This window comes from Rhamphochromis sp. 'chilingali', assembly GCF_963969265.1.
Source record: "Rhamphochromis sp. 'chilingali' genome assembly, chromosome: 20".
NCBI lineage: Eukaryota > Metazoa > Chordata > Actinopteri > Cichliformes > Cichlidae > Rhamphochromis > Rhamphochromis sp. 'chilingali'.
The window spans coordinates 8,645,948-8,790,126 of record NC_137947.1 but is presented as its reverse complement, the minus strand read 5'-3'; the positions used below and the strand labels follow the sequence as shown (position 1 = coordinate 8,790,126).

At 41.3% G+C, this 144,179-nt stretch overlaps 1 protein-coding gene across 1 annotated transcript; it reads right to left on the bottom strand.

Annotated features, from left to right (window-relative positions):
- Nucleotides 1-64,778: 64,778 nt before the first annotated feature.
- On the bottom strand, nucleotides 64,779-130,207 carry wdr11 (WD repeat domain 11). Its single transcript, XM_080868682.1, has 29 exons — nucleotides 130,008-130,207; nucleotides 128,985-129,096; nucleotides 127,520-127,673; nucleotides 127,156-127,329; nucleotides 126,610-126,811; nucleotides 120,146-120,311; nucleotides 115,797-115,899; nucleotides 114,920-115,115; nucleotides 114,076-114,176; nucleotides 111,717-111,893; nucleotides 96,460-96,544; nucleotides 93,480-93,586; nucleotides 90,278-90,353; nucleotides 87,692-87,800; nucleotides 86,391-86,512; nucleotides 85,723-85,870; nucleotides 82,840-82,946; nucleotides 82,360-82,474; nucleotides 81,067-81,238; nucleotides 80,149-80,257; nucleotides 78,355-78,417; nucleotides 77,972-78,037; nucleotides 75,436-75,625; nucleotides 72,676-72,771; nucleotides 71,964-72,129; nucleotides 71,596-71,693; nucleotides 68,912-69,057; nucleotides 68,362-68,441; nucleotides 64,779-66,914 (listed from the first exon to the last, which is right to left on the bottom strand). The coding sequence occupies exons 1-29, from the start codon at nucleotides 130,091-130,093 to the stop codon at nucleotides 66,712-66,714; spliced, it is 3,729 nt and encodes a 1,242-aa protein (XP_080724808.1). The 5' UTR covers nucleotides 130,094-130,207; the 3' UTR covers nucleotides 64,779-66,711.
- Between the last annotated feature and the right edge of the window lie 13,972 nt (nucleotides 130,208-144,179).

Here is a 144,179-nt window from a genome sequence, read left to right as displayed (position 1 = left end):
CAAATGTGAAAGATACCCAACTCTAGTTGCTACAGTTCATTTTGTGGATGGATGAACATTTAAAGAAGAAGAAGAAGAAGAAGATTGACTAAAACCTCCATCATACACACTAAAGCATTTTTTTTTTTTACATAAACCAGGAATCCACCCCCTCTGTTACCAAGCTTCAACTTGTTGTGAATAAAAATACAAACTTTAGTTCCAAGCCTTCCTCTAACAAACGTGTCCCCTCATGTCTCCGGAACCTGAAAAGGGCTTGGAGGAAAAAGTCAGATAGTCAGTCAGAAAACATTCCTCTTTTTCCATAGAATAACGGGGATGAAAGCAGCTACAGAGGACTGGAGGGGGTTTGGAAAGAAAGAGTGGCAGGATAAACCTTAGCAACATACACTCTCATTAAAGGGGTAGAGAGAAGAGAAAGGCAGCCGGATATCCACACTGGCTTTTGCAGACTTTTATCAGAATGACTGCCTATTGTGCTGCAGAGGCAGGGAGGCGGGGGGGACTCCATGGAGACCAAATAGAGGATTAGATTGTTCCAACTTGACAAAATGCCCTCTGAGATGTCACAGCATTAATGTGAAACAAATACACGTCATCTGATTTTCTATAGGGCATGTTCTATCAAGAAATACATTATCAGGTCTGCTTATGCATTGTCAGTGACGTAGGTAGAAATAAGTATTTTGGTTACCAATAACTCGGTGATGCGAGAGCCTGGGAACCAAATGAATCTTGGAGCTCGTGTTTAATTTGCACTTATCAAATATCAGGTATGTTTAAAAAAAATTCTTTGCCCTGATTGATTTTGAATTTATTTAGCTGTATTCAGAGGCATTTTGAGTAATCAGAAATGAACTACAGTGGGGCAAAAAAGTATTTAGTCAGCCACCGATTGTGCAAGTTCCCCCACTTAAAATGATGACAGAGGTCAGTAATTTGCACCAGAGGTACACTTCAACTGTGAGAGACAGAATGTGAAAAAAAAAAAAAATCCATGAATCCACATGGTAGGATTTGTAAAGAATTTATTCGTAAATTAGGGTGGAAAATAAGTATTTGGTCACCTCAAACAAGGAAAATCTCTGGCTCTCACAGACCTGTAACGTCTTCTGGAAGAAGCTTTTCTGTCCCCCACTCGTTACCTGTATGAATGGCACCTGTTTGAACTCATCATCTGTATAAAAGACACCCGTCCACAGCCTCAAACAGTCAGACTCCAAACTCCGCCATGGCCAAGACCAAAGAGCTTTCGAAGGACACCAGGAAAAGTATTGTAGACCTGCACCAGACTGGGAAGAGTGAATCTACAATAGGCAAGCAGCTTGGTGTGAAAAAATCAACTGTGGGAGCAATCATCAGAAAATGGAAGACATACAAGACCACTGATAATCTCCCTCGATCTGGGGCTCCACGCAAGATCTCATCCCGTGGGGTCAAAATGATCATGAGAACGGTGAGCAAAGATCCCAGAACCACACGGGGGGACCTGGTGAATGACCTGCAGAGAGCTGGGACCAAAGTAACAAAGGTCACCATCAGTAACACACTACAACGGCAGGGAATCAAATCCCGCAGTGCCAGACGTGTTCCACTGCTGAAGCCAGTGCATGTCCAGGCCCGTCTGAAGTTTGCCAGAGAGCACATGGATGATACAGCAGAGGATTGGGAGAATGTCATGTGGTCAGATGAAACCAAAGTAGAACTTTTTGGTATAAACTCAACTCGTCATGTTTGGAGGAAGAAGAATACTGAGTTGCATCCCAAGAACACCATACCTACTGTGAAGCATGGGGGTGGAAACATCATGCTATGGGGCTGTTTTTCTGCCAAGGGGACAGGACGACTGATCCGTGTTAAGGACAGAATGAATGGGGCCATGTATCGTGAGATTTTGAGCCAAAACCTCCTTCCATCAGTGAGAACTTTGAAGATGAAACGAGGCTGGGTCTTCCAACATGACAATGATCCAAAACACACCGCCCGGGCAACAAAGGAGTGGCTCCGTAAGAAGCATTTGAAAGTCCTGGAGTGGCCTAGCCAGTCTCCAGACCTCAACCCCATAGAAAATCTGTGGCGGGAGTTGAAAGTCCGTGTTGCTCGGCGACAGCCCCAAAACATCACTGCTCTCGAGAAGATCTGCATGGAGGAATGGGCCAAAATACCAGCTACTGTGTGTGCAAACCTGGTAAAGACCTATAGTAAACGTTTGACCTCTGTTATTGCCAACAAAGGTTATGTTACAAAGTATTGAGTTGTATTTTTGTTATTGACCAAATACTTATTTTCCACCCTGATTTACGAATAAATTCTTTACAAATCCTACCATGTGGATTCATGGATTTTTTTTTTTCACATTCTGTCTCTCACAGTTGAAGTGTACCTCTGGTGCAAATTACTGACCTCTGTCATCATTTTAGGTGGGGGAACTTGCACAATCGGTGGCTGACTAAATACTTTTTTGCCCCACTGTATGCATTTGTCTGGCAATCCTAGATTAATTATATGACAACCAACAAGATTATCTGTATTTAGAGTCGTACTGATATTTCATTGTCTATGGATGTTTATGGTTTATAAACTCCACACTGCCCTCATCCAGTGAAAACGTACCAAGGACTCAACTAGCATTGGTGTTTTCTTGCCCTCCATCAATAAAAACAAGCCATCACCCCTGGCCAAAGCCCTGAAGGAGTTTGGGTGCCTAATGTCTTGAACCTTAACCCACTGACCCTCAAATATTAGCTTTGACCAATTTTAGGGAGATGGGGCCGCTGCCAGTGGACACAAGCTGACCCCTTTATGTTCAAAAGTGAAAGTGGGTGTTTTTTTGCAGGACAGGACACTTCATTTGCTACAAGGTTGAAATTGAGGCCATCTGGCAGTGTGACAGGCGGATGATTTACTAGTGTTGCCTAACATTTTGGTGGTAAAAGTGGTTTTCACTTTGATTCTGCCTTTCCACCTTGTACTTCATTCTCTGTGTCCTTCATCTTGCTCTGCTCTCCCTGGCCTAGCCATCTGGCGAGGCCCGTTGTGTTTGCACAAGGCTCGGTCCTCTGGAATGTCAACATAAGGCTTTGTGTGAAGCCAGAGGAGCCCACATCCACAAGAGATAAGACCCCAACGACCCGGATTGAGGAGAAAGGGTCAGCTACCAGGATGGCGGTGGCTGACTTAAAGTTTAACAAAGTGGGCGGGTGACCTCCATATCCGCGACTTAATCCTGAGAGACACTCTCACCACTCATCAGAATCCAGCTTTGCCTCATCAGTGGCAAAATCCTATTTTTGAGTAGAAGGCATCCATCCGCTCTCCACCGCCAACTTAATCTTATTATTTTATACCCAACCTTTGAAGCAGATATTTTAGTAAAGTTCTTCCCATTGACCAGTTAGCTGACAAGGCTGAAGTTCTCAACCTACCATTTGCACTGTGTAGCAGATGAATGGTTCATTGCTAGGTCAGTGCTCACGAGAGGGAGGGGTCTACTTGTGTTTGATTAAGGGCTTGCAAGGCACCGTGTCTAGTTCTGCATGGAAGGATAAACAAGTCGAGTATGTGCCTGCATGTACGTGTGGATGTGGGATGCGTGTGTTTTGTTGCCCCGTGGGATCTTCTAAACATTCGCTAACGGCACGGTTGTGTCAGAGCATCTGTAATTCACAAATTCCACTTCCAGTTAGTTTATATGCTGACTCTGCTACGTCTGAAGGTCTGAGGTAACGGCTCTTGGAGTGTAATCATAGCAAAAAGAAGAGTTGAAACTAAATTGTTTAGAGGAAGATAATGGGATAGAACTCCAAAACTAACATCTTGCAGAAGAGTTTAGATTACTTGTGTTTGTTGACTAAGCAGGAGTCAGGAGAGTAACAATGTGTGTTGTAAGAGGGTTAATTATTGCCCACTACAGAAAATAGAGCTAGTTTTGTTTCACACGCACTTGCAAAATTATATTGGAATCCAAAACAGTGAAGTTTGTTACACTGGGATAATATGGCATATTTTACAGCTCTGGGTGTGTTCTATAAATGGGCTTAGTCATAATGTTCCCTGCCTAGTGATGCCAATCACACTCACCCCATCAGTCAGACAAATCCCCCTGTGTCTTGTCTTACAGTCATGAAGTCAGCAGTGACATCAAAAGCCTTAAACCCTGACGTACTCTGATGATTACCTGCCAAGGTGTCAAACGTGGGTTTTCCAGTGGCAGGATTTTTCATTCTGTGCACTGTGACTAAGGCAAAGATGTTTTTTTTTTTTTTTTTTTTGGGGGGGGGGGGGGGGGGGGGGGAATTATAACTACAATTGCACTTTCGATTTGCAACAATTTAAAATACCCAGTTCCCGAGTATTAGTCTGTACAGTGTAACTCTTACTTACAGTTGTTCTATACTTCTCCCATAAAGAAATATCCAAAAGATCAGAGGTCTGGGCAGACTGCAAACTTGTTAGTGGAGACATTACAAATGAGGATTTAAAATGGCTTATAATGCTGTGCAATCCTATAAAATTTGATAGTTGAGTCGATACCAAGAAACTACAGGGCCATACAGATACTTCTACCCTATAAAGGCAGCTTATAAAGGTAGATCAGTGTGTCATAACTAAATAAATCATCATCAATCTGCAAATTCTGAACACATTTTTATGATTATTTTTTACTTATTCCACAATAGTTAGTTAACATAACAAAACACCTTTCAAAAGCTTTTCATGTATTTTGAATCTGGGTTTTTGGAGACTTGTGCTGGTCTCTAAAGCAGTCTGGGTCAACCTTTGTGGTTTAAATGTGTTATAGGCTATAAATCAAATAGACGTGACAGTCAACAGAAAAAAGTTCAAATGTTTGTCATGGTGCATGAAATACATTTATTCAACACAATTCAGTTGGCTACGTACTGAAATGACAGGATAGAGAGTAAAAACAAATCTATCTACTGGCAATATTTGGACTGATCCACCCACCTCTACTGGCCTGTTACTGTTATTTTAATGGCTTATTATTATTTGTCCCCTATAGCTGTGGTTCATTCTGTAGAGCTGTTTACTGTATATTCATCATTTTATTCTGTTTTCTTTCTGCATCGCTGACTTCTGGGTATGTAGGGACACGAGGTCAATCTAGAGTCACAGTGGAGAAGTGTCTTGTTCTTTTGAGTTACTGTAATGTGGAAAAGTTAAAACAAAAAAAGAAGAAACAGCAAAATTCAAAGAAATATGCATGAGCAGGTTTAGAGTTAAACTCCTGTTCTTTCCTTGTATAATGTCAGCTGAACAGAAAATGCAGTATATTACTGACAGGAAGACATACTAAAAAAAAAAAAAAGGCTGTACATTGTAAAGAGTGTTTTGCCTCCTCTGGTCTCCGTGACAGGAGACAGACTGGATGGAGATAAATGGAAGTGTGTAAGCAGGGTTGTTAACCACTCCAGAGCTGCTGCTGTCATGAGTAAACACAGACCCATGCCAATAAAAAAAAAAGTGCCCATAAACGATGTTTAATTGAAAACTGTTCAGGAGGGCAGTTCGTCAGAGCGATGACTCCCAAGACTCCAGACACACACTTTTACGCATGAGGAGGAAGACGACGAGGGGGAGACGGGGAGGAAAAGCAGGAAGTGAGTGAAGGGAGGACAGGATTGATAGAACTGGGAGGTTCGAATCGTTTTACTCTCCAAAAAGGTAAGAGTGAAAGAGAGAATTGTCACATGCATGATTAAGAGCCAAAAGTACTTCCTAAGGAGGAATTAAGATTTCAACATTCAACTTTTTGTCATTCAGAACAAAATGGATATATTTCTTCTTGCAAAGCATTTATATACAATAAGCTCTAAGCAACACTGTGTAGTGCATAAAATTTCCAACCAAGTTTGCACATAGTCAGCTGCAAAAGTTGGCGCCTACCTTTGTAAGGTGGACTGTTTTTGCAATCTAAATAACAAATGATCACCATGACAATGCCATGGTGACGGACGGGGTATAAATCACAAGGGAAATAAATCACCCGAAGACCCTCCACCCCCTTTTCACCTGCATCGCTCTTTCCTAGCTAACAACAAGTCGACTGTTTCTCTGAATGCCAGCACAGTTCATTTCCTTTCACCCCCCTCTACTCAATTTGTCAATTTCAGATATGCTTTCAATGGTTTGTTGGTTCTTTTTGCTGCCTGTGTTTGTGTCTCCCTCCTTATTTCCCTTCCTTTGCTCTTTCTTTCCCGGCGAATTACCCCCATGCCCCCTCCCTCTCTGTCTCTCTGACTTATATGGCTTGCGTGATTGCATACTGCTGAAAGTTTGGGGGCAGGTACAGGGAAACCTCTCCCTCTCTTGTTCTCATTCTTTACAGTAAGGAGGTCATTAAATAAAAGTGTACAGTGAGTGATATGCCTTTCTACCTGCCTGTCTGCTTAGAAACAACAAGAGCCTACTCTGTCCTGCCCAGGCAAGACGAGATAATTATAGCTACTGACTTAATCACTTACCTCAAAGGCTTTTGGGTCTGCAGCTTCTTGCTTCTTTCTTTTTGCGTTTGCTGCCACCTGCCAATTGTGCAGTGTTGCAACATTATGAATCGCTGTTTTTTTAAATTTTATACAGAAACAATGATGGGTGTAGGCGCAGCTTTGCCATTGACATTGGTTTGCAAACGCGCACAGAAGGGCAAATGGTTCAAGGTGTGTCTTTGGCTTAAACTTAGACACAATGTGTGTTGTGAGTTCATTTGCAGGTCAGAATCCATCTCCTCTAGGCATGACACATTCATCCATTTCTCACATTTTCAGAGAAAGAACTTGGGTTTCTTAGAGAGTCAGATCTGCTACAGCAAGTCTTTCTCTACACTACAGATCAATGAAGCGCTGATCAATAATACACTAGTGCTCTGCTTCTACCTCTTCTACATGCTTAACCTGTGTGTGCGTCAGTGATATTACTGTCCAGCCAACATATGAATCTGAAGATTGAACTTCAGCCTGTTTTTACAGTGAATACATTCCCTCCCAGGCTCCATGAGGTAGCCGGCCCCTGGCTGAGCATTGAGAAGGGGGAGAAAAAGGAGAGAGGGCCCCTGAAAAGGTGCTTTGTGCTGGTTTAGAAGGGCCCGAGGCTTTCGCCTGTCAGAGGTTGTGGTTGTAGGCCAGCAGCCAGGCCTTCAGACCCTCTTGCTGGCAGACAATGAGCTACCATCTGGTGTGACGAGCCCTTCCTGAACTGCTCCGTGAGCTGCACGGAGCCAGGCTGGGTTGAGCTGGTTAGGCGCTAGGCTGAGACACACCAGAGAGGGCTGCGAAAATAAACTATTGGTACTTTGCTAAAAATTCTTTGGCTCCAGAGTCAGAGGATCATTCCCATGGGAGAACAGGAGAAAGGCCTCACACTGAGCTACACAAACAGAGCACTGAACAAAATAACTTTAGTCTCCTAAAACAAATCCACGAATGTGATCTGGCTTGTTGATGATTGTATTGGCGTATTAAGAAGAGGATAATGATGTTTGAACTGCACTCAGAAACCTGCTCAGGTTGCATTTGGCCTATGTAAAATGTCTTGACAAAATAATGAAAAGAAAAGAGGGGGGCGGGGGGAGTCAATTGTGTGAGATGAGACACTATCATCAAAAGCGATTTATCATGTTTATGGAAGTCTGTGCCCTGGCTGTCATCAGCAGAGGCAAGTGGGAATGATCAGTGCACTACGTGTTGCTGCAAACACATTTAAGGAGCATGTCAGAGACAGGAGGCTTCTTGACTCACCCATTCATTGGCTTTGTTTACCTTTTCTGATCCAGAACAATATATTCTAAGACTACGGAGTCTGGTGAAGGAGGGAGATCGACAAAGCCCGTGTGCTTGGCAGTCAAGACTCATATAGGCTCCGATTAGGTCTGTGCAGTGCATATGCTCCTCCACGCACTGCTGTGTTTCAGCCACACTGCTACACATGAAAAGGAATCAGTTTTCCCCTTCATCTGAAAAAGCAAGATAATTCATGGTACATTAAGTACGAGGGAGAAAAATGTGAACCACATTGTGCCGGGTGTTTTCAGTGGGGTAAGTTTCTGTGTTTCCCCATCCCCTAACTCCTGCAATAGAATAAAATTCCTTAGCCCTTCTGGAGATGGCCCAAGCCAAGCAAATTATGGGCCGAAATCTTTTTATATGAACCTCTGTCACGCAAAAAAATATCACTAAGCCCCATCTCAAGCTCTTCCATCCCCTGGAAAGAGCCTTGCTTCGTCCAATTCCTCTGAGCAATGCCATTATGTTGAATCCTCAAGGCCTCTCTAATCGAAAGGGAGAGAAAACAAACACAAGGAGGAAAAGCCTGGGCCCAGCAGAGACCACTTCAGAGAACTGGATGCAAAACAAAAAAACAAGCAAGTTTCTTAGACTTAATCTAACACAATTAAAGATCAATTCATCAAAACTCATCATCGCTTCCTTAAGGCTTTACAGTCGCAACCCACCCAGCAGTAATTCAGCTCGGGCGATATTGGTATGGTTTGGACCATTTTCCTACAAATACAACATCAGCAATGGTAATAATGATATGAGCAAGTGTATGAGTGTTTCATCTAATTTTGTCATGTCACTGTTATGTTGTTGATTACAGTATTAGAGAGAAAACAAAACAGGCCAAAAACAGAAGAACTAAATAAGACCTGAGTTGGAATAAACTGCAGGAAACCTTTAAAGCAAAACGAAGTTACTTCCTCACCATCTCTGGTCCAAGTGTCTTCATAGGAGCCCGCAAATCTCTGTATGGACTCAGATCCTGTCCTCGATCTAAAGTTCAACTTGGTTGTGAACCACTCAAATGGCTCTGTTGTTTACAGTAGTGTTAAGTGCATACCCCTCCAGGATCAGTCAGAGCCATAATCCCCTCTTCATTCCCACTGAGGCCCAGAGTGTGTGTAAGTGGACATGGGTGATGGCAGACAGGAACCGGCCCACCAGCCCACCCATTCAAGCCAGCCACGCAGCTTCAAACAGACACGGAAAAACATATTCATTCTTAGACACACACACATACACTATGTGTGTGCATATATATTTATATGAGCACTAGCACAAATGACAGAGATTGAAACCGAGTAAATGAGAAAACTTTTCATGTTTTTGTCCCGTCACTATCCAGTTCTTTTTCTGCTCTCCCTGCATTTTTTATGTCATGTCACCTTGTAAAGAGACTTTATGGTCTTCCCAGACCTCATGGCTATGGTGGATTGTTGGGGCTTTAGAACCCTTCCAGGACCTGCACTTAGTGCGAGTGACAAAAGAGCATCTCCAGAGAGCTTTAGCAAGCACACTGGGAAAGTTTTACTCTTATTTTTTTTTCCATTTATCTCTTTGGTTAAGTACAGATTTACAGCAAAGCAAAGAAAAAGAAATAGGTTACCGGAATTACAAAGTAGAGCCAGTGGAGTAAAAAGAGAAAGATGCATTATTCACATTAAATTTTATATGTATGAGATCATAAATTTGGGAAGAAGTACATGTTAAAAGTGACCCTGCCTGTTAGTGATTCCAAGTAAATCCAGGCTAAGCATTCAATATGTCTTTGATCCAATTCAACTAATATCCTAATGATGTGTGAGCTGTTCTGGTTTCAGGATTTTTTTTATTTTTTATTTTAAAAACAACTAATTTATAAGTGTATGGTCTCAGTTACTTGTCCTTTTCAACACAGCACTGTTTTAATTTTGGAAATTGTGGCCCCTTTAGGGTGAAATAAGACACTGAACACATGATTTCGAAACAGTAGTCAAAAACAAAGAGATGATCTCAGTTTGCCTACCTATTGTAACGTATGTTATATTTATCCATGTCTTTGCAAAGCGTTTCATAACCACAATGACAAAGTTCAGGTTCAGATGAAGGATCAGCTTCTCCAGCCCACGTGTCAAAGTGCCCCTCAACCCCAAACTGTCCCAGATTCTCCCATTGTTATGTGATTGTGGATGAGGGGAAGAAGCTGCATAAAGTTCCCAGAATGTTTCCACTCACACCCCAGGTCACACGACGCAGGACACCATGTGCTACTGCAGTCATATATAAAATGTGCAATATAATATAACTGTCAAAAGAGGGACTAAATGGGAATTCCACACGACAGAAAGGAGGAAAAGGGACTGGAGTGGTTCTGGATGCATGTTAATCTAATCAGGTATATGTTACCCATTAACACTGAGGTCTCATATCAGTCACATCTCTTATACCACCACCTTCACTTACACCTCTTTCCTTCATTCCTCAACATTTTCTGTCTTCCAGTCTCTGTGCAGGTCTGCCTGTATAATGTACACTCAGAGCCAGTGTGGGACCTCAACGCTTCGCTTTAAATCATGCAATTAATGCTCAGCTCGGGGATTTATACTTCGTGGCAACAGCATTTCCTCAGTTTATATATGGCCGTGGGGAGACATTCTTATGAAAGGAATGCAAAAGTCAAAAGATCCAGGGAATCACATTTTATTTCAGAATGCATACATTGTTCAAACAGTTCATTCTTTCTATTTTTGCATGAATTCTTTTATAACTTCTTATATGCATGGATGGATATGAGGAGTTATAAAAGTGGGCAATAGTTGGTGCATGGAAACGTTTTGCATTCATTTTTGCATCTAGCAAATTTTATATGAGGGTGTTCTTTGTGTAACTTGTATATGTTTTAGAGATTTTAATGCAGGTGCAGAGAATACGCAGATGTTTCATTGTGTTTTGGGTATTTTGGATTTTCTTTTGCCTACCCCTATTCTTAACCTCCTGCCTCAGGCACCAGTCTGACTAGTTTTATAATTTATCCCAGACAAATAAGCTGGCTAAAATGGACATAATGAACAGAGAGCAATGAGTCCACAGCTAAAACCTCCCTTCCTGACATGGATGTCGTCACAAAAGCAAATACTCTTTAACTCAACTTTGGAAAGAAATGCTGTTTTTTCTCTCTCCCCCACAACTCTCACATTTTAATCACGGATGTCTATATTGACACTCAAAACAGAAACCAAGTAAACACTGAATAATACAAACCCTGGTTCCTCACCAGTTTCTTGGTGTGAGAAAGCTCCAGAAACATGCATTTATAACAAAAAGAGCCAACCGCAAATTCCTGAGGCTGTCCAGTCGTCTGCCACTGCCTCAAGTCCAAAACCAAAACCACTAAATATTCAAGACCACAGAAAATTCTTCAAGACAACGGGACCCAAGAAACTGATACTACACACACACACACACTACCTGCCTACAAACGAACACTAATAAATCCCTGTTATGTCTTCACTCCCACTCACAGACATGTCAATTAATTCACAGCGCAAGAGCCATAGAGAGAGAACGAGGGAGACAGAGACCCTTTGTGAAGACAAAGACAGCTGTCAGACGAGCACATTTAGAGCAAATTGAATAATCATAACGATCTTCATCAATCACCGCTGAGGTAAATATGAATTTGTGCAGGAGGGATAAATCACCCCTGATGAATTGAATCCATTTAATTGGGCAGGCGTCCCGAAGATGAGCAATGAGTTTAAGACGTTTCGCAAAATTTGATTTCCCATTAGCTCGGTGAAGCGGTCACAAACACAGCGCCATCCATGGAGATTGATAAGATGATGATTTGTATGATGAGGGGTGATAAAATAAATGCCTTATATGTTTTGGCAAGAAATAATTAAATAAATAAATAAATAAAAAAACCCACACAACACTGTGACTGTGGCTTTTATTGGAAAAGGTGTTAAAATGGAAATTTTCATTTGCGCTTGAGATATATGACTCTGTCTCGCTCTTCCTTTTTCATCCCGCCCTGTGCGTGTCGGTGTTTGTGCGTGCCATTCTGTGTGTGTGTGTGTCTGCGTATGGTTTCCTGTGTGGCAAACTCTCCAGGTTGTGCTGTGGAAGAAAATTTACGATGGAGGATGTTTGGTCTTCCTATAGCTCCAAGGCAGGAAAAGTTGTGAAATATGTGTAAGCAATAAAAGAAAACAGCGTGTTGTGTGTAAGCAGCACAAATAGCAACATGTGCATGGGCTGCACTGACACACAAGCGCACATCTGCAAGTTGTAGATAAAATTTGGATTGACTCAAATTTGTGGTGAAAGCGAGAGTATTCATGCTACTCTGTAGTAGAGGTAAAGGAGAGAAAGTGGCATTAGGAGATTGTGTGTGTATTTCTTGGCCTTGTATTTGGACCCTGTTACATTCCTTCCATGAAAGAATGCATAGTATAAAAACCCATTAACTACAGAGGTTGTCCAGAAACAGCCTACCCCATTTACTGTACTATAATTTACTGCCTTGTTAATTATCTGGCTGCATTAAAATGCACCAATTTAACCAAAATTTGGTCTGGAGCATCTGACTGTGGTTTTAACCACGTATAAAAGAATTATAGTGCAAAACAGCTATTAAGGAGCAGCTTTTTCCCCCACTGGTCACCAGCGCATTCCTTTTTTAGGTGTGAGGTTTGGGTTTCTTTACTTGTCATTCATGTTTTTCCAAATCGAGGAAGAGCTGGAGAAATAAATTAGTGAGTAACACTCACATGACATGACAAATGTCAGGTCTGGCAGTGTGTCCACAAACCCACACGCGTAGTTGTGTATTTTCAGCCGTGAGTGTGATCTGACAATTTGACAATGTTGCCTGACGTGTGCAAGTGCGAAAGTAGTGCATATATGTATGCTCGAAAATGTATCTCCCCGCTGCCCGAAAGTTCACGAGGTAATGTTTACACACATTCTTTCGATAATAAGCCAACTGGATGGACTCCAGTGAAAACACAACGACGGACGAGATGGTAATCTATTTACCCATTTTCACATTCTTAAAGCGGTAGGGCTCACCTTTGTGCGCTGATCTTGGGGAAACCGTTTAAATGCCATTTTCCAGGTTGATGTTAAAACCAGAGGTGGGACCAAGTCATTGTTTTGCAAGTCTCAAGTAAGTCTCAAGTCTTTATCCTCAAGTCTCAAGTCAAGTCTCAAGTAATGTCAGGCAAGTCAGAGTCGAGTCTCAAGTCACTGGTGTAAAAGTCCGAGTCAAGTCACAAGTCTGAAACTTTGAATTTCAAGTCCTTTCGAGTCTTTAAAAAAAAAAACAACGAAAAAATAATGTTGCAGTTATATGCTAAATGTAAATATTAGACCATGTAATTTTAAATCTGTGTTTTTCTCAACACATGACAAAAGTGAACGTAGAAAATATACACAAATTGTGAAATTGCACCTCTTTAAAATGCAGCTCAATTAAACCTAGCTCCAAGAATAATTTTCACCGACAGTTCTGAGATAAGCTGCATGTTATTCTTGGATGCGGTTGTAGGACCAGCTTTAAAATCGCATGACAAAAATATCATACACATTAAAAAAAACTGTATCACCAACGTAGCCTGGACAACATTTGCTAGTTAGATGAAGTCAGCTATCTCATTGTAGCATATTTATATGCATATTTATAATCATACGGTTCTTGGAGTGAGTGCATACACTCATGAAGTTTAGTAACTTCAGGTCAGTGCAACAAGCCCAGGTACAGTTTACCGACGGATGGGTACAGGACCTTGAAATGCACCGTGTAGAACGAAAGACCATCGTACATATCATAAGTTTACCAGTCTCACAAATTGTCGTCATAAATACACATTCATTAACCGTTTATTAATAGGACCTTTGAGCTCAACGGTAATTAATTAGCAGTGGAAATAATTTCTGGTAGCATCACAGAAATGTAGCAGTGACAATAATATTGTATGCTGTAATCGTACTGGGCAATTAGTGATACAAAAAACCTGTTTTATCCTGTGAATAAAAGTATATGTTTTTGTCAATGTACCATAATAACAGAAGCGAAACGCAATATTGTGTCAGGACAATTCACTATTTATGCACAATAAATAAAGGAGCATAGCGCGACAATTTCTGTTCAGCGCCAGACTTGCTTGTAACCTATATCACCAATTATGTTATGAAAATGACGTATTAAGTACTAAAAAACACTGACCTTCGTGTAAATGCTTGGAGCAGACTAACCTGTGAGCTGGAGGGTTCTGGGACGTTATATTTGGTCTTAGAATGGCTGCAATCCAGTCGCGTCTTTGTTACTTCGGAAACATGGCTCGAACAATTTCTCTTCAACGACGTAATCCGATAACAACCGATCTCTTTACCCGTCGGCTTCCCGTGGCTGTCATGCGACCGGCTATTGCAGTTAATAATACAACAGCTTCTTGCCATTTTTGTGTTTCTTTTTATCGCTGTGTAACTGATTTTAATTGAAAGCCTGCGTGCGCTAGTACCGCTTGCCACGAGTTCCCAGAATCCTTTGCGGTTCTACCCGTGAATGACGTCACATTTTCAATCTCTATATAATATGCATGTTAAATTTTATATTTGGGGTAAAATATCAAGTCTTTTCAAGTAAACCGGTTCAAGTCCAATTCAAGTCCCAAGTCATTGGTGTAAAAGTCCAAGTCAAGTCACAAGTCTTAGAACATTTTTTCAAGTCAAGTCTAAAGTCATAAAATTAATGACTCGAGTCTGACTCGAGTCCAAGTCATGTGACTCGAGTCCACACCTCTGGTTAAAACCATATTTTCACTTAAGAACTTCAGTTGTTGGTTTTGTGAAGGTTATTAATCTAAAACCTCTGATCACATTGAAGAGTGCTGACATAGATTTAAGGCACCACATTTGTGGGTGAATGAATGAAAAGGTGAACCCTGGAAAGCTGCTGAAATCCTTTAATGGGACTTTTGGAACCACTGCTGATCCCATGTTCACCCCCACCTCTCTCTTCCCACATGGTGGATGTCTCCAGATTGTGGCATACAGTAAAATTATGGCCCAATTAAGTCAGGGGTGAACGCAGAGGGGGGAGGGTGCCAGTGGTTTCATTTCAGGGTCTAACTGCTGCTGCTGCTGCTTTTGGCATGATGCTATCTGCTGCAGCTCAGAGGCGCACAGGGGACCAAGATATAGCCTTCACCCCCTTCCCTTTTTAGCAGACAGTTTGGTGCCACGAAGTCCGGAACCAGTAATGGACCGAGCCACGTGTAATGAGCTTCCTAACACACAAATAAGAGCAAGTGGTGTGTGACTCCTCCCCTCCCCCTGCCACTGCTGCAGTGCTTACTGAGGTATACTTATATACATAAGGGGCTACGATAGTCTCTTAAGATCAGAGTGTGATGTAAGACTTGGTACTCAAACTTGCCAAAATCCTTAAATAGCTTGCTACAATGTAACTGCAACAGTATTTTCTCGGGTCTTCCTTTGATGTTTACGTGTATTTTTGCTGTTGCAGAAACAAGGAAACACATGATTCATTTCCTGCTTACCAGATTAGGCAGGCAAACTGGACGATGTCAGATGAGGAGGGTACAGCTAAAACCACAGCTGTGTTGCATAAATTGGTCACTGAACTGTTTATTTATTTAGTTGAAAATGTTGCAAATCATTGAGAATCCCTTTCCTTGCCAAATGCAAAAAAAGAAAAAAAAAAGCTCTCCCACTTTCTGGCACCCTACAGGCATGTGGCTGTTAGTGCTGCGACAAACTGAGTTACAAAGGAATATGGACGTCATCTAAGCGTATGCTATCCATTTGTTGTATCACTGACACCCACAACAAACCAGTTCCCCCCCTCCCTCCATCCCCCTTCAGTGGATGTTTTCCACAAAGCCAAACACATCAGTTCACTTCTGACACACTTGTGACAAATTACAAACCGTTCTAATGTAAGGGGTTTTGCCGGGCCGCGTCGGCGGGAGAGCCAAATCCAGTGTATTTGGAAATGAAGAGCTGATGATTGCCAAGCTGTTGTCATAAACATGCGGTACACACAGCTAACAATGGAGCTCTGAGAACCACCATTGACCATATGGTGGCACTTAGCTGAACCCTTTGTCAGAATTAGATTGTTTAATCTCATATATGCCTCCTTAAGAAAGAAATATGTTTATGTTTACTTCTTTAATGGAATCTGGATTTGTGCAACGGATAAATATTTGCAGTCCAGATGAAGAGCGATTTATCAAGTTTATGATGGCTTCTTGGGGTGAGGACGGTTGCATCAGAATGGCTAGTGGGATTTCTCAAAGCAGGCCTGTATAGTTTATCTAGATGAAATTGTTATTCTATTAACTGTTTATTTTTGCTTGAAGTCGCTGCGTCTTTTTTGCTTGGAAGACCCAAAGTACTGAAACAGCACATGCTGGCGCACTTGTGAACTCAGGACACGCATCAGTGCAAGTTAAATAAGATGCTGCATCCCATTTTGTTTGCAGCTGAACCTGGTCCACCTCTACGTGCTGCCTAAAACAGGAGCAAGCTAACATGTGAAGGTCTAGTGACGCTAAAGTAGCAATATATTAGCTTAGTTTTAGGTTACCAAGTAGATGATTCTCTGCTCAGCTAACAGAGAGCTGATTCACTGCAGGGGTAAAAGGTGATCAATGGTCCATTGCATCAGATAAGCACCTGACTGGGTGGCTGGTTGGGTCCCCTCTCGAAGCTGAGGGCAAACAATGCAGTCCTGGGGTCACCTGGAGGCACTTGAAAATTAAAGGACAATTGCAGCTTTTCAGAGTGGGCAGTGAGGTGAGTGGACAGGTTGGTCCTGGGTTTGGAGGGAAGCAGAGGCAATAAAGGCTATGCTATTAACATGAAAATAACTCAGTTGAAGGATTTGGCGACAGTGATCGAATCAATGTGCATCTTTCAGTGTGCGTGCATGAGAACGCAAGAGGAGTAGTATTGCTTGGCTTGCATTACGAAGGAAGAGACAGTCACGGTTTGGCATTACTCTTGATGTAAGGGAAGTAGTAAGGGATAGAAGATGTGTTACAGACAGAAGTCCAGATGAACAAAGCAAGGAATGAAGCATGAAGAGAAAGAGTGCAAAAAAGACACTATCTTAGCTACACAGCAGTGTAATGTCTCTTTCACAAGCCATGATCTCATACTCCTGAGCAGGAACACCTGTTCAGAGCTGGCTGTCTCTGTTTCACATTGATATGTAGCTGCAGAAAGAGAAGATGAGGATAGTTGTGCTAAACATCTGCTAAGCTGGCTGCTATTAAACAATAAAACTCTGTCAGGTATACTCTCATTAAAATGGCATCGATTACAGATATGAATGTGACTGAGCTGACATGACAAATGAAGAGGCTGTGCTACAATTGATTGGATCTTTTTTTTAGTCCATATAATAAAGTGAAAGAGAAACGTGAGAAGCTTTTATCCATCACAGAACGTTGCTCGTTTATATCAAACATTTTATATTTGATGATACACTTTCCTGTGGGAATGGAAGTTGACTCTGATAAACACGCGATTAAAGAATCACTCTGGCCTTATTTCAGATTAATGTGGTTCAATTGGGGCACTGACTTACGAAACCAAGACACTCGTTCAGATTACAAACTTCTCAGCAGTGCCTGAAATTCAAATTTTCATATGAACAAATGTTGCAGTATGAGTGTAGCTTCTAGGTCCTAAACATTAGGCCAGTGCTTTAAATCTGCAGTCTTTGTAATAAACAGCAGGAGGTGATTCCTCTGGTTTAAAAAGGACTCTCAGTTACATACAAGTCTTTGGGAAAATGAAGCTTGGCTCCCTCGTAAACAAATTTCTGATGACTATGAATAAATGGACTGGTTCTTAAATAGTGCTTTTTTATTTTATTTTATCTCATTCGCAACAAGAACTTTTTTTCTATATCTAAGTGGTTTCTATCTAATAATCACACTCCAATAAAATGTACCAGGAGCAATTTGGGGTCATTTTCCTGCCCAAAGATGCTTTAGCATGCAGACTGGAACAGCCAGGGATTAAACTACCAACCTTCTGATTAGTAGATGAACTGCTCTACCTCCTGAGTCACAGTAAGGTACAAGATGTGCTACTTGTAATAAAGTTCCCTTTGTAAATTATGGTCATTAATGGATCAGAAAAGGTGGATATTCAGGATATGCTCATTGGCTAATGACTTGTCAAGTTGTGATGATGACCATGCATTGGTTCACAGTCAGCTCGCACTCTAACTCATCACGTCCTGTTAAAAATGCCATGATGGCGACAGTGAAAACACTAGCTCTGGGCTTACCACAGGACTGATGCCACAATGGCTGTGTACATATTTTATGGTACATACTAACATCTGCATGCTATGCTAACATTGCATGCTGCTATGTGATATGTTTTCTAGTTTGTTCACATTAGCATGCTAAAACAGTACAAAACACAGCAAAGATGCAGCAAGATGGACCTCAGTAAGCAGCATGAATGGGGCTGTTGTATTTCTGTTTCTGTATATGCAGATGTGGTAAATAGATGCCCATCTTTCTGCCGGTGCGTGTGTGAAAATCCTACCACATGCACACAAGCTACATATCAACATATCCTCTTCATTTTTTTTACGTGTATAATCAGGAACCCTTGATTAAAAAAAACAACAACAACCAAACCAAATGATACTTAGGTCCACTGGTTTTATAAGAAAACAGTAACGTGTGTCATGGCAAGGCCTCACTTCCTTTGCATTCCTTCTTATTATGTCCTTTCAGGTGCAATGCAAACATCTCCATGGTCACTGACACACAAAAGAACAACAACGGATTTCATAATGTTCCAGGTAGTTGCCAAGTAATGTTCACACAGGCTGCCCTCTTCTGAGTGTCAGTTCACCATAACTTTGTAGGAGGGGTTTGCATACTGAGACATTCTTAGCTACATAAAACAAAGAGGTCAAGCATCCAATGAACATGGAAATTTGGTCTTCAATCTTGATAGAAAAGTGACTGTTAGACTTATTTGAGTTAAAACAACAGCTGCCCGATTGGTAAGATGCTTAAAAGACTTTTAAGATATCCTGCTTCAGTTAACACACTTTCACTCTTTGGACACGTTGTTGTTTTGTCTCCCAGAAAGCAGCCTCTTCATGCTTCTTGACCAGAACCCTGATGTTTCTAGTTAACCCACATTGGAAGTCTTTCATTTGCAAGCAGCAGATCTGCCGAAGGAGCTTTGGTATACCAAGAGGAGGGCCTATCCACATGAAGACCAAAGCTGGTAAATGAAACTTTTACTGATCCCGCAAAATACATGCAGACTTTCTTATATGGGACATGATTTATGTCTGCCTGCGATGTGAGGATGCTCCAAACAAGCTGCGATAATTGAGAACAGCGTTGTGTGTGAATTTAAATCATCACTCGCACTCCTGAAAGTAGTCTAGATTCTCTCCGCTGGGTTATTGACTTTAACACAGAGGCCCAGGGGTTTCGCAATGTTTATTATTTAGCTTTAGGATAAGTCAGAAATCTCCAATAAAAAAACACAGAAACCTGTGGCAGTCTAAGCTGTGCTGCAGTGGACATGGATGAGGTGGTGATTACCCGTGCTTATTTAACATGATGGAAAATAGCAGAACTAGAAGACTGATTTTTGGCAGGGCTGTGCCAAACTGCACTTACAGCTTGGCCATGTCCACATCCGTACACACTGCTGATGTCAGTCACCCAGACATGTCACACGTACACTTATGCCAGGTGATCTAAATGATATGTATGCCACTCGATGTCAGTTAAAGGTAAGTGGATGATGTTAATAACAGACGAGGGAAGGAAAGGCATGGATACAGAAAAAGCAGACCACTGTCACCTGGGGATGAAGCCAGGAAAAGTTGGGTTACTTCACTGTGTAGCTGTGTGAGGAAGAAAGGGAAGGACGATCATATGGGCCACTTAAACCAGCAAAGGCTCCTGCCTCTGTGGCCTTACATGAAAAAGTGTCACTTCATCAAAACAAACCTTTAAAAGTTGAATTTAAGATGCAGTGTTTAATAGGGGTGCAACGATACACAAAATTCACGGTTCGGTTCGATACTTTGGTGTCACGGTTCGATATTTTTTCGATACAAAAAAAATGTTCATGCATTTTTTATTTGTCATTTATTAAAATTATAAATATATATTTTAACTCAAAAGTACAGTTTTTAAATTTAACCCTAACCCTTGTGCGTGTTTTTTATTTTGACAGCGAATGCGCACCTGCGGACCACTTATGTGCAGCCCTGGTTATTTAGCTCATCATATTGCAGCCACAGAAATTCTTTTGTCCATGAAACCATTAAGCTGCACTTTCTTTTTGCCTTATAGTCTGATTTGTCATAACTTCTCTGTTTTGTGGTAAGCTTTTCTTTGGCTGTCACTTCTTCACCCCGACCTGTCTTATTTGGCTCAGCAGAACTGAAATGCTTTTACACACGCACTCACATAAGCTCAGCGATTCTCTGCGCGATCAACCTCTCACATGTTTAAGCTTGCTGCAGGAGATTTCACTTGTCATGTTTGCATAGTAAGCTAACGATTAATAAGACGATGTCAGAGGAATTGGTGCACAAATTATCATCACTCACAGATCAGTGCTGTCGCTCTCTATACACAGTTCGCACGATTGCAAAGTGAAAGCAAAAAAACAAGCGCAAATTCAAACGCGACTTCAATGTCACATATTGACAGTGGCTCACCGATGCCAATGACATAATTACCCAGCTACATTTCTGAAAGAATGCAAAAGCATTGACATATATTTTTCCTACAGTAGCCCGACGGGCAGGGAAGAGATAGATTTTGGTAGCCCGACTGGAAAGATCGCTAGCTCCGGGACGTCGGGCTAGCGATATTGCGAGCCCTGTATCTGATTGAGGAATCACTCATCTTTGGAAAAGAGAGTTTATTACAGAGAAATGGCTCTTTCCAAAATAAAAGCTATACTATCCGCTTCTTCTGGGCTATATTCTCAGCAGCATAAGGAGAATCATGTGCTAACAGCTGTCTAAATGACTCGGCTAAAGTTAGTAGCATGCTTGTTGTATTTGTCTTTGCACTAGGATGATGTCGGCGTAAATGTGCAGTCATATTCGTTGTGTTCCCACTAGTGCTTTCAGGTTAATCTCGTTGAAATGACCTTAACGCCACAACACGGCAAATCTCCGTTAACGAGCTACCGCCGATCGCTCCGTGCATGGGGCTAGACAGCTAACACGTTAACGAGCTAACTGCGCTAACACACTAGTTCACACCAATGTAATTGAGCATTGCATGGCACATCCAACATACTGTTTTACTTTAGTCCATGACTCTGAATGAGGTTCAATTTGCCTGTTACAAGGAGAGCTTAACTTCTGTCTCGCTAGCTTGCCCTGCGCTCTTCCTTCTGACTATGCTGTCTGTGTTGAGCGCTCAGTGAATCTGCATTCGACTACTCCGCCTAGGCTGCACTGTCAAGCCTAGGCGGAGTAGTCGAATGCAGATTCACTGAGCGCTCAACACAGACAGCATCGTCAGAAGGAAAATTGATAAAATAAATTACAAATGTTGTATTGTTCGATATGCGTACCGAACCGAAAGCACTGTATCGAACGGTTCAATATCGATACGAATATCGTTGCACCCCTAGTGTTTAATATTTTTCCAGCTACCGGGGCAGAAATGATAATGTCAGAGCATGGTGATCTTTCCAGTTTTCCTTTATTAGTTAGCTCGGGGGTTACAGGGCTTTTTTTAAACCACCAATTACTCTCCAATTAGAAATCTAAAAAAAAAAAAAAAATGCTGCAAAACAAAAAATGTAGTGTTGGAGTATATGTTCTCTATTTTAAATTCTGGAAAACTAATAAAAGATAACTTCTGGCCTAGCATTAGCATGAGTCATGACATTATAACACCTTCTTAAACGGTTGGATTTATTTGTCACTATAAAAGCGCTTCTTCAGCCCCTGGGTAGAGTAGAGGATTAGCCAAATAGTCAGTGTAAAGTATTCAGCTTCACACCTGCTCATTGCCACAGCTTAGGAGAAACTCACTTACTCAACTCCTCTGAATAACCACGGTTAGCACCCAAAAGACACACACACACTCATCACACTGAGGTGTTCCAACTTGTTGGAGGACAAACAGAAAAGCTTAACACTGAACAGTTGCTGCACACATCTACTACAGGGTGGGATAATAAGTCTGACAGGCTGGGACACTGCTAAAAAAAGAACAACTTGACTGAAGCTCCTCCAAGTGGTTTATTTGTTATCTATAATTCTGCCCGCAGCTAGTGTGTCTTCCTGAGAGCGCCTCTCTTTTTCTCTCTTGGCAGTTTAAGATCTGCCAGCAAGTTTAAAAGCAGAGACAATCTGAAAAAGCCCACGAGGCTTGCCAGCGCCCAGGCTTAATGAAAACACCCAGCGATGGCATGAAGTCATCCTGCAAGACTATACATGCAGTCGGCAGCAAACACTCACCTAGAACAGCAGCGCTGGCTCTTTCCCACTGATTAAAAGTGTTTAAGGGGGTGAGACACATTTAGAAGAATTGAAGGCAGAATCCATTTAATTGTCACTGAAATGTTGTGTGGGTAACATATAGGGTCCTGTTACCAAAGTCATGAGTACATACAGTCTATCCACTTGCTTGCTTTCCTGACTGCAGGCTTTAGCAAAATAGCTCTTTAACTCTCACGTCTGTAAGTGAGCTATGAAGCTTACCCAAGCAGCTGGTTATATTAGCTTAGCATAAACACCCCTTTTTTGTTCTGTGTGTCTATGTGTGGGGTTTTTGAGTGTTTTGGATAAGATAAATTGGCATTTTTAATCCTCTGTATACCACCCAGATTCCAACAGGTAGATTAGTTTTTAAATAGGTGGAGCCATCCAGATCGTTTGTCCGATCCTTTAATCACCCATCTGTTGATTACAGCTTGTATACGGTTGCACGGTGCATGTGAGAGCATACTTGTAACAAACTGATGAAAATCTGGTCGTAACGCGCGAGTCTTGAAGGCTAAATCCGTGTGTGTCACTCTGCGGTAACAGGAGTGGCCTTTATGGTCAAGTGATGAAACTCAAGGGGAAAATCGCGCACGGCACAAGATTCACATTTCACACCAATCTAGCACCCTGAGATTGTGAGAGACTGTGACGAGGTGTTTCAGACAGCCTAAAGAGGACAGAGAGCGAGTGTGAGAGAAAAGGCGGCACCATAAATTAAAGAATTCTGTTCAAACAAACACAAATGCAGCACATCCTTGCATTTATGTCACTATTACACAATAGGTAAGCAAAATAGAAGAGCAAAGAAACCCAGTGGGGCGAGTCTGTAAATAAAACATAAGCACTATATGAAGACATAAATAGACAGTATAACTGATCCACCTGTGAACGTCTGACACAGTTTAAGGCCGGCATAATTAGTTAAATAGTAAAATTACTGTTTATTTAAACAGCCACAGACCATGATCGTGCTCTCAGCCATTTTCACACATGCCCTGCAGACCTAAATACGAAGCGTGACTGTGGCTGAAGAGGTTGTCAGTTACTGCGTCCTCCAGTCACCATGTGGAGATGTTCTTGGGCAAGTCGCTGAGCCCCAAAAGCTTGCATTAGTGTGCAAACTGATGAACGTTGCTTTAAGTGTAATATAATTTTAGCTCTGATAAAACTGTCCAGAGAACACAGGTGGACATCATGTGTCTTATACCTACTTCCAGCAGGGACAACACGCCTCACACGGAGAAACTTCTCTTCTTCTGTAACTTTGAGAAATGGCTGGACCTGATTTTATCTTCAACATTTTCTAGAGTTCAGCTTTGGGTGAAGCACTTGAAATTGTCTTGTGATTACCAGAAGAATTCTTAAGTTATAGCCAAAAATGTCTTGTGTCAGGTGACCTTGACATTTGACCAAATCCTGGTCAATTTCTGCTGTAACTGTACGTTTGTGCCAAGTGTAACGAAATACTTGCCTGAGTCACAAGAATAAGAGGCTTTATGTGACCATGACCTTGAGCTTTGACCTCCCAAATCAAATCAGTTCATCCTTCAAGTTCAAGTAAACGGTTGTTTTATACAAAAAAAAAAAAGCATGATGTCTCATGCTGTCAGCGCAGCGGAGGAATAAACATGTCCGTTGCCCTGTGCTGATCTTTTGGGTGGAGGCTGTTTTAGAAAAGGAAAGGAAAGGAGATGGACAAATGGCTTGTCTGGCATGTATAGTGTTTCTGTAGTCTGCTCCAACTAAATCAGTCAGCTGCTGATGAGAAATCTTCTCTTCCCTCAGCCACAAAGGGAGCTAAAGTTACCCTGTGACTAATGCTCTGTCCTTTTTATTCCCTACACCTTTTCCAGCCTCCTTCACTTCCTCCTGTTTCATTTATTTTCTGTCTAATGCGCCCTCCCTTTGCTTGAATCTTTGCCTCTACTAGTGGTCTATCACCTCGGAGAGCTCTATCTTATCTCCGTCCACCTTCTGGCTAGATTCAAGCAGACACCAAAGTTGCATTTGGCCTCAGCTGCACATTTAAATACGAGGTGAGGGGGGGGTTTGCACCTGGTTGGCAACGATAGGCTGCAAGGCTGTCAGGAGTCACTCTAGGGGGGCTGGAGGGGTTCTCTGGAGTTCAAAGGTAAATGGGCTCTGTGCCCTGTGGGATGGAGTGATGAGGTGAATTGGAGTGCTCAAGCAGACTCCAGACAGAATCAGGTATCAGTCCAAATCCCTGCTTGTTCAAATACATCAGCTCAGGAGTGTTTGGAGACATCCAAAACATTTAGGAACTGTAAATCTCGCTGATGTGCTGTAATCTCTTCTTTCCCCTGTCTCATCAGTTTTGTCTGTCTCACCGACAAACAACACACACACACTCACGTATATGAGGACCACTCACTGTTACACACTTACTAAAACTCTGACTTCATCCAACTACGTTGTTACCTGGATGTAATGGTTATTTGTGCCTGCATCCACCCTGGTCTGTTACTGGGAAATACAAAGGGTTGGAAAATAATTTGATGAGATAGCTCACACATCTGTGTGAGTCTAAAAAAACCCAAACCTGCCAGCCTCTGTGGATGTTCTGTCAGCAGAGGAGACACACACGTGGCAGAGGCAGACGTTTCATCAGAGCTGTTCAGTGAAATATTAATTAAAAACAAACATAGACAGACATAGGTAGGGGCATTCAGGCTTTGTTGCCAGTTTTCTGCTGAAAACACAAAGTTTTTAGGGATTAATAGCAACTTTTTACAGCTTCTTTTATTTTTAAATAGATATAAATATTTTCTTTTATACTCAAACTGAGCTTAAGGTTTAACAGTACAATAAATTGACTGCACTTTACAGAAACAACCTTATTCTGCTTTTCACTAATACTATGACATTTGCACATACACATATTGCCCATTCACTTATGTTGAGTCACATCAAGCAACACATACAGTGTGATTGATCGCATTGTCTTTGAGGTTTTTATGCCAGTTCAGGCTGCTAATAAATCAGCTGCGCTGGATGATGTGATGTGTGACTTCGAAGGAAATACCTCCTCTTTTCTCTAAACTAGTCCACATGGTGGGGTATCTGAACTTTAATCCTCTTTCTTTCCATTGGTATACCAGTTGTTTTCACTTTAAAATACTCAGCCCTTTTTTCAGCGATATAGTGTAATAAATATTATAATACTGAATATACAATTTGGACAAATGTTCATAGATGTTGATTAGAATCACAGACTGTGAAAGTGTTAAGCAGTAAAGTGACTCTGTAAACATTTATTTTATAAATGATTTTGACTGAGTCACCAGTGTTTTAAACTAAGGTGCAGATATGCTAGTAGGATGCTTTTATTGGGGAATGAAATGGAAGTAACCCTGCACTGAAGTTCCTGCCAGACCTCAGTGCAGCATTCAATACCGCTGACCACAATACAGAGATTAGAACACACGGTAGGTATTAGAGGTGGTTTAAATCTTATCTGTCTAATAAACATCAGTTTGTTTATGTAAATGAGGAGTTCCTGAACCCTCCTTTAGTTATGCAACAGTAGGCCTAGGCTGTTGGGAGCTTCCCATGATGCACTCAGTGTTTCTTCTTCACTTACCTCTTTTCACTCTTTGTGTTTATACACTGCTCTGCATTTAACCATTAGTTATTATTAATCTCAGGCTCTCCTCCACAGTGTGTCTTTTATTCTGTCTTCGCCTCACCTCTAACCAGTCATGGAATATGGCAGCCTGATTCTGCTGGAGTTGTTTTTGCCGTTAGAAGGGACTTTTTTCCTTCCCACTGTCATAGGGGATCATGTGATTATTGGGGTTTTTCTGTGTTATTGCTGGGTTTTTCCTTACAATATAAAGCGCCTCGAGGTGGCTGTGCTTCCAGAGGCCGAGAGTTTGGTGCTGTATCTCAGAGCTGCTAGCATATGTGCAAGAACTGAGAATGAAATAGGAGCATTGATCCCACTGTTATAGATCACACTCTGTTGAATATATTGGTAGAGCAAACAGGCTAGTTGCTTAACAGAAAGACATGAAGCGGGGTTGAACTCTCGATGTAATTCTGTTCAGTGGCTTAAAAAATTAGCTAGAAAGTCTTTTTTAGTTTTGTTTTTCAGAGACCCACCATATTTTTTGTTCCTTTTATTTCTATCTCTATCTTTTATCAGTGCCAGTGAGCTTTAAATCCCAGCTGGCAGAGCCTCTGACACTTCAGCTCGTACGGATCTGCAGATAATTATTTTTGTCTGTCCATGGGGAATACATCTGTGAGCTTTGAAGAAGTGACATGAATCAGTCCAAACTAGACACACTAGGCCAGGGGTGCTCACACTTTTTCCGCATGTGAGCTACTTATAAAATGACCAAGTCAAAATGATCTACCCACTACAAAAATCCAAAACATATACTTATTTATAAATATATTGAGGATTCTTTATATCTACAATGTATATACATGCATAACCGCAATATCCAATATTTCACAACACAATTAACTATGTAAATTTTTTGTCATTACCTGAGTTTACTCTGATGACTTGCACTGAATTGAATCAGCCAGGGATGCATAGTCCGGACAGTAGCTGCTGACGGCCAGGTTTAAGAGAAAAAACCGAGAGCTAAAAATTGGAGTTAACTCGCTGACTAGCTTGTCAGTTTTACTACACTTCGCGCCGCTGTTTGCGCATGCGCAGCGACCTAAGCGTCAGAAAAAATCTGCTGTCATCTGACTGGCTTCCCTGTATCAATCAAGTGACGGGATGGATGATAGGCTGGCATCTATTTTTTTTAATGCCATGCAATCTACCAATATTACCTTTGCGATCGACTGGTCGATCGCGATCGACGTATTGAGCACCCCTGCACTAGGCCAATAAAATCCTCTAAAAATGACGTTTATTATAGGATACAAGTCCATGTGCTTGGCTGGACCTGATGTTAAACCAATAAAGGTAAGGCAGAGGCTAAGCGCTTAAATAGGCATGGTCTGTCAGAATCAAGCATAATTACTCCAAACATTTTCTAGGTTGATGTGATGAAAAAAGCAGCGCTTGTATCGAATGCATTTGTCTGCCACCGGGTCAAAAGGCCACATTCCGACCTAATTGTCAAGAGCATGCGCGTGTGAGACTGTCCCATTTAGGTGTTTGTTTGTGCAACTGTTTGCAGAAACCAGCGGAGTAACCTGATAAGGAGTGTATGTAAGAGGTATGTGTAGTGTTAGATTGCCGTTGTCTTGGGAAAGCATCATGTTTCAATCTTCTGTAGGAATTCGAGATTTCAGCTCAGCAGTCATTCAGTGAGCTGGCCGGGAGGGAAAGCCCACAATTGGATGGTGGAGCGCAAAACACCTCTTGGGTGACAGTGTACAGTTTTCCTTTGGATGCTCAGCTTCCATGGATAAGGGTGGATTTGTGTTTCCTAATTGCTAGCATGTAGATGCACGTATTCCAGATTGGGGTTTTCCAGTCTTTATATCAACTTAAACACCAATTTACAAGTAGTGCAGCATCACTCAGACGTGTTTTCAAAATGGGCTTTTGTTTTTTTTGAAGACTAGTATCTCAGTGCGACTGGAGCAGGTTAAATCTGCTAGCTGAGTCCTCAGCTGAGTGACTGGCTGTATGGGTAAGGTGATCCACCTGAGAAATGCCCAGGGAATTGTTGGCCATTGTGCTGAGGAGAAAGCCAGGGCCCTCCAGCGTGTGTCTGCTGAAAGAGAGCCACTTGTGCCATTTTACACAACATACAATAACACCACCACAGGATGAACCAATCGAATCAACAGCCTATTCTTTCACCCCTGTGGTGTGACCTTGTGTACAAACACCTGCAACTGTCACTACCCAACCTATCGTTACCTCACTGCTAATAGAAACCTAGAAAGTAAATGAGCACCGTGCCTCCCTGTTCCTCTCAGCAAAAACATGCAGTCTTTAAAAATCTACATTCAACCTCTGCACTGTAATAGCGACAAAACAGATTCTTGTGCCCTTCCTTGAATACAGAAGCTACCGAGATTATGCTTTGCAAACACAGCAGAGACACAATTAAGTTGTTTTCTTCAATTTAGTGTTTTAACAGTAGAGACTACATTTAATTTGTCTCACTTGGAGCTTTGGAAACTTAAAGACCTCCTGCTTGGGTGGCCCACTTCAGGCCTCATGGCTTTAAGTAAACTGATGTTTAGCTTGAAACACAGACAAAAGACAGAAGTGTGAGAAAACTAGAATGAGAGACATTTTGCTTAAGCGAGAGACTTTCTGTGTAAGTACAGGTGGATCTTCTCATGAACAGAGCCTCTTATTCAACTGAGAAGCCAGGAGCCTGTACAGCCATAGGCGTGCACGTTCTTTGCTCTTGAATTTCACATGTATTCATTTCACTCTTATGCATACTCTACAGACATGCCACAGTTGCATGTTTAGTCCACCCTGTCAACGGGTTTCAGGCATTGGGGGAAAACGCTCGCTATGTTGATTTACAATCAGCTTACAAGTGAGAGGCTCTACGAGGGGTTTGAGGCAGAAAAAAGGTGTGTGTGATGGGGGTGTCTAGTACAAGAACAAGACTAGACAGATACCACTGGATGTGGAAAATGACTGGTGGAAAAATACATCTGTGTATAGGTGCCAAACACCCCAGTGATGCTGCTGTCATGTAGCTTATAATGGTCTTAAGATCAACTCAACTCCCTCTCTATACTCCTGGCTTCCCATACAAACATGGTAGGGTGAGTCGAGGGGTGGGGGGCGGCACACACCTTATATATACACTGTGACCTTTGTTTCATAGTCCTATGTATGCAAGTGCCCGTCACTCACATAAAACACATGATGGAAGGAGACGTAGGGAGTGCTGTTAATAGCTGCTGTCAATCTCCCCTCTGACCTCTCCTGCACATTCCTCCCCTCCTTTGCTTATTAGTCGTACATTAGCTTTTCCATTTGTCTCTGCTTACCCCCGACAGACTGTGCAGTCATATGGGCATTGCAGGCGGCCACATGAAACCATTTGAAACGTGGGTACAAAGGTAGCTCTGTTTTTCCAGACGCAAGGCAGCCGTGCAAATTGAAGCGTCAGTATAGACCCTGACAGCAAAAATGAGCTGAGAGCAGAATATGTGAGTGCGAGTGCGCGTATGTGCATGTCTAAGTGAGCATGTGTGTGTGTGAAATAGTCACCCACTCAACTCCCCGCAAGCACCTCAACCCCCCTCCTGCCATCCTCAACCCAAATCCAAGGCAGCCAACACCTGAAGGTTATTAAACATAAATCTACACTGCACCATAGAAGTAACTTGAAACCCACACTGACATTTAGGGAGCGCTTCATAAATCTTTTTTTTCTCTCCTTCCTCAAATCAACATTTCTCATATATGTTGCACAACTTTGAAAACATTTGCCAATCGGCTTTTAGCAATTTTTTTTTTTTTAACTTTTCAGTTACTAAACAAACGGGGCACACTAGGAGAGACTTGGATGAAAGGTGTAAATATTGATTTTTGTGGTGGTGAAATTGAATCTGCTTTCATTAAAACTGAGTGGTATTATGACTAGGCATGTGGGGAAAATGCGAAGCTGTTTAGTTTAAAGTTTAAAGAATGTGTATTTTTTTTATCGTAAAGGAAAAGGGATCTTAAAACTGAAACTACTTTAAAGTGTGATGACAATTGCTGTAAAAATAACGACATTTTTACGGTTTTGTATCATTCTGTATGATTAATGTTCATTAGCAGTAATTTACTGTATATTTTTTTACAGCATTTATATATTTTTTCCTTTTTGAAGCAGTACGATTCAGAGGGAAATCATTTTTAACATTCAAATCACTAATTTAGACATGTTGATGTTGATGCTTATTTGGGTTTCTGTGTTTATACTTTGATTGTTGTGAATGTGTAATGCAGTTTCCAGTGTTTGCGTGACTGAGAACAGTCAGGGTGAACAATAAACCACCATGATGTGGAGTCCTGGGGCAATTAATCAGGTCTGGTCCGCAATCATTAAGGACGTCTGTTAAAGATGTTGCACACATTCTCATAACCTTAGATGCAAGGAGGTGGAGGCTTGAGCCCCAAAATATATTAATTAATGATACATGAACAAAGATATGGAACTGTGTCGTTTTAAACTAATAAAAAGTTTATGTGGAGTACATAGAGTTCAGTGTACACCATCCATATTGCATGTAATTAAAAATAAACAGCTAATAGTGTTTTACTGTGAAGCCTGGATTCTGTACATCACAGTACCATGAACATTTTTCCATCAAAATACTGTTGACGGAGCATCCATCAGGTAGAGCATAAAATGACAATCAATTAGCTGTCAGTACTTTACTTTTATCCATGAATGGATAGATGGATGAAGTTATCCAGTTCAGGGTTGCAAGGATGCTGGAGATTATCCCTGCTGACACAGAACAAGAGGCAGGATACATCCTGGACAGATCATCAGTCTATCAAAGTACTTTACTGTTATTTATAATGGAAATGTCTTACTGTGCACATGTGTGTTGTTACTTACAAACATAGTTGTTTCCGGGTGTATTATCAAAGTTTGCAAAAAAAGAAAAGAAGGTGTTTAAATTGTAAAAAAAAAATAAAAATAAAAATCTAAAAAGGAACAGGAAGGAATTACAAAGAAAGTAAATGCAATCATTAAAAAAATAAAGGGAAAAAGTAAGGAAACCCAGTTGGAGTACTGTATTATCAGCTGGATATAAATATAACCTCCACCAGCCTTTAGCCCTGTGTTTGTTATATTTAATGTAACCACAAGCAATTCTGAGCAGGAAATGAAACATTTTGTGTGTGGTGACATAAAATATGGGCGTAAAAAGGACGTTTGAACCAGTGTGCATTTTTGTGACATTGGTGAAAACCAAAAAATGGTAATTGCAACAGGGTTGCATGTTGTTGCTGCTGTAACTCTCCTCCAACAGCCTCCAAAAGCAAAAAGAGGCTGCTTTTATCTGATGCTTCTTCTACAGAAAAAAAAGGATAAACCAGAGCAGAAGCAAGATGTAAACAGGAATGCTGTATGTATTTGGAGATCGACTAAACATAAACAGTAATCAAGACAAACCACGGATGTATTAAAAGATGGTGGTACCACAAACAGCTACCACATTCCTACCTATGGAGGTTGCTCACTGGCCGCAGGCTGTTGGCCTCTTAGAGCATTTACACTGAAGTCCTTCTCCAGCCAAGCACGCTGAAAGCATATTAGTTCCAAATAGCCTCCTCCTGGATCTTTTGACTGCCAGCTGAATGCTATAAAAATAGACTCCATGAATCTTATTGCACTGAGTGGATCAAAACGTGATGACAAAAGGAATGATTTCACAATTAGAAAAGAAAATTCTAGTTGAGCCAGCGAGTGCCACAAGATCCTTTAGTGGATATAATTTATCTGAATTTCAGGAGCGGGACCACACCTCATACACTCCTTGTCTATATATACCTTCTGCACTACAGACACTCAACGACATTAAACAAGTCTGTGTTTCCTAAAAGAGCAAAGTTACTACTTACCTGTCTAGCTGGTTCATCATGGGCCATTTGTCCATCAGGCCATCAGACCAAGATCTCAGCCTATCTTCATTGGATCACTTACAGGCAGTCCAAGAATCCCAACATCCAGACAGACCGAATGCCGCTGGCCCCCCTGGGGAACCTTCCAGCAGCCGTTCTCGCTGCTTGACAATCTGGTCTACCCTATCCATTCCTCTGAATTCCTCTCTGTGCTCCAACAATTTCCAAGACCTCCATCATGCTCAATCATCACTTCTTCTAGGAGATGCCTTCTTTGGGGATCTGCACAGCCTGGGAGCCACTACCAGTCCCCTCTGAGGCCTTCCCCAAACTGTAGTACCAGTTCACAATCCCTCATCTACCATCATAAACTCTAACTTAAGATGCGGTCCAAGCTAGTGAAATGCTATTTATGCCCATTATACACTAAAATAGATTGTTGAATCAAACCGCGTTAAGCTGCTTGGGAAAAAGAAAAAGAAACACATTATCTCAGTGCAGCAGATAATATTTCTTTGGCTTCTTTGCCAACATCATTCATATAAATGAAGCATCTGTGAGGAAACTGGCATGTGGAAGACAGAGAGTGGACCCAATGCAGGACTCGCTGGACAGAATCCAAAACTGAACATGCAACACATGATGCATTAGACTAACAAAATAAAATAGGAAACACACACAGAGAGACAGACTGAGTTTGTGGGCTTGACACAGGGGCTGGGAATAACCAGACTGAGGTTCAAAAGAAAGTACAAAACTCAAGACAACAAAAACAGAAATGAAATTCGAACATCTCCCAAATCAGACTGAAGCACAAAAAAAAATCAAAAAACTGAGTCAAAGACCCAGGACTATGACATCTTCGCAATGAAGTGAAAAAACTGAAACAGAAGTATGAAAGTAGAACCAGAAAACACAGGAAGAGATACCTAATGGAGGCCTAAAGGTACATTTAATTTACCTTAGACTTTAATACATCAGCGGGCAAAGGGAGAAAATCGATACCACGACTCGCAAGAACACCAAAGCATTAAAATACATCCGAACATCTGTGCACTATTCCCACATAGGCAAGAGACACAGCAGCAAGATGTTCCAGACCTGGGGGACCCGGTTTGAATTTGTGGCTCCATCACAGAGCCCTGGGTTTAGAGCCGCAGAGTTCACGACATGTTTCTCCTCCCTGGAAAAAATGAGTGATCCCTGCCTACAATAAAAAAAAGGGGGGCAACAGTTAGATGTGTGTTTATATGTGTGTGTGTGTGTGTGTGTGTGTATGTACATGAAAGTGTCAGTGGGCAGGATTGGCAGCAGCTCCAAAGAAAGGGAATGGCGTAAAGAGAGAAGAGTGGAGGTGTTACAAACTTGGGGATGTGCACAAAGGGCCCTCTGTGCAGGACTGTGGGTCGTGCGCGTACGCCTTCTTCGACCTGCCGCAATGAACCCCCCCCCGGTAAGGGGAACCTTCCATTCTGAAGCTGCCCAGCGTGTCCAGGGTGAGCTCACCTAAATAACACGACAAATAAGGAAAAAGTGAGTGCAGAAATAACACAGGGAGAGCCGGGTGAAGAAGGGAAAAATGCGGCAGCACCAGCAGCAGGCTGTTGAAAATGGATTTCATCTCTCTAGTGACAATGTCTCATTGTTTTAAAGAGGAGGGGTGAGCAGGCGGGGAGCGAAAAAACAAAACAAAACACTGGAATTGAGGAATGTATGAGTCTCATTCATTACCCCTATTTTCTTCTGTTTAAAACATCCCCTGTAATAATAGTTGTGCTCACATATATAAATACAAGAGTGATTTCCTTTGGCAGCCAGAGCGCTCATGACATCCACCCCCAACAAGCAGAAGAGACACTGAGGCTGTGTATGTGCGCCTGTGTGTGAGAGAGAAGGCTGAGAAAGTGCGTGTTTATAGACTCAGGCATGCTTTTGTGTATTTATGCGTCTGTGAAGCCCTCGTGGTTTATACTAGAAACTCTTTACCCCCTGCAGAACACGGACCATCTGACAAGCTCGTTGGCACTCGGCGCTCCTTGCCAAATCTGCTACCCCACAGTGCTGGTTAATGCTAATAAAAAACCCGAAGCACTAAACAAACCTTTTCAGGGGAAAATTGTAGTGGAGGGAGGGGGGACCAAACAGTGGAAAAATCTGTTTGATTCCTGTTGGGTTTTTCTGTTGTTGCTTTTTTGGGGGATTACTGTGGAACCGGCAGTGTCAGAATCCCCAGAGCTGTGTTGTTGTTTTAGTGGTATTGTTGTTCAGAGCAGAGCCCCCCTCAAAACCCACACTAAAGCGAAGCTCCAAATCCAAACATCATGGCTAAAGTCAAACACCAAAGAGCAAAAGGGTCTGGCAAAGGGGTACCGGCCAGCTAGGCAACCAACCGGATAAACTGCCGGAGAGTGGGAGGCGAGCGTCAAGTCGAAATGTTTTATAACGCTGCCTGTCAGCACAGGTCGAGATCAGCAGATAATTTTTCCATATGGAGCGCCGCTAAACCGTAAAGATTAACTCTCTGATTCTCTCATGAGAATCCAGACAGAATCCTTTGTGATGGGAAACACACGGGAGAGGTGAGATTAATTCCAAAGAATGCAACAATCCATTTGCAGGGCCCCTCCTGTCTCTGTTTCCTCTCTTCCGGTAGAGTGGGCATCCATTCAAAAAAGCGGGGACATAAATATTTACAGTAATTAGATACATGCATGTAAGGACTCTTGGTCTGGAAAGGAAACACAAGCCGAAGTCTCCCGTTAGTCGTATGTCATGTGTCAACCACAATTCATCATTTCACCGCATCCACGGCCCTCGTTGTGTCGATGGTTTAATATATTTGTTCAGGAGTGAAAACAGAGGCAGGTGGAAATTCCGGAAAAAATGCAGGTTGCACTTCTTTTGATTTAATCAGATATTTATTAGGAAAACACCCCAGACTTGTTAGAGTATTTCTTCTCCAAGAGCTAAGAGCAAAACTGCAACTTTGCTCCGTGGTGCTCCGTCAGAAAATTCATTGTGAGATGTGGTGGAGCATCCAGTAGCAAGAGGCTCGGCTTGTGAGAGAGGGACTAGCTCACCTCTGTTATCTGATTAGATGCACGATGCCAAAAAGTGTCGATGAAAACTACCAGAGCTATGAATCAGTGCTACGTTACAGGGTTCCCTGCAGGTTTAGCTCACATGCAAAAAGTTGACATGAGTGGAGGAGACAGAGGGTATGTAGTTTGCCTCTCGGGGATTGTTTCTCAGACCTTCTGACTGGACCAAAACACACTCATCTGTGGTGGCTAAGCAGATGTCTGCCTGGGCTGATGCATGCCTCCGTGCCTGCGTTGATTTCCTGTTGCCAGCGCTGACAGGAAGTGATCTGCCGAAGCTGCTCCAGGACAGAGCGGAGGGCCTGCAACTGATTCTGATGTATTCAGGAAGAAAGATGGTCCTGGCTCTCATTTGGGAGGCAATCAGCAAGGACTAAAGACAGTCCCATTGTTACAGCTTATCTTCGTAGTTGTATTAATTCCACCTTCTTCAGTAATAGTGTGTACCTTTGCTGAGAAAACAACAAAGCTAACTGTTTACCTGCCATTTGGAACAGTAGTTTATGGCAGCAAGAGGATTATGTGTGGCTGATATAGTGGATTATAAGACTGACTCAGTCTTGTTTTTAAATATTTTCTGGACAACAATCACCGATGGAGCTGAACATAATTCACAGTTTGAGGTATTTTCATGGGAAGCTGTCTTACTACAGACGACTATATTATGAGTAGTAAATCATTCCAAAGAACCTGGCTGGGCTGCTTGTGTGTGTGTGTGTGTGTGTGTGTGTGTGTGTGTGTGTGTGTGTGTGTGTGTGTAGCTCTCTAACACCTGGACCAGCTCCAGGAGCCATGCTTTAAAAAGCTGTCAGTCAAAAGCTTAGGCTCCTTTGTGCTGACTTAGGGCACCCCTTATCCTCACCCCCCCTCCACCAGCCCCAACCTCCAACAACTGCACCTGACTGAGCTTGTGCAGGGACGAGATCTCACCTTAGGTGAAACAACATTGCACTGGTTCTCCCTTTACCCAATGGCGTACTTGTGTCAGCGGCTGCGTCGCAGAATGAGAGAAGGAGCGAGACGTGGAGAAGGGTGAGAGCAGAGTTTGCTTTTTGTCGTTGCCGGGGATTTGTGAGAGAAGGAGTTGGACGCTGGGGTGGGAAAAATGCTTCGATATTGCCACACCTTGCAGATATCTCAGTGCATTCAGATTTTTTCTCATATCTCTTGGCAGGGTGAGGTGAAGTGAGATACGGTAAGAAAATAAAACACGGGCCCCGCAGCGCTGGACCCGAGCCCCTTTCACACAGTCTGCTTGCCGAGTGCTGCCAGAGCAAACATGGTGGCTGTTATTGTAGAGGACATGTACATGCAGTTGAAATTATACTTCCCAACGAGCCTGCTTTTAAAGCCACTGTGAATGGAGGAAGCAATAACTTGGAGGAGCGCTTTCTCTGACACACACACACACACATATATTGCATACAAGAAGTGAAAACATGCAGCCACACATGCACATGTATCCATGCATTTAGCTTCAGCCAACCGTGAACTCCCAGGCATCCACTTTCACCCGGCCTGTTCGTCTAGCGACCCCACTGTTTGGCGTCCAAATGGCACAATTATCTGCAATTTATGCTCAGACAAAACGGATCACTTCCCCGGTAAATGAAATTCCCCATTGAGAAAAAGAAACATGGGGGCAGGGGCGATAAGGTCAGTAATACTTTCCCTGGTATTTTCTCTGGTATGAGACAAGAGAGTGCAAACTGAATGCCCCACTGCCCCTTTCCCAGAAGTAAAGCAGCACAGATACGCCCAGACTCAGGTGTTTTTGGAGAGAGTTTTGCATTCCTTAAAAAGTAAAGAAGACTCATTGAGAAAACCTTTAACTTCCTATTGTTCCCTGAAGGACAGTCGGAGCCATTACAAGAATGAGTGATGAGAAATTAAAAAGCCGTGGAAATCCAATGCTATGCTTGGATCCGACTGCATTTCCATTAGCTTTTCAGATATCCATTAATCATGTTAATGAGCCTGAAGGAGTCAGCGGCAAAAACAAGAGATCGCTGAGACATTGTTTTGCAAATGCTGGGTGCAGGTTGTAAAGAGCACTGGCCGGTCTCCAGCGCCGCTCTTACCAGGAAACAATAACAAGTGTATCTAGTTGACTCGATCTGTATCATGTTGACACTGCAAACTTGGCCACAATTGTTTCGAAGGTCTACAAGTGAATGTATGTAGACTGGATGTCTTCCCAGTGTGTCTTGTTAAAGCGTCAGTTTATGACAAATAAAACTGTTCCAACTTAAAGTCTTTTCTTTTTACAAGGTGTAGTCAAAGCAGGCAGGATGAGCTCAAGTGTCCCGGATGCTTAAATAAATTCAGAGATTGTATTAATTTGTCTTTCATCTTACTCATGTGCTTGTTGGGACAAGTAGGCTTTAACTTTTATACGTACCTGGATATATGAGTGTTTACACAGACGTGCATAGGGACACACACCTAAAAGGAAAATTCCATCCTTGAGTTCTCAAGTGATTACTCTTTTGCTCTGTACAGTGCAACACTGTCGCACTGTTCTTTTCAAGTGTTTCTTTGCCGTGCCTCATCTACTGTAGGCTGCTGGGCATTATTTCCAACATTCAATCAATAAGAAATGGCAGAAAGAGGCACTGAGTGTGCTTTTCAGACTCAAAAAAAGGTTAACTGTGTCAGTGGACACAGTTAAAATCCAAACAATTGCAATGACAGGCACAAAGCAGCAGGTCTCAGGTGCGTGGCTCTTGCAGCCATCTCCAAGTACTTTGGATCATGTCCTGAATGTGAAAAAGTGCTGAAAGAATTTGAGTATAAATCATTGGGTGTGGCGCCCAGTAATTTCTTTTTTGGCCAGTCACACTTTAAGCCAACTTTGCCAGTCACAATAACATAAGATGAGAATAGCTCAACAAATGGAAAAAGACTTCTCCAAGAACTTATACTGTCATCTGCATGATGCTGAGAAACACAAAGTCAACACACAATACTTAAATGTGTAGCCAGAAGCAGAGTATGGGGTTTATGTATTTTGTCAAAACTACTACTACTAATAATAATAATAAGTCAACACAACAAAAAAATCGATCATTTGTAGTTTTATTGTATATATGATGCCAAACTGAACTCAATACAGGAAATGTCATGCAGCAGTATTTGCACTAGCATTTTATATTTGACACAAATCATTAATGATCAGCTGAACAGAAATTTTCACTTGTCTGGTCTCATATGTACAGACTTGTGTCCATCCGTCCATCCATCACATCAAATAAACATTTTCCATCTTTAAAAGGTGAAAAAAAAATATATCAACATTTGGAAGAGCAGTTGTATCAGACACCACCTGTCATCAGATTTTTAATTGCTTTAATTGTAATTACTTCTTTTTTTTTTATGTCAAAGGATGTGATTTGTGTCAAAATAGAACAACTATCGCTATCTTTTTTCTTGGTTGCCATGATGACCTATCTCTGCCTTGTCAGGACAAAACAGATGCTGCAGAAAGAACATTTGCCTGACTATTGCATATGGATAATATGTGTGTGTGTGTGTGTTCTGTGTGTTTGTGAATGTGACAACTGTTAATCCAGTCTACTTCACACTTGCTGTGCAGTGTTTAACTTGAAGACATTTGAGTAATGTACAAAGAGGAACAATAAAAAACTGCAGCTTGACAGAGGTAAAGAGGCAGCGCTGGGCCAAAGCACAAACTCTCCAAGATTTCCCCAGAGAGCAAGCTGCAGCTTAAAAAAAGTAAAAAATAAAAAAAAACTTGCCCTATGATCATCTAAAGTGACAGAAAGTCAACAGTGTGGTGCTCTGTGCACTGCAAACCAGAAGTAGCTTATTGCGCCGGCCAGTTAACTTTCTTATACCCACACAAGCATGAGTTTGTTAACAAATTGTGACCCACTGAGAACAGGCATGCTTCATAGTCCGGTCATATAAGGGTTTATGCGTTCATCGTCACCATCATCATTATTTTTAATACATAGTTCAGAAAAAAACCCCAACCCAATATGTACAACAGTGTTACAGTTCAAATAAAACGCCCACTTTGTTTGAATAAAGCAAAAAAAGGAAAGGAAAAGTTTACATATTTATATTTCTTCTGTCAGTAGCCCTACTGTCCAAACACACCTGCATACACGTGAATCCCAAGGTCACTTGTGTATGAAAGATTAAGAGACTAAATAGCTGCTGTGTGCAGCTCTAATGACTGATCTGTCATCAGCTTTCATTAAGCACACTGGTTTTTACCAAGGTGAGACAGTTCTGTCAGTTTGGATCGAGCCACTGAGCTGAGGGGTGGGGGTGGGGGGGGGAGGGGGGGGAGAGAAAGCTAGAACAGCAGAGTGATCTGAACTTCCAGTAAAATACTGGAAGCAGAAAAGAAACTGCTGTTGCGTGTTTGGCGTGTGCATACAGAGCCCATGACTTGGGTCGCTGGCGCTGCATCCTTAAAGGCAAATTCCAGCAAAGTCATCATTTGGAAGAAACAGAGCATGCTTCATGAATTCCAGAGTAGTGTTGCTTGGGCAATCTCATGCTTTGTTTCTCAAATGAGCTGCTTATTTTGATGGTAAATCAGAATCTATCTTACTCTTAGTAAGGCATCAGCTACAAGCCAAAGACCGGGTCCAGGACAGGAACCAGAACCTCCAGTGTGTCACCTCAGACAGAACACACAGCAACTTGAAGAGCTCGCTTTCTAAAGCTCAGGAACACTGCTGACAGTGTTTAGACAACTGCTTAAGTCTCTGCTTCCCGCTATAACTCAAGCCATCTCCTCTTTTCTCTTCCATCCCGCACCTCCAGGAAACCAGAAGGGAGAATCAGCGATGAGTCGGAGACTGAAGAAGCAGCAAACATTAAAGAAATGAAAAGAGATTTAATTCTGTCACTAGATGGTGCTGGAATCTCCAGCAACATTTTGCAAGTGAAAAGTGGAAGAAAATGGCATTTGAGGTGACATAAGGAGGAAGTTTCATATCACTTATTGTGCTTTTAAAGGAGAAAAGTCAAGGATATCAACAGAATACCAGAAGCAATGGGATGGTTTGTTTTTTTTACCCCAGTGCAGCACAAGATAACATTACTTTCAGTAAGATTAATGGAGGTTTGTTGTTAATTAAACATTAATATCAAAGGCAAATATTCAACATAAATGATTGATTGCATTTATCGCAGTCAAGCAAACAAGTTGGATAGGCATCTGGAACAGAGGCTATCCTAAAATGCCCTTCCAAAACTGCCCTTATAAATAGCTTTAACTCAAATTCCTGAAAGAGACCCGAAAAAAAAGGCAAGGAAAAACAACCTGAGAGTTAACATGCTCCCACTTCCAAGAATAGGCTGTACCACAAAGACCCGGATTGGATTTTGTGATAAGCCAGCCATATGAGCTGCATTCTCGATCTGCTCTGACCCGGCTGCATGTGAGCCATAATAACAAAGGCACTCAGCAGTGGGGCCCCAGGGTCCGTTTACTCAGTGGCGTAATGTTTGTGCTCTCATGCCCTCACAGCCAACACGGCCCTTATCGGGGGCCACGGCCGAGCTCGCCGTGGACCTGACTGCAGCTACACTCTGCTGTGTATTCTACTGCTGCAAACAGACCTCGCATGAAGAGACAGAGAGAAAAAAAAGAGTGAAGGGTGAGGAGGTAAAGAGATGGATAAAAAACAGAGGGTTCTGATGCCTGGGGTTTGGTCGCTTTCCATAAAGGGGCCTCCATTCCAGCTCCTCTGGAGGGAAAGAGGAGAGGAGGGTGGACGGTCGGAGTGCATTCCTCTCTCCTCGAGCCCTGGAGGGGTGTCAGCTTTGGCTGCAGAATGGGGGAATGAAGGCAGGCGTAAGCCCCTGCAGACACGCAGGCCTCGGCTGGCTGGAGACAGAAGGGTCCACCAGTTTGAAAGACCGAAGGAGCCCTCTGATGTGTCTCTGTTATTACGCACGGATGTACTGTACCAAACCGTTCTCAGTGTGAGAATAAAAGTGTTATTGGAAGAAAGGCATGAAAACAACAAGGGGGAAAGTGTTGATAGAAAACATGTCCCGCTGCGAACTGAGCTGAACTCATTCCAGTTGTTTGGTGCGTCACAGCGCCAGTCCAGCCAGGGTAGAAAACGACCATTCCATATTTTCCGTCCTTATTGCTGCGTTTTGGGATTTTCTCCTTGGCTGGTACGGGCAGTCAGCAGACTGGCATAGACGCTGTAATTTCCAGCTCTGTCCTTTCTCAAAAACGCCTCAAAGAACAGTGCTTTATGTCACTCTCAGGCCAGTTCGGTCTGATTGGAAATATTGCATCTTTAAATACCTTCCAACCACAATAGATTTCTTTTTTTTTTTCTCGAAAAAGCCAAAAGTAATGATAAAAGAGAAAAAAAAGAAAACATTTCAACATCCAAAATAAAATCAAAATTTCCTCTTTAAGATTAGCTTCAGTTTTAGAATGCTTGTGATTGATGCGGAAATCTTCCCAAAACCACCTAAAAGACCTGTTTGAGCTCCGAGGAAACCATTCCACTCTGTGACCAACAAGAGGCCTTCATTTAACTGAGTAGCCAATTCACCAAGCCCACAAGTCTCTGCTGACCTCATATTCTCTCTGGTTTTCCCTAAAAACCAACAACGAAATAGGACGAAGGCCTGCAGGCACACATTAAAACAGATAGATGCAGAGATGGAGCGCTCCTTTTCGGTCCCCAGAATGGAGGAATGTTAAGCGCATCTTTAAGGAGATTAAGGGTCTCCTTGGTATAGCATACAGCTTTTCCTCGATGTGCCAAAGAACCCGTGCAGATCAAAGTCACCTCGGACTTCCTTGTCATTAGCAATGGCTTATCCCCAAATGCTTTCACCCTCTGATACTAACCCCCCTCATTATCCCAGCACACCCATCACTTTGGCAGGGTTTGGAAACAGAGTGCAGGGCTCCGGCACACGATGCGATTCCCCTCTTCCAGACCCCCTTTCCTCTCCCGTTGAATAAGTTCCTCTTAGTCAAATTCAGATGTAAACAGCACATTCTGAGATTACAGCGCACATGGCATGTACACAAAACAAATTTAATGCTGTCGAGTTACAACAGCTTTTATAAGGAATATCTATTTATATGAATAAATCTTTATTAAACACAGCATTAAAATCACTAATACCAAACACAGAGACTTATGAGGAAAGATGCTATGTGTTTAAGCAAACAAAGAATATGGAGCCCAAAAGGAAAAACCACTGAAAAATAGCTTGTTTTGAAAGCAGTGCTTATTCTTTTTCCTATTTCCCTTCCTTTGTTTATAATACTAAATTCGAATATATTAACATTCCTCCGTTGGTCCTTTGCCATCTGGAAGTCATTAATGTCAGAGATTTTGCATGCCAAGAAAGTTATAGGCATATTTATACACTTATGGCCCCTAATCAAAACAAAGATCAGCCGTCTGAGCCAGACATTTACAGTATATATTTGTGAAATAGAATCATTTGCTTCAAGGGTTGTGCGGGTGGAAGGGATTTGCAATCAGTACTGAGAGAAGTCGCAGGAAAGATGAAAACGTGATAGCCGCCACTCAGTTGTTTGATCCATAAACAATCGGAGCAGTAATGGATTACTCTTGACTCCGTTCAGTATTGTAACCAGCCCCCTATCACTAAAGTCAATACAGTTTGATTAGGCGTGAAGGAAGCAGGTTAAAAGTGTCTTTGTTCCAACATTTATGAAAGCGTTCCTTTATACTGTAAATTATCCAGTTAGAACACAGGAGCGAGCCTGTCACATAGAGATGGATTTTCTTCCCTCAAAGCATAAAAGAATATAGTGCAAAGCAATCCAAGCGTTCAGCGTGTTTGCTCAGGGTGTGTGAGGCCCTCCGTGGCGGAGCTTGCTCGGGGTTGCTGGGAAGGCCACCTTAGCACAAGAGAGCTTGCACACCTGTTCTCTGTTTGGTCAACATCGCAGTCGTAGCTGGGTCACACAGCACAATGCTATCGCTGCCGATCTGGAGAGCAATCCAGTGCTTATCACTTATTGGCTCTGATTGCAGCCATTCAGGCCAATTAGGAGCTTTCCCTCCTGTTCACCGAGATCCTGCCCTCCGGCAGCGTCGCCCGCTGCACGGCTGCTCTAGTTCCTGGAGTGGGCCGAGCCAGCTGGGGCCACTGAGGGAATTAAGATTTAAGCAAACATCAGTGGATGTCAATTCCCACATATGGATATGTTTGCAAGAAAGGAAAATGTAGGTGGAGCAGTGGCTGCTACAACAGTGAAAACCTTGTCAAAGCAATTAAGTAAAACTGTTTTCACAAAAATAAAGTTCCTGCTGAGTGGTTTGCACTTTTTCATGGATGATTGGTTTCACTTCACTTTGCTCTGGGGCAAAAAAGGGGGGATTTTGGTTTGGACTGAACTTGCAACCTTTCAGTGACAGACCTGTCTTGCAGGCCACCCTGCCTCGACAACATTATGTGGACTGTGATGTATGTTCTCTATCCACACAGAACCAGCTACACAATTATTAAATTAAGCTCCAGAGCTGCCCTGGTGAGGATCAGTTCTGCTAAATGAGGCTGTGCTGGTGAGATTCAGTGAAAACAGGGTGCTGGGTGATGCCAAAGCCCTCCGTTGTGAAGAAAAGAAAGCAGGATCTGGCAGTGGCCCTGCTCATGCTTCTGCTCACTTCTCAGGAAGCAGTAGGAAGGGAGGGCGGAGGACTTTGAACACACCTCAAAATACATGCACACACACTGGCTGTTTCTCTTGGAAGGAGTCCTTGGTGTACATCACCGGTTTGGCCACATTTGGCCATTGCCGTGGCGACGATTCACAGTCTAGCCATTAACACCGTGGACCCAGTGGAAATGTTGACACAAACCTGGCAACATATTGTCCACGCACATGCACCATGTGAAAACACTAAAGTAGATGCAGAAAATAGGATCGATCTTTTCATGCCCAAGTGAGACTCTACCAGCATATGATGCCTGCTCAGTGTGTGACTGTGTGGGCGGGTGAGAATGTGCGAATCAGCCCCAGTATCTGAAAATAACCAAGCTGTTCACAGAGTCAGGTTAATGATTCTTTTTTTTTTTGTCAAATAGATGTGTAATCTTTGCACAGTGGGTATGGTCTGCTGACACATCCAATACACTTTAGCTGGCTAAACTAACAACAGCTTCTAATAGTTGGCGTAAGATGGGGGAAGAAGGGGTGCTAGCAGAGGCTAAGCTAGCTTTGACTGTTTAGATGACCCTTCATATGCACAGATTCAAGAGTGCTCTTTTATTTTGGCAATCCTGATTTGGATATTAAATAGATTTATGGTCTTTAATGTCACTTCCACCCCCAACCCACAAAAGATGGCTAACCTTCCCTGAGCCTGATTGGAGGTTTCTTCCACATTTAAGAAAATAGGAACAACCCCAGGTTTCTCTTCAGCACTGTAGCCAGGCTGACAAAAAGTCAGAGCTCTTTTGAGCCAACCATCCCTTTAACGTTAACTAGTAATGACTTCCTGAACTTCTTCACAAATAAAATTTTTATCATTAGAGAAAAAATTACCAATAATCATCCTACAGATGTAATATTATCTACAGCTACTCTTAGTACCATCGATGTTAAGTTAGACTCTTTTTCTCCAATTGATCTTTTTGAGTTAACTTCAATAATTACTTCCTCCAAACCATCAACGTGTCTTTTAGACCCCATTCCTACAAAACTGCTCAAAGAAGTCCTGCCATTAATTAATTCTTTGATCTTAAATATGATCAACCTATCTCTAATAATCGGCTATGTACCACAGGCCTTCAAGCTGGCTGTAGTTAAACCTTTACTCAAAAAGCATCTCTAGACCCAGCAGTCTTAGCTGATTATAGGCCAATCTCCAACTTTCCTTTCATATCAAAAATCCTTGAAAGAGTAGTTGTCAAACAGCTAACAGATCATCTGCAGAGGAATGGTTTATTTGAAGAGTTTCAGTCAGGTTTCAGAGTTCATCACAGCACAGAAACAGCTTTAGTGAAGGTTACAAATGATCTTCTTATGGCCTCTGACAGTGGACTCATCTCTGTGCTTGTCCTGCTAGACCTCAGTGCAGCATTCGATACTGTCGACCATAATATCCTATTAGAGCGATTAGAACATGCTGTAGGTATTACAGGTACTGCGCTGCAGGGGTTTGTATCATATCTATCTAATAGACTCCAATTTGTACATGTAAATGGAGAGTCCTCTTCACACACTGAGGTTAATTATGGAGTTCCACAGGGTTCAGTGCTAGGACCAATTCTGTTTACATTATACATGCTTCCCTTAGGCAGCATCATTAGAAGACATAGCATACATTTTCACTGCTATGCAGATGACACCCAGCTCTATCTGTCCATGAAGCCAGATAACACACACCAATTAGTTAAACTGCAGGAATGCCTTAAAGACATAAAGAGCTGGATGGCCGCTAACTTTCTGCTTCTTAATTCAGATAAAACTGAGGTCGGCCCTGAAAAGCCTAGAAATATGGTATCTAACCAGATTCTTACCCTGGATGGCATTACCTTGGCCTCCAGTAACACTGTGAGGAACCTTGGAGTCATTTTTGACCAGGACACGTCCTTCAACGCACATATTAAACAAATATGTAAGACTGCGTTCTTCCATTTGCGCAACATCTCTAAAGTTAGAAATATCCTGTCTCTTAGTGACGCTGGAAAACTAGTTCATGCATTTATTACTTCCAGGCTGGACTACTGTAATTCATTATTATCAGAATGTCCTAAAAACTGGCTGAAAAGCCTTCAGCTAATCCAAAATGCTGCAGCAAGAGTCCTGACAGGGACTAGAAAGAGAGAGCAGATTTCTCCTGTTTTGGCTTCCCTTCATTGGCTTAATGTTAAATCCAGAATTGAATTCAAAATCCTGCTCCTCACATACAAGGTGCCTGTTGTTGTGATTTGGTGCTATATGAATAAAACTGAATTGAAAATAATGCACGCTGTACATTGCTGCAGCGTGCATTATCCATTTCCATTATCTTTTCATACTCTGTCTGAAAGGCTCTGTTTCAGAAACTCTCTTCCCTCTTTCCTGGAAAGGCCAGCTTGCTCTGATTGTCAGTTAGCCTGATGAAAAAGATTTTTAAAAGTATCAAGAAAGATGGTATGTGGGTGCAAGGAAGAAAGCCTGCACACTAGTTGGACATGAAGCACTTTAGAAATTCCAGAAGTGCAGACAAAGAGCAGGAAGGTTTTTCTCACTTGTGAGTCTGTCACCCTACGCCTCACCTCTGCCTGGCAGAACTGTGCAGTATCATTCCTTGACAGTTCAGAGTGCCAATAGAGAGTTCTGGAAAAAGGGCCAGCCAGAGTATGAGAGGACAGTGGATATGAGGAGGGGATTTTGAAAGAACGAAGACAGAACTATCAAACTCCTTCTAACTCCTAGAATCTTGCCTAATACTGCCTTTTCAGAGCATTTTTCTCACATTATTTTCAACACATGGACACTGGTACTGTTCATAATTTCAAAATATGGCTCCATGTTTAACCCGCAAACTCTTATGTCTCTATTAAGTATAATTTTCTCATCAGAGTTTTGGAAAGAAATCAAGTAAGTGTATTTAGTTGGATCATTGTAACTTATTTGTGAAGACAGAAGAAATCAATCTGACTGCTAGTGATATTTTCACATTAAAGTGATACCAAGGTTCACTTTATCAAGAAAGACTCAGGCATACTCAGAATTGTGCAGAAATGTTTTATGCAACAACTTGATATAGAAAAAAAAACAAAAAACAAACAACAGATTAAGAATCTTCTGTCCGTTGATGGGACTGTTGATAGTGGATCTCAACACAACTTTAATCCATTTTTCTTTTTTAAATACATTTCCTAAAAGACCTGTACATTTTTGTCCAGTGGACCTATACACTTACGCTTATGTCTAGTTAACCCTCAGGGAGACCTACGGCCATTTTTTCGTCCTCAGCGTTTTTTAATATTAGGCCATTTTCACTGTGTTGAATAGAATATAGCCAAACCTTCCAACCCTTTTTTTCCCCTTTTTTCTTTAGAATTGCAGTCTCCGTTTATTCGATTAGCTTAAAGTGGCTAAGCTACAAACCGCCATCCACTTGAGGTCCTAGAGCCATAAATCGCCCCATTGACTTCCATTATAAACGCTATTTTTCACTGCAGAATTATTACCGTTAACATCTGGGTGATGGCTTAGGTTTCATTTTTGTTTTGGACAAGAGGCCTTAGAATTGTAATTTTTTTATTTGTCCACCGGGTGGCGCCCTTGCTCCACATTTGACCCGGGGCTGGAAAACAGCGGGCTGCTTGGACAGACCTGCGGGGAATGAAGCCTCATTTCCGGCGTCCAGCAGCGGCTTCGCCCGCTGATCGGGCGGGACCATTTTCGGCCCCTAGGATCGTATGAGGGTGCTTTTTTTTTTTGTAGTCAACAGGAAATGACGTATTTGTTGTCACGTGGTATCGGATGTGTGTGCTGCAAAAATGAGTCCCCGGTGATCGTGCCCCAGTAATCGTCGCGACTTACCCCGGCAAGAATGCACTTATTTCGGCCTAGAGGAGGAGCATTTGCCGCCTGGAGACCATTTTCTGGTCCTGAAAAAAAAAAAAAAAGGCGATCGAAATGACTGTTGGTGCCAATCTTTAGTCCATCTAAAGGCCTAATTATAATAACAATTGAATATTACCTCAAATGTTTTTTTTGGAAAATATTCAAGTTTTATGTTTTTTGGGGCAAAAAAAGCAGTGCGCTCATGTGACGAAACCGGGATATAAAGGGTTAAAATCCGCGAAATGTAATTAAAACTTCACATGAATATTTCAAGGAGAAGTAGGTCTCAAAGATTGGCTAATTTAAAGTGGAATAAAATATTAATGTATAAATTTTTTATAGCACTTTTTTGGGCGTGGTCGATTGGGACCGATAGTGTGTGCATTTTATGAAATGCGCTCCTGCAAAAAAAATAAAAGGCGATCGAAATGACTGTTGGTGCCAATCTTTGGTCCATCCAAAGGCCTAATTAAAAGTACAATAAAATATAACTTTCAAATGTATTTTATGGAAAATATTTCATTTTTTCATTTTTTTCGCCAAAAACGGCCGTGCGCTCATGTGACAAAACCGGGATATAAAGGGTTAAAATCCGCGAAATATAATTAAAACTTTATATGAATATTTCAAGGAGAAGTAGGTCTAAAATATTGGCTAATTTAAAGTGGAAAAAAATATTAATGTATAATCTTTTTATAGCACTTTTTATGGCAAGGTCGATTTTTGGCTCTAGGACCTCATAAGGGGTACTTTTTTTAGGACCCCCCAAATTGGCCCAAAGCTTCTTGTATTTTACAGCTAATCAACCCCAATTTCATGTTCTCTTTACATCATAGACAAAAAAAAGATGGCAGATTTTTCATAGTATAACTTACAGTCATTATAGCAAAGCTATCTCTGAAACAGCCAAATGACGGGGAAGAAAAGTCTGGAGGAGTGAGGCACACATGACTAACAGCGCTATGATCTGTGGAGTCAGATCTACTCATGAAAGGTATTTATTGATTGCCTTGAGTCGCAGCCAAGTCATGCTGCTGTGCCTGAAACTTACAGGGCACTGTACATGTGAAAGTCTTTATGGGACCCTATATTGTGCCTCATTCTTTATTTCATTCGGCCTTTTCCTATGTTCTCCCTGTATTGTCAACCACAGGGCAGAGTAGTACGTTCTGTGGTTTTGGCAAGCTCGTGCACCATTCCCAGTAGTTCCTGTTGAGGGCAGAGGGCCTATTACAACCCCATACTGCTGCAGTTCACAGAACAATTATGATAATCATCATTTCACCAAACAGAACTATGATATCCAGTGATGCGGCTGCCATGGGTTTTGAATGTCAGCTTAACTTCCCTGATGTGTTTGGATTTTGCTGTCTGTTCTTGATTTACTTCGTGTTAGTGACACGACTATTCTCAGAAAGGAGACTGTCACCGGATGCATGGCCACTATGTGAAATTTATAAACCGACCACTTTCTACACTCTGACACCGAAAAGCGTAATGAAAAACATCAAATAAAACCAGACTGGTACATTTGAGCTGCCAAGTGCCAGTCTCTTTTTGTTCCTATTCCCTCCGCACATCTGGCAGTGGACAGGGTGACCAAAGCCAACCCGTGGATAGAGAAAAATAAAGAACAGAAGAGTGATGGGTAGGAGAAGAGAGCAGGAAGAGATGAGGCGTCTGCTTGTCTCCCAAATGGTGCAAGAACAAGGAAAAATTGAAGTCAAAAATAGTTTATAGTCTGCCAAGACAATGGCTGCATCCATCCTCCATCTCTATCCAGCTCCTCTTTTCGCCTCACCACAGGGACAGACGGAAATGACCGTGACTTAACCAACATCCAGAGCGCTGCGCATCAGACATCAGCATGTCAGCAACGGAGCCAGCAGGGGTGGGAGGTCACATCTGAAGATGGGGATGCGAGACAACTAGAGGCAAAGGAAGGAGGACACAGGAAAGATCAATGCAGAGTGGTTATGTAGTCACTGGCAAAACCGTTTGAGAGAAAAGTAGGGATGAAATTTTTAAATAGAGGTTTAGACTTTGTGCATGTTCCCACTTCCTCTCCGGTTTGAGTTTGAATAAAGCTTGGTATAATGTAAACACTAAAAACCACATGAATTGAATTGAAAGCTCAAGTCTGTTAATTTGATATCTGAACCTTAAATGTAAGACAAACTCACAAAGAAAAAAAATCTCTGAAGAAATTGAAATCAATAAAAAATGAATAAACAAACGGATCCTTTTTCATGCTCCTGCCGTGTCTTAGTGCTACCTAACTAACGCATGATGGACAGCAGAAAAACTAGTGCTAACTGTGAATGCAATGAGCAAAACAATGGTGATGCAACTTTATAGTCACACCTGTCATGCTGTACTGTCCCTACCTACTCTTTCAGCAAACAGTCTGAACCAGTCGCTTTCATTTTCACCGCTTTACAGCCTGTCATAAGGCTGCCAGCTCAGTAAACAAGCTAATACTCTAGCACTCAAGCTGCTGGGATAATTATTGGATTAGTAGATAATTTTTGTTTTTGGATCATTGCACTAAGCAGTTACTAGGGTTATCAACTCAGTCTAAAATATTTCAAATATACAAATAACAGTAGATTATCATATCAAATGATTTTAGGCTCACTTTATGTGAGAACATTTATATGGATGTGACTTTTACATATACCACATGTACCACCGCCCTACCTGAACACTTTTAAAGGTAAAGTGTGTGAATCTCACCACTAGATGTCAATAGATTTCAGATTCCAGTCAACTGAATTCTGTTTTCTTACTCCTGCCAATAATAAAAGGCCTAGTTTGGTGGCCACCAAGCTGTCAGTCTGCTGTTTACCTGGGTGTCCATGTCTGTTTGCTCTGGAGGTGGCTGTAAAGCTTTGGGAGAGGAGTCTACTGAGGTGAGTTGTTGAGGATATCTGAACTTTTCTGTTTTTGCTGCTATTAGCTGCTGTTAGCTAGCATCAGAGAAACATTTTTTGAAGTGTCTCTAACATTGTTTTCATCTCTTGTGATGTGAGAATGTAATCAAACTGTTTATTAGAGGAGGCCTAAAATTAGCTTAACATTAGCTGGTATAACATTAGCTTATAACCAGCTGTTGTTGTTGTTTAGCAGCTCGTTGTCAGCTGTCCAGAGATGGGAGGTTTGCACGATAAGTTATTGTGACTATACTTTTAATAGATTAAATCTAAGTTTATGACAATAAATCAGTTTTTGGAAGATATAATTATACACTAATACTATACACTATACTGATGAGTTCAGCATATTTTTGTATTAGATCCCAAAATTGTTTTACTTACTGCACCTTTAACGACGAAGTATCCCTTGACAGGGTAATAGTAGTAAATGGTAAATGGCCTGTATTTGTATAGCGCTTTTACTAGTCCCTCCTAGGGACCCCAAAGCGCTTTACACACCCAGTCATCCACCCATTCACACACTGGTGGAGGCAAGCTACAGTTGTAGCCACAGCTGCCCTGGGGCAGACTGACAGAAGCGAGGCCGCCATATCGCGCCATCGGCCCCTCTGGCCAACACCAGTAAGCGGTAGGTGAAGTGTCTTGCCCAAGGACACAACGACCGAGACTGTCCGAGCCAGGGCTCGAACTGGCAACCTTCCGATTACAAGGCAAACTCCCAACTCTTGAGCCACGATAGTACCCCCTCCCTTGCTACAAACACTGAAGAATCAAATGAAGTTCCCAAAGCACTGACCCATCCTAGAAATTCCCTAGATCCAAATTCTTGTGGGCCTCCATACAAATGGGATTGGCTGGAATGAGTTCAATCCAAGGAGGTCCCACCCTGCAGCCAACTGGACACACTCCCACAGAGAACTTTTGCAATATATAACAGACTAGAACTGTTTTAGGGCCACGTGGGAGACCTAAACAGTATTATGCATGTGGTTTTAATGTTGTGGTGGATCGGTATACAAGAAACTTCTACACAAATCTACTGTCCTGATCACAACCTTTTATCATACACACATTTAACAGAGCACTCTTGAATACCTGCGGCAGCTGTAAGTCCCAGTGAAGCCACCTTTCCTTCATTAAGACATATTTCACTGACACACAACACTATAGGTGCAGCCTGTTTCAAGAAGACCCAGCAGGCTCTGTCTGGCTAATTTATAACCATTAAAGATGTGCGAGGAACCTGGGACAGGTGCTGAAACCTGTTAGTGGAAAATTACTTGTATTTTGACTCATAACATGATCACTACTTCGCTGAAGTATTTATGATGCTTAAAGGAGCTTATGATGCAGCACAGAACCACCAGTTTCTGATTCGATTTGCTTCGCTTTGCTGCAGATCGTTAAACTCTATTTGTACCCCAAACATTAGACTATTGAGAAATGTTTCAATAGTAGCTTTGATAGTAGCTTAAAACTCTATTTGAATTCCACAAATCTAATTTGTTTAAATGTTATCTGATCGAGCTTTTCACTCAACTGGAAGTTGCTACCCAATCCTTAAATCTTTCAAAATTGACAAGCAACCTGGTTTCCATTTGACCACTTACTTTAACTGCTTAATGGTTCCTGAACGCCTTAATCACTGCAGCTCGAGATATGCTTCAGTTTCTCACTAAGAAAACAAACCTTTGAGTTTGTTGCCTGCCGTTGAACTCAAATCCAACAGCACAGCAATTGTGTCGGCGAATGACGGGACAGGTCCTCCACTTCAAGGAGGAGCGGCCTAAAACATCTAATGTGAGGAACTCGTGTCACAACTTGTTTCTTGTCTTAATCTCATTACTCAGACTTTCACCATTTGCTCTGTTTTCTTCCAGGTGAGGAGCTGTGTCGAAAAGTCTAAACTTGTTACGATACTCTTGGATAGTGCGTTTGTCTGCCTTGTGCATGAGGCACTGCCTCGGGGTTACCTCCTGGGCTAATTGTGATGAATCCACCCCTGCTTTCACTCTAAACTCGCTCTCCTTTGTGGCAAAAACCAGGTGTGTATCTCAGGTGTGCTTTTCCTCCCAGAGGCCATCAGTGAAAATGCTCTGGATGTGCAGCAGTTACCCAGCAAGTTCTATTTACTTTATAGCTCATCTCATGGGCTTTTCTCCTCCTTCTGTCCAAGCAACCATGTAATGAAACCCTAATGAGCCCGTCACTCCAACTGTCACTTATTCTCACCTGGGTACACAACAATGGACAGAAAGAAACAGGTAAGAAAGGACATCTAAGAACAGAAAAACAGGGAGACAAAAATAACAATTTGTGAGAGACACACTTTAAACTAATACTTTATATCTCCGATGACTGGTTTCCTTTACAAAGGTTATAACATGATATAGTTTATAACTATAACAAAAAAAACTGGAAGGGGATTTTCCATTCGGTTTCGACCTCAGCTGTAAGTCTGAACACTGCTTCCAACATATTTTCAAAGTAAATTAAAGATCAAATAAAGTTTTATGTTAAGCAAACGAGCTGTGGCAGCACAACAATTAATTTCATTTTACTCCTTTAGAAGTGAAACCATCTTAAATCTGACTGACAGGAATCCATGTGAGTATCATCCCTAGGAAACATGTCCTCTGCAACTGCCATTTAACTGTACAGGATATCATCACTTAGATTGTTATTAATAAGGACCAATAGTTCTTCATGTAGCTTGCTGAGGAGTAGCTAATTTTGACTGCTTCATGACTTCACTAAATAAAACTAGTCTTAATCTGTCTCAACAATCCCAAGGTAAATTTGGAGACTTCATCTAGACTGTGGATAAGAGATGGACGTAGCTACTACCCTGTCACCCAGGTCCTGGTTAAGTCTTATGATTAAGGTGCCAGCTGCACATTTCAATCATCTTCATCTTAACCTTTTGAAAGCGAGAAGGTAGTCTGGAATGGTAGAAACTTGTCAGTCACAATGCAGAGACGCTCTAAAGCATATCTGCCTTTTTCAATCAAAGGAGAATAATTTTGTAGAAAATGGTATTTAACAAGACTCAAAACTAGTCATATTTCCAGATTATTTCCAGTCATCTTTCCCACAGGCTTCTGTAAAATTGCAAACAGGGCAGTTGCCATCTTTTGTATACAGTCTATAGCCAGAATGCAATTAACTGGGTTGAAAAAAAGGTGACGAGGTTAAAGGATTCTTCACCAATGCTTTTTTAGACACTTGTTACCACATTGATCTGAAAAGTATAAAATAAATGTATATAAGGATACATTAAGCTCCTTGGCTTTGTATAAACTCCAGTCGTTCCACAGCGTGGAGCCAGTGAGTAACTTCCCCTGCAGACAGAGAAAATAAAGAGGGAAGGACCGAGACAGGCAGAGAGGAACAGAGATCGACTGATTAAAAGCATGTGCTGACCCCCGATTCCCAAGTTATGACAGACAAACCGCAGCAGACACACAAACGCAAGAGAGAAGCAAAGACGTGCACACAAATGCACACGCATTGCAACACACAAACACACACTTTTGTCGACTAACATTTGGAAATAATATAGGTGGCGGTGGGGGACATTCACGGGTGAGGTCTTAAAATCTGGGTTTTGTACATCTATAACGTTACAACCGCTCATAATGAGCTTAAAATTGACAACGACGAGGGATGAAATGCAGCTAAACGAGTCACTGTAATATGCTCCTCACAGAGCGGCTCAGACCTCCATCTTTCTGTACACGCCGATTGTACACAGGTCACATCGCGGCCTTCTGTTTGGAAGAGCAGCAGATGATAACAAACAAGCGCTCGAGAATCAAGAGAGGAGCTAAAAAAGAGCAGAAGCGAGTGTGTGGGACCACGCGAGAGCATCGATGGCTCATGACGTGAGAAACTGCAATGAGCAAACAGCAAATAAATGACGGCAAAGTTTGAAACCCAGAAAGAAAGAAAGAAAATATACAGGCGTGCAGGCCTGCAAATGAAATAATAATGTCTTTGCAAACACAAGAACTGGGCAGCGAACTCAGCTCCACAATGACAACATGCAGAGACTCTTTTGTTCTCTAAGTGGTTGGTTGAGATGCCAAAGCTTTGAAGCTGACAGCTGATGCGTCCAAACCAAAGACTTAAAGAAAATGTGGCCCTAATTAAACAAATGCACACGTTTTTATTCCCCATATTTATACTGTTTCATTGCGATCTTTCACCATCCTTTTTTTTTTGTTGGTGTGGTCTGGCTTTGAAATATAAAATATTTATTCAATCCTCGGAACAAAACCTCTCAGTCTTTTCACACTGGTGTGGGTTTCGAAAACACACACACATGCTGACTAGTTTACCTCTACCAAAACATGTTCTTGGAGTTTGGGTGAGTGGGAGGGGTTGAGGGGTGGTATACGAGCGCACAAAAATACATCAGTCTTTGTATGTCAGCGCCGTCTTGACACGACAGGGATTTGTTTTGTTTTTTTTTGTTTTTTTTCCTAAATGGCATGATGCATTACAGCTGCAAAAGCAAGAGCAGTGTCCAGATACGACATATTAGTTTGGTCTGTACCCAGAAGAAGTGGTCACGTCTGGGGCTGCTGCTGTGTTTGTCTGGTTCCCCCTTCTTATCTTTTGTTTATCTGGCTCTTGGAGCCCTGCAAGCAGTCAGAAAGACCATTACTGCCCCCCTCCCCTTCACAACCTATTTATGTTAGCTTTGATTAATAGTCTCTGCAGTTACAACAGGACTCACACATTGATTGAGAAGTGGAAAAGGGGTGACTTGTTTTAATTGCAAAAGGGAGCTTTATCCCCCCCCACTCCTCTTGTGACATGCCAGTTGTGCGCCACATGAGCACAAGGGGAGGCCAAGGGTTTGCATGCCAACATCTGCAAACAAGCTCAACCGGCTGTGAAGTGCATGGATGCTAATACTGTCGAAACCCTCGCATCTCTTTTCTTTTATTAAAATGTACATAAAAAACAGATTGGAAGCGCATTTTTTGGAAAATGTGATTGTGAACACTTGGACCAAGATAGAGGAAGCCTTGTGTGTGTCTATTTTTCATAATTTGATTTTTCTATTTGTATGAGCACCCTGGAGATTAGAAATGTTATAACTTAATATGATCCATTTATATTTATTTATGATCACCCATCCTCTCCCCCTTTTCTAGTGTGTGTGTCCAGTAGACACTTAAAAACAAGCAACCAGAAAGACATCTGTAAAAAGTGATTTTTATTGGCATTCTTAAGCCAAGTGTGAAATCATAACAACTCGTTTCAACAAGAGCCCCCTTCTGTTCAGAAGCCTTGCTCAATCCCTTATGTAAACTCAACATTCCCACAGTTGAGCTGTGGTGGCTGGGCTCACCTGTCCTGGCAGGAGTTGTGCTGACGACAGCGCGCGCCACTAAATGATGCGCCCTTTGTTTTTTTGTTATCTGGCTTTGGGTTGCTATAAATGTGTTACCAATACACTGCGTTACCAGGGCTCGGAGCAAGTACCAGAAGCATACAGTAAAAATAATTGCTGGGTAGAGTGAACACTGTGGGGCATACATCTGTGCCTCGACAGTTTAAAGAGTGAAATCTTCCAACACGCTGTTGCATAAGACGCTCCCCAGGTCCTGCAGCTGCAGAGTCGGAGCATGCTGCAGAGTGGGGCTGGAGTGGTCAGTGCAGCTGCATGCCGTTTTCCGGGCCTCCTTATGGCTGCTTCACATTACGGTATTCCCTCATTCCCCACTGTGAAATTTGTTATCTATCATGTGACTGCCTGGATTCTATTAAAGCTCTCACTTCACTCCATCTTTCCTCCTTTCCCCTTCTTCTCCAACTCTGTTGCTGATGGGGGTGGTGATTTAGGATGCTGAAAGATGGTGTTTTTTCCTCCACATTTGCAGATCTGGAAGCACATTCTTTTGTCTCTGCAGGAGGTTGCCTGCTATCTAGAAGTGGACTGATCAAGCCAAATATAGAGTATTGATATCCTATCGAATATTGATACTACCACTATGACCTCAATACTTTGTTTCTATCCTGTTCTATTATTTATAGCCCATTGCTGTATATAGCTAAATAACAGGAGCTGACCCACAATGTCAACCCCCGTTAACTAATTAATGCAAAAATAAAAATCTGGCTGCCTTTATAGGTTAAAAGTATCGGCATTTAGGTGATACTAGCATGTGTGTACTTGATATTGGATTGACACTAAAGTTTGCAATATTGCACAGCACTACTGTGCCTCTTCAGTCCCTGCCCTGCTCCCCATGAGAACCTGCATACCTCACACTTGTATGAATGTACTGTGTGTCTGTATCTTTAGCAATGCCGAGCGAAAAGCTGATCAAATCAATTCAGAGTGTTCCAGGATATAGCCTAATCTTATCTGTTGTGATTGGTAGAGTCATACAGTAGGTATGTAGTATTGCACATTTATGATAACCCACATGTACACAAGCCTATTGGCCTCCATGGGCCTGATAACAAGTTGGCGCCGCAGCAAAAAAAAAAATGATATCAAATGACAGAGTGAATGATTGGAAGAGAAAGAAAAGCGTCTGTCAAGCATATGACCAGACAGATAACTCCACCGTTCAGTTAGACCTCCATCATTCACTCTGACTCTTTATCAACCCCAACCCCCCTTGCCTGTTAACCCCCTCCCCCCAAAGGATCTCCATCTCTGTCCTCCTCCGACTCATAGCTAGGGGTGACTGCTGTGCTGCAGCTCTATCCTGAGGCCCGACTTTACACTGCTCTTTTGCCAGTGTCAGGGTGATGGAGAGGGGTTATCAGCCCAAACACCTCCTTTTTCTTCCCCTTTGCAAAGAAAAAGGCCTGGGAAAGAAAAAGAGCGAGGCTGGAGGGAACATTTAGTCTGATGGAGTTTTTTTCTTCCTGTTCTCTGGCAAAATGTTAGCCTGAGACAACGTGGAACACTGATATCAGTCAGATGAAGGCTAAACAAGAGGCTCCTTTACAGTGATCCATCATATTTGTTCAGTATGGCATAAGCAGGTTTCTACAGTAGCTTTAGAGTACACTCTAAAGTGCTATACATTTTAAGCTAAAATCCTTTTTCTCATACTGGAGAGAAAAAGAAAAGAAGACAAATAGCTGGTGACCTCAGAGAAAACCTAAAATGCAACAATGCTATTAGTTTAAAACGATAGCATTTAAATGCCTTAGGTTTTTTTTTGGTCAGATTGCTCAACACACATGCACACAGACACACACAAAGGTCACCCAGCTGTGAAAAGAAGCCAACATACACTTAACTAATCTTCTTGATCTAGCAATTTATTGACGAGAAAAACTTCAAAAGGGCTGAAACTTGAGCTGCGTGCGTCCACTAAACCATGGCCAATGCAATTTTCACTGGCAGGCAGGCGGGTGTGTGTGTTACGGTGGGAAGGACCTGACCAGTGGATGGAGCTTTATTGGATGCATTCGACTTGGCATAAAACTAATTCACCCTCGATGACAACCCAGAGCGAATGGGCGAAAGGCGAGACACATTCTTTTTTTTTTACCCTCCTCCCTCAGCTGCCTACTTTATTAGCTGGCCCCTCTGTGACAGAGCTATTCATTCTCTGCCCTACTCTACCCTTTCTCTCTGACACACACTATGCACATGGCTCTTTCATTCTCGCACACAAACCAACCAAAACATGTTATATTACCGTTTCAGAATTACAGTGAAAAAAACAAAACAATAATACGACTCAGTCGGGGCACAGGTCTCCAGCCCTCGTCTGCACAGGCACGGTCTTTCATGGCAAGGCCCCTCGTATAACCAGAATGCGGCCAAAGCTGCGACACATGCAGGAAATTAGAGCAGGAAAGTCCTGACTATCCCACATCATCTGTACACACGTGCGCAAGGAAAGAAAAAATCAAAAGGCTCTTTATCGAGCATTCCCGTGTCTCCACGAATAGACAGAAAAATGAGCATTCTGGGCATGATGGCAGGACATTTATCTTGGTTAAGTAATTTATTTTTATCCTTTTGAAGGAGTAAATTATTGCTGGTTCAAAGCCAAACATCCCGTCATTTGTTAGCTCTACCTCGAACTTGCCATCACTTAGGCACATAATCATAACTCTTCATGAAAAGCTCAAAGTCGAGGAAGATAAACTGCCGTTAAAAAATAAAAAACGTCATTCTCGGTAACACCTTCGCCGACATACCAGGACTGGAACACATTGCAGATCTTCCAAAGATCCAAAGAGCTCCATGTTATTCTGAGGTACTCGCAGCTCCAGCCGGGCTTCACCCACAGCCATGCCTCCAGCAGTTTTGCAGGCCTATTGGGTTTCCCTGATTGTGGGTCAGCAGAGCTCTCCTGGTTTCACTTAGAGCCCTGTTTCATTATTTCAGATTTATCACTGCCCTGTTTGCCAGTTGCTATGTTTTCCTTCCATATGGTCCTAGTGTAATTCATAGCATCTAATAATGCACAAACCCAAGACATTTTAAGGGACTGCAAGCTGGACTTGTTCCCAGGCTGTAGGGATTAGGGGCTCTAGGGGCTGCTGGGTAAAGTGGTGAAGTTTTCCTCAGAGGAGAGAAAGGCCAGTCCCAGTGGAGAAAACAATGCTGGATACGTACTGAGCCTGGATCTGATGACGCTCACAACAGCAGACCAGAGAATGGCTTAATGAACAAAGTAGTGCCGTGAATGTTTTTTAGATCTCAGATATCGAGGACGAACATCATTAGTGTATCATTATTTAATTTGCTATCAGAAACACACAAAAAAGTGAGCTCACTAAACTATTGTGATGAATTGAAACTGTTTGGGATGCAGACAAATATCATGCACTGTAAAGAACATTTTACTACAATGTACATCTACAGCAAGACCTTGCTTCTGATTTCTTAGAACTCTTGAGGCCCTTTAACTCCTGTTTTTTTGTGCTGGAAGCTCATTGGTGCTGGTGTGAGGAGAACAGGCGACTCGGAACTGGGATGGAGCAAGGAGGAGACGAAAGCTGGGATTCATCCGAGATTACCATAATAGAATTACCGTGGCGAACAAAGCAGGCATTAGTGCGCCCACGGTGGCATTTGGAGAAGATCCATCTCTCTTTCCTCAGCAGGCCAGCCCTCGACGCTTAAAGAAAGAGAAAATCTACCCTTCAGTCCCCCTTTCAGGAACTTTTGCCAGACTGCATCAAGGGGCATAGTAGACACGCACGCACAAAGACCAGCACAAACACAGACACACACATTTGACGTGCTAGATGTACATGCTCCGATGTGTACTGAGTGCCAGCATTTGCGCTTCCAAGGCTGGCTGGTGCCTCAGAATTCAGCAGGCAGTTTGACCTACCCATCAGAAGGGATTACATCTACATAACTCCTACAAAACACTGTCAGCACCCTGCCCCTCCCTCATCCACCCATCCTTTCACCTCTCCTGTCATCTGCCTTTCTCCCCGCTCGGTCTCCTCATCGCTTTTTCAACTTGCAGACCTCCTCTCCCGCCTCTCTTTCTTCTCCTTGTCTGTTAGACTTTTGTCCAGTATGATGTAATACATTATCAGAACGCTAACATTTCTCCCAGCTGTGCTGAATCGAATATCACTCAAAGTCCAGCCAAGATTGAGCTTGAGTGCCAGTGAACAGTGACCTCTAAATATTCATCACAAGACCTGAGAGGGATTTCTGCATGGAATAGCTGCTGTGTTCATTCCCAGATAAGCGAACATGCAGCAGCACTAGTGTTAGATTCTCTGTTGATATGGGGGGGTGGGGGGGCATGGCGCCACGATGCACAAACACAGTGGGTTGTTATGAAACGGACCTGCAACTTTTCTTTGCCTCGTTCTACTTGCACAACTTATTAACCCGCACCTCATCCTGCTGCTTCAGATGCCGTGAAGGGACTATTTTTTTCCTTTCAAAAACAGAAAACTATATCACATATGTGGACGACACTTGAAGGACTAAATAATGTGTTGAAATAAACACTGGTGCATTTTAATTAAAGGGGATGATGCTGTGGAATAACTTGCTGGCAAATACATAACAGTGAATATATGCATTTGGCCTCTAAACTCCAAGCTTTTCTCATTTCTTGTTTATGTAGAGTACTTTTGGTAACTGCATTTGGGGAATCAAATCCATCTAATCTAAAACTGGACTTAGATTGCACAAGGGCCTCACTGATGCTCACTTTTCACAGACCTCTGCTGCCTCCTAGTGGAATTATGGTAAACATCCATCCATCAGTTTTCTTCCACTTATCCATTTCAGGGGTCCCTGGGGTGGGGTGGATGTGTCAGGAGTGGATTAAGTTATGTGCACACTATGGCACAATCTAATGGACAAACAACACTACTTTAGCACTTAGCTCAAAACATGAATGAACTGTAACATGCTCAGGGAGTGATTTTACTTCAACTACAGCCTGAAACAGTTAGACATGTGTTGATGAGGAGGGTGAAAGTGACTTATTACACTGTGAGACCATCACCAGACTTATTAATCCTCTTATCTTTGCTGAATCTACTACATACACCAGACAGTTGTAGACTATAAGGGGTCAAGAGTACTTATCCCCATCTGAGTAAAGTCAGGAACTGCAGCTTTAAAACAAAGGCTTTGCACTCCACACTGTAGATATGACTTTTCCATTTTTGATTACCAGCCCAACTTAAAGGAACGGCGGATGTTTTCCTTTTAAATCCATGGGGGCGAAAAATCGAGCCTGGACCTGGTTCTCTTTTGGCAGCGTAGCACGTGCTTATCCCCAGGAGTGAAAGACTGCACGGGTCGCAGCAAAACAGCCCACCCCTCCAGCGACCCCCACAGTTCCACTCTGGCAGACACAGGGCCCAGTGTGTCTGCTTAGACTACACGAAGAGGAAACGCATATACTACGCTTGGGTAGAAATAAAAACACGCAGCTCAGCAAGAGACCCAAACACAGCAGCATTGCCCCTGTGCACTCACAGGAAAGAGGCCACGCGGGCTAAATAGGGAGCACTCTTGTACTTTCTTAAACTGAGCACAAGTTCATGCTCATATAAACACACATACATGCACATATGCAACTAGGAAATGGGTCGAGTGCGGCGCAGGTATCCTTTACATCCTCTCCTGGCTCCCACTGTAAGCCGGTGAAAGGGAATACTCCCCACTCCTGAGTCGGGCTGGCCTCGTGCACAGCAGCTTATAAGAGGCCATTTCCTTCATAATCGTCCCTGCCTTCTCCAGCTCTAATCTCTCAAACGACAGTGGCAATTAGCCCAGCGAGGGCCTCACTGTAGCTAGGGCATCTGCGGCATCTCTTTTACCCCATGACCCTCAAATAAACACATTAAGAGCACCTACACGCACATTTTGGGGTCAAGCAGAGGGGTAGTGTGGATTTATAGTGTTCTTCGAGACATTTAAATGCATACAATAGTCCAGGCTTAACTTTGTCTCGTCCTTATATACATACAGTTTGGTTAATTGTTCCTTTAAGCCTCTTCTTTCTTGATGTCTCACCACCTTATTGTTCACTTGCCAGGAATTTACTCCGCAGCCAGTGTCTATTTGCCCTTTTTTCTCTCATAAAAACACAGAAATGCAGTCACAAAGGGTCTGGATGTGGTTTAAGCTTTGTCAACAACAGTGGGGGAAGAGATCTTTCAACTGTGTCTGTCTGGCTTGTTGACAGAGCAGTGTGGATTTCCTATTATATTTGGTATTAATATCATTACATGAACCTGCTATTCCCAGTTTGGAAATTTCCCCACCCTGGCACAATAGGTACGTCAATGCAAGTTGAAATCACGCACCTCTTTCTGAAACTACTAATCCCGATTATTCAAAAGTATCTTTGGCGGATGCAGATCGCACTGCCGCGATCGGCAGAAGTGGCTTCACGCTCCCGACACAATGCGCTCAGAGACCGCTTTCTTCTTTTTTTTTGTAAATAACAGTCCCCGACCACAACCTGCACACATGGAAGCCACAAAAGAGCTGCTTTAGAGATAAGGGGAGCTTTTTAAAAAAGATTACCCCGTCCACAAGTCATTACCGGGATGCGATAAGAGTTTGTCATCATGTGGTAATGCTCCAGAGTTCCTGTGGTTCCCCTCTGCTGCTCCTGCCTGGCCCCCTTGTCCCCACTTTTTTTTTCTTTTACTGTCTCATTCATGCCCTTTTTCTTAAATGGGAGAGTGTGGTGCTGTGTTGAGGTGAGGACATGGTCTGCTGAGCACTGTGGGATTCATTCAAATGGAATCAGATAAAGCATGGGGCCTGAAGACTTGCAACATAAACATCACCTGGAGCCTCCTAAGCAGAGCCCCCAGCACTGCTCCAAAGCCAGTCAGAGCCCGCAAACAGAGGGTGAACAGTGAACTCGACCAATAGCAGCGACTGAAAGGAGGGAGGGAGGGAAGCCGCCTCCTTACCAGGAAAGAAACTCAGATGAGATCGAGCCTGTGGGTTCATTCCACGCCAGGTGATACCCCCAGATGTGGGCGATGAGAGGTGATGTGAGAGGGAGGGGAGGCAGATTGTTTGAGAGAAACAGATATGACCTTTACATGTATAGCTCGGGTTTCCCAAGGAGTGGAGTGGGATCACAAAAAAACAGTGAGGCGAAAGGCAAGAAAAGTGGGCATTGATGTAGAGTGGGCTTTAGTATTCAAGTCAGCGTCCCGGAAAGCTGGCATTTTGTGGAAAGGTTAAAAGGACATCACTGAAAAAGAAATAATCATGCCCATAAAAATAATTATCCTCATAAATGCGGCAGCCACTCAAACCCCAAATTATTCCACTACCTGGGGTGTGAGCTGCCTGAAGAATGCTCAGAAATGTCTGGGGGAGGTTAAGAAAACAATGGAAGAAAGGATAATTACACAGAAAATGAGGAATGAACTCAGTGGTAACCCTCAGCGAGGAACGGGGATGAGGGAGAGTGAGGGGAAAATCTCAAAACATCTCACACAAATGAAGGAGGAGTAAGGGATACAAGCGAGCTTGGACTTGCCCATCCTAGATAAAGCTATCTGTCAGGATAACAATAAACAATTAACAATAAAAATGATTTTTAAAAAAAAGCTAAAAACCGACAAAAATCCTGAAAACCATGAATTTCTCACCCGAGCCTCAACTCTCGTGGACCATACCGGTCCATGGCCCAGGGGTTGGGGACCTCCTAAACCACACCCCCCACCAGCAACGGAGTGAAGGGAAACGAATGTAGACTGGAGCCAGAGATTGAATGAAATCCAGTGGGTCACATTGTAACAACTTTCATAATGAGGAATGAAGATAAAAACAAAGTATCGATCCTATAGCGCTGTTATCGATACTTTCGATATCAATCCACCCACCGTGCCGCCTTGGCTTTACCTCTCTGCTTGCTGCACACACAGGCCCCTGTTCCGTGGCTACTTATACAGATGATTGAAAATGAGGAACAGCAAGAGTGCTGCATATGATTGATCTGTAGCTGGCTGCTAATTCTTGCAGTATGTGCGTAAAACAGTGGAGGCGGGTAATTTCCAGTGCTCCTCACGGCTCCGGTTGCTAACAACCCCTTAATATTGTGTCAGCTGAAACGGCTTTGAATTTTATTTAGAGGAAAATGGGGATCCAAGAGGTGAAAGCTAAGCAGCAGACGGAAACAAGTCTTTCAGGAAATTAGTGGAGATGGGGAGCAGCAAGAACATGAGTTGGCATGAGTTTATTCTGGTGAAAGAAGAGTGAGGGAGAGCATGTAAAGTGGAAACTGGGAGTTTGGGGTAAGCTGGGGTGGCAGCCTATGTAGAAAGCAGTGGAACAGCAAAGAAAAGCTGCTGCGAGGCCCCGCATACTGATGACCTGGCTGTAACGGCTGGATCGGCTCTCCGGCAGTTATTCATTAGGCCATTAAAAGGAGCACAACCAAGGCGCTTGTGTGGCCCCTCTGTTCCAGACTGTTTTTCTTCCCTTTGTGTTCTGGGCTGTGTGCAGGACAGAGAGAAAAAGCAGAATACACGTCAATGAATAAATCTGCGACGAAGAAAAGAGTGAAAACGGTTAGACCTGGACACAGAGCTGAAGCCAGCTGTTGGCCCTCCTTGTGAGCAGAAAGGGAGTAATTAATCGCGGAAGTGGCTGAAACAGGAACTAATTAACTTTTAGGACAGCTTGATGAATGAACGAACGCTCAAATTCAATCTACCTGGGTTGAAATTAAACGAGGAAAATTAAAAGGAACACTGGCTATAATGGATCTCTACAGAAACCAGTCACCCTGCCTCCTGAGGGATTAAAGCGCCCTCTTGTGTCTTCAGATCTGTAGCAACACACAGAAAACATGGAAGTTAATATCGATTTATTGCCATCCATATATATATATACACACATACATTTCTATTCTCTTGCAATATCTATATAACTTAAAGCATTAGGGTCACCGTGTAAACCGTGATCAAAGAACAATGAGGGAGAGGAGAGGGGCCACTAAACTTTGACACCATTACAATCATTTCTTACAAAATATACTGCTAAAGGCACGTCTCCCATCTACATGCCTCAATTTTCAACTATTTTATTTTGTTGAGTTCATCTACATATAAAGAAAAGCAGCAAGTGTTAATCAAACCAGTGCCCGATCACAAATGGGCAGTACAGTACACGCTGCTTCCACAATACCTTTACGACTGGAAGAAGATGACACAGCTTCGGGTCAGCTACATCATAACGTTGTCTGTTGGATTGTGCGACTCTACGGGATCCTACAGCATGTTATGGGGAGGCCGTGTGAAAATTGATATACAGGAAAAACATGCAGTCCCCCCCCCCTAAAATAGGACTGGGTTGCCATAGTGACACAGCCTGGGGTTTACTGTAACACAGGAGAGAAAACGGCACTGACGTGTTTATGAAACACAGTAACGCACTACAAGGTCCCGTGGATGAAGTTGCTGAACATAAAGCAAATTAAACACACAGTCACTAAAATCTTTGCATTGTTGCGCACATTTCGTTTTGTTTTTTTATGATCAGGACATTTTTACCATGTAACGAGGTGAAAGCAAAGCAAAGGAAAGCTGGCGGCGTCTCAGCCAGTGTGTCGGGTTCTGTGATTGTGATGAGCAACAGCAGAAGCAGCACAGAGTATTTGTGTAAATGATCCAGAGGTCTGAATAAAAGGAGTTTTGACAGCTCTTCTTGTGACACACATACACACTAGAGAACAACTTCACTACACAAACATCAAAGTACACATGTTGCAACGTATCCTCACAATTCTCCGTTAAAAATAGAAAAGATTTTAAAAATCCATTTGGATTATTGGATTGGATTAACAAACAACCCTCTGCACACTCTAATTAAATGGTGCTCAATCCCTCAGGTGGCTGCGGTCAGACTCCTCTGTCCTTGGCATCAAGGGAGATAATATACTAATAAGTGTCTAATAAGTGCAGGGTGGGCTGGCTGTGCAATTTTACTGCCATCCAACTATTACAGCTGCAGAGGCGCGTGCAGCAAGAGCAGCAGCAGGCTTTGGTCAATTACTTATAAAGCACCACCACCTGCTGCAGAAACCCCTCCCCCAGTGTGCTGTGTGCCTGTCTACAGCAACATTACTGTACATTTCCAAGACAGTCAGGCAAGTTTTCAATCAAAATTATGCAGCTTTTTGGTTATATCAAATGCAAAACAAACAAAACAATTGGGAATGTGTCACGTCATTTGAAAATGGACTGTCACTTTAATGACACTTTCAAATGATTTGCATTTTTCAAACAGGAATAGAGAACCTGTAACTTGGAGAATAAATGAATTCTGCCACTTTCAATTTCAGCAAACTAAAGGCAAATTGAACATGCAGAGCTACAGCAGTTCTCGGAAATTAATACAGGCACGGAAAATAAGGCTTAACAAGTAAACTGTAAAAAAGAAAAAATCCTTTGAATTTATCAATCAATCTACCAAAACATATACAGATTTTTGGGGGATAAAGGTAAACAAGGGAAGTGTTTCTTTTGGGGCTGATACATACAGACAGAGCACAGACACAATGGTCTCACCAAACATGACGACATTTCAGTCTGATTACTGTCACAGACAAACCCACTGACTCAACATCAAATTAAACTCCTCATATTGATGTGAAGATGACGATCATGATGACGATCATAATGCTCCTGGATGCTTTGAACTGTTAACTAACTGAAGTTAGACTGAACGGCTAACTCTCGATAAACACCAAAGAGCGGGCTGTCCGTCGTCTTCTCAATCTTCCGTCTTCGAGGTCACTCTTTGCTCTCCAGGCCCAGCTCGACGACCTCTTCGCCGAGAATGGCTTCCGGTATACCTCCCTCTCCTTGAAAAAGCTCCTCCATCAGCTGCTCCCCAGCGCTGCCAGCCCGCGACGCCCACAGAGCAGCACCCTCCCGCAGGCCCAGCGTGCGCAGCAGCCGCGCGTATTCCAGAAATGCAGCTTCGATAAGTTTATGTGCATAGTGAGTTAAGGAGATGCCACAGCAGAGCGACTTGAAACTTTTACATACTGGCATCTCATCTATAGAAGTTCAAGAAAGATTAATCAAGTGTTGGTCTAATTATATCACTGAACCAAATCCAAAAAGGTAACAAATAAAACAAAAGCGTTTAACTAGAGAATAACACAATAAATGCAGGCGCTCAGCTCAGTGATACTGTTAGCTTCCTGCCAGTGCAAAGTGTGCATTACATTTAAAGACACTTTGAGTGCTCATGTGGAGTACAAAAGCTATATATAAGAACCAGTCCAAAGCAGACCACCCTGTGTGAGCATGCACTTGGCGACAGTGGGAAGGAAAAACTCCCTTTTAACCCCTGGCAGAAAAAGGCTCAGGGTGGTCCATCTGCTGCTTATGTGGTTTCCTGACATCCTAAGGACCTGCCAGCATCAGGGTGATAGAAAGGATGGAGCTGAGGGTTTCTATGGTTACCTTTTTTACTACCGTTTGTGTTTCCCTGCTCAAAATGTTTTTTTAGACCAAAAATAAGATCTAAGCTTCTTGAAAGGAAGATTGGTTGGTGCACTGCACTGATTTCAGCTACAGTAGGATGACTGCATTCGCCCTCTTGCACATTGTACATTTGGCTTATGTGATTACTAAATTTACAAAGATTAATTGGTCTCTCTCAAACACACACACACACTTGCTCTTTTGTGTGGGCCTAACTTCTAGGCAGTGTTGGCTCATGTACTCACAAAGTCTGAAAAATAGAGATATTTTTACTAAAAAGCTGTTTGACGTTATTGTCACTTCTCCAACAAAAACCTGCGCTCGAAGAGAGCCTGGCTTGATCTGGTCCTCATGAATCATAACTCGCTTTGTGGTTAAAACACAGAGTAAACACAGCTTTGACAAGACAAACAGATATCTTATTACACAGCAGAGATTTCTAGATGAAATATTGCTTTTAGGTGAATGTCAGATTCTTTTTCTTCTCTCACAACATACTCAGCGTGTATTAGATAAAATAGAGATTGTGCAGCACTGTGCGCATTAAAAATGTGGCTGATAAAAAGAAGGGTTTGGTAGGACAGATGTAGACATAAATTCTTGTTAAGGGTTACAGGTTATCTCAGTTGAGTCACAGAGGAGCAGGGGAACACTACAGGATACCATACTACTTGAGTTAGATGGTAAATATATTTAAATCTTACAGATAAGAAGTATGTGCCAAAACTGTGCCCATAGATGGTGATATACAATAAGCTTTCAAAGTTTAGGTTGAAAAAGTTTTCCAACTGTTCTCTGTGATCACAGTGTGTTACTGGCTAATGGGAAAGTGTGAAATAGAGCTTGATGTGCTCTGCAGAGCATCTAAATTGACCTTCACTGTGAAGCTGCCTACTATCAGGTGCATACTTGTAACGTGTAACAATAATGGGTTTTCAAAAAGGATATTGGACGAGTCGTTGGCCTCCATCACCCCATACTTCAGACAGGCTTCGATGAAGAGGGCGGCACGATCAAAGTGTCTCATGCTGTCCGGGAGATGGAAGGAAGAAAAGAAAGATACAGAGAGAAGGAGGTGAGAGGGACCATCAGAAACCAGCATCGTCCCTGCCTTGATGCCTGTGTTCCTACAGAATACATCAACCTTGTCGTCCTCATGTCTCTCTAATTCTCTCTGAGAGCTTTTTGCTGCCAGAAGCATCTCGGAGCATGAGCTGTTAAGGAGGGGGGACCGGTATTCTCAGAGGAGATCGATGCTGAGGTAAGAGACACAGGTACAGCCCACACCCTACACTGTGGTTTGTCCTTCAGTGTAATCAGGACGAAAAGGACTGTGAAAATGCAACGTCTTAGAACAAAAAACTTTAGTGCAAGAAAGGGAATCTCATTTTCGAGAAGAAAAAGTGAGATAACATATTTATACATCCATGTATTTTATTACAGGGGATAATTACAAGAGTCTTATCTTCCCATTTCTGAATCTATAGCTTGTTCCTACCTGTGGAGCATCTCTCCTACTTTGTAAAAGCAGCCCAGTGAAAGCAGCACCAGAATGGCTTTGGATTTATGGTTGACCTGTGGGGAGCAGAGGTGTTCTGCCCAGCGCTTCAGCACATCTGCGCTCTCTGCTGGGTTCAGACGCACCTGGAAGCAAACGCGATACGCAAAGGCATGAATTATTGTTCTTAGTTGGAGGTTTGTCACTCTTCTGCTAAAACACACTGCGTGCACAATTATTAGTCAACAAAATATAAATTTTAGTAGTGAACAACTACAGCACTCTTGGTAAATCCAAAATGTTGATGATATATGTGAGAATTGTCCTGTATAAAAATCAGGATCTTCTGAAAAGACGCAGACCTTTTCCTGTATGCTGCTTCAAGAAAGTGTCTTCTAAAAACTAGCAGTCTGTTTGGGAGTTGAGTTTGAGGCTATCTTCAACCCGAAACGATACATTAGCTCATCTTTAATAATACCAGCTCATATCAGTACCCTACCTCCAGCCCCACCTGATGTCTGCTTCAAAGTGGAGTTTAGAGTATTTAATGACATATGTCTGAATACAGACAGTGGAAAAATGTCAGTCTTAGTTTTGCTGGATCTCAGTGCAGCATTTGATACAGTTGACCACAACATATTACTCAAACGACGGGAAAACTGGGCAGGTTTTTCAGGAACTGTACTAAACTGGTTCAAAACATACTTAGAAAACAGGAAATACTTTGTATCAATAGGTAACTTCACATCTGAGCAGACAAGTATCACATGTGGAGTTCCCCAAGGTTCCATCTTGGGACCCCTTCTGTTTAACATTTACATGCTCCCATTGGCACAGATTATAAAGAACAACAAAATAAACTATCATAGCTATGCAGATGACACACAAATATATATCACAATGTCACCAGGAGACCGTGGCCCTGTACAGGCTCTTGGTAAATGCACTGAGGAAATTAATGACTGGTTGTGCCACAATTTTCTCCAGCTAAACAAAAACAAAACTGAGATAATAGTCTTTGGTGCCAAAGGAAAACGATTACAGGTCACCAGAGAACTTCAATCTATACACCTAAAAACCACAAACCAGGCGAGAAATTTGGGTGTAGTGATGGATGCAGCCCTACACTTAGAAAAACACATTAAGACAATAACAAAATCAGCTTACTTTCACCTCAAGAATATATCAAGGATAAAAGATCTGATGTCTCAACAGGACCTGGAAAAACTAGTCCATGCATTCATCTTTAGCAGGCTTGATTACTGTAACAGCATCTTTAAAAAAAATCAGTCAGACAACTACAGCTCATTCAGAACTCTGCTGCTCGAGTCCTCACTAAGACCAAAAAAGTGGACCACATCAGTCCAGCTCTGAGGTCTTTACACTGGCTGCCTGTCCGTCAGAGGATAGACTTTAAAGTTCTGATGCTGGTCTATAAAGCTCTGAATGGTTTAGGACCAAAATACATCAGTGACCTCCTGACCCAGTATCAACCTTCCAGATCCCTCAGGTCATCTGGATCCGGTATTTTATCAGTTCCCAGAGTCAGAACCAGACACGGAGAAGCTGCATTCAGCTTTTATGCTCCATATATCTGGAACAAACTCCCAGAAAGCCTCAGACCAGCTGAAACACTCAGCTTATTTAAATCCAGGTTGAAGACTCACCTGTTCTCAGCTGCATTTGAATAAAGCACCAAATCCACACTTTTAAGCTTAAATTTCAAATTTCAAATTTTAATCAAACTTAAATCATGCTTTTCATTGTCTTTGTTTTTTTAATGTCTCTGTAAAGCACTTTGTTGTTGAATTGTGCTATATAAATAAACTTGCCTTGCCTAGAGCCGGTTACCGATCCATCCAAAGGCCCGTCTGTGTGGCCTGACAACAGTCCCTTCCATCTGATCTTTAGATATTTTCTGGCACAGTACTGAGGTATTAATTTATGTGTCTTGTTCATTGGTGGTCGGGTTCAGCCTGTGGCTGTGTCTCTGAGCACTGAACACCTTGCACTGCAGGTAGGCTGCCTTCTAGAATATGGCAGCGCTGCAGAATAAGGGATTCCTAACAGCTTTATGTCTGAGTCTTCTCAAATCTTTGGCAGTTAATTTGACTCTTTTTTCCCTCAACACGTATCTTGTCTGCGTGTTGACTATTTACAACAATAAGTTTAGTTCTGTCATCATGCCCTAATATTGTAACAATTTCTGCATCTCCTTGAAAGATTATTTTAAAAATAAGTTTTGCCCTTCAAAGTCAGTTAAATATCTTTTTGTGCCCATTTTGCACGAGGAAAAGAAGCTGATATAGATTGCTGATCTCCTTAGACCAGACCCTCCTTCATTACACACATCACCTGATATGCTTCAATCCAATAAGTCATTCAAGTTTATAAAGCTTATAGCTGGAAAATATGCATAAAAACAACGATAAGGTCAAAATGTTTGCCTAATAACTGTGCACACAGTCTATGTTTGTATAAAAGTCTAGGGGAGCATAAATATGTGACCACTACGAGAGTTCCCTGATGTGCAACAGCTAACAGGAAAACAAACTTCAGAGAATAAATCGTGGCGCCATAAGCGTCACACATCCACAACTCACATGCCCACAGATTTACACTATCCAAACATTACTCAGTATCTGATCTTCATCCTGCTGATGGATCCCGTCATGCTGAGTTACCTTAGCCAGCCATGCGGCTCGGTTCCACTCCCCGTAGGTCTGCAAGTAGCGGCAAGCATCTGCTGCCTTGTCAATCAAACACAACAGCTGAACTCCCTCTGATAAACAGCAGAAGATTGACAAGTCATACACACGTGTGAGACATCATAGCTATCAGTACCAAAGGTGGCCAACTTGGCCCTGAAAGCAGCAGAATGGTTTCATTACACAATGCTGCTATTAGCCAAATTGATAAGATAAGCATTATTTGATTTATTGATTGATTCCAATATAAATCTTTCCAATTTAAATTAAAAATAAAAAGATCCCAGGTGTATGCTATACAAATAAAAATGTTCTTTCTGGTATCAGATATAGAGGAACACTACCTGCAAGCTTGCCATTAGCTATCATATTGGTGGCCACTAGCTTGATTGTAGACTGCGAGGGGCCTGAAGAGGTGATGGTGGTCACTAGGCAGGCCTTGAGTGAATCACAGTAGTAGCTGGGGTTGTCTGCGCTCGTCTCCAACAGTAATTGCACCGCCCGGTCCGTCTGAGAGCAACAACAAAGAGATGAGAGCGTAATTACCGTGGCAGCAGAGAGAAACAAGGCATTAGTGGCTCTGATAGGTAACCACTGTGCACGAGCTGAACAAGACAGAGCTGCGAGGGGAAATTATGTTTATTATCATGCTTTTCATCTGGTGTAGATGAAGGCTGGAGCTCGTGCTGGGGTCAGCACCGACCGGCCTCTGCCTGTCTGCCTGCTGGATAACTGCACCTCCAGCAAACAGCCGGCTGATTGCAGCTTGTGATTAGAAGGAGAGTGGTGACATTGAGAGGTGAAAGAGGTGATGTCAGTCCCCGCAGGCTGTGAAGCTAGGGAGGACAGGAGCAGCGCTGATTTTCTTCACTGCGATATGAACTATTTATGACTATGACATTTTAGCTTGCATGTATGCACAGCTAAGGAGGTGTAGATTTGTGTGGTTTGCAATGGAAAGTGTGGTGCATAGTCTACCAGTTATGCCACATGACAACTCACAGCTATAGTCTCCATGCAGATGCACTTTAACTGTGTAGGTGGTGTCATACTTACCTGACCCAGAAGGAGGAGCTGGTCAGCGCATTTCTTAGTGTGTTCATAACTGGAGCGCTTTACTTCCTGCAGGTGAACTCGATCCAGCTGGAACTTCTGTTAAAAAGAAAAACACAAGGAGCAACAACTTAAGGAGTAGTAGGAATAAGTTTTTGCTTTGTGTAACAAGTGCTTCCAGAAATCCATTAAACTTTGTGTCAGAGAGAGACAGAGAGGATATGAGTTAGTACGCATGCATTAATATAGGGAGAAAGTGATGGATTACATGAATACATATACCAGAGATGGAGAGTATAATTATAATGTCTTTAAAAACTTCACAAGTTTCTTGGGTGTCAGTGCTCCCTGTACTGTATTTCATTATTAAGTCTCTGTTTCCCAATTCTTGGTGACAGGAGATCTCATTTTTTCCCTGTCAGATACTTCACTTCAAAGATGAAGTCAGTGGAAGAAATACTCTGTTTGGTTTAGGTTAAGGTGCTCCTGGACAAGACCACACAGGAAACACAACGCACCATCCACTCGCCCACTACTGTGAATTCAACTTGACCTGCTCCATTCTCACATGGGTGAGATCACGCCGACTTTGTACCGGGATGAGGCAGGTTAAAGCCTGCTCAAAGTCTGACATTTTTATTCTCATGTGCACCTCCACCATGTAATGTATGGAGAAGTTTAGAGCTGCCTTCTTCATGTCTTTGAGTGGACGGTGACACCTCTTCCATCTGTGGAACAAAGGCTGAATGAGCAGTCTTCACCAGATGCCAGCTTCCCACGTCCAGTTAATGCATCATGCTAACTGTATGTGGGAAGTAAACAAGACTAGTTCTTTGTTCACTGATCACGCAGTGATAGAAACAAAAGGTTTCCACAAAATGATGTCTTTCTAACTGCCTTGTGTGGACGCATCCATCAGTATGTGGTCACTTCTTGGGGACTTTAAGGGTCATCTCTGTGGAAGAGATACAGCATGCTATCTTAGGTTCGCCAAACATGACTTCGTGACTTTTTTTTATTTTTACCTACACTCTATGGCTCAGAAAGTCACTCAAACAGTCCTGTCAGTGGGAAAATGATGCAGCTGTCATCACTGCAGCTGCTGTTTCAAGGCCATGTCAGCTCTGTGGGAGTCTTGGGGCGTGATGCTATATCCCCATAATGATGTGTAATACTGACTGTACTGACACAAAGGGAGCTGGAGGACATGGAGAAAAATCACTGATGTGTTGGTGAAAATGTCTCCGTGGCTTCCCCGACTCAGTCAAAAATTGTCTCCCTGGGGGAAGGATAGACGTTCAGGTCTTCACTACCCTGGGGGTTCAGTGAAGGTGGCGTTGGATCTGATATATTATTTAAGGAGGGCAGGGCGTCCCATGCATGTCTCAACAGGCATGTTAAAAGAAATTCTTCAGGTTGGTTTCGCGTGGGCTCAATCTGCTATACTCACTGCAGGCATCGAGATTGTGTGATTGTATGTACTGACTGCACTCTGTTCAATGAGCAAAAGATAGGCAAGAAAAAGAAAAACAGCAGCTGATGGACAAAAGACTGAGTCATCAATTTTCGGGAGAGATAGCAGCATAGTAGATTTCTTTATAAGAATGGCTACGTGCACACATTTATTGCGTCTACATCTACAACAGAGGCTTCTTTTTTTGGCTTCGCTTTATTTTGATGAATTCTTCTGCAATTCATAGCTGTGGGTATACTTCCTTGCGGAGATACCAAATGAGTTTAGTAATTTCAGAGCTGTGTGCTCTGTACTGGAGTCCGGGATATTAGTAATTACATGCAGGCTGCTGCCACTGAAGTCGTTTTATGACAACAGGAGCCAAATGCTGCTGCACACTGTCTTGGTAGCTCTTTGAAAGTCCTAACTTTGTGATCACTGCATGGCCCCTCATTAGCAAGCAGCACAACTTTCACAAAAACGGAATGGTGCATAATCCATTAGAAAAAGATGTTAAGACTTTTTAATTGGAACTATACTGAGTGAAATTAGACAGTACATTTGCTTGTTGCTACTTAAAACCTTGAACTGAAAGGTCTGGGGCACTGTTTTCAACTGGCTAAATCGTCTTTTATCAAAAATGGAAAAGGTTTTTTCCTCATTTTACTTTCTCGGGTACACGGAGGTTGGCACAGTGGGGGGAAAAAAAAACGGTACAGCAGCCAAAAAAAAAAAAAATCCAAAAATCCATCTAGAAATTAAGTCAGTTCACAGATACAAAATAGGAAAACGATGGAGACATTTGAAAAATGTTGCTCAGTGTGCTGAAACACGTCTAACTAGTCTGTTAACTGAAGATGAAAAGAGAAGAGTCATATTTATAAAGACCTTGGATGCTGATGCAAGAATGTCTTCAGCAGGATGCTACGCAATCAGACTGCACAAACAAATTAGACATTTTTAAGAGGGCATCAATAAGGGCTTGAATCACTCAGAGGAGAGGAAGGCATGGAGTTGACCTTAAAGGCTTAAAAATGTGGGCGAGAGTAGATCCACAGCGTCATTAGTAACAGAATGCACTGTTTGACCGAGGTGATATTGACACCGTGGACGATAAGGGACAGGCCGTCTGTGTTTGTTTGTGCATAGTCTGGCTTGAGGACATCGACTGTCTTTGGGATGACTCCTGGGGGGATTTTTTTTTTTTCCAATGTTGGCTGAAACTTATCTGTCTTTACTTTCTCTGCTCACCAAAGAGACAGCACCAAACACAGGTAAACACTTTCTCCATTTTCTCTTATTATACTGACCTGGAAATAAGAGGTTTCACACAAGACATCGTGGCAGATGTCCAGGTGGCTCTGAGGTGACGGTTGGACTCCTTCGCTTTGGGCCTGACCCTCTGCAGCGGACACAGTTAGCTGACGAGCCTGTGCAAATGACTGGATGTAGTGGGATGCCACCGTCCAGAAGTGAAGGTCTGACTCGTCCCCGAACAGCCTGCAGTTTGCCACAGAAAAACAAAAACGCATCACCTGAGTTCAGTGTTTGTCTCTGGACTAGTCAGATTCTGCAGCCTGAATCATCATGGCACCTGGTTTCCCTACTCGTTTGCTCATTAATGACCACAGTTCCTCCATCATCCAGCCTACGCTTTGTCTGTAAGTGAGCTCTCCCCCTCCTCCTCCTGCTTTACTTTCCTCAGCCTCCTTTAACATATCGGCACAGACACATAGCTGTTGCTAGGTTACCTTATGACATTAACAATGGCATGGAAACTTGAGACAGCCAGATGTAGAGACATAATCGTGAGCTCTCACTGAGAGTGCAGCCAGGGTGTTCAAGGAACAAAAATGATCTTTTAGACTTTCCTGGTAAATCATGGCATTAATAACAGGATGCAAACAGGGGTGGGATGATATGATATTGCCTTTCTTTTCATACTGGCTGCTCTAGATTTGTCAGATGCTCGAGGGAAATGAAGGCTGAAGCAGAGATGAGATGAGAGTTGCTGACACAAGCACAAGTCTCATACTTTTTTTGTGGTGCTTCAGAACTACACTTTACAGTTACAGCAAGTATATGCTCTTTGGCAGTTAATTTAAATGTTTCAAAAACAAAATAATTTGCTTTGCTTGATAATTTTACACCTTCTGGCTCATCTTTCCAATTTGTTCTAAATTAAGTAGTTACATGTTTATAATTATTTTCCTCCACAAATAACTAGAAATCCCTGCTAAAACATCACTTTACAATATAGTAGAAAAATGAGCCCAGCCTTGTGTAATAGCAAAGCTCTCAATAGCAGCCTCATTTCTCTGTTGACGAGTACAGTATTTCCTCTACTATTCAAAGCAACAAAAAAGCAAAAACTTTCTTAAAAAACAGCTTTTGGAGGAGAAAGGAAACAAAAACCTTCCTGCAAAAGGTAAAAACTCAATGTAGCACAAGCCAATACATCACTGACAGTCAAATTAAAAAAATCTGTGATCACTGAAACCAGACTGACAATTGACTCTGCAGCATGGCTCCATGAGGAAAAGAAAAAGCCAGGGAAAATGAAATTTGATTGTGAGATTATAAAAAAAAAAAGATGGAAAAGGACACAGGATGATGGGGAGACGGGCCAAAAAAATCAGTTGAAAGAAAGTTACAGCAGTAATCAGAAGGTATTGAACGAGATACAGAGCTGCAGTGGCCGGCTGGCTAAAATGACAGATGGCTACTTGCGCAATCTAGAGCTGAAAAACAAGAGTTTAGACTAGGCACAATGGAAATTCACGTTTCTCTAGCAACTGACTGCATTTATTTGACTTTTCTAGAAACCATGAAGATAAGCCGGAATACTGAGCGTTATTTGGTCAGACGAGACCAAGACAAGTTTGTTAGATTAGATGAAGAGGCAAGAGCACAAATAGCACTGCAAAAACCTCTGTGAACCGAGAATGCATAGTCCTGAGAGTGATGCACCAAGGTGAGAGAATACGGCTCTTCAAGAGTGCAGAAGGAACCGGGGAGGTGATAATTATAGGAGGCACCATGTATGACTGTGGAGATTATGGAGAACAATACTGGCTGATGAGATCACTTTTCATCTGCAGAAACTGGGCAGGAGAAGAATATTCTAGCATGCTAACAATGCAAAGCATACCACCAAAAAGTCACGCAGGAGTTTAGAAAGAAGACACAAGCTATGATCTGGTCAAATGTATCATCATGGGCCACTCTCTGATCTTAAGTGGGCACGATCACTAAAACTACATGATAAATATGTAAAATTACAGAAACGGTACTGGTAGCTGCCCAGATTGTACTGTAATTTTAAAATTATGAAAAAAATGAAAGGAACTCCTGTGTGTTATTTCAAAGATAGAAAGTCGCCCTCTTCATCACCGAGTAGCTGAAATAAGCTCTCTAAAAGATGGCTGCAATATCTTTTAAGATTGGTATGCTCCATCCTGAGAATGTTTAGTCTGTCATACAAAAAATGTGAACATAGATATGAAAAAATATTAAATCCACCCCAAAAAAGCCCAAGGTGCTTTTCTTGCACAATGAGGGCAAATATTCACTGTGCAACTCATGTAAAGTCAGAATTATTATTTTTATTAGAGAATATCATTAAGTTAGTATTATTCTCTATATTAGACAACTTTTTTTCTTGTCCCTTATACTCTGATACTTCTGTTGGAACTCTGTAACCAAGGCTTTTATGAGTCTTTGACATAGATACACTGTCTGAATGTTAACAAAATAACCGCCCCAGGGTACTAGCGAACGCTCACGAACACGGTACAATCTGCGCAGAGACAAACACTGGCAACTTCACACAGAGCTCGAACTCACCGTGAGACGAGGAGGCAGCGCTGCAGAAGACTGAGCTCTGGGTCCTGTAGCACACTCTTCATATCACTGGGGGGCCAATCAGAGACAGACAATCAAAACACAGCCAGGGCCAATTACACTTCTCTAACACAGCAGGCCCAGTGTGGCTGTTCCAGGAGTTTCGTCTTATCTGTCAACCCACAGACTACATGCTCTCTGGGCCCGCTGTCTAAGCACTAAGGAAGGACTTACAGTTTCTAACTGTAAAACAACCCTACATGAACACAAACTGGAATCACATACATGCACTGTTATTTGGTTGTTAGTGTCTGTGCCATTACATTAATATCGAGTTATCACACGAACTTGGCATTAGAGGACAAAGCAACAGTGCAGTAACTCACTTTGATAATGAGTTGAGCTGCTCCTGGATTAGGCCTTTTATCTCATCTTTCTCACTGTAGTCTCTGAAACAGAAGGAAGGATCAAAGCAAGTCAAACGGCTCCTTTAACATCTACCTTAAATAGAACCTGACCTGATATTAAATGGAAATCTGAACACTTTTTAAGAGAAGTCGATCTGCGGTGTCAAGCGAAGTCTATTCTAACATTTAAGCTGAGGATGGGTATTGCCTTACACACGCTGCTAATATAGCTGCTTACTTATGATAAGGGAGCTGTGAAGCAGTGAAATACTCAGGGCTCAGTTAAATGGGTTTGTAACTACATCTGGCTTAAATAGTGTCCCTCTGGACGGCCTCTGCTGAATCCCGCGTTGAGCTGTTTACTTGTTTATACTGGTGATTTTTACAGACAGTGTCTGGGTGGTTGACAGAAGCTGTAGTGGTAGATGAAAAAGTAAGAGCCTAATCTTGCAGACATCTTACTTAAAATTAATTACATTTTCGATATTTATATTTTCAGTTCTCATTTTGCAAACTGGGTGAAAATTCTAACAAAGTTTTGTAAACACAGCTACCTATGAAAGAAGATTAGGGCCACTGGGGGGGGGGGGGAAGTGTGCTCGACTTTTTTGTTCTTCTTTTCCAGAATTCTGAGAAAAAAAATCTGAATTCTGAGATTAAAGTCAGAATTCAGACTTTTTTCTCAGAATTATTTATTTTTTTAAATTCTGACTTTAATCTCAGATTAGAATTCCGAGGAAAAAAAAAAGGTCAGAATTCAGACTTTTTTCTCAGATTTATTTATTTTTTTAAATTCTGACTTTTTTCTCAGAATTCTGGAAAGGAAGAAAAAAAAAGTGCCCCTCTTTTTTTTCCCCAGTGGCCCTAATCCTTTTCCATAACTACTTTTTAACTGTTCTTAAAACTATTTTTTGGTTGACAGACATAAAAATCATCCTTCAATGCAAAGTGAAAGTAGATTAAAAATGGATGGTATTACTAAATTGTAACCAAGATTCGCAATCAGATGATTTTTATTTCTCCTCAGAGTGAATCAGTCTGAAAATAGGTCAACGTTATGAATTAATGAGGGGAAAGTTTGGTTTTGAGATAGCAGAGTTGAAAACCTTCTCATACTCATTCATTAGTTTTTTGTAGAACATACTGTATGTGGGGAGATGAGATCAGTCTGTAACTGTAAAAGTAGCACAGTTCAACAGAAGATGGCTTATTGGTCTTCCTCCTCAAATAGAGCAGTACACAGTACACATGTTTAAATGCAATTTAACCTAGAGCATTTCACACAGATTACTGACCGAGGCTGTGTGGATATCAATAATTGAAACTACTGACAACAATTGATGTGCTGCTCTGCTCACTTACAACCGCCTGCTTTCAGGGTAGGAAGCAATATTTCATTTTTATTTTTAAAAACACATCAGTAAAACCCATCTTTACACTGCTCAAACAGTTTATTCAAACATCATATGGTCACAGCTCATACGGATCTTGCAGACAACCTCAGGTCAATTCATGAACTTCTACTCAGTAAGTTGCTTTCTCTTACTAAAATGTATCTGCACCCTTATGTACAAGAAAATGAGAAGTAAAGCTTCTGATCACGTCAAACCAAACCTATTCATAACGTTAAATCTTGTTGCTAGTTCCTTTAGCTCAGCAGCACTTTGTGAAAGTTAAAATCATCCTCAGGTCAAAATCAGTTAGCCTGACTAAAAAGACATGTAAACAAGGAGACGATTTCACAGTGAACACTTGTTCAGAGGTGAGACTTACACTTGCGTGACGTCCATGGTAAAGGTTCCTGACCAGGGCTGCAGCAGAAGAAAAGCCTTTAGAGTGAGGGCAGCTCGGGGCAGCAGCAGGTAAGGGCACCACACTGGATCTGTGCATATTTACCACAGATAAGAAAGAACACAATATTAGACTGTAGGTTTTATCAGCATCATAAACTGAGTGACTACAGATGCCAACCTGTAACTGGGTAAAGGAGCTCTAATCCACAGCTACACCGATTAGCCATAACAACCACCTGCCTAATATTGTGTCAGACCACCTTTTGCTGCCAAAACAGCCTTGACCAAACTGTGCTGCGGTTCTTCCCATATAGTAGCATGGTGCCAGGTGTTCCCTAGGCATGCGATGCACACACATCTGGCCATCCACATTATGTAAATTTAAAAAATAAAACAGGCCACCTTCTTCCACTTCTCTGTGGTCCATTTACTCACGCGCTTATTATTGGCGCTTTTGGTGATGGCCGGGGTCACCATGGGAACCCCGATTGGTCTGCGGCTATGCAGCACTATACACAACAAACTGTGAGACACTGTGTATTCTGATTCCTTTCTACCAGAATTACATTTTTCTGCAAACTGAGCTTCAGTAGCTAATCTGTTGGATTGGACCACATGGACCAGCCTTCATAAGAGCTGCAGTTTAGGAGATGTTCTGACCCAGTCGTCTTGCCCAGTTTTCCAGCTTCTAGTTCATCAATTTTGAGAAGAAAAGGCTTACGTGATGAAGAGACAAGACAATCAGTGTTATTTAGTTCACTTATCAGTGGTAATAATGTTATGCCTGATCGGGGTATATGCAACCATTTTTAGTTGACACTTAACAAAAATCAACAACAAAAATCTACATAAACCTTTTCTTTTCAGTCCTTTATGCAGCATAAGGATCCTAGCTCACCAGTCAGGTCTTGTTCATCCATGCGGTAGCTGGCAGACTTCATGGCCATTTCCAACACTCTGATACAGCCATCGTCGGATGCCAGGACAACCTTGTCTGATGTGCACCAATCGATGTCTAAGATGCGGTAGTTCACATTGCGACCAATGCGCATGCTGCTGACCATTTGAACCTGCAGAAAAAGGACATCCAAGGTGATTGATTTCAAATTGCAATCTAATTGCTTCTTTTATTTGTAAGGACACAATATGGAAAGGTTTTTTTTGATCAAGTAAAACAGGAAACAGAATGATGTTATAGGCACACAAGAAAAAAAAATAAAAGTACAGTAAATACATGTTTGTTTTGGTAACAAATAGATATGCATGTAACTAAACTGTTGTGAATTTGTATGTGATAGCACAAGATCCCAAATGGCTCATGTGCTTCCCGCTTCAGCTGCTGATTAGCTCATTGGAAGCTGGGGTTGAAATTCTCTTTTAGATTTCGAATCATAATTCTCATGATTTGTTACATTATAGCTTTTTCTTGTTTTATTCTACGGCTTGACTCATCTACTGTCTGGCTTTTATAACTGGGGACCATAAATAGGGCTCCACGATGACCATTTTCTCTCTACCTCGCTCTTCATAATAAACCAAATCATCGACGCGTGTGTCATTTAATCTGCCAGTTAATATCTAACACTGATTGCTGCTGGGTAAGCCAACAAAAAATGTAGAATGGATACAGATAACAAAATGCAGTGGATGACATTAGATCAAATAAAAAACTGAAATGTAAACAAGCCAGAAGGAATCTCGGGCAAGATGAAAAGTAGACTGCTCAGAGGGGACCTTGTGGATGTTGATGACTTTGGTAAACAAAGCTAAAGATGAAGCAGGGATTCGAGTCGCCTTCAGAACTCACAATCATCCATCCTGCTATGCTTGAGCTTTTACATGTCAAGAGAAAGCTTTTAAGAACTGCGTGTGTACCTATACAACACACTGTAATGATTTGTCAACGCAACAGCAGAACTGCAGCAGTTGTATTATTATTACAGTGTTAGCTTCAGAAAGGACATTAGTTTAATGCACCCCATAGAAATACTGTCATGCCCCAGTGAATGCCGTTCTATGAAAACCCATTAAGTGTGCCACAGTGAGCCCGTAAACCACTGCTATGAACCTGAAGACGACTGTTGCTTTTTTAACTTATGAGCTACGCAGTGCAGTGAGGGTATGCATGCTGGGAATTTATAGCATCTCATATGCAACTACCAGCATGTGGAGTTACTGTATAGAGTCTTACCTCTTTAGTGTCCCAGACCTCTGCTCCATCTGTGTACATGACCAGCAGCTTTTGGTTACCCTTCCCGGGGGCGAAGCGAATCTTCTTCACCCAACCACGATGTGTTGGTATCCCCCTAAAAATGTCAATTAATAATAAGAAGAAATGACCTTATTTACTTTGTGGATTTGACTTTTCAGCTTCATCACTCACAGGTTCATTCAAACATGCTCGTGAAAATGAGCCTGTGTGCACTACATGATGTACTTTGCACAAAATCTGAGAGCACATCAAAGGCCATATAATCCATTTTATGTGCCATGTATTCAGAGCAGGTCAAAAGTGACCCATGTGCGATTTCAAACACGAAACCTACAACCTCTGAAATGGGCTTTACTGATCGATTTGCTCATAATGTTTACAATCTATGAACCGTTTCTTTAACAAAGCATCAGAAAGCAAAACTGGAGCTATCATAAGGTTTTTCAGTCTAGCTGTTACCTCGACAAACGAGCTTTGAGATCCCAGAAGTTGAGATTGCCATCCACATCCCCAAGCACCAGGGTGTCACCTTTCCAGGCAATACAGGCTATACTGCCCATGCTCCCCTGCAACACAGGAAGAAAGAAAAAGGTGTTAAAGCAAAGATGATAAAGTGCTAGCCTCACACGTGAGTCGCTCTAGCTGTGTCCTCTGAGTTTTAAGATAAATTGCAGTTGAGTCCATGATCCTTCAGACATGCAGTCTGAAGTTTATGATTACCCATCATATAACTGGAGATAGACATCAAAAGGAATTAGGTTATTATGTTCACAAGTCACGTCTTTAATGCAGCCAACCATTGCGTAGTTAAAAAAACAAAAACGCGCAATTCAAACAGCATAAAAGCCATCCCTTTTCCCTCTGCAATAAAACATCTCGCTGCCAGGCATTTAATGTCAGGGCATGAAGAAAACAAGACAATAAATTGATATATGTGTGGCAGCTGAGTGGTAAACAAGCACAACATCTGAGTTTTGAATAAGGCCAGACTATGCTGTGAAGCAGAGTGCCAATGTTAAGATGTTACGTGTCAGCTCATCCTCAGTATGTGATAGCCCAAAACTTTTTAGAAGACTTTGGCTCAGTTCCCTGACAGAGATATGAAGATCTTCTATCATCCCGAAAAGACTGTAAAACCTTTGGGGTATGCAAATCTTTGAGAAATAAATCTCAAAGCCGTCACAAAACTAAGGCTTTAAAATCCCCAGGTAAACCGCCGGTATCTGTCTACGTGGCGGAAAGCAAAGCATTGAATAGGCAAACAATCCACCGGTTCACAAAGGAAACTAATATATTCCATAGGTTTCCCTTTAGAAATGCTACACGAAGTGAGATAAATGTTACTCAGTTAAATAATATATTAAATGATAATGAAAAGATATGAGATTGTGCCATCTTCAGTGATGACAAAGATGTGGGCAATCAACACCCGACAGCAGCAGGTGCTACACTACAGCGTGACTAAGCTCTAAACAACTGCAAGTTTGAACAAGGTAATGAGTCCAAGAAAGTCAAAGTCCTCCAAAAGAAAGGGAGGCTTAGGTAACTGAAACTTTCTTAATTAACAATCCGAAGCGTTCTTTGTTAGGGGTGACATGTCCACTTGTAAGGTAATCAAACCATCCTACAGTCATGATGTTACCAATGCATCCTGGATTCACCCGGGTGAAAAGAAATCCTGTCTTCAGTAATAGCTCGTTTCTTTTTACAAGGGAGGACACTTTGCTGTCAGAGCGGATTAATAGCTAGGTTAACATGTACTTGCTTTCTTTTTCCTGTAGCCTGACTCATTGCTCCCTATCAGTGAGGTGAACATTTGCTAAACGCTATCTGGGACAAACTGATGACACCGTCAAATTCGCAGACATTCAGCTGGCCGTTTGGTTCCCAGGGGAAAAAAAAAAGAGAGAGAGAGAGAACTGGCAAAAAACATAGCGCTGTACAATTTATCTTTGAAACCTTTACTTTGATTACATTTAGTTTATGACTGAAAGAGACATTAGGTTGGCAACATTTTGTTGGGGAGCCAAAATCTATATCATCCCCTGCACAAGTTCTCACAAATAACCTGAAGGACACAGGATTTTAAAGAGGGAGTGGTGGCATTTACTTTATCGAGGGGAAAATTGGGCAGACACTGCCTAACAACCGGAAAGCAGAGCTTAATTCTTTTGAGTAAAGTGACAAGACAGTGCAGATATAAAGTAAAACACATAACACCAAGGAGATATTTAGCCTCTAAACATAAGAGAGCCCAAAGTAGATGAAGAACATAAAAAGAAAAAAGAGCACTTATTAGCCTTTGGCTAACAAAATGACTGGAAGTGATGGATATGGTACACAGCAGAGGTGGGGGAAATCCAGGCCTCAGGGGCCATTGTCCTGCAGGTTTTAGATGTGTCCTTAATCCAAGACAGCTGATTTAAATGGCTAAATTACATCATCAACGTGTCTTGAAGTTCTCCAGAGGCCTGGTAATGAACTAATCATTTGATTCAGGTGTGCTGACCTGGGTGATCTCTAAAACCTGCAGGACACTGGCCCTTGAGGCCTGGAGTTCCCCCACTGATTGTATACAGTAAAAAAAACAACGTGTGTTAGGAAACAGAGAGTAAATAGATAAACAGATGGTGGAAGGTGGGTGATCAGTAGTTACACTGTCAAAAACTTCCTGAAATGAGCCCTTTCAGGGGGAAACTACTGTGAAATGATCAGCAATCAAAGGATGGCCAACAACATGGGTGTGTGGACACAGCCACAGCAGGTTGTTGGAGCAATATTCAGAATCAGAATACTTTATTAATCCCGAAGGAAATTAGGGATTCACTGATTTCATTGGCACACAAGAGGAAGTGAGTGCACAGTAAGCTCCTCGTAGGCTATGCTAACCTCTGATGGTATTGCAAACCTGGCCCCAAATTTGCCCAGACGGTTAGGTGACAGAATATTTTATTCTGCATATACACTATTTAAAGAAAAGAATGCACAATGGAATGTCACTTCTTTACTGTCACCAGTATCTTGAAAATGCAAATGTTTCAACTAAATTTTTAACATTTTTCCTCACAACTTATTACAGCAACAGAAACACAGAGAGAGAAAGCACACAGTCAGAAGGAAAAGGAATGACAAGAGAGACTGATGTAAAGGAAAAACCTGATTATGATCTGTGTGTACAAAAAGGATTAACATGATATTAACAAAATGAAAAGAGGTCGATATAAAGCGGGGACAAATAGCTTTGTGCAAGGATCGGTGTGGACGACCTTGAAGCAGTACAAGAGCTTATAAGGTAAAGAGACGAGGAAGAAGGAAAAAAAAAAAGACAGTCTCGGGACTCACATCAGGTGGAATTCTTGCACCATCTTTGACTGTGTTGCCCTCTACAGTGATGTGGTACACTTGCCCATCTGTGTCAGTGAATACAAAATGCTCTCTGGCTGAGATAGCCTGGCTTGTCTCCGACTTGCTCTCAGCATCCTGCAGGAGACTGTGGGGAGAAGAAGACAAAAAAATGATACTGACTATTCTCCCACCTAAGCGCTCGTCTTTGTTCACACTTTCTCGTGTGAAATCTTTTGGTTGGACATCTTGTTATTCGGCTCCGCACTTTGACAGGGCTTTACGATTATGAGGAGCCTAGTGATTCCCCAGCAGGGGTGGTTGTACCGCAGGAGGCACCTCTGCAGTTGCCAGAGGGGGTGAAGAAAGACTGTCAAGAAGCTGAACTAATATGAAAAACTAGACACATATATGCACATATATATATATATCAGCTGTTACACATGAGTGCTACATGACATGTGGTTGAATTATTTATTCTTTATTACAATGTTTTCTCAATGAAACATAGTAAGGACTAAGGAATTTGTTCTGGACTGTCTGTTCTCTTAAGTTCTAACATTGGGACCATAAAAAGTAAATACGATCTCAGCCAGATGGATTTAATGCTGGATTTCATAAATGTCAGTCAAAAGGCTTCCAAGATTCTGGAGCTCCACAGCACTCACCTGATTACTGAGGATTCAACGCTACTCTGCTCGGCATCTGACACAGTCTGCCGAGCCATGGCCTCCCTCGCAGCCATCTGCTTCTTCTTTAGACTCTTCAGGTTGTGGGATGGGGACCATTCCTGTTGACATAACCGGGGGATTGCAGTTTTTGTAACAAAGCCATCCGTACAACACATTTGCGGACACAATAGCAAACAACTGCAGCATGACCCGCAGACAAAGACAGACTGAGAGAAGGGAGATCTGCACACTCACATAAATGAAACTAAGGGAGGCAGGAGATTTGTTTTCCTCAGCCCTCTTGTCTACATTCTGGTGCACTGTGGCTACAAGTCTGGGTGAGTCGAGGTTGTAATCAATATGGAAATGAGACAGCAAAACGGTGCTAGGGGAGGCCTGCATGTATTATTAAGGTTACTGCCGTTTTTATTCACACTGTGGACGATTTTTACGGCCTCACTGTAAAGTTTGTCCAGCATAACTCTTGTTTTATGAGCATTTCTCTGGCCTAATGAAGCCACCGCTGTTTGCTGAGCTTGGGGAAATTTTCCAGACTAATCCTTCAAATGACCCATGCAAACACAAGGCGAGGATGGGCCAAAAAGTATGAGACTATTAACGCAGGAAAGAGTCAACAATGGGTGTTTGCAACACTTTGTAACACAAGTTAAAATATAAAGTGTGGAGTTAAATGAACATTTAAAAGCAGAAATGATACATTCCAGCATGATGATGATCTGTTCTCTTAGTATTGTGGTCGACTGGTCGTCGTCTTTCGGATGCTCACCTCAGCAGATCATCAGCCTCACCCTATGCCCAGCATCCTCCTCTGTATGTCCTTCTTGACTACATCCATGAATGTTTTTTATCATCATCCTCTTTCTCTCCTCCCCGGCAGCTCCATGTTCAACAACTTTCATTCAATACATCCACTCTCTCTTCTCTATACATGTCCAAACCCTCTCAGGCTTCCCTCTTCTGACTTTGTCTCCCAACTGTTCAAACTGATGTGTCCCTCAGGTATACTCATTTCTAACCCTGTCAGTCCTGGTCACTCCCGATGAAAATCTTTGCATCTTTAAATCTGCCACTACCACCTCCTGTCTTTTTGTCAGTGCCACTGTCTCCAATTCATATATCATAGCAGGTCTCACTACCATCTTGTAAAGCTTTTCTTTCACTCTTGCTGCTATCCTTCTGTCAAAAATCATTCCTGACACTCGTCTCCATCCTGCCTGGACTCTGTTCTTTACTTGGTACAAAATCTAATTTTTATTAGTGTGTAAATGTGTTTGTACCAGTGCAGTAACAGTGGGGAAGTTCTTAGCCATCTCCCGGAGAAGAGTCCCAGTCCGGATGTCCCACAGCTCCAAGGGTTTGTCTCTGAACACGACCACCAGGTACTGCCTGAGGAGGAAAAACACAAAACATACATTCTGAACAACCAATATAAGGCTTGTTGTGGTGTAGCATAAAGTAAGAAGTTAGCAATGTATGGCTAAAGTAATGATGAAGACACGAGTTGTTTTCTTTATTATGCAGTCTAAGACTTTTTGTGTTTATATGGTACAACAACTCCTTTCTATTCAACTCTCCATATTATCTTCTAGCTTAGTTACACCACTGTTTACAGTGTACAACAGATTAGACATTCTGACGTGTAACCTGATGTTTATCAGACTAAATCCACAAAATAATCACTGTCCAAACCTGTGACCGAGCTAACAAGCTGTTGTTCTACTGTGCAATTACACAGAAGCCAATATTTAACCTTCAGCTGCTGTACAGGAACTTGAGCGTATGAAAAAACATTGTCTTCTTTCACTGTAAATACAAACAGTAAGTAATAATTATTATAAGATTGTGCTTTGTGGCCTCCTGTAAGATGTGATGAGTCTCCCAGTAATTGTACTTTTTTCTCCTCCCTATTATAATCACCTCAGTAACACACAGCCTAGCTGCCTTTTAAAGTGAGGCTGTGCAGATTTGGAGTAAAAGAAGCAACTTTGGAAATAAAATAAAATACATTTTTAAACTAATTTTGCAGAAAATCCCTCAAAAATCAAAACGTGGTATGAGCAGTCACAGATGATCTTTTAGAGTGAACTCAGTTTCAGAGGCCAGAAAAACAAGACACAGATTGTGAGTGCAACTGAAAGAGGATAGTCAACATTTTCAGAATCTTTTCCAATGAATGATTGATTATTGAAGAAAAATAACTAAAATATTTGGTGCGACTCTAAGAACGTTCTTCAGCCTAACATCTTCAACAACACTAATCGGCCTGCAGTTTGTTGCTAACCACTTCGCTATGGCGTTTGTTGTCGCTTGTCCTGCTTTTGTTTATCTATCCTTCTCCCACAAGTCTGCCGAATCCTCCCGCCACTGTTTGTTTGGGTGGGTGGGTGATTTGGGCATCAATAGCATGTAATGTATTTAAATGATACTTCAGACTTGAAGTACTCCGGTGATAAGTAAACTCAACTTTGCAGTGCTTTACAAATAGCTTTAGTTCTATCAACACTGCCGTCTGCAACAGGTTTAATATGTCCATGCAAAAGATCTCCACCTTTTCTGTCCCTGCACCTTTTTTCCTGTTTCGGTTCATGTGAGCGCTGCAGCATAGGTAGGCCCACCATTAAGTTTCTTTAATTTCTCTCTCTCTTTGCAATTGCATGTCATCAGCCAACAGTAAGCATAAGCCTTATAAAATGGTGGCAGTAGGTGAAGCAAAGTCTTGCAAAATTAAACAGAGACTAGCTACTGAGGTTGACTGTGTTTGGCTTGTGTCAGCGCTTCGAGTTTGAGTGTTTCTATATTCATTAAAAAGGCGATGTCTAATCACTCTGGGTTCATTCTCAGGCCTATATGTCCACAAACTTTAGCACACAGGGTTTGATTCTGTTCATCTGGATGTAGCGTTTTCAGTTGCAGAAACGTTTTGTCACTCATCCAAGTGGATGTGGACCCTAATTTGCTAGGGTTCATAAATTAGGACTAGGGCTGATTAAAAGGAGAGCAATAAGATCATGCACTGGTCAGTTCAGACTGAGACAAATGTGGGTTTACTGCTTGTTACTCAAGCTTTGAAAGCAGTTCGTGGAGAGGATACAGTTTACTTAGTAGAACGCCATTAGGAGTACATTACTTGTCTCCTCTTGTGTTACAGCTTGTGATATCATATATAACATTCTTGTGGGCATGGCTTCTGTACTGACCCTTACATTTACTGCCTCCACTTTAGCCTGTTCCTTTCATGAGAGGATGAGAAACTTGTTGCCACTGGCAATAAAGTAAAATGCGCTGTCAGTAGTCGCCCAGTGTGGGCTGAATAATTAGATGTCACCTTCCATTACAATACATTACCTACCTTATGCCATTCGTAACGTATACACGAAGCTTGACAAAAGATGTTGGCCTTGAAAAAAAAGATGAAATGACTGTCTCCCAGAGAGCAGCAGAGTATGCAATAAACAGCTGCTGTATGAAAACCTTGTTTATAGTTTCATTTTTTTAAAAATGTGTAATGACTGTAAATGAATGCTCTATTTTTTTCCACTGAATAACACAGCCCCTTCAAAAGATAAGGCAATGAAAGAGAGAAAATGAAGTTTCCAAAATGCTGCACAACATGAATAAATGAAGGTCGGGGAATAATTACGAATGAAACAGCAAATTAAAGACAACTCTCAGCTTTAAAGCCCTTTTCACAGATTTCTATTACAATTGGATCCGAGTATGGCAAAGCCACAAGACCACTCACACCTTTGTGTGAAATGTACACTCTGTGCTTATGAATGCAGATCTCAGGTAGAAACATCAGCAAGTGTGTGCCTCTTATTTGTATTTACTTTTGTTGGTGTTTTGGAGAGTTGGTGACTTACTTGAGATGAGACACTTTAATCATCTCAATGGGTGGCTCATCATTTCCGCGCTCGCCTCTGAATGCAAAGCATCTGCCTGGAAAGCACAACAAACACACACCGAGAGGGAGAAAGTGAGAGGCTGAAGGAGAGGAGGTGATAATCGAAGACAGAAGATGGTATCTTTCCTTATATACCTGTGAAAAAGCTGATCCATCTCATTTTCTTTTTAGTGCCAGTGCATCCTGGTTTTATCTCTTTTGTCAGAGCCAGGAGAGAAAGCTGTACACAACTTATTCTAACCATCTGCTCTAATCCGTGCTTAACACTCGCAACTTTCCGGTCACGAAATTCGACATTATGCAGAGCATCAAAGTGGCCCTGTGAGCAAAACAAGAATGCCCTTCAGGTGCCCTGCATCACATTTGCCAACGGAAGTGCTTATCAGATTTCGCGAAGGGCACTAAGGAAAGGTGGCCTGATTGAAATGTGCAAGTGATAGAGGTGCCTGTTGCAAGTTTAACCTACAGTTGTGTTGATGACGGCAGGTGAGAGCTGTGGTTCACTAGAGGCTTATGAAGCACTGCTCACCATTTATGCCTTTATTTCCTTACTTATATAAAGTAGGAAGAATCGCATAGGTCAAATGTGCATTTACAAAAACACACATCGCAACTACGACCCAGGGTGGAGCAAACACAGTAACAGAGACACCAGAAAGGGAAATTACATTCGACTTCTCATTACCATAAAAACTGTCAGAACCTGAAGCGCTCCATGAATGGATTCTTTTTGGAAAGACAAGTCAAAGGGTTGATGCCTGAAATGATCATGGATGTGTAAGTAACAAGTAATCATCAACATTTATGCAATAAATTTTTACATTGTACACGAGGCGTTTCAAACTGGGTGCACAGCTTATCTTTACTGCACCTTAGAAAAATCCTTTCACAGGAAAAACAGCATATCCATTTAGGACAGCTGCTATCACTGCTGCAGAAGCCAAGTACCACCACAGCTGACAACGTGAAGACAGTTTCCCATCCATGAGTCTTCAACTTTATCAGGAAATGCTGTAAACGGCATGAGTTGCCCTTTAAGTGGATTAATGGGTGAAGTGAAAACATTTAAGAGCAGAACACACTTTTGTGCATGTTCACTTTCCCTGATTAACTGAGATGAACACACATAAGCTCGAGTAACAGAAACAAATCTGTGCGAATCTGACTTATAAAATCTAGACCATAATGTTCAGGAGTAAACGTAAAAGCTTCACTGTGTAATTGTTCTTTTAAACATTAAAAAAATGTCAAATTTTCTAAATCTTCTTTAAATGCAATTTAAATACTGTATGGATATTGTTTAGACTTGAAACCCGTGAATACTAAATTCACAGAAGCATAATGCATTCAGTTAACAAAACAAATAGTCCTGTTTTTCTGAATCAACGACATCATTATCTCAGAAACTCAAAGAAAACTTTCTACTGAAAAAAAAAATATATTGCCCTGTTTTTCAGAACTTAAACTCCCAAAACAGGCTCCTAACTCGAAAGCTTGATTTCACGAGTAATAATGGTCCGACTGCTTGGTTTAATACAGGGAGATACTGTCGATTTGAATGCATTTCAGATCCTGGAGAAACGCTGCAAAATCCAGCACATATTACTCGAGTCATGAAATCAATCTCTCAAGTCAGCAGAAGCTCTTTTGAGATTTTAAAATATTTTTTTAAATTAGAAAACAGGGCAGATTTGTATTAATTTTTTTTTTGTTAAAAATGTTCTCTGAAAAACACATGTGCATTGAGCTTTTGTAGAAGTTTAGGTTGTAATCGGTAAATAAGATGAGCTGAGTTAGAGAACGGTATGTTTTTATAATTTCATTGGTCTTAGGGAGCCGTTTTCCTCATGAACCTAGCGCCATGCTAGGCTAAACAGATGAAATTAGCATTGATCTTTTCCATCTAATTCTTGGTAAGACAGCCAAACAGAACATATTTTCCATAATATGACGGACTAAACTGCACAACAGAGATGTAAACCTGGACAGCGAAGGCTAAAGATCCTGTCTGTACCTCCAGCATGTACAGGTGGATGACAAATTAAAGGAAAAACCCTTGTTTCAAACTCTGTCACGAGTGATGTGGTTTCTTCAAGCATGTCATTGTGAACCATATGCTACAGCCTTTGAGGTCAATATAAATGTGGTCTTTGTGAATTGTTACACTGACACGTTACACAACGGTGTCCACATACACATTGATTTTTTTTCTTTTCTCTGCGTCTCTTTAAACCTCTTAAATCCAGAGACGTAGAATAAATGCTAAGACACATTGATGCTATTCTGGCAGCACAAGGTGACCCAGCACCTTTCCTTTAATTTGTCACCTGTCTTTAAATTTGTATTAAAGAACAACTGAATGAAAAAGTGTGTTGAATGGCGTGTGGTATTGTAACCAAACGTAATGTCACAGACTATTAACTTTGACGATGCTGGTGCTTAAGACAGTTAATAAAGTGTCGTGCTTGCTTTGCCATTGTCCTAATGAACACAGGGCAAAGGCTCAGTAAATGAACCACCATAGTGACCATAATTCTTTTTATTGCAGCCATAAAAAAAACCCTGGAGGAATTGGAAATATTTGACCAAAGCAGAAACGACTTATGGAAAAGAGGAAAGTTCTCATCAGTTCTTTGCATCTAAAAATTGTGTCTGATTTTCTAATATTTTAAAAAGAAGTAACAACAACACATATTTTTTAAAGTTCCACTGAAGCCATTAAACATACTTTTCCTCATCACCCGAGGTTACAGAGAAATCCTGCTTTCTTTCAGCTCAGAAAATCTAGCATTTCCCATTTCCACTCCTGTGGGAGGCAGAAACACAATAATTCTATAGACATGTAAGAAATCATGATGGATCTCACTTTCAGAGCTAAACTTCCTTAGGTGGTGCCCTAACACTGTTTAGTTTGGACCTTAATTTGGATAGTGTGCAAGTATTCCCTGGAGGGAAAATGGAAGTGTCTCTTTGAGAACCACACAGACAAAGAGAGACAGATAAAAGAGAAAGTCAGAGCGACAGAGACTGAAGTCTCTTTTTTTTTGTGTTGGTAAGGGTGCAGAAAGCCAAAAGAAAACTCTAAAGAACAAAGGATAATACAAAAGTTGTGGTTGGTACCCTCAGGTATAGATGATAATATGTGCGTGTGTGTCTCTCACCAGTAGGCAGGTCGACATGCTGCAGTTCATTTCGCACCAGCCCCATGTTGTTGGGTGCAGAAGTGGCAAAAGACAGGAAACTGGTAAGACTCACCCATTCTATCCCCCTGTGAAATAAATCAATGCACACACAAGATTTTTAGTTAAACTAAAAAAAAAAAAATAGTGCCATCTAACAGATGCAGCCTAGCTGTAAAACATTCCCATTAATACATCCAAGCGTGGTGTGAGGTAGATGGGTTTCGTTAAAGCCCAAAACAGATCGGGAAGGAGCAAAATGAAGCTAGAGAGTGTGAGATTAGGATATTTTTCGAAGAAGCTGGCCCAGTGGAGGGAGCACAAACTCCACAGTAATGAGATGGTAAATAGCCACATGATTAATTAGTCGATTTCCCCACTAAATGTAAATGAGATGCTGAGAAACTGGGCTTCTTTCGGCATGGCTGTGCAGGGCAACGGCTGCTGGACTCATCTACATAAAGCATCTCTCCTCTCCCAAACTCATAAAACACACAGCTTTAAACCTAAGATTGTACATCACAGCACTGCACTGTGTTCCACCTGTGTCTGTATATGAAGAGAGAAGAAAATATCTATTTATATGATAAAAAAAAATGCACAGGGGGAAACATCTATGAGATCTGTTTAATACGAGCAAACGTATTTAAGCAGCGGACAGGTCAACGGAATACATATTGTATGCTGAGAGCGCAGAGCAGTGTTTAAGGAGACAAATTACAAGCGGATGAAGACATGAATCCTGAGTGTCACTGCTGAAGAGCAAACTCTCAGTCACCAGTAACCAGGCAGAAAAAGCCACTGCCTCATTTCTCCCTTTAATCCTTACATACACAGAAGGCGTTTCAAGTAACTTCTGCTCGTGTTGCGCAGCTCATTAAACTTTGCTGAAGTTTTGTATTTGTGGATACCAACTTCTCTCATTAAAGAAACCCTGGCTCTGCTTGAACGGATGGTGTTTGCTCCCAATCAATCTCTTAACAGTATTAATTGATTCAATCTTGTGCTTAATTAATCCTGGTCAAATAGTTTTGCTGCTCATTAGAGAATGCTAACTAATGAAGCACAGTTGGCTCTGTGCTGATGTCTGGCGGTTGCATTGTGGGGCAGCTTTCTACACAAAGACTGTAAATAAAGATAGGGCCTTTATTCCAGTGTGGCTGTTACCTGCGGAGCAGGTTAGGAATGGGACCAGGAGCGTGCTCGTCATCTTGTCAATATGCATAAATTTATGCATCGTGAATTCGTCCTTCACTGTGTGACTAACAATGAGTTCTGTTTTATATTCTGAGGCAACCAGGCGGAAAACATTCAGCACAAATCACCTGAACTGTGACTCGTACGATCGTGTGCTGGCACGCAGTACACTGAAAAGTTTTTTGGCCGTGCCAGCACATTCACTCGCCGCTTGCCCAGCTCAGATTTCAGGTTCAGTGGCACACTGGAGATCCAAAGTGCATCACAGAGGTAAAAGTGTCAGAATGGGACTTACACCGAGTGATGTAAACATTAAAAAAACAGCCACTGTGTTGAAAACACAGGCACAGAGGACTGGCAAAATTTAAATCTGGTATGGTTTTTGATTTTTATAGACCAATTCAAGGACAGTTTTGATCACATCTTGTACATTTGAAGATACAGCATGTATCGCTATCCAGATCTGAAGAAGTGCATTAGGACAAATGAGTTAAAAGAATAGGAAAACTGCACTGAAACACAGTCAGATTTTAGTCAAGAACATCACCCCAATCTGTCTCCTAATTAGAATAAACAGCCTGAACACTTACTTGATATGAATTCGACATGACTGAATGGTGCCCTTATAAATATGTAAAATGATATGTGATGTGGATTCAGCCCAGCAAGCGTTCTGCCTAATGTGTAACCAGTCTTACAGTTTTATATCTCTTTCTGAGAAGGCACAGAGACATACACGAATGCAGACAACGCACTGCTTTCTCCCTCCCTGGATTTCTCTGTTACACCAACAACAACAACAAAACAGAAGGACGAGGTCTTTTCAGCAGCTCCCTTATTTCCCAAGAGGTCGCAAGAGTGGATGGATCCACACGTTTGATCTGGCACAGATTTTACACCGGATGACCTTCCTGACGCAACGCTCCCATTTATCCAAGCTTGGGACAGGTATTAGAAGTCCACTAGCTTGTGACCCTCCTCCTGAGGCTGGGTTTGTCAATTGAACTGAGAATCTTTCCCATGTAAGACAAATGCATTAACCGCTACGCCACTGACAACAAGGAAAAATGCAACAGAAAAAACAAAACAAAAAACGTTTTACTGTTTTATTCTAGCTTTTTATTGTGTTTGTAGTGTTTGAGTTCCAATTAGCAGAAATGTCAACAGCTTCTTACTGCATCTGTTTTTAATGATCACTTTCCTGGTTAAAATGCATAGTTAATAACAGAGGGAAGAAGCTTCCTAATTTAGATTACTGCTCTTTCCTGAACTGCCCCTTTGATCTGTGATTGACAGCCTAATTAATTAACTGCTTAAACTTCAGGCATTGGTGTGTGTTCAGAGCTAAGGGTGCCACAACATGTCTGAATACTGGTGTTGAGTTTCTCCCTCAAATAAGTAAATTACTGTAAATGGCAGTGGGAAACCAATAAATCACTTTTTTTTTTTTCAAGATTTGGTTATTGTACTTAGTTAAACCACCTCACTCTAATAAATACTTGAAAAAAAACATATAAACCAAATAGGGAATGATTTCTCGTAAAAAAAAAAAAAAATGGGTTGACATTAATTGTGTGACAGTGAATTGCCTGAATCCACCTCAAGCTGACTGGCTCCTGGGATTTGTCTAACATGTCATTTAGCTGATGTTTCAGCTAAAGACTGCCATGACTTCATATACTTGCTCATTACTGAGACTGAACTGTTGAAGTGTAAAAAAATAAGAATAAAAATTTGTACACAATAACAGAAACAATAGTCTTACCTGACTTCACATGAGTGAACGCTGAGTTCTTTGTGGAGAAGTCCACTCGTTAGGTTGTAGACCAGCACAGACCCGTTGCTCGTGCCTAAGCAGAACAAACGGAAACAGAGAGCAGGGAGTAAGACATACGAGCCAGGCTGATGCAGAGAGGAAGAAAGGTCACAAGCCAGAGTTACATATCATAGCAGCATCTAGCCTCCAGCAGTATCAGAGACACGATGTGTCAGTGTGACACCCCTGTGTTCCCTGTCACTGCAGTAGGTGTGGAAAGAGGCAACACATCAAACCCTGTGTCATTCAGCTCACAGCCTGAGAACATCAGTTTCATCTGCTGCTGAAAACGACACAACAGCTCGATCCATCCCTAAACTTTACCTGATTAAATACCGCAAGTGACAGTCGACACTCCCACAAACTCAAACTTTTTTTAAAAACATTTGTTCATACTCATATTGCACTTTTAAATGTGATTTTCTGAGGTTTGCTTATGCAGCTAAAAAAAAACCCCCCAAAAAAACCATTTTTTGAGCAAATACAAGAAATGTTTTTTTTGCCCTGACATAAATTCATACACAAAAAAAATCAAACTAAGACAACTGAGTCGTCACTTTGAATCATTTGCATCTTCTAAGGATGTGAACAAGTTTAAGTTCTAAAGCCTCTATATCCCACCTTAGCTTAATTTACAAAGTGGAATGGCATCATGCCTATTGTACATATGCAAAAAACCCAATTTCATTTTCCTATATATGCAATAATATCCTTTATTTGCACTCTTTGCTTTAAACCATAGACTATGAAAAACTACCAAGTAGTTTGAAAACAATCAGGAATGACAAACTATTATTTAAAAAACCCAAACTCTGCGGTGCATCTAATATCTAATGAAGACTCAAGTTTAATGATGCCTGGAAAGCATTTAACTGGGTCTGGGGCATTCCTTCTGCAGGTGCAGAAACACATTTAGTTTTTGCAATTATATTGACTGTGACCACAGTGACTATGATCACATGCTGACAAAACATCTGGAATCGGTGATAGGCAGTGTGGCATGGGTGTTTGTGTATCCTCTTCCTTCTCCTGGTGCTGCTAATAGATGGCATGTAGTGTGGGCACAAAGATGCTTCAGCAGGATTTGAACAGGGAAGGACTGAGTGGAGATGACATTCCTGCAGCGTGATTCCTCACAGCCAGTGTTTGTTTACTTTATGCAAGATTAGTCAGGCTCTGTACCTCGCAAATTATCACCTTATAGCTTCAGAGATTGTTAATCTATTAAAAACACATGTAAAAATGTCAAGTTGTTGTTTTATGTGGATCTGGAATACACTTCTTGGCTCAGCATAATGACTCCAATGCTTTAGCTGCTTGGCAAGGTCACTGGAAGAACAAAACTGAAAGAAGTCGCTCCTTCAAGAAATATATTAGTGAGCATGCCTGCAGAAAGGCCAGCCAAGCAAGCTGTCTTTCCTAGTCCCAGTGTTTATGCACAGTTAACCAACAACTGGCTGTAGTCTCATATTAACCACACAGACATGAGAGTGTATACGTCTCCTCTAGCACTTGCTCAATAAGACCACACTATTGTTTATTTCATGTAGAATACAAATACGATGTTTTCTGACCAGCTATTTCTATAGTGCTAGTGGTAGTGTCGGCCTTGCAGTTTCTATCGAGACTAAAATAATAAGAATATCTCAGAGTTTGTATGTCTTGGGTTGTCAGTTCTATTTATTTGTCCTGTAATAAAATAAACTGATAAACCATCAAAAAGACCACGGGAGTTAACTATTACAAAAATGAATCATTAATTTTAATCAAAACTTCATCCTTTAAACATTCGGTTTTGGCTTGGGCATGGATAGTACTTGGCGATACAGCCTCGCTAGCGTTTACTGAGGATTTCAACACAGCAACAAGGTCAAGGCTCAGATCAGCCAAATGCATTAAAAGTCATTGGAAAACATTTTAGCATTCAGCAACATAGCACACAGTCCTGAACAAATGGTCATTCAGATGTTATCACAGTGAAGAGTTGGGATCAGTGGGGACGATGCAAAACATTCAGCCAGGTACAAGCTAAAAAAATATTTTAGTTTTGTGTCATCATACTGGCATTTTATGTCATTTTCATGTAATATACTATAGTATTCTTTTTTTTATTGCTGGTATAGAATGTGCAGCAAAATATTTCATTAATAGCGTATTTAGACAGATTCTTGCACCTTCCCATTTAACCTCATGAATTCCTTGAGAGTACCAGAAATCATTTTATGCTAATCCAAAAATTAATGTTTCAATACCAAGTGATGACAGATCTGAATTCCATCTGCAAATGAACCCAACAAATTATGAGAAGGGGGAAAGATAGAAAAAGAAAAGAGACATAAAGTGGAAGCTTTGAATGGATTCTTTTGTGGGCTACAATCCCGATTCCTCTCTGACAGGCCACTGGAGCTGATAATTAAAATCCATCAATCCGATAATTGCTTTGCTTTCTGAAGCACAGTAGCTTTATTTTGTATATTTGTTATTGATAAATTTAGATTTTGCTTTATTGATACTTTATTTAAATCATCCATTTTCTCTGGTTCAAACCACACAGTGGAGTGTAGCTGTCAGGAAAGTGTGGATAAATAAATATTAGAAGGCTGGGAGGGATATCAGTCTGTCAGTGTTTGTACAAGCCACTGAATAAGAAGGGTGTGGGCCTTGTACCTATCAGTAATGGAGCTGTCAGATCCCCCAAGGCTTACAACTCTTTAAACAGGAGACCAGACAGCAGTGATTTTGGGAAGCTCCTTGGGTGCAGAGCTTCTGTAACCTTTCCTAAGAGAGGAGAACAAGAGCAAAAAAGACTGGCAGAGGGGAAAGTGAGAGACGGAAATGAAGAAAACAGAGTTGGGAATCCCTGCACTTTGTCTAACTGTGATGAAACTGTGGAAGGCAATTTCAAACCTCAGTGCTTTCACACCATCAGCAGTAGGTGCATCTCCTGCTTTAACTGCACTAATAGAAAGTGTAAAAAGTCTGTATCCTTAGCTGTTCCCCTGACTAGTGTCTCATAACTGAGAACTCAGTGTTTCTCCTCTTTAACTTGTGCACACATTAGGGAGAAGCCGAATGCCGACTGGAACAGAGGCCAAGAAAATGATACTGCATGTGCCAAGCACTCATGCGTGAATCAATCTGGATTTACTGATCAGGTAAAATATACCAACACCCCCTAGAATACCTGCCCCAGTGCCAACCGTGGCAGCAATACTGAGGAGGTGAGAAATGCTACTGTAACTTTGACTCATTGATCATTAATGATCAAGGAACTGACCTCACAGCCCATTGTTCATTCAGTGGACTGGTTTCAGTTATTGTGCAAATGTACTGTTTATAAGGTTGGGGAAGCCTGCAGTCAGCTGAGACAGAAGAATCACTTGGATGAGTGATGAAACATTTCTCCCACTGAAAACGCTGCGTCAAGATGAACAGAAACGACTCGTAAACAGAAACAACCTGGGGATTTACTTACCTGGATGGTTGAGCGCGCATCAAGACAACGTAACCTTGACTCGTTTTGCATTTGATGATAGCGTAAGTAGGTAAAGTAAGTTTAAAAAGTTTATTTATTAAGCACATTTCAAATTCACAAAGTACTTTACAACAGGAAACAGTAAAATATATTAGAAAACAGACACAAAAAGATAAAATAAAACCGTAGATTGAAAAAATCTTGACAGTGAGATCTTGACTCGAGACAGACTGTTTAGTGCTTTGTATTTGCATACAGGAATTGTATATATGACATTAGTTAAGACATTACAGTAATCTGAGCGCAATGACACAGCGAGTAACAGGCTCCAACTCTCCAAATGCAATATTTAATATTATTGTAACTTGTACTTTGTGTGCACATTCCCTCTAACTGTACTAATAAAATAAAGTGGCTATAAATGACACGCATTAGCCTCAAGATACCATTTTAATTAAACATACTTCAGCTTCTGAATTATCTGGACGCTGCCTCCACCTTTCAGCGGAGATTGCGATTCTCCTTCTAAATCCTCGGTGTAATTAGCCAGACCTTCAAACTTATTATTCACAAGGCATTTCACTGGAAGTGGAACAAAAGACACATTTCAATAATGCAGCTAGAGACTGTTTAACTACTTGACCGTGCAAGATGACAACGGGGATTTGCCAAATGATGTGCAAAGAAAACCTAATCATCCTGTTCTAGCTTTAGATTCAAAATGCTACCGAGAGCCAGCTGTGCCAAGTCACCCCACACCATCTGCAGCAGGACGAGCAGCCACTCCAATCCCTTGTTAAATTGGGGAGGGAGGGTCAGTTTTTCTACTATTGCTACCTCTTCATTCATTTCACTCCTTAACAAAAACACACACACACCTAAGACAATTTGCTATTAACAGTTTTAGGTTTTCCCCTTAGCTCTTTTAGAACTATTGCACTAATTAGGCGATAATGTGCAGTGAACTTAAGAAAGTTCTGTCTTCCATAACTGTGGACCTGACAGGTGTATAGCAAAAGTAAACAGACCAAGAAAATGGTTGTAAGACGTAGAGCTTGAAGGTATTATTATTCATCTGCCTGTCTGTAGGTATGAAGGAGGCAATGTATCTTTAAGGTATGATTAATTTATGTGTCCAATGTCAGGGGACAAAGTGTAGCCTATTTTTCAGCCTGACAACTAAACTGAAGGTTTGCTGCAACAGGGAGCGAAAAGCAGCCTGCCTAGACTTAAAATGGAATTTGGCACAGAACCACGAGTGTGTGTGCGCGCATGTCTACACACATGAAAAGCAATGGCAAAATGAGGGGAAAAAAAACACAATCCTGCTCTTAATTTCCCCTTCAAATTTAGACTTTCATAATTTTATGTATCATTACTGTAGTGAGGGAAAACAAAATTGCTATGCCGATCTAAAACTAATAAATCCAAACTTTGACTGCTTCTCTCTCTCTCTCTCGCTTTTGCCTGGCAGCTGTCTTAGGAGAGTAATAACAGAGGATGATACTTCAGATTAAGTCTATGCCTTGTGCCATCGTTTACAGAGACCGCACAGTAGAATTTGATGGCCCGCTGCTTACTCACCGTCTGCCTCAAGGACATAAATTACAGCAATGATATTGCATATTCACAAATCCTGACATGCACTTCATTTGAAAAAAATCAATTTTGAGTTTTTTTTTTCCAGCTCAAACTTGAGATTGTGTTGCCATTTGAAATAAAGACCTGTTTAACTTGCTTGGCTTCATATCAGCTCTGTTAATTTCCTGTTAGGGACAAAAAAAAATGATGACAATTTGAATAGCATTCATTTTTGTGTGTGTTTAACTTTGCAGCAAAAACTCTTAAGGTGACAAACGGAATCAAATTTATGTTTATATATTTTTTGAGTCAACTGGGGGGAAAAACAAAACAAAACCCTAGAGCGTTAACAAAGAGTGTCGATGTGCATGAAATTAAAATGCGCAGCTGCAGCTTATAGCTGCATAATCATTTCATCTCGTCTCCCTCTAAAGCATTCTTCACTCACTGGATATTTACAAACAAACTTTGATAAAATCCAACCAGGCTTTTCCTCAAACAGATCTGTGGTAGTTACACACGACGGCAAGAACGGCATAGATGAGTCAAATTTAATAAACATAAAAACAAAAACGAACCCTTCTGTGCGGCGAGCCAAACAGTTGCTGATAAACATCCATTTGTGTCTTCCACTTGGCATTCTTTTAGAAATCAAACTGCTGGCAGTGCACCTCTATACATTTCACTGATCAATAAGATTAGAAAAGCACTATATAAATGCATTGCCTTAACTATCTATTTATCTGTTAGAGTTAGCCTCGTCTTAATTGGCTTTCCTACACAGCTAGAAACTATAATTTCTCCAGACACCACGTCTAAAGCTGAAATTGCACTGTTGCTATCGGTGGGACTTCATTTTATTTTATTGTATTTTGCAGCCAATCGTTTAATGGAGATTCTTAAGCTGTTGGGAACAACAAATAAAATCATCACTGTTTGATATTACTCATTTTATAAGTCCATTTCCCCCCTTTTTAGGCTACAAGCCACTCTTGAACAAGAAGAGAAATAAAAATAAATATATATATATATATATATATATATACACACACACACACACACATATATATACACACACACACACACACACACACACACACACTCAACAAAAATATAAACGCAACACCTTTGTTACTGCTCCCATTCACCATGGGATGGACGTAGAGACCTAAAATTCATTCCAGATACACAATATAACCATCCCTCCCAAACAGTGGTCACAAATCAGTCCAAATGTGTGGTAGTGGGCACATCTGCTATATTGAGATAATCCATCCCACCTCACAGGTGTGCCACATCAGGATGCTGATCTGACATCATGAGTAGTGCACAGGTGTACCTCAGACTGCCCACAACAAAAGGCCACCCTGGAATGTGCAGTTTTGTCTCACAGCAAAATGCCACAAGCAATGAGGGAGCGTGCAATTGGCATGCTGACAGCAGGAATGTCAACCAGATCTGTCGCCCGTGCATTGAATGTTCATTTCTCAACCATAAGCCGTCTCCACAGGCGTTTCAGAGAATATGGCAGCACATCCAACCGGCCTCACAACCGCAGACCTCGTGTAACCACAACAGCCCAGGACCTCCACATCCAGCAGGTTCACCTCCAAGATCGTCTGAGACCAGCCACCCAGACAGCTGCTGGAACAATTGGTTTGCACAATCAAACAATTTCTGCACAAACTGTCAGAAACCGTCTCAGGGACGCTCAACTGCATGCCCGTCGTCCTCATCGGGGTCCTGACCTGACTCCAGCTCGTCGCCGTAACAGACTTGTGTGGGCAAATGCTCACATTCGATGGCGTCTGGCACGTTGGAGAGGTGTGCGCTTCACGGATGAATCATGGTTCACATTGTTCAGGGCAGATGGCAGCTGAGAATGTCCCAGTTCTTGCATGGCCAGCATACTCACCGGACATGTCACCCATTGAGCATGTTCGGGATGTGCTTGACCGGCGTATACGACAGCGTGTACGAGTTCCCACGAATATCCAACAACCTCGCACAGCCATTGAAGTGGAGTGGACCAACATTCCACAGGCCACAATTGACAATCTGATAGACTCCATGCGACGATGTGTTGCACTGCATGAGGCAAATGGTGGTCACACCAGATACTGACCGGTTCTGGGTCCCCAGACCCCCAATAGCGCAAAAATCTGCACATTCCAGGGTGGCCTTTTGTTGTGGGCAGTCTGAGGTACACCTGTGCACTACTCATGATGTCAGATCAGCATCCTGATGTGGCACACCTGTGAGGTGGGATGGATTATCTCAATATAGCAGATGTGCCCACTACCACACATTTGGACTGATTTGTGACCACTGTTTGGGAGGGATGGTTATATTGTGTATCTGGAATGAATTTTAGGTCTCTACGTCCATCCCATGGGGAATGGGAGCAGTAACAAAGGTGTTGCGTTTATATTTTTGTTGAGTGTATATATATATATATATATATATAAAAAAAAACAAAAAAAACACCCAGCACGCCCCTGCGGGCGGTTTATCCTTCAAGCTCGGGTCCTCTACCAGAGGCCTGGGAGCTTGAGGGTCCTGCGCAGTATCTTAGCTGTTCCCAGGACTGCGCTCTTCTGGACAGAGATCTCCGATGTTATTCCCGGGATCTGCTGGAGCCACTCGCCTAGCTTGGGAGTCACCGCACCTAGTGCTCCGATTACCACGGGGACCACCGTTACCTTCACCCTCCACATCCTCTCGAGCTCTTCTCTGAGCCCTTGGTATTTCTCCAGCTTCTCGTGTTCCTTCTTCCTGATATTGCTGTCATTCGGAACCGCTACATCGATCACTACGGCCGTCTTCTTCTGTTTGTCTACCACCACTATGTCCGGTTGGTTAGCCACCACCATTTTGTCCGTCTGTATCTGGAAGTCCCACAGGATCTTAGCTCGGTCATTCTCCACCACCCTTGGGGGCATCTCCCATTTTGACCTCGGGACTTCTAGGTTATACTCGGCACAGATGTTCCTGTACACTATGCCGGCCACTTGGTTATGGCGTTCCATGTATGCCTTGCCTGCTAGCATCTTGCACCCTGCTGTTATGTGCTGGATTGTCTCTGGGGCATCTTTACACAGCCTGCACCTGGGGTCTTGCCTGGTGTGATAGACCCCAGCCTCTATGGATCTTGTACTCAGAGCTTGTTCTTGTGCTGCCATGATTAGTGCCTCTGTGCTGTCTTTCAGTCCAGCTTTGTCCAGCCACTGGTAGGATTTCTGGATATCAGCCACCTCCTCTATCTGCCGGTGGTACATACCGTGCAGGGGCCTGTCCTTCCATGATGGTTCCTCGTCTCCCTCCTCTTTCTTGGGTTTCTGCTGCCTGAGGTATTCACTGAGCACTCGGTCAGTTGGGGCCATCTTCCCAATGTATTCTTGGATGTTCCTTGTCTCATCCTGGACTGTGGTGCTGACACTCACCAGTCCCCGGCCCCCTTCCTTCCGCTTAGCGTACAGCCTCAGGGTGCTGGACTTGGGGTGAAACCCTCCATGCATGGTCAGGAGCTTTCTTGTCTTTATGTCAGTGGCTTCTATCTCCTCCTTTGGCCAGCCTATTACCCCAGCAGGGTACCTGATCACGGGCAGGGCGTATGTGTTGATGGCCCGGATCTTGTTCTTACCATTCAGCTGACTCCTCAGGACTTGCCTGACCCTCTGCAGGTACTTGGTGGTTGCAGCCTTTCTAGCGGCCTCTTCATGGTTCCCATTTGCCTGCGGGATCCCCAGGTACTTGTAACTGTCCTCTATGTCTGCAATGTTGCCTTCTGGTAGTTCAATCCCCTCAGTTCTGACTACCTTCCCTCTCTTTGTTACCATCCGACTACACTTCTCCAGTCCGAACGACATTCCAATGTCATTGCTGTATAGCCTGGTAGTGTGGATCAGTGAATCGATGTCTCGTTCACTCTTGGCATACAGCTTGATGTCATCCATGTACAGGAGGTGGCTGACAACTGCTCCGTTCTGTAGTCGGTATCCGTAGCCAGTCTTGTTAATGATCTCACTGAGGGGGTTCAGGCCTATGCAGAACAGCAGTGGGGACAGAGCATCTCCTTGGTAGATCCCGCACTTGATGGTAACTTGTGCTATGGGCTTGGAGTTGGCCTCTAGTGTTGTTCGCCACATCCCCATTGAGTTCCTGATGAAGGCTCTTAGGGTCCCATTGATCTTGTACAATTCTAGGCATTCCAGTATCCAGCTGTGGGGCATTGAGTCATAGGCCTTCTTGTAATCAATCCAGGCAGTGCACAGGTTGGTCAGTCTGGTCTTGCAGTCTCGGCTGATTGTTCTGTCTACCAGTAGCTGGTGTTTTGCACCTCTGGTATTCTTGCCAATTCCTTTCTGTGTCCCGCTCATGTATTGACCCATGTGCCTGTTCATCTTAGCCGATATGATGCCTGACAGGAGCTTCCATGTAGTACTGAGGCAGGTTATTGGTCGGTAGTTGGAGGGGACCGGTCCCTTCTTGGGGTCCTTGGGGATCAGGACCGTCCGGCCTTCAGTTAGCCATTCCGGGTGTCTCTCGTTAACTAGCAGCTGGTTCATTTGTGCTGCCAGACGCTCGTGGAGTGCAGTCAGCTTCTTCAGCCAGTAGGCGTGAACCATGTCGGGCCCTGGTGCTGTCCAACTCTTCATACTGGAGACCCTTTCTTGGATATCTGCCACTGTGATGGTTACTGGACCCTGTTCAGGGAGGTCGCTGTGGTCTGCCCTCAGATCCACTAGCCACTGAGCATTGCCGTTATGGGTTGCATCCTTCTCCCATATGCTCTTCCAGTATTGCTCCGTCTCCAGCCTTGGTGGTGCTGTTCTCTTATTGTTCCCTTGCCACTGAGAGTACACCTTTGCTGGTTCTGTGGAGAACAGCTGGTTTATTCTCCTGCCTTCTATCTCTCTGGTGTACCTCCTCAAGCGGCTGGCCAAGGCTGTGAGTCTTTGCTTGGCAGTTTCCAAGGCCTCAGGTATGGACAGCTTGCTGTATTTCTTAGGCACCTTATTTGTCGCACCTTTCTGCAACTCTGTTAGTTGGCTAACCTCCCTCCGTGCTACTTTGATCTTGCCCTCTAGCCTCCTTCTCCATGGAGGGTACTGCCCCTTGTGGCTGTTCAACTTGTAGCCAAGCATCTCACTGATCACTGCTGCCGTATTGTAGATCAGCTTGTTAGTGTCGGTAATCGTGGTTGTAGGTATTGCCCGTAGTGCTGCATTAACATCATCTAGCAGACCTTCTGAGGGTACTTCACGTAATCTTGGTAACCGGCTACGGGGGATCCAGGTTTCAAGCTTGGCCATGATCCTATTTTTCAGGTCAGTTCCTCTCGCACTCAACGATCCTTCTCCTATCGCACTTGGGGCTATGTACCCAATCTCGGGTGGGGGTGATGATATCGCCCCCCTGACCTGGCGTCCTGACTCCTCCTTGCCGTAGCATTTGTGTTGTACCTCGTCAATCTCTAGCTGTGAGAGCAGTCCCTTCTTTCGAATGTTGGAACACTGAGCTACTAGTTGTTTCGCCGTCATTGTGGATGTTGGGTATCGAAGAATCCATAGGTCCCTCATCCTATTCATGTAGCCCCTTCCGCCGGGGTTACTTGCGTAGTAGCATTCCAACAACGCCCTGTTTTCGTCCCTTGCCCACCGATGCCTTCTTGTTCCAGTAGCCCACTTTTCGTCAGGGTGCCCTGGTTCCTCAACACCTGACGCGGACCTTGTTGATCCGGGCGACGTCCGAGCCGGCATGCCTTCATATTTATCTGTCTCGCTCATGTCTGCGGTAGGCTTGCTTAGCATAGGGGGTCTAGCCTTAGGACCCTTACTGGATACAGACGCCCCAGGCAGGAATCGAACTTGCGATCCTCTGTTCCAAAGGCGTGTAGTTTAACCACTACGCTATCCAGCTGCTCTCTCTCTCTATATATATATATATATATATATATATATATATATATATATATATATATATATATATATATATATATATATATATATATATATATATATATATATATATATATATATCTGCTGCTGTATATATATAGCTGTATATATATAGCTGCTGCTATCTGCTTAAACATGCAACAGTGAGGTGACATGCATATTTTGTGCTAGTTTGTGCTTATCTTCAGGTCACTTTTGATCAGGACATGTCCTTCAATGAGCATATTAAGCAAATATGTAAGACTGAGAGTGATGCCGTAAACCTAGTTCATTCATGACTTCTAGGCTAATCAATTACAATTAGACTATTGTAATTCATTATTATCGTCAGGTTGTTCTAAAAGTTCCATAAAAAGCCTCCAGTTAATACAGGGACAAGAGAGAAGGATCATATTTCTCTCAGATATTTTTTCCTGTTAAATCCAGAATTGAACTTTAAATCCTTCTCATGAACTATCAGGTCTCATCATATCTTAAAAACCTCATTGTCCTTTCTTAACCAAGCACTTCGCTCTCAGACAGCAGACTTACTCGTGATTCCTTGGATAGTAGAATAAAAGTAGAATTGCCTCAGCCTGATAGCTGAGGCAGAGGCTTCAGCTATCAGGTCCCTCCCCTGTGGAGCCATCTCACAGTTTGGATTTGGGAGACAGACACTCTCACTCTCTATGTAAGAACAGACACACTGAGCACTTCTCCATTCACCTCTTTTCCCTTTCCAGGTGTTTAGAATGGAATGAAAATATTATTATCCCACATTGGGGATTCACGATTTTCTGTTGTTGTTGTTTATTTACCACTGCAAGATGTCATTACTTTTTCATCTTCTTTCTCTCTCAGTCTGTGTTTTGCCTGTCTCCCTATGCTTTGTTTTTTTTTTTTTCCTGCCCCCCCGCCCCAACCAGTCACGACAGATGGCTGCCCCTCTCTGAGCCTGGTTCTGCTCAGAGAGGTTTCTCCAGCCCACCTTCACGCGGTCTTTGCACATAGGGGGTCATTTGAATGTCTGGGTTTTCTCCAGAATGCTGTAGGGTCTTTACCTTACTGTGTAAATCACTTTGCAGTGACTGTTATTGTGATTTGGTGCTATATCAATAAACCTGAACTGAAATGTATTTTCTTTATTAACTCAGAGTTTGAAAAATACAAGCAGTGGAAGCATTTGGCACACTTGCTACACTTGTGAGGCTGAGCCTCTGTGTGAATAAGGTGATAACAATTCCAATCTCATAAATACAGGGAACTTTCCCACATTGGTTACAGCAATGCTGTTTCTCTAGAGTGTGGATAGACTGATCCAGCTGTTATTCACTGAAAACATCTTCACACTCATCATGAGGTCTGTCCGGATATTTTCAGCTGTGGTTCTGTGAAGCAAACAGAGATGGACAATTTAAAAAAAAAAAAAAAAGCCAGTCATAACAGTGTAGTAAGATTAGCAAATCACACAGGAAGAGGTCTCCTGACGCACAGAAAAACTGGGCATGGTAGAAGTGAAACATTAAGTCAATTATCTTTTGATAACCTTTTGAAATTTTCTATAAAACTAAAAGAATGTCTGTGCCCGTACCTGACAGTAGCAGCAGCTACATCCGAAATGAACTGAATAAGGGGCTTTCTGTCTTAAAAAACAGAAGAAAAAAAATGGCACAGTCGGATTGTGGAATTTATTGCTCAGGGCAGTTCTCAGGGGTTCTGAAATCACAATATTATATATATATATTACTACTCATTCTGGACGCCTTATAAATATAGGCAGGTACACACTGGTCTCTAGTCTGTAGTATAAAGCGGTATATAACAACTATCACTTAAGATTCTGTGAATAATAATAATAGTGAATAAGAGCTTTTTCTTTAAGTATTAGCTGCTTTAAGGAAATACGAGTTATCTGTGGGATGCAATCAGTGCACTGGGGCCAAAATAAGATCACTTTAAGTGTTACAACTGCTGTTGAGCCCTTTTGTAATGACATTACAATAAAATGTCTTTATAGCTAGGGCTGGGTATCGTCACTGATTTCTAGAATCGATTCAATTCCGATTCACAAGGTCCCGAATCGATTCGATCCACGATTCGATTTAATTCGATTCGAATCTGGGAAATTTTGACAGTTAGAAATATTATAATTCAGATCAGTACATTTACATATTTTTGTATCTATTAAAAGGAAGCTGACACACGCAAGACTTTATCAAAGTTGTGAGCATCACAGCAGAGGCCTTTGTGTCAAAGTAGCTGAAGATAAAACACAGAAAAACATGAAGGTGATTTTCCTGGCCTGGGATTTTATAAAAATAATCTGCAGTACATCAAAAACGAAAGAAAACCATTAATCAACACATGAACATTACCTCTGAAGTTACAGCAGTTTTATTACAGACACGGCTAAGCGTTTTGCATTTTGCTTAATTTTAAAAAGTTTAAAGTTGTTCAATATTGAACGGCAGAAATCAGGTTTACTTTTCGGAAGTAAGTAAAAGGGAAAAAAAAAAACGTCGGCTGACAGCGCTGTAAACAACGGTAGACTTGTGCGTAACAAGCAAGCGAATAATGCAGGAGAGAGAGAGAGAGAGAGAGAGAGAGAGAGAGAGCCAGCCCGCGGATCAGAATCAGCGAGCTGTCGGCTTTCAGCCCCGACCGTCAGCTGAGAAAGGCGACATCTCACTGATTCTGATCCGCGGGTTGCGCTGTGTGTTTACGTCTTTGTGCAGAAGCCGTGTACCTGCTCTCATTTACTGTCTTAGCTGTTTGGTGGTTGTTGAAATTTTGTGATCTTTCACCTGAGATTCTGGCATTTCGGGCAAAATAAATTAATATTAAAAAATCGATTCAGGATTTTAATGAATCGATTTTACGTTATCCAAGCCAGAATTGATTTTAATCGATAAATCGATTATAAAAACCCACCCCTATTTATAGCTACTAAATGCCAACAGAAGAAGCAGAGATGGAAATTTTACACACAGTAAATATTCGTTAAAGAACTTACATCCGTGAATTATATCTGTTTTTTTTGTTGGTGTGAGTCTTCTATCAGGCATTCCTCCATCTTTAAATCCCCTCTGGCATAAACAAACAGAAATAATAAAGACGGTAAAATGCTAAAACACTACAGCAACAACGGCAATTGCATTAAAAATCATCACCTAAACATGTCAATGAAAATTCATCTGACCTTTATAATTGAAAAAAACAAAACCTAATAATGAAAAGATTTTTGTAAGTAGCAATAAGAAAGCTAATCCAGGTAAATAGTAAACAGAGAAACAATACATAGGCCTTCTATCCATTTTCTTTTTAAATAACTGCCGCTTGGAAAGGAACCACATTTAGAAAAGAATACATAAAAAATAAAACTATTTATGCCACTTTTATGCACTTCTACGGTAAAGCCCTCCACGCTATAGAACATCAATTACAAATTAAATGAACTAAAGAAAGCTTGTTTTCTTCTTACCATTCCAGTTTCGATGATGTTTAATTATCGTCTGCAGTCAACATGCATCTTCACACAGAGACGGGAGGTTTGAAAAACGCAGCACTGGTTTCCAAGGTAACCAAAGGTGAATCCGGTTTGAGTTACAGAAGCGTTTTAAAAAAAATGAACAAAAGCTACAAAGGAAGAATATGTCCCCGAATAATAGAACCAAAGTCCTTTTTCGCTCCTCAGTGGGCCGCGAACTCTGTCTCAAATACCAAAGTGCTCGTCAACATTAACTTACCCAGCTTGACAATTACTCACAATACAGTCAATGTTTAAATGTTTTGCCACCATTAATTTACAAATGCTTTGACATCTAATTCACTTGGTTGTGTATCAAGGACTTGTCAATAACAGTAGGTAATGATGATAAAACAGTAGCAGTACTGTGTTGAAATCTTTTGTGGACTTGTAGGACTGCCAATGTGAACTCAAAAGAAAGCAAATCGAACGTATACAGTTCAACAAAAACAGGACATTTAGACTAGAATTCGCTGCATTTACAGTTTCTGCAGAATTTACCAACGTCCAGTTAAATTTACTGTTACGTGGTTGTTAATGATTAAATAATGATATAACAAATCAATAGTTTTTGTTCCCCCCCCCCCAGAAAAACAGAAACCTCATATGCCAGTGGTAGTGACTCATTTGTCATAAAGTTTTGCAGAATTGCGTGACTGTGAGTAACTGGTTTCCTATTACCTACCTACAGCCAGAAGGGGTTGATAGTGGTTGATATTTTTGGTGGTAAGAGGTGGACACATTCGGATGGCAAATGGTGGCAGTGGCAGACCAGACAGCAAACCGGTTAGCAGGAACTTCAGCTGGACTTCTTGCTGGTGGGAAGATGTAGGAAGAGTCTCACCGGCTATCAAGGTCTGACCTGGAGATGGAAAAAAAAAAAGATAAAATAAAAAGACAAGACGTCAAGTGTTAAGTTGGACATAATGTGAAAAACTACCTCTTATTTGCTCCTTAAATAATGAAATAACAACAGGTTAGGAAAATCTAACCAAAATCAAGACTTTCTTTCATTATCACTGTCACCATTGTATTCTATCTTATACAGCTCATATGTAGAAGGAAGGCTGTCATTCTGTAAATCAATCACTGTATAACGCATAGACAGCAACAGTGGGTGCTACCATCTGTATGAATATGTTCAACGAAGAAATAAACACAAGCAAAATAAACAAAAAGTCAAAAAAATATAAACCAAATATAAACAGAAGCTTCTTGAGAGCAGCAACATCAACAAGTGAACTGCAATAACAAGATGCTACATTATGTGAAACAAATAGTGTTTGAATACTGTGCAGGAAGTAAATCATCCCAAATCAAGACTGTAGACACCTCGTACTTGTAAGAAGCTTAATAGAAGTCTTTTGAATACAAATTTCAACTTGGCCTTACTGATCTAAAACAAAGCACATGTTTGTCTGAAGTGGAAACGTTGTACACAATGCAACTACAGCTGGAGGCAATAGAAAAGAACTAATATTGGTTATTTCAATGAGCTGTGGGCTTAGTTATCAGGCTGAGCAGCTGTAATTATCATAAGAATTTAGTGGTATGTTAAAGCACTAAAGGCAAAGAGTAGCTAGTGCCCTCATCAATTTTAATCAACAATCAATTTTAAATATCAAGAAAACATTTTGTTGGGATGTGGGTGGGCCCTCCGTAATGCGAGTGTCACGACTGGCAGCCAGCACTGGAGTAATGACGTAAAAGTCTCTGAGGTAGCTGAGGAAGCATTCCAATAGTAAGACACCACACTCATGTTATCAGAGAACGGGTGTACGAGATAAGTAACAGCAAGTTTCTTCAATACTTTAAAATCACAGACCGAGACATAGATGTGAAGGCGATTCGCTTAAAATAATTTCATTACTGCACATCAGACTGCGCATTTTAATGCACTGTGAACGAATAATTCATCTTTATCTGTGTATCTGCTGGAGAGCTTTAGTATTCCCCGAGGAACAAACCTTAAATTGTCATTAGCACTTGTTAAATAATTCATTTGGTTTTCTTGATTTCTTTACACTGGAGATGTTTTGTCTTTCAGCTTGGAGTTAGATTCTAATCTTATATTATTATAACTACAAATAAAACAAAAAAAAAAACCCAAACAAACAACACTGTGCCTACCATAGATTGCAACAAAGGAAAAATGGTTTTCTAGTTACCAGCTCTTTCCACATCTCAGTGTAATAACAAGCATGTTTTTGTTTTACAGACTATAAGTAACCTGCATGACAGTGATATTTCCTCATAACAAGAGCTTTAGTCAGCAACTGTCAAACAGAGCTACTGCTCCAGGCAGTAGATGGCTTCAGTCTGTGTCTGTGTGTGTATACATATCTGTATAGATATAGATATATATAGATTAAGGATGAGACAGAAAACCCCTCCCTTCTAATGCCATCCACCTCCCACAGGTCTACCTCCCAATGCAAGTTAACTCTCACTTAATACAAATGACAAACCTAACACACACAAAAATCATCCTATCACAATTTTACATTTACATTCATCTTTTGACAGGCAGCCTTAAATCATCAGGGAGGATAAAGAGAGAGGGTGGAGAGGAAAAAAATAATTAAATGAAGGAGAGACATCATAAGCAGAAAAGATGAGACAAAAAAAAAAGGGGGAAAAAGGGAAAGAGAGGAAGGGCCATGCATCTATGGGACTCTTTGTGCAGAGCTGCTCAACAGGGGAATAAGGCTGGCTTGTGAAGTGCACAGAGGAGAAACCAGCAGTCACACATTAAAGCAGAAACTGAAGGGGTGCCTTGAGGCCCACTCAACTCGCAGAGGTACAATAAAAGATACACTAAGACCTGCAGCATCCACACACAATAATCTAATTCCCTTCATGTTTTTGAGTTTTCACATTTTCTCTCAAAAAAATTACAACCATCCTTCTATGATGAGAATGAGAATGCTTCAGCTGCACCAAGATGTGACATGTGTGACGTTTTGCCTTCCAAACAGCAAACTATATTGTCTGAGATGCGCATTGTAGTGGAGTGTTGATGGTGGTGGTGTGTTTAGGCATACCAATCATGCTGTTAAGAGACAGATCCTGAATCTTTTTCTGGTTTGGACCCAGTGGAGCTCCACAAAATGACACAGGGGAGTAGAGCGGCGACAAACCCGAGCTGTCGTGGAGAAAGAGAAAGAATCATTCACCACATGAACTTCAGAGTGACATAAATGAATAAACACATGCGATATTTCATAAACTGCATACTAATTATATGCATTGCGTCTTAACCTTCCTTAGTTAACTCAGCTTTCCCTTTCAAAACCACCTCACTGAGAATATAATTTATGTCATTATATCAAACGTAAGCTAAAAAACTTTTTAGGAAACATCAGACTGTCAATTTAGAGCACCGCAAAAGAAAACTTCTGCAACTCATTAGCCGTGAAACAGAAAACCCACCTGTCAAGCAAATGAATTCAAACAAGACTATAATAAGAAAATTCCTCACATACTGACGGAAAGCAAAAACTTTTCATCCCTTTTTCATTTAATGCTGTAGATTTCTCTTGTTTGCCCACATTAAATTGGCTTGTTCACAGGCAGGCAGAATTCACTCTGTCTCACGTAGGAACCTGACTTAAGAGAGAAATACAAAACTGTTCTCGACAGCAGCGAGGGAACGCTCCATCAAACGAAAAGACACGTCAACGACAACCAAACCCCTCTGCACAGCCCACCTGCGCCAGTCACGATGAAGACTACATTTAGGTCAGAGGATTATTATTTAAAGTCAGCTTGAGTCACCTTACAAAGTAGTCAAACTTTTAACCATTACGTCTAGCTTTCAACTGTGAAATTGTAATGTAACTTTGCAGAATTATTTGGCTTTCTGCATACGTGTGTGTGTGTGTGTACCTAGGATTGGCAGCTTTGCCGGTGTGGGCTCTGAGCTCCCACAGCATGGCTCTGCCATCGCTGACCATGAGCGCAGCCTTGTTTTCATTGACGGGGCAAATCACCATGCGATATGGTCGGACGGTCTTTGTGACTCGGATGGCGTCACACTGAGAGCGCAGGTCGTACACAAGCTCCTGGACACTCTGTTCTGGGTCTGGGAAACCAAAGGAATAAAGGAAAAATACGACAAAGAATTAGGAAGAGAAAAAATGTACAGCGAGGTCGACATGCAGGAAGAATAGTGGCAGATAAAAACCACATGATGGAAATTGTGGATTGAGAAGGACAAACGAGAGGAAAAAAATACAAAATGTCAAAGTCTACAGAGTAGATGTTCATAATACTGACAACGGAGGGGGAAAAAAGGAAGAAGAATAGGAGTATATACGATTGAAAGAACAATTTTGAGCACATTAAAAGAAAAATAGAGAGCATAGAGAGCTTTACATAGATTTAAGGCAGTAAAAAGAGTAGGTGAGAGATACAAGAGGAAATTTCAGGGAAAAAAAGGAAAATGGGTATAGAGAGATGTGTGTGGAGGAGATAGCAAGGAGAGTAAGTGAGGAAGAGAGAGAGATTCAGCGAGACAATTGCCTCCCATTGGCCTATCACGCTAAGCCAAAGATAAATGAGACAGTAAGGGGCTAAATGCCCACTGGAGCATAGGGAAAAAGGCTACAGGATCCAATTGCAGTGCAGTTGGCTGAATAGATGATGACTGGGGGATGGAGCACTGAAGTGAGGAGCAGCTTAGGCGCTGAAGTGAGGAGTGAGTAAAGCACAACGGCTATGTGCAGATTGTGAGTGGATACACCATTGTGAAAAGGTTTCATACCCGCTGCTTCCTCAGTGGCAACCGTGGAGCGACAAACTCGTAGTGTGATACAACCATTCTCATGGAGACAGTAGAGGGCGTCTCTCTGAGCACAGGGAATCACCTAAACACAGAGGGAGTGAAAAAAAGGGGATCATGTGTGATTGTGACTTTGCCAAATGTCTATTTGAGACTTAATGTTGAACAGGTGGTGTTTACATTTGCTCTAAGCACTGCATGAATTTGCCAATGTATTTGCTCCACAGCATGAGAACCCCCTAATACACTCATCAAAACCTACATGTGTAAATTTGTTTGGCACAAACAGAGGAAAACAGAGCAGGGGCTAAGCTTCATTAGCTTGTCAGATCTCATGCTAGTCTGAAAAGGAGGGATTTTTGCCAAAGGCTGCTGAGACATACTGATGACGTGATTGGGAAAAATATTATTGTGCAGACTTAAGATGTTATGGCATAGTCATGTTTTATAAATATATGGACAATAAGCTAAGAAGTTGGGAATTCAAAATATTGCCGACTACAGCAGGCAAGATCTATTATCATACAAAAAAATTATCCTGATGATGAGTTGTGCAAATATACAGCAGAATTCATTACAGTTGTACTTCAAGTAATTATTCTACACTTTTACTCTCTCCCCTCACCCCTAACCAGTCGTGGCAAATGGATGCCCGTCCCAGAGCTTTTGTCGTGCAAAAGAGGAGTTTTTCCTTCGCACTGTCGCAAAAGGGGTCGTCTGATTGCTGAGGCCTTCTCTGTATTATTGTCGGGTCTCTACCTTACAATATAAAGCACTTTGAAGTGACTGCTGTTCCACATTAGCGAGGATAGAAGAAAATTCACATTTCTCGGAGCACAACGGACAACAAGACTGTCATCAAAAACACTGAATGACTTGTTTGCATTTAACAGCTCTGAAAATAGTTTTATCTGAAAGTGCAAAGAAGCAGCAGCATTTTGGGGCCAGTTCTAGCGTTGTATAAATATCAGATCCATTTCTGTGATCCTTTGAATATATTTATTGATGTGTGTGGGCATGTACATCTGTTATTTTATTGTGTAATTCTCCGTTTCATGTGCAGCAGTTTGGTTAACTTTGTTGTTTTAAATATGCTGCATAAAGAAATTTGGACTGGATTTGAATTTTGTGTGTAAAACTATAACATAATAACAATGAAGTGTTCAGTTATTTAAATCTATCCATATTTTGTATGACAAAAGCCCTACCAGGGCTCTAGAGTGCCACCAATTTGGTCGCAAATGCGACCAAATTTTTCAGTGGTGCGACTAAAAAAATATATATATATATATTTGGTTGCACCTGTGCGACCAACTGTTAGGGTGGCAAAAAAAAAAAAAAAAAAAAATCTGCAACCTTCCCTGTGGTCAACAACAGACACACATTTTGCCCCTATCGTGGACTAAACCAATCAGAGATAGTCAGGGGCGGGACCTCTCTGATTGGCCGTGGTCCAGTTGAAAGTGCAGGTGGAAGTGGGAGGTGAGTAGCTTGAATAAAGCGATATCAATTCATTAAATCCTGAATCAACTTTTAAATATAACTGTGTTTTGCCAGAAACGCCAGATTCTCAGATTAAAGCTCACAAAACCATTTCAACAACAACCAAACAGCAAATGAGAGCAGGTACACGGATTCCACACAAAGACGTAAACACAGAACGGACCGACGCATCAGAATCAGCTTTGTCTTTCTCGGCTTTCTCACCCGCCGGCCCGCAGACGGACACGCTGTCGGAGCTCAGCGATCCTGATGCGTCCGGTCCGCGCTGTGATTACGTCTTTTTGCGCTGATTCTGAGCTGCAGGTTTTGTCTCTCCAACCAAAATTCACCGAGCCAGCAGCAAAAGAAGCAGCAAACTGCGCTTCACATTTGATCAATGTCGTCATGAATTTTGCTGTTTTGCTTCCACGACTATTAAAATCACACTTCATGCACAGCTAGCTCTCTCTCTCTCTCTCTCTCTGTACTTCAAGAACAGTTTCCGTCTCCAATCTCTGTTTTCTGTATTATTCATTGGCTTATTACCCACCAGTCTACCGTTGTTTACAGCGCTTTTTCTTTTTCACTTAAATGACCTCGGACAAGAAAGCCTATTTTTTCTGTTGTTCAATACTGAAGAAATTTAAACTTTATATGCAGAACATTGTAGAATATTTTTAAGGTTTTCTGCTTTAAAAAGCCAGACCAGGAAAATCTCCTTCATGTTTTTCTGTGTTTTATTCTCAGTTACTTTCACACAAAGGCATCTGCTGTGATGTTCACAATTCTGATGAAGTCAGTGCTGATAAATGATCAGAATTATAATATTTCTGACTGGCTGAGGCCAAGTTGAATCGAATCGGGACTTTGAAAACCGGAATCGAATGGATTATAGAAATCAGTGATGATACGCAGCCCTAACTTTTCTGTTAAGGCCTGATCCTTCTGAAATTCATAGCCAGTGCTCTGACACGGTGTCATCAATCTTTGAATGCTGAAAAAGCACAGTGTATCCAGAAAAACACATTATATTATATCAATTATTATAAAATTTGTGTGCGCCTAACTTTTGTGCCGGTACGCCCAACTTTTTAAAGTTAGGCGTACCGGTACGCCCATGGCAAAAAGTTAGTCTAGAGCCCTGCCTACAGAGCTCACCTGGTATGATCTGTAAACAATAAATTCTATTTCAGTGCAGTTCTCATGTTTCTATACCTTATTAACTCATGACAGTAATTAATATATTAACGTTACAGTCACTGGTGAGGCTACATCACTGAACTTTTTTTTGTTACTTCTAACAGATAATCAAATCAAACTACTACCGGTAGTTAAATTCATCTTATTCACAAATATGTGCATTCAGTTGTGATTGTTATTTTGACATCTTCACATTGCTTCTTTTGTTGGCTTTCTGAACGTCTGATTTCATTGAACATACTGTACATTTTAAAACACCTCACTCAATTTATGCCAGTGCACAAAATATTCCAAATACTGAAATGCAAAAACTGCAAGACATCAATCTGCAGCCATTTGAAATCAAAGTAAATCAGCACCTTGTTGAAAATGAACAGATAAACAACAAATTGATGGATTCTGTACTAGTTTGCTATTGATAGATGGAAAAATGACTGTAGGCCATGTTGACCTGACAAACTGGCAACTGCACACTATGTATGCCCCAACCTGACAGTGGAGCCTCTGTACACTCGAGCATAGACCTTTGCCACATAGACCTGTGTCATCAGTCATGCAAATTGGCTGGAAGACAAGCACTTTATAACACTTAGAGAAAGGAGGCGTTGGTCAGACGGAGCCTAGGCAGCTGAGTAATACCCCTTTGCTTCTGCCCCTGGTGACTTTAGATCTTACTCCTTGACTACAAACGCTCATTCTCTACCTTTGTGTTGTTAAACCATAGAGACGTTTATTAAAACAAGATCAGTGACAACCCAAATAAAGTATGATTTATGATAGGACAATAATACAAAGAACAGAGCGCAATTTCACAGAAGCAGAACATGTCATCGACTGCAGAGATGAACTAATAACTGCAAACTGTTCCATGCATGTACATTCAGGCATGAAATTCAACGAGTTTCAAAAAGGCACATTAGGTCTCAAATACAGTAGAACCACTGCCGTGAAAAATAAGGAGAGCTACTCTGTGTAATGACAGGGCAGCACAGTGGTCAATCTTTTGGAGACGGAGAGTAAGTATAGAAAGGGGGAGCGAACGGTGCAACTTTAAGACAGTTTCTGTTCAATTACTGGCACTGGAGCTGTGACAAATCCTCAGTGTAATACCCCCACGGCATTCATCAATTTCCAATTAGAAATCCAGACTTTAAAAGAAAGTGAATTGGCACCTAAAGGTCAAGTCTGTTGCTGTGGAGAGGCAGTATAAAGAAAGGGGGGACTTTTTCCCCCTTTGTTGCTAATGACTACACAGTCCTGATGTGCAGTTGTCACACCCAATGAGGAGAAACAACTGCAGAGGCGGGTGCAAAGAGTTAAGAACTTTATCATTCGTGGCAGGAGGAACTGTCTTCCTGGAGGAATCATCCATAAAAAAGACAGATTTCAGTAAAGCTCTTCAAGTAAGATGTTGATATATGAGGTTTGTTAAAGCCACATAACACAGCCATCCTTTCACCTAGACCAACTACGGTGTCAGCGCAAAGCAGTTTAAAAAATGTCCTGCACATAACGTCAAGAGTAAGTGATTGGTGAGAACTCAGAGCCTGAAAATTTAATGCTGTTTTAAGGTTAACTTTCATCTCTTCGAGTTTAACCGAGATCCATATTAAAGGGATTTTGCTGCGTATTTTTGCAGCGTGCCTCACCTGGATGAAGGGAACCCCGGAGCGCTCGATGGCCACCACACCCACCGTCTGACTGAGCTCCAGGTCCAGGATCAAAATTTCTCTGGGATAAAGCAGCAGCATGTGGTTTCTCTTCGAAGGTAGGTAGGATAGCTGCAGGCAGTCGTTCAGTGTCACAGCCTCTGCCCTAAAGCATCAGAGAGCAGGGGAATGACAACAATGAGAACAGGAAGTTAGTTAAAACGGGCTGACACTGAAACTGAGAACAAACTAGATGGAATGGTAAATAATAAACTATCAATCTTTATTGACAAAAAGACTTTCTTTAATCCAAGGATTAAGCATGTCCTGGAATTGCCTGTTTTCTCGTGTTGTTTACGGCGCAATTTAATGGACACAAAAGATGAAAAATGCAAATTACGATGACTAGAAATGAGGGTTAGATAATATACCGCTCAGTAAGTCAGTCTTATTCTCCAGATAAATCAGGATATAATGAGACTCTGCTGTAACAACAACACATGCATATGAAAAATGCAAATTCCATGCAAACCAATATGACGCTAGATTTAAAATTCAATATAAAATATAAAAATCTCATTTCTAAGGACAACTTGATATTTATTCATGTCTTCCCAAATAGAAGCTAGAATGAATGACTTATTATTGTTGGTTGGCTGATGAACTAAGCAGGTACTGTAAGAATTGCAAAGAATTTCCTTTACGTTACTTTTGGCTGCTCTGATTTGTTATTCACAGCGACTTCTTTCATGTGTGACCAAATTAATGACAGGTACTATTATCTGTGGCGGCAACCAGTTTTGATCTCTCCGTATCACAGCAAAGCGGTCACAGGTACTTCTGTTCAGTACAGTTCACTCAAGAAGGAAAAAGAGACGATTTGGACTGAACTTACGAGCAGGTCTACAGCCATAACTCATTCCAACAGCTGAATTCCTCTAGGTCACGGCAAGATCAAATAAAAGAGAGACAAACCTTATAACACAATGGAGATCATTATCATCTGGGGAAAGTGTAACAGATAAAATAGACTCAGTAAGGGAAGCTTTAGGAGTTATTGAGCTAAATTACCGTAATTGTCGAGCTATAAGCCGCTACTTTTTGCACAAGCTTTGAACCCTGCGGCTTTTAGTCAGGTGCGGCTTTTCTATGGATTGTCCATGATTTTTGTCATATCGTAAGACGATTTGTTTTGTTTGTTCCGCTGTTGTACGGCACTACGTTGCCTGGCGGAAGGGCATGTGATCAGACACACAGTATCGGGGTTCAAGAGTGGTGTGTTGGTCACGTGTCCATCCGCCAGACAACATAGTGCCGTACAAGTAGCGCGAAAAACAATGCGAAAAGCAAGTTATGCTCAACTCCACCGGTGGAATCTGACAGCGTGGAAAAGTGTGAAAACATCAATGATCACCAACGGATTTCGAAGGGCTGGACTGCTGCATGATGGAGAGGAGGACACCGCCACGGCCCTTCTGAGGGTGTTCGACTCTGACACTGACAACGAGGATTTCTTTGGTTTTGAAAGTGACAACGAAGGAAAGAAGCTGAGAGTGGATGACGAAGCCATCCTGAGCCTGTTTGTATCCGACACTGGAGAAGAGGACTTTGGTGGTTTTAGTGGGCAGGAAGATGGTGGTGAATGACTGACTTTTCTTCTTGTTAAAGCTGTGTCACTGCACCTGAGCCTAAAAGGTAGTCCGAATCTATTTTTCTGGTGTGCTGTAGGTTACTGTTATGTACTACATTTGTTACTCATTTATGAAGCACAGTACATGTTTCCTACTTGTAATTACCGCTACTTGTACATATACCTAAAAGGTTATGCAAATATGTACCCATAACTTGTTTTTCAAAATATTAATAAAAGTGATGCGTCTCCAAACAGCCATCTCTTTCCTGACAATTCCCTTTGTGCATATTCTCTTACATATGATAAGTCAACATTGAAACACCTGCGGCCTTTAGTCAGGTGCGGCTAATGTATGTACAAAACAGGATTTTCCCCTGATTTTAGCTTGTGCGGCTAATATTCGGGTGCGCTTTGTAGTCCGGGAAATACGGTACACTTTTAGCAGCTTACTGAAGTCAGAAAAGAAAGAGATAGAGGCTAAAATGTCTGAGTCACCAAAGGCAGAACATCAGAAAGGAGCAGACCTTAGATTGCAAGCAACAGATCTTCAGAGAGAAATGAAAAAAGAAAAAAGGGAGAAAAGGGAAATAAAAAAAACTGCAGCCCTCAAATATTCAGCTCTCCAATTACCAAAACATCACACGCCCTTCTCGCTCTCTCAGTCGTTGTTATGAATAAGACATGAAGGCTACAGCGGTCAGAGGATCACACACAGTTACATATTGCTAAGTACATACACATATGTGTGCTCACGCAGTGAGTTTGCTATCAAAGACGCAGGACATTTGATAGCAAAGGTGGATGCCTTTATTAAAGTTTTAAAGCACTCTCAAGGTTCTATTATTTAACTCACCCAAAGGACATTAAAGTCAAATACTGTCTTTATACAGCAGTCACACCACCTTGAGCTTGTTATCTACACAATACAAATTCAGTTTACACGCACACTGGCAGCTGCTGGAGATGATACAGCAGAAAACTGAACTGATGCTCACACTGTGGGACAAAAAAAACAAACAAACCACAACCTAAAATACTTCTATAACAAAACCTGTCCATTTCAGTTGGTCACGTCACTCCATTACTGATCACTTTTGTACATGTCTGTGAATGACCGGGTTCTCTTTCATGTTATGTTGTTTCTTTTTCGATTGCTCTCACACTACCTGCAGCCGAGCTTCAAATAAAACTCGAGAGTTTGTAGTGTTTGGAAGCAGGTGTTGCATGTGTACATCACCACAGTACAAAGCCATAAATCACACCTCTAAGACTGAAGTGAAGACTGAGCTTGAACAAAAGTCCTCAATTATCCATTTATTATCCAGCCACAGCTGCCCTAAAGAAACAGTGTTGGGAATAAGTGGTTGAATGTTTGCTTGATTAACCTCTGATTTTGAAATAAGTCCAGTGTGCAGTCGCAGGGCAGCATCATACTGCCCTGAAACCAGCGAGCCGGCATTAACTGTGCATTTGTCGGTGTGGGTAGCGACTGTTCATCGAATGTGTCCAAATCAAGAGATTCAGTTTCATCCATTTTTGATCAGCATTATGAAGAGCAGCTACAGTCAGACAGAACCCCCAACTCATCGGTAAGATAATTAACTTTGCTATTCCCTGTTGTGTGGAAAACTACTCGCTCTGCACACAACATGATTTCAGATGAAGCCATGAATTTAAAAAAGGCCTGATTATTCAGACTTACTGCTTTTATCAAAATCATTATGATTTTTTCATAATCATAAGAACTACAACTTCAAGCGTCTTAGTGAATTATTTAGATTTTTTTTAAAATCCAACTTATAAATATTTCTGTCAGTTTAAAAGAAAACATACATTAGTCGACATTGCTCTGTATATGTAATAGTATAGCTGACTTCATTTTGATATATGAACCAAATCTCTAGTGGCTAACACCCAGATTAATGGCTCCCTGATGGGACACTAATGCACACAATACCATACTGTATTCAGTAAGTTTCTGATAACGCTGTGGGAGAACAGTCTTGTTTAAATCCTCCATTTATCACCCACAAGCAGACAGAACCGGCGAGAATAGAGACTGTAGACAAAGGCGAACTGAAGGAATACAGCATCCTGGATAGCAATTACACACAGTTAAAGGTGAGGAAGGAAGTTGTCACACATGGATAGAAGACTAAAACAGACAAAATGAGAAAGGCACGAGAGAATAAAGACAAGATTAATGGAGTGTTTGTTATCAGAACTGGCTTGGTGGGTGGACAGAGAGACTGGGGCATGCTGCTATAAATAACCTGACAGTCACAACCACTCCAGCAGGAAGCTGCCAGCACATCAAACACGTCTACAGCTCATGCAACTTTTTCTAAATTAGCGCTTATACAATTTATCAAGTTTGTCAACTAATGGAATAAGAAGCCAGAAGAAGTACATCACTACTTCTGCTGCATTTCAGAATTAAAAATCAATGTAGCAAATATGCCAAGTGATCAAATCCTTCCTTATTCTCTTGAGAAATGCTTCTCCCGGACCCTTGACTTGATTTAGCATCTGATCTAAGTTTAAAGAGGAATCTCACTGCTGTGCTGGAGAGACAGTTACATCAAAACTAGGTCATCTATGTAGTGAAAGGTGCTGTTCCTGTTTTGATTTTTTTTTCTGCAATGACCAAAGAAAAAAGAAAACAAACCAAACATAAAAATAGACCGTGTTAGTCCATACTGCTGTCAACAAAAATGCTCCGTGACCTGCTTCTTACAGTGTTGCTTGTCGGGCCATTTTTATTGGTTAGGCTTGAAAAAGTGTCTGGAATACTTCTCCTGTTCACATAATTTGGAGGAGCTTTGCTGTCGAATGAACAGGGAGGTCTCAGGTCAGTGCGGAGTAAAATATACTCTACAGAAAGACCAATCGGCCACAACATTAAAACCACTGGCAGGTGAAGTCAATAACATTGATTATCTTGTTACACTGAGTAAGGGTGTGAGAAATTAAACAGCAAGTGAACTGCCAGTTCTTGAATATGATGTCCTGAAAGCAGAAAACGGGCAAGTGTGATCTTAGTGACCTTGATGGGGGCAAGAGTGTGATGAAAATAATAATGCTGGCTATGACAGAAAGGAGGCAAAATACAGAGCTCACTGTATATAGGCATGCATAACAACAGCCTGGTCTGACTGCTCATGCTGACCCCTCTTCACAGAAGAATGAATGTGAGAACTGGACTGAGGAGAAGTGGTTCTGGACTCACACGTCAAAATTATTTTAGATCAGGAGCTATTAATATTCCTCAAGCTGTCATGTGAGAAACTACATCAATAATATCAGACAATAAAAATGTGAAATAGGCATAAGAAGAGAAAAGACTTTATCACCATTTAATCAACATTTCCAAAACTAAGTGTGAACAAAAATGCGCATTTTTGGGCTAATGTTGTTTAAATTTGTATAAATCTGTTCACATGCGAGGGCAGATCCAAAGAGAACCAACATCTTCTCTGACAATGGCTCTTTTTCCTCCTTGAGAAAATACAAACAAATCCAGGAGTAATACTGATTTAAAGTGCTCTCCCAGCAATGAGTCAGATTGAGCAGGTCAATCGCTGTTTTGATCAAATAATACATATATAAATAAAACTTAATTGAATTTCACATTCTTTTGATAGCTTTCGTTGTAAACCTCTTCACAGATTAAAATATAAAAACTCAAAATAAACTTTCGTAAATGTAAAATAACTGGATAAAACTTTACAGTCAGTTTGATCATTCAGTGTTTTGCAGGTACGACAGGCACTGACTTGATATTAGGCAGCTGCTTTTAATGTTGTGGCCAAACAGTGTATGCTTCCAGCCCTGTACATTACAAAGACTGGTTAGTAACTGAGATTTAGTTCATATGACAGTAAATAAACCTTGGTGTTTACTTAGAAATCATATCATACGTTACAATCAGAGAAACATCACTTCTATCATGTAACAGTGATAACTATGACTGCCTTAAGTCAGTCCTCTTAAACCAGCCTTTTTTGTGCCACGGGCAGGTTAAATGTCAGACAATATTTCCACGGACCGGCCTTTAAGGTGTCACGGATAAATACAACAAAATAAAATGATACGACCAAGACAAAACCTGTGGTATTTTTGTAAATATAATAATAAACGCAAATTCACTGTGGAATTGTGTAACTTTATTAGCAGCATCCTCCTGAAATGCATCAACAACATTGAGAGTAACATCCTTCTCCTTGCCCCTAATACTCTTTGGTCGCTATGGTAACGTGTAAATATTTCTTTCAAAATAAGACACACAACTACAACACGGGAAAAGACCCAGAGAAACAGAGTTAACGATAAAAAAAAATCCCGAAAACCATAAATTTCACACCCGAGCCTCATCTCTAGCGGGCCTGGTACCAAACAACGGGGTTGGAGACCGCTGTCTTAAACCGATAAGACTTTGTAGTTTACTTTGAACAACAAGAGACAAAAAAAGGGAACTGAACAACATTGAGCCATAGCATTTCAATAAAACATGACACTGAAAGGGTGACATAACCTACAGGAAGTTTGATTTAAAAACTGACTTAACTATTGAAACAAATATATTCCACAGATTATCCTTTAGCACCTACATAAGTGTTGAGATGAAATTCAGACATTTATTAAAATATTAACATGCTGTACTGTATGAAGATCTTGGCTTTTCAGTAAGTAACGTCTTAAAAACCATACAATACATAAGAGCTTCATTAGACTTGTTAAACTTGAAACAACAGTCTATGTGTCTAAAAAGAAGGATCCAAAATATTTTAAAATAAAGTCAGGGAAGGAAAATTAATTTAATTTCACTCACGTGGGCTTTTCATTGGTAATCAGCACTTTGACCTTGTTAAGGGCCTTCTTGGCACCAGTAGGGGCCGGAGCTGTTGCAGGTGCAGGTTTGGTATGCGCTGGGCTCGCATGAGGACTGGCAATGTAGACCTTTTTGCCAGCGCTGCCTGGGGGTTTGGAGTAAGAAAAGTCTGTGATGAAGACGATCCCTTCACTGGTCAGCACTGGATAGGAGAAAAAGGACAGAAGAATATTATAAAGATTCATTTGCCAATAAGAGATGGTCAGATGTCAATATTGTTTTCAATTTGCCATCTGTTATTTGTGAAAGTCTCTGCTTTGACTTATCTTTTTCCACAAAAAAAAAGAAAAAGAAAGAAAGAAATACCACTGGTTAAATTGTTGGCATCACAGAATACCAGTCACATGCTTTCAGATATAAGATATGTTCAACCATACTGCAATAAACAGTAAATTTAAGAGATGAAGCATGCCCTGTGTATGTGGGTGGCAAAGTGAAAAATTCGAAGGCTTCGTTAGTCTTTTGGTAAGTATTTTGTTCACCTACATGCCATGTTGGAAGGGTCAAAAGGGTCAAAAGAAAAGGAGAGGATATTCTCAGCGTAGCTTTTTTTCCACAGTTTGGTGCCTGTGTCTCCATTCCACAGAACAATGTAGTTGGGAGGATGGACAGCTAACAAGAGATCACGAGATGCATCCTGATTCCACAGCCACTCCAAGTCTGACAGAGGGAGCGAGCAAAACAGAGAAGAGGAGGTGAGAATGGAAGCGTAGTGCGCACCAGCAGGAGTGGCAGTAACAGCGTCCTAATGAAAACAAATAGTCAACAGCAAACCATCGGCTCAGTGTCTCTTCTTGGCAGGACTGCCACTGAGCTGACAAACATGTTTGGTGTCTTGAAGCTGTCTTACCCCCGATAGGTTTGGAGTGCTCCTGTATCTCACAGTGGGCTGTGCCGCTGACCACATCCCACACTATAATCTTCCCCGAGGCATCTCCCGAGGCCAACCGCAGACAGTAGGGTGAGCTCAAGTTGTGGTAGTAATTTTCCCTGGACCATTTTACCTTCCAACATAAAACACTAATTGAGTCTCTGGGAGGAATATCAGGTAAAGCTGTAAGCCTTCTACATTTGTTGACAGAATGCTCAGAAAGTCAACAACAGAAAAGAAAAAAAACAACAACAATAACAGCAAGGTCTGAAGATGTATGATGAATTTCACTAAATGCGACATTGGGGAGAAAAGAGAGTAAAGGACATTATAGGAAATGCATAACACTGAAATAGGGCTGTTCAATATAACGATATAGCACAATAAAGCTCAAGATCCTGTTGAGACTTTTCAAAATAAACTGAATCACGTGAAAGAGCAGATTATTTACGGATGAGAATTTAAAAAAAGAGCCGCCAGGTGCTAAAAAATAAACGTTAGAACAGGCTTTTCCCCGCAGCACGCCGTGTAATAAATACTCACAAAGAAAACGTTACAACTTATGTCTAAAAATGTATAGTTTCATGCATCGGTTAAAACACTCGACTGCAGCTACATGACTCGCAGCTGCAAACACTTCCCGCAAGTTGAGCTGCCCGAGATTCACAGAATTTACAGAAAATGTTACATTTTTATGATTTATATCGTTATCAGACGATAGAATTCTTATATCGGAATATGAGATTTTGGTCATATCGCACAGCCCTACACTGAAATGCACATTTTATATGTGAAATAACAAATTACTCCACATACAAGATGGTGTTTAAATAATTGATTATGTCTGTCTATTTGCTCCCAGGTAGGCATGCCCTTTACTGTAGGTACTTCTTTTTCTATTTCCCTTTTTCCTTCATTCAGCAAGTTCTCTTATGTCAGGCTGGGTGGTGAGGAATAGCTTGTTGCTGTGGCAGCGGTGCTTTACAAGATTAAAGTGTTCTTTATAGTGAAGAATGAAAGGCCCGGATTGAGCCCAGGCACTGATAATCACTGTAGAATTTATTGCCCATTATTTACTCTTCTCTTCTACAACACACATGCACGCGCACACGGACCCAAACAAAATGACTCTCTGTCAATGCTCTATCTGTGTTGCAGGTGTTGGTTTACAAGAAGCAGAGAGAGCCAAAAGTACTCCACTCAAGGTCACACAATGCTAACATTAATACTGTGAGACATAAATAATACAACCCCACAAGGTGTGTTCACTTTGTAGCCTCATTAGTGTGCCTTTTCTCCAACGGCTTAACTTAGTGGTATATATTAAATCATATTTTGAAGTCTATGGAGCAGAGGCGCAACAGTGAGTCAATTAATTTGTGTAATTAAACAGCAATTATGTTGTGGAGGGAAACAATTAAGCCAATTTACTTCTCAAACTCACCTTGACCACATTTGCCTTGTGTCTCTCCAGCACCTGGATGGTCTGGGCGGTCTTAGGATCAATTATGAGAATACTGGAGTGACATCCCTGAGCTATGAGCCCCTGCCAGCCCCTACAGACCACGTTAGCAAGGCAGAATAGGAGGAAGAGGAAAGAAACAGATGAAAGATACGTGAAATGGTTTGGGATGTGAGACATTGATGTACAAAAGATAACATATGATTCAGACTGTGAACTCTGGACATTATGAATTTAAACTTATGTTTCCAGTCAGCCTGACGCTTAAGTGCACCCTCTCCAGTAAACACAGAATTATTCAACAACTGTGTCTGCATTCTGATTTCTGTGCTTTCCACTCCATGTCTAAATTCATCTTCTTTCCGTGTCCGTACAAGACGTGCATGCATATTTGCCTGGAGTGCATCCAGACTGCAAAAAAATCAAAGCTCAATGACACAACAAATTTCAAAATTCAAACATAACTTGAAGCTAAACTTTCAGTTCCAATGACAAAAGCTGCCAGTGCAGAGACTGTACTATATGCTACAACTACACAAGGTAATTTATCTCATATGATGCGTACATAAAGTTAAATATTCACAAGGACAGTTCTCTTTTTAAATATGTCTGGTGAAAAGCAAAAATAGCTTTAGAAGCAAATGTATCATATTTAGGTTCATGTATGCGAAATTAAACTTTGGCACTATGCTGCTCTAATCTAAAGTTTGATCACGCGAGTCCGACTGCCTTGACAGTCTCTGCTGGATTGCTGTGGAGGATGAGGCATTAGAAATTCATCAGGCCCGACAAAATGTCACATGACATTGCACAAGAAATATATACCCCGCATGTTTGTGAGCTCAATGACAAATTATCAGTGGCCGTTCACGCTGACAACTTTACATGCAGCAATAAAGACAAGCCACGAAACTGACACAATGCAAACATCAGTTCCTTAACGTTATCTGTCAGTCGCGTATTCAATTAACCAAATTATGCTAGCAGCAGAGAAGCGGTACTCACCAATCTACGGCGGTTTTATTCTGCAAATTGAGAGTGCCAGTTAACGTCCGAGCCGCGAGTTTAATGTTGACGGTGTAAGGAATCATTGCTCTTCCTAAGAATTTCTGCTACGTTAACATTTAATGAGTAAACACTGCTAAAATTAATTAGCTTATCTGTATCGGCTCTGTTGTGAATATTAACAGGAAGTGAAATGGTGTTTCTAAATAGGATGCCGTGTAGGAACAAATTCCAGCAACAGAGTTCCGCATTGAATACAACAGTACTATCCCCCACCCCACCACCGCCAAAAAAAGAGAGAAAAAGCGAAAAAGAAGCAAAAAAAACCCAAAACAAAACCCCAAAACAAAAAAAAGTTGTAATATATGTAAATAATAGTTACAGTAAATACTGTAACTGAAAAACATACGGGCTACATTTATTGTTTTAATCCTCCCAAGATTATAATAATAAAAATAAGTCAATAAAATAATAAAATACATGAAATGAAATGAAATCAAAAGTTGCCTAAAATACAAAAGTGAATAAGCCTCAAAACAAACAGACACACAAACAGCTGCTTTCATTTTTCTTTACCAAGTGCTGCATTTATAACACAGAAGATATACCAGTTTCACAGCTGAGACAGACAGACATACATACATATTATACCAGAAAGCTGTTCTCAGCTGCTTATTGACAGAGGGTTGCCTGGTTGCTTGGGCATATTTTCATGCGAGTTGCCATTTCTGATACAACTTCAAAGGGTGTCTCACATGTAAGGTGAGTGTACAAACCACTACACTATGGAGTCCCTTATGGGCAGAAATCTGTGCCATCAGAAACTGAATTTGAATAAGTTCAATTTGAATTTGAATTGCTCAGATTGAATCTGAATTGTAACTTGAATAAATGCTTTTGAAAACTGAATTTGAATTAGTCTAATTTGAAATTGAATTTATGGTTTGAAAATGATCATCACTAAATTGAAATTGAATTTTATATTTTGAAAATGAATTGATTTGCTTTGAAACTGCATTTTATCCTTTAAAAATTCAGCTCTCGAATGATTTCAGTTTCACTTCTCACCATTCAGTTTCAGTTCTACAATTCAATTTCAGTTCCAAAATTCAGTTTTTTGGAACTTACATCCGGTTCCGGTTCAAGCGCAGATTAATAGAACTACGTTTTACTAGCGGACCGAAAGTGTTACCGACGGGAATCTACAGCGTCTTGAGCTGAATTAAGACTTCAGAAGTCATTCGTCATGTCGAATGACCAGCGGATAAACTCTCAGGTTGGTAATAAATGTATTACATGTATAAGAACAAGCGTCATGTTAAGAAATGATAGCTGTACAGTAACTTTTATGCTTATTGTAGCTGTTAGCTAAAAACGCTAATTTAGCGTAGTTTGCCCTGAATTCAGCTTTGACAAACAAATATGATCGACTGTTTCTAGTAGAATTCCAAAGTTGTCATCTTGTACCCTCTCAGAATGCTTGCAGAGACCCCTACAGTAGGGAAACATGCAAAACGGTGCCCAAACCTTTGTATTTTAGCTTTATTTATGTCTTACACAGCATCCCAACTCTTTAGCTAACTTAATAACTTTAGCTAAAGTGAATACTTAGTCTAATTCATTAGTGCAGCATTACTGGGTCACCTCTGTTTGAAGTGATATAATATGATATACAGCTATCACTGAAACAGCAAACTTTGTAAATAAGCAAACAACACTTCTCATTCTCTAAACGTTTGGCCACAGCTGTAGATTACACTATCAGCGCTTGTTCACTCTTCACAATAATTACATTTCTAAATTTACTTTGTGCATTTACAGGTAAACAATATCTAATATTTTATCTAAATGACTGCTTTGTCTTTGAAAAGGGTGAAGAGCCTGAGGCCGGTGACAGTCCAGTTCTACTCTAAGTACTAGGGCTGGGCGATATGACCCAAAATTCATATCTCGATATTTTTTAGCTGGATGGCGATATAAGATATATATCTCGATTTTTTTTTTTTTTTTTTTTTTTTTTTTTTTTTTAAAGCCATAAGTTAAGAACAAAAAGAGAGTTCTAGTCACACTGTGTCCCAGATGTGGGCGCTTATATTTACATACAGCGTAGATGTACATGAAGAAATTACTCAAAAATAAATTATCAGCATTTATTAAATAATCATGGTCCATAAATAAAAGAAAACAATGTTGTTTTTGCGCATAACAAAAAGCTCACAATTGTGCAGTCAAAATGTAAACTAATAGACGCTGAGCATAATAACAAAGAGACAGATTTCACAGCTGCACCACGTCTCTGAACAGGTGCCATTTGTGGTCCTTATACACACACAGTACGTATCACTCCGCGAGGCTCCTCCCCGGTAGCCGTAATCCTCCAAGACAATCCATCAAGCGGTGCAGCTCCGTAGCTTAGCAAAGTCATATTAAAACATTTTTTGACAGATTGCCGAGCGCTGTGTACCACATAAAATCGGTTCGCGGTCAGTAAGCACAACCAGAATTCATACATAAGGCGCACTGTCGAGTTTTGAGAAAATGAAAGGGTTTTAGGCCGTGCAGCCCCTCCGGGCTGCATGTCGTTAGCGCGGTTAGCTCGTTAGCGCGGTTAGCTCGCTAACACGTTGACGCCGTCCAGCCCCACGCACGGTAACTCGCTAACGGAGATTTTCCGCTTTCATCTTGTCATTGCCTGCAGGTGAAGCTATGGGGGAGGCGGAGTTGTGTTCAGTGAAGGAGAGGCGAGGCCGAGTAACATTGCGTAGAGACAAAAGTGGACGAAAGAGAGGCAAACCTGCGGCTCCACGAGTATAATTATAACGTAACATAGACTATATCGATATAAACGATATTGTCACATCTTATATCTCGTATGAAAATATATCGATATTTTTTAAAAAAAACTCGATATATCGCCCAGCCCTACTAAGTACATCCTTACAGTGGCTCACAGGACAAGGCCACATTCCTGTCCTGCCAGAAGAGAAGAGAAACTTCAGTCTTCATGCAGTTCAACCACACCTGTCATATTCCATATGACAGGGGTCTCAAACTCCAGTCCTCAAGGGTCAAAGTGTCATGCAACTTTTCCATGCCCTCGAGGACTGGAGTTTGAGACACCTGCCGTATGGTGTTCATGCTGTTTTCTACCCCACAGTTACAGCATGTCTGACTGCCTGTTCAGCATATGCAAAAATATATGAGTTTAAGCATGTGATGACTAAGGCCTTCCATTATGGTGTTTGTCATCACATGTCACAGACATCTGGATGATCATTTGGAATAAATAAAATACTAAAAACGTGTTACTTCATCTTTTATCTTTATTATTACTATTATTATTATTGTTCTTATTTTACACTTTTCATTGTTAGGCATTAGGTTTATTTGTAGTAGTCCTTTCCAACCTCTTTCCCTCTTCCATGTTACTGTGTCAGCTTGTCAGCATCTATTTGGGTTTGGAAGTGGAACAGAAAGTAAAGAAATCCAAAGTGCCATTAAAACCAGGAGAGGTTCTTATATTTCAGAAGAAGGGATTAATTCAAAAGAAATGACCTCAATGCCATATTTTATTTAGGAACCCTAGAGAGCACTTTGCAAAATAACACATTCTTATAATTTCACCCTCAGATGAGCCAAGCTACAACTGTCAGAGAAGGTGATGTAGGTTCAGAGCATATGAGAGTGGTTAAGTTAATGTCTCTTGTCTAGATGAAGGCACAAGAGGGATCAATGGCAAGGCGTAGAGATTCAGTATCTTCAGTCTTCAGTGGACACTCCATTTCTGGCACAAAACACCTGTAAAAGATGGTCGATTTAGGAGGTGACCCGACAACTTCAGCCTGTCAAACATATTAATGGAGCAGTATGCTTTAAAAAAAAAAAAAAATCTAATTAAGCATGCACTCAGTACCCTAAGAATTATTATGGTAGTTAAACACAGTGATAGTTGTATATCACTTCAAACAGAGGTGATCCAGTGATGCTGCACTAATGAATTAGACTAACTATTCACGTTAGCTAAAGTTATTAAGTTAGCTAAAGAGTTGGGATGCTGTGTAAGACATAAATAAAGCTAAAATACAAAGGTTTGGACACCGTTTTGCATGTTTCCCTACTGTAGGGGTCTCTGCAAGCATACAGAGGGGGTACTCTGAGAGGGTCCAAGATGACAACTTTGGAATTCTACTAGAAACAGTCGATCATATTTGTTTGTCAAAGCTGAATTCAGGGCAAACTACGCTAAATTAGCGTTTTTAGCTAACAGCTACAATAAGCATAAAAGTTACTGTACGGCTATCATTTCTTAACATGACGCTTGTTCTTATACATGTAATACATTTACCAACCTGAGAGTTTATCCGCTGGTCATTCGACATGACGAATGACTTCTGAAGCAGAGGTGTGGACTCGAGTCACATGACTTGGACTCGAGTCAGACTCGAGTCATTAATTTTATGACTTTAGACTTGACTTGAAAAAATGTTCTAAGACTTGTGACTTGACTTGGACTTTTACACCAATGACTTGGGACTTGAATTGGACTTGAACCGGTTTACTTGAAAAGACTTGATATTTTACCCCAAATATAAAATTTAACATGCATATTATATAGAGATTGAAAATGTGACGTCATTCACGGGTAGAACCGCAAAGGATTCTGGGAACTCGTGGCAAGCGGTGCTAGCGCACGTGTAACAGAGTCATAAATAACATTGTTATAATTACACAAAATGTGTTCTAAACCCCCAAACTTCTCCTTTTATACCTGACTTTTAGGACCTCCAAGCCTGTAGTTGTGTTCATTATCAGTTAGAGCCCCTCCTCATTCTTTTCTTCTTCTTTGGTGCAATACTATAAATACAGTGTACCCCTTTTGCCTCTCCCCTTTTTCTACAATTCCCCTGTGGGAGAGGTGGGTGTCATTTCTTTCCAGCACCTTAAAGCACACATAATTCATATTTAACCACCCTGATGTTTATGATTGCGATTTTAATTTAGTTATTGTCATTATTGAGCCTGTTTTTGTAAAGATGTTATAAGTGTGTAGTATGTGTGTGTCATAAATGTGTTTTAGGCGCCATAAATGATAGCATGAATATGTATTCCTTGCTAGCTTGGGAGCTGTGGTGGGTTGAGCTAATCCTCTTCCCCACTGTCTGTATTTGGTCGTAGGAGCTGGAGTGGGCAAATTATTTACTTGGAGGTCTTTCTTTCTTTTACCTTTTTTATCAGGTATGTCAGATTTCATGTTGTTTTTGTTTTATCTTATGTCAAATATGTTACGTGTAAATGCATATTTTATGTTTAATGTAAAAATAAATGCCAGCCCCTTTTTCTACAATTCCCCTGTGGGAGAGGAGCTGGAGTGGGCAAATTATTTACTTGGAGGTCTTTCTTTCTTTTACCTTTTTTATCAGACACAACGCAGAATCACACCGGTTACACACGCAGGCTTTCAATTAAAATCAGTTACACAGCGATAAAAAGAAACACAAAAATGTCAAGAAGCCGTTGTATTATTAACTGCAATAGCCGGTCGCATGACAGCCACGGGAAGCCGACGGGTAAAGAGATCGGTTGTTATCGGATTACGTCGTTGAAGAGAAATTGTTCGAGCCATGTTTCCGAAGTAACAAAGACGCGACGGATGGCCTGGATTGCAGCCATTCAAAGATCAAATATAACGTCCCAGAACACTCCAGCTCACAGGTTAGTCTGCTCCAAGCATTTACACGAAGGTCAGTGTTTTTTAGTAGTTAATACGTCATTTTCATAACATAATTGGTGATATAGGTTACAAGCAAGTCTGGCGCTGAACAGAAATTGTCACGCTATGCTCCTTTATTTATTGTGCATAAATAGTGAATTGTCCTGACACAATATTGCGTTTCGCTTATGTTATTATGGTACATTGACAAAAACATATACTTTTATTCACAGGATAAAACAGTTGTTTTGTATCACTAATTGTCCAGTACGATTACAGCATACAGTATTGTTGTCACTGCTACATTTCTGTGATGAACCAGAAATTATTTCCACTACTAATTAATTACCGTTGAGCTCAAAGGTTATATTAATAAACGGTTAAGGAATGTGTATTTATGACGACGATTTGTGAGATTGGTAAACTTATGATACGTACGATGGTCTTTCGTTCTACACGGTGCATTTCAAGGTCCTGCACCCATCCGTCGGTAAACTGTACCTGGACTTGTTGCAGTGACCGGAAGTTACTAAACTTCATGAGTGTATGCACTCACTCCAAGAACCGTATGATTATTAATATGCATATAAATAAAGAAGCTATTTTGTGCAAAGATGTCAACTGTAAGAATGCTGTGCATAAACATTTACTCTGCTCCATGTATGATGATATAGTGACTGCTCTGTATAAAAGTGGCACACTGCTTGATAAACAATATAAGCATAAGGAACCTAACATCAGACCTGGCTGGAAAGAACATGTATCCATGTACCATGATGAAGCTCGCATAGCTTATAAATGTTGGGCCATGGCTGGAAGACCTAAACAAGGCCCAGAATTTGAACAGAAAAAATGTGCGAATGCCAGATATAAGTACGCTGTTCGCTTTATAACTAAAAATGAGCAAATGCTAAGAGCAGATTCTTTGGCCAGGAAAATGCTGTGTAATAATACGGCAGATTTTTGGAAAGAGGTGAAAGCTCTTAATAACTGTAAACCATCTCTACCATCAACTGTTGAAGGTGTTTCTGGGGCAGATAACATTGCAGCATTATGGAGACAGCATTACAGTGCGTTGTTTAACTGTATAAAAAGTGAACCATATGAGGACAATCTTGACATGAGTAATGACACAATAAGTGTAAGGACACATGAAGTATATGAAGCCATTCATAGGTTGTCTGATAATAAATCCTCTGGTTTGGATCACATCACTGCAGAACATTTAAAACATGCTAGTGTAAGGCTAGCTCCTCTTTTAGCACTCTGTTTCACTGGGTTTATGATTCATGCCATATTACCAGACTCAATGCTGTGTATTTTACTGGTACCAGTTATGAAGGACAAAGCTGCAAAAGTGAGCTGCTTGGATAATTACAGGCCAATTGCACTAGCCAGTATTTTATCTAAGGTGTTAGAAAGAATCTTGTTTGACAGAGTTAGTGTGTTCATCTCTTCTCTGGATAATCAGTTTGGCTTCAAAGCACGGCACTGACATGTGCATATATGCACTCAAGGAAATAGTCAGTTTGTACAGGGCTAAAAATTCATCTGTCCTCATGTCTTTCATTGATGCCTCTAAGGCTTTTGATCGAGTGAACCACAGAAAACTTTTTGATAAAATGAAGAGATGGGGAGTTCCTCAGTACATCGTGAGGATTCTCTCTTACTGGTACGCTCATCAGAACATGCAGGTTAAATGGGGAAGCAGTATTTCTGCCCCCTTTGGTGTCAGCAATGGTGTTAGACGGGGTGGGATTTTGTCTCCAATTTTATTTAATTTGTATGTTGATGATTTGTCCATACAACTGAGAGCCTGTAACACTGGGTGTATATTAGGTAAAGCACTGATAAATCATCTCATGTATGCAGATGACCTGGTTGTTTTTAGTCCAAGCAGTGCTGGGTTACAGGATCTTCTTAATGTCTGTACTGAATATGGTGTGCAATATGACATTGAGTACAATGCTGCTAAAAGTGCTGTTTTGATATGTAGAACCAAGCAGGATAAACAGCTAAATTTCCCTTTGTTTAAACTGGCACAAAAAACTCTTGAAGTTCATAAAAAGGTGAAATACCTCGGTCACTTTATTACTGAGCAAATGAATGATGATGATGACATATACAGACAACGGTGTAAGCTCTATGTGCAGGCAAATACTATTGCACGCAAATTCAGCTTTTGTTCACTTCCAGTTAAAGTGGCTTTGTTTAAAGCGTATTGCACACCGCTATATACTGCCCCCTTGTGGTCATCCTACAAACAATGTAGCATGCAGAAGCTGCATGTTGCATATAATGATGCGATGAGAATCCTTTGCAGGATACCTAGAAGTGGTAGTGCCAGTCAGATGTTTGTAGCTGTGGGTTTCTGGACTTTTAAAGCACTTTTAAGAAAGTTAATGTTCAATTTTAGAGAACGACTGGATGGTTCGAGTAACAGTATAATTTTAGCACTCACAGATCCGACAGTGAGTGGTTCCCGTTACTCATCCAGTCTCAGAAAGCACTGGTTAAAGTGTTTGTGTATTTATTGATTTATTTTAAGTAATTGTGTTTTATGTATATTATGGTTTTATGTTTTTACAAATGTTTTAGATACTTATTTATATACATATATATATTTAATGGTGTATACCTTGTGTTGGGGGGGGGGGGGGGGGGGTGTTGTGTGTGTGTGTGTGTTTTTTTTTTTTTTTTGGTCTTGTTTTTATGGACATGAAGTCTGCCAATTAAGATTGAATTGAATTATAAAGATCCATTAGAGTGTTCATCATATCGTCCTATATCACTCTTAAATGTAGATTTAAAAATACTGTCAAAAACACTTGCTCTCAGGCTAGAGCAACATCTACCATTGTTAATTTCTCCAGATCAGACAGGTTTCGTGAAGGGTAGGCATGGTTTTTTCAACCTGCGCAGGTTTTTGAACATATTACACACCAAGTCAACTACAACCCCTGAAATTGCCTTATTACTCGATGCTGAGAAGGCATTTGACCGGGTGGAGTGGGATTATCTGTTTTATACTCTGCATAAATTTGGATTTGGCCCTAATTTCATTTCATGGATTCAGTTACTTTACTCCTCACCTATGGCACGTGTTAGAACAAATTCGTTATTCTCTTCTTATTTCCCACTTCTCCGTGGTACGAGACAAGGTTGTCCCTTATCCCCTCTTCTTTTTGCATTATCAATTGAACCACTGGCGATTAAACTGCGAGCTGACAGTTGCATTAAGGGCATCTTCAGAGGTGACCAGGAGCACAAAATATCCTTATATGCTGACGACCTCCTGCTGTATATGTCAGAGCCTTTATGCTCTCTTCCCCGTGCTCTTGCCATTTTTGAATGTTTTGGTAATATTTCAGGTTACAAGTTAAATCTGCATAAAAGTGAACTTCTCTGTGTCAACTCTATAGCCAGAAAGATTTCATTTTCAGGTTTTCAATTTAGCGTTAAATCAGGGTATGTGACCTATCTGGGGGTTAAGGTTACCCACTCATACAAAGATCTTTATGAAAGAAACTTTGTCCCGCTGCTTAAAAATACTGAGACAGATCTTCAGAGGTGGAACAATTTACCACTGTCATTAATTGGCCGCGTCAATTCTATCAAAATGAACATACTTCCCAAGTTCCTTTACTTATTTCAATGTATCCCATGCTACTTACCCAATAAGTATTTTATAACACTGAATAAGCATATCTCTGCATTTATTTGGAATGGCAAAAGTCCACGAATTCGTAAAGATTTCATGCAGAGGACTAGGCCAATGGGTGGATTAGCCTTGCCAAACTTTCAGTCTTATTATTGGGCAGCAAATATTCGTAATATGCTGTACTGGATGAGTAATGTTACTACAGAGACTCCAGCTTGACTCCAAATTGAGTCATCCAATTGTGGCAAAATTTGCCTATCAGCTTTGTTGAGTTCAGCTCTCCCATTAGAACTATACACCTATAAACGTAACCCTTTGTTGTATGACTCGCTCAGAATCTGGGTGCAATGTAGGAAAAGGTTGGGGTTACACTTAATGTCAATTAAAGCACCTATCTGCTCAAACCATATGTTCCCACCCTCCATGATGGACTCTGCCTTTAAAATATGGGAAAGTAATGGCCTTAGAAATATCAAAGACCTTTTTGTAGATGGGATTTTTGCCTCATTCACGCAGCTCCTGAAGCAGTTTAATGTTCCTCGGCAACATTTTTTCCGCTATTTACAAATTCGTCACTTTGTAAAGAGTCGATTTCCTTCATTTCCGGAACTACCTGAGGAAACTTCTTTGGATAAAATTATTAATATAAACGTTCATAAGAGAGGGGCGATTAAAGAAATCTATGCTATACTATTAGATCTTCAATCTCCTTCTCTCTTCATCCTTAAAGCACAGTGGGAGAAAGACCTTGGGATGACTATAACAGATGAGCTCTGGCAATCTTTTCTCCAGAGGGTACACTCTTCTTCGATATGTGCCAGGCATGGGCTCCTTCAATTTAAGGTCCTACACCGATTACATATCTCCAAGGAAAAGTTAGCCAAGTTCTATCCAGGAGCTGACCCTCTGTGTAACAGATGTAAAGCAGAAACAGGTTCGCTCCTTCATACCTTTTGGACATGCCCCAATCTTCATACCTATTGGGTGTCTATATTTAACACTCACTTTGCCAAAATGCTATTCGAATTCTATTGCCTTTGCTTCACTTATCGCAAGGCGCCTTATACTTTTAAGATGGAAGCAGGAAGCTCCTCCCACACATGAACAGTGGCTTGCGGAGCTCATGAGGTTTTTACATTTAGAAAAGATGAGATATACACTGGCAGGTTCAACCACCAAATTTCTTAGGGCATGGCAGCCATTCTTGATGTACATGGAAACATTTAAAATGACCACCTTATCATGACCAGATACCATATCTCTATATCGCTATCATAGCTAACTGTACGCTGAATGTCCCTTATACATTTTATTTTTCTATTTGTTTGTTGTTGTTTGTTTGTTTTTTGTTGTTTTGTAGGGGTTTCTTTGGTTTGTTTGTTTGTTTTTTCCTTCTCTATTTCTGTTATCTTTTGGGGTATTGTAAATACTGAACAGCAAACTACTGTATGTTCAATGTTTTGTTGTTAACATGCTGCTGTGACTGAAAATAAAATTTATAAAAAAAAAAAAAAGATTGAATTGAATTGAAATAAATATGCTAAGATGAGATAGCTGACTTCATCTAACTAGCAAATGTTGTCCAGGCTACGTTGGTGATACAGTTTTTTTTAATGTGTATGATATTTTTGTCATGCGATTTTAAAGCTGGTCCTACAACCGCATCCAAGAATAACATGCAGCGTATCTCAGAACTGTCGGTGAAAATTATTCTTGGAGCTAGGTTTAATTGAGCTGCATTTTAAAGAGGTGCAATTTCACAATTTGTGTATATTTTCTAAGTTCACTATTTTGTCATGTGTTGAGAAAAACACAGATTTTAAAATTACATGGTCTAATATTTACATTTAGCATAACTGCAACATTATTTTTTCGTTTTTTTTTTTTAAAGACTCGAAAGGACTTGAAATTCAAAGTTTCAGACTTGTGACTTGACTCGGACTTTTACACCAGTGACTTGAGACTCGACTCTGACTTGCCTGACATTACTTGAGACTTGACTTGAGACTTGAGGATAAAGACTTGAGACTTACTTGAGACTTGCAAGACAATGACTTGGTCCCACCTCTGTTCTGAAGTCTTAATTCAGCTCAAGACGCTGTAGATTCCCGTCGGTAACACTTTCGGTCCGCTAGTAAAACGTAGCTCTATTAATCTGCGCTTGAACCGGAACCGGATGTAAGTTCCAAAAAACAAAATTTTGGAACTGAAATTGAATTGTAGAACTGAAACTGAATGGTGAGAAGTGAAACTGAAATTATTCGAGAGCTGAATTTTTAAAGGATAAAATGCAGTTTCAAAGCAAATCAATTCATTTTCAAAATATAAAATTCAATTTCAATTTAGTGATGATCATTTTCAAACCATAAATTCAATTTCAAATTAGACTAATTCAAATTCAGTTTTCAAAAGCATTTATTCAAGTTACAATTCAGATTCAATCTGAGCAATTCAAATTCAAATTGAACTTATTCATATTCAGTTTCTGATGGCACAGATTTCTGCCCATAGTCCCTTTGCAATGTGGGGGAGAGATATCCAAAACTAAAGAAGGAGAAACAGTTGATGAAAACTATGCATTGTTTTCACAATTTTTCACAAAAAATAAAAATCAGTATAATATTTATGGAGAGGCATGACAATAAAAGAACTGAAATCTGAGGTAGACTTTGGTAACAGCAAAGATGGTGGTATGTAATGCATAACTTTAATGTGTAACTTCCAATGGTAAAGTCTTGTTTTGGGTCAAAGTTGACAGACATACAATTTTTTGTTCTTTGTTTTTTTTGGGGGGTTTGTTTTTTCAGATTTGACCAGTGAACACGTACCGGTGACTTTTTTAGGCTCAGTTTATTTAGACCAGGGGTCTCAAACTTAAATGAGCTGTGGGCCACTGCTGGCACTGTCATCTGATTGAATGGCCACTTTAGTGTTCAAGTAGTACGAAAAAACATACAAACAAACAAGCAAACTTAATCCTTTCACATTGGTACTCTGTGTCTGGCCAGATGCGTGGCAGCATTTCTGCTATAATTTTGTTCATATTTAACAAAATAAATATGCAGACAAATTTTTGTTTTTTAAATAACTTATTTTAACCCTGCACTCAACAAAAAACAAATCCTCCCTAAGAACAAAAGTAACTTCAAAGGCCAAATTGTATGATATATTTTATCATACAATTTGGTCCATTATACGGACTGCAAGTAAGGGTGACGTGGCCCTCAAGTGGCCCCCGGGCCCTGATTTAGACTGTGGCATACAGCGTTAAAGGCTGGCTGCCAACTGACTTCTTGTGTAAATAAAAATGTAACTGAAATGATCAATCCCCCAGTGGAAATGAAGTGAAATTAACCTGAAGTGGAAGCATCCAGTACCCAGTAACTAGGGAATTATTATTGTTCTGCTTTAATTGGTGTTCGATTATAAAATGTCACTGAAAACATTTTTATCCTCTTTTCAATTGCAATTTATTCACAATTTAGCATCCACCACTTGAAAAGATTAAATACATAAACTATCCCAAATACTCGTCTTGTTTGTTTTCTTTTTAATGTCATATGAGTTAAATGAATGATGAAATGCCTCAAATGTTTTGTGTTTTCAAAAATGACTTATGTACTCCAATAAAGTGCTTAAGTTTAGTGGCTTATTTAATATTTAACAACAACCAGTGTCATAACTACTGCAGCAACTCAGCAACTTCATATAATTTCCCCTCGGGATGCATGTTCAGTAGAGACCCCACATTTCTCACTGTGTGAAGAGTATCCTGCAGGAAGATGGTGACATCATATTTTAGTCTGATGGGCTTGGAGGCAGCACACAGGGGAGTGCAGTGAATGGTTTCTGGCCACCAAAGCTGTGAAACTGAAATATAAACTACCTCATTTAAGTGTCTGCAGTTCGAGAGTAAAATCTTTGTGACTTTTATTTGCCAGTACTCCCTCTGGAGCTGGCACACTGGTTGATAGTGCTGAACACACCAGTGGTGCCTCCTGGTAGTGCTGTGTGATACAGCAAACTTTGGTAGTGATCCAAGTCCATGTAAACACAGAGCCAGAACTGCCGCTACCAATATTGACCCCAATACCAGTTATGAATACGTTCAAGCTACAAAGGCAGCTTATAGAGGAGATCAGAGATCATTAATTTGAAAATGCTGTTCACATTTTAATAGGAAATCACTGAGATTTTTACCTTCCACAATAATAAGCTAATACAACAAAACACTCCATTCAGCTTTTCGTGTATTTTGACACTGGGTGTGTTGGAGACCTGGAATGTAAATCTGCTTGTCTCTAAAGCACTTTGTGGCAATACAATAAATGTATATTTATATAAATACATTAGATGCAACATGGGGCCCGGCCGGGCACAGCCCGAAGAGGAGACATGGGCCCATCCTCCCGCAGGCCCACCACCCGCAGGAGGCGCCATAGGGGTCGGGTGCATTGTGTGCCGGGTGGCGGCCAGGAGCGGAGGCCCTGGCAGACTGACCCCCGGCTGCCAAGACTGGCAATAGGGACATGGAATGTCACCTCTCTGGTGGGGAAGGAGCCTGAGTTAGTGCGTGAGGTTGAGAGGTACCGGCTAGATATAGTCGGGCTCACCTCTACACATGGCTTGGGCTCTGGAACCAGTCTCCTGGAGAAGGGCTGGATTCTGTCTCAGTCTGGAGTTGCCCCTGGTGAGAGGCGGCGGGCTGGGGTGGGTATCCTAATATCCCCTCGGCTTGCTGCCAGTACGTTGGGGTTTTTCCCGGTGGATGAGAGGGTTTGTTCCCTGCGCCTTAGGGTTG

Coding starts and splice junctions, on each gene's coding strand:
- wdr11 (XM_080868682.1), bottom strand. CDS start 130,093: ATGATTCCTTACACCGTCAACATTAAACTCGCGGCTCGGACGTTAACT. Junction 72,130..72,675: donor AGCTCCTCCTTCTGGGTCAG/GTAAGTATGACA, acceptor TGTTGCTCTCAG/ACGGACCGGGCGGTGCAATT. Junction 69,058..71,595: donor GAGCCGCATGGCTGGCTAAG/GTAACTCAGCAT, acceptor GTTTGCTTCCAG/GTGCGTCTGAACCCAGCAGA.